This window comes from Prunus dulcis, chromosome 5 (assembly GCF_902201215.1).
Source record: "Prunus dulcis chromosome 5, ALMONDv2, whole genome shotgun sequence".
NCBI classification, from domain to species: domain Eukaryota; kingdom Viridiplantae; phylum Streptophyta; class Magnoliopsida; order Rosales; family Rosaceae; genus Prunus; species Prunus dulcis.
The window spans coordinates 2,842,647-2,986,825 of NC_047654.1; the positions used below are offsets into that span (position 1 = coordinate 2,842,647).

Sequence of the window (144,179 nt, forward strand, 5' to 3'; positions counted from 1 at the left end):
ATAAAAAAAAACATGTATGCACACATATAATACACGAATTTACTAACTACATTTTTTTTTTCTCGACAATTCAAACAAACATGATATCTGTGCTTTCAAAACAGAAAAAAAAAAAAAAAAATTGTATTGACTTTCAATCAATTTAGACAGCTACCCTTTGAAACCCAACCCGAATCCTCTCCCTCGATCCAGCCTCCAGGTCATCATTAAACTTTGAATTTTGTAGTCATTCACGTGGTGTTTGTTTTATTGGACCAAGTAACTGAAGTACCGAACAAAAGCACTTGTTTTTTTTTCTTTTTTTCTGGTGAACACAAAAGCACTTATTTCCATCATGCGCTGCTGGAATCACGGCAGATTAAGTTCTCTCTTCTCTCACGCTCCCACAGACCAAAAAGCAATAGGAAACTCGAATGGATGGATGGATGAAAAGCTCACATGCGAAAACCACACCGGTCGCTTTATATGGGAGAAAGACTTTTATGCAACGGGAATAACATATTTTTTTATTTTTGATCAATAATGCAATGGCATGTAAGATAAATTTTTTAAATTTTTCGTTACAATAACACTAACCTTTAATTACTATAATAATTAATAAATTAAAATAACAAGATTAAATTATTAAATTGAGTAAATTAAAATTAATGATGCGACCAATGATCTAAATTGCCACCTCATGTGGCATCAAATTATGGTAACAAAAGATGATGCACCTAACCTCGCATTACACATGCATGAAAAAAAAAAATGAAAAAAAAGGCCTAAAAGGCTATAAACTGAAGTGAACTTAACGGAAAAAAGAAAAGTTGCTCGTAGCACTTGCAACTTAGATCTCCAAATTTCTCTTGGCTTGGATCTACCATTGATATTGAAGTGCTCAATAATTTCCATGCCACAATATGAAGTTGTGATTGTCGACGTCCTTACCTAACTTGATAAATGTGCATTTTAGCAATTTTAACACGTATTTTTCTTTATCAATTATGTAACGTCCTTTTGTTATTGTTCGTCTTCAATATGATTACTATATTTTCTATTGTCCGATATCAATCAACTTATGACTTCACTTCAGCAAAAGAGACTCTTTTATTGGCAAGATAGTTTATTTTGTAATTTCATGGTCCGAATTCTCATTAAAGTTGTTTACTAAACTATGCGGAATTGGGATAGGAATTAATTGTATTGATTCCATAAGTTGTTTACTAAAATGCACTTGTTCTAAATAAATTATTAGGTTAAAGTGGTGCTAAAATATGATACTTGGTTTGAATACTTCAGGTATATATAGGGAGGTATATATAGGAGTTTATAAGGAAATAGATACAGTAATCAATTAAGAAAATATCTCCTAATAATACAAGGATTGTCAACTATATGAAAACAAAGAAGTAAATCACCTAATTAACTTAGGAAATAAATCTCCTTGATTTGTTAGGTTAACTCACGTCAACACTGCTCCTCAAGTTGGTGCATGCATGTCACCAATGCCTAATTAAGTGAGTCATAAAATACTCGTCCACAGACAGCTTTTGTCAAGACATCCGCTAACTGATCTTTTGATTTTACAAAGGGTAAGCAGATGATCTTGTCCTCAATTTTTTCTTTGATGAAATGTCGATCCACCTCAACATGTTTTGTTCAATCATGTTGAACTGTATTATAAGTAATATCGATCACTAACTTGTTATCAACAATATAATTGCATGGGCTTCTCTGGTTTAAAATCCAATTCTGTCAAGAGTCCTCTGATCCACAACAATTTACAAACTCCTTAAACCATACCCGAATACTCGGCTTCTGCACTAGACCAAGCAACCACATTTTATTTTTTACTCTGCCAAGTGACTAGGTTACCTCCAACGAATGTAAAGTAACCCGTTGTAGAACATCTATTTGTAATGGAACCTGCCCAATCAACATTTGTATATCCAACAACTTCGATATTTCCATTCTTTGAGAACATTAATCTTTCTCAGGGGTTGACTTTAAGTATCTTAAGATCCAATCAATTGCATTCCTATGATAAACACTGAGTTAATGCATAAACTGACTAACCAGACTCACATCATATACAATATCTGGTCATGTGTATGCAAAATATATCAACATTCCAACAAGACGTTGATATTGTTCCTTATTGGTTGGTACTTGGTTCATATCTTCACACAATTTGTGATTCATCTCGATGGGTGTGTCGGCAATCTTACATCCTAGAATTCCTGTTTCAGTGAGTAGATCTTTCACATACTTCCTTTGAGACAGAAAAATACCAATTTTTGATATTGCTACTTCAATTCCGAGGAAATATTTCAGAGCACCTAAATTCTTCATCTCAAATTTTCGAGACAAATACTTTTGTAGTTTCTGTTGCTCTCCTGTGTCATTTCCAATTACGACCTTGACATCCACATAAACAATTTATACAGTGATTTTTTTTTTCTCTGTCAAGTTTCAAGAATAGGGTGTGGTATGAATTAGTCTGAGTGTATCCAAAATTCCTCATGGACTTATTAAATCTTCTAAACCATGCCCTGGGAGACTGTTTTAACTCATATAATGACTTTCTGAGCTTGAAAACTTGATTTTTCTTGTTATGAGCTAAATTATATCTTGGTGATAAATCTATGTATACTTTTTTTTCCAAGTCTCCATGTAAGAAGGCATTTTTAACATCGAAATGATGTAATGGCCAATCTAGATTTGCTGCTAGAGACAGTAGGACTCTGATAGTGTTGAAATGGGCCTATTTGTGAAAAACCCTAAAAACAAAAAAAAAACAAAAAAAAAAACTACATAAAACACTTATAGGGTCATTTTCAAGTTCATACTTATCTTTAGGGACATTTACGAGTACATACTCAAACCTCTAGAAAACCTACTTGGCGAGTTCAAATGAGAGAAAAAAAATAGAAAGGTGGTGGAAATAGGGATGATGAGATGGGGGTAGGGGTGGGGGTGGGGGAATTGGAATGGGGTCGGGGACAATGAGATTTTTTTGGGGGGGGAGAGGGTGTGAGTTGGTTTGCTTTTTTTGTTTCTTTACTTTTTCTTTTATTTTTTTGTGTTGGTTTTTTTATTTGATTTTCTTTTTTAGTTATTTTAAAGATATAATTTTTTATTAATTTTTTTGGTATACATGGAAGTCTATGTCATTAAAAAATGGGTCCCACATTTGATAAGTAAGCATTTAACAGAGTAACTAACGGTTTGTGTAACATAATGGATAAATTGTAGGTTTTTCGGGAGTTTAAGTATGCACTCATAAATGTCCCTAAAGATGGTTATGAACTTAAAAATGATCCTATAATTTGAGAGGTTTTAACTAGGGATGGCAAAAATCCCCGTAGGGGCGGGTCCCCGTCGGGTCCCCGACCCTAACGGGGGGAGATTTCGGGTCTAAATGGGTATCGGGTACGAGGATCCCCGAACTTGAAAAATCCCCGACGGGTATGGGGAGGGGATGGTATTGGCGTCCCCATCCCCGAACCCGGCCCGAAAATATATATGTTTATATTTAAATAAATATATATATAATTATAATATTTATGTTTAACCCTAAGTTAACTTCCCTCTCCTAATTTTTCCTAATTTTCTATGGAATTTCATATTGATGTGATTTTAAATAGTTGAGTTGAACTTTATAGTTAATTTGGATGTGTTGAATGATAAGTTAATATGAAATTTAATGTTAAAATGTATGAGAAATATTTTTTTATGCAAAAAAATCGGGGATTCGGGGCGGGTATGGGGGATAGTCCCCCGACGGGGACGGGGACGGGGATTCCCCGAAACCTAATAAACGGGGATGGGTTCGGGGATGGGGGCGGGGATGGAGAGCGGGGATGGGGATGGTATTGTCATACCCGGCCCCTACCCGACCCGTTGCCATCCCTAGTTTTAACTTTTATGTAGTTTTTCCACACAAAAAAAACATAATAACATTCCAAATTTCCATAAGAGGGTGACATGTACTTATAAAGTAATTTTTCTATTGAATATAATGCTCAATGCTGCGCAGTTTACCTCGGATATTAGATATTATTCCACTAGATATTTTTAACTTGGGCTTTTGATTTGGATGGGTTCGGTATAATTGGTACTCTTTTTCCTTTCACTTTTTCTAAATTTTATTTTTATTTACCCTTGCATTTATATTTTATTCTCTATTTTAATATTTTTCGTTGAACATTTGAAGAAGAAAATTTTGTCATCCGAAGAACCATTTCGCGAAAGGGGTTGAGTTTACATGTTTTGGCTGACTGGGTGGAGTGTACACGCAGTGTGCAAATACAACTTTAAACAGCTCATATTCAAACAGGGTAAAGATCCTCTGCGACAACATCACCACCCCATCTAGAAAGACCCACAAAAATACCGACACATGCTTTGCCTTGGCAGGGCAAGATGAACTTCACTACGCTGATGTAATATATATTATTATTAATGACAATTGCTTAATGTTATTAAAATAGTATGACCAATTTATGCTTTATTTATTTATTTATTTAAGAAATATGACCAATTTATATTAACAGCAAGGAAGGTGGTAACTAAAACTCAGAAAAAATTTAGTGGTTCTGGTATTATTATATAAAAGATAACAAAGTAATCGCCATTATAATACGTGAGATGATCTTAATTATTTTTTACGATAATAATGATGATTTTGTAATTAAAAATAAATAAATAATTATAAGGAGGATTCTCTGTAGATCTTAATAAACAATAAAGGAAATATTTTTGCTCACCACGATAAATAAAACCTAATAAGGAAAACTACTAAAAATGATGATGATTTTTGTTATTGTCATAATATGTTGTGTTTTAAAAAAAATATTAATTTTTTTAGAGATATAATAGGAATTTCAGTCATCATTTTTAAAGGATCACAATACAATTTTGTGATGTAGGGTTGTAATGAAACCGGTTGTAGTAAGAACCCAAATTCCGACCGCAGGGGAATCTTACATCCACACCGCGTAAAAACTGGAATTTACAAAAGCGACCAGAATCCGATCTTCCAAATTCCCGATATGTCCCCTATAAAACCCAAAAACAAAACACCGTTCTTCACATAAAACAAGCACAAGACAAGAGCTTCCTTCTCTCCATCTCCCATTGTCTTTCTCTGCCAGTTGTGACGTTCTCTCTCTCTCTCTCTCTCTCTCTCTCTCTGACTACTTCTCTGCAAAAATAAAAACACCGCCATGCCTAAAAAGGAAACAAATGGACACATAAGACGACCTCATTGGTAGAAATCAAGGGTAAACAAACCTTCCAAAACCCTCAAAACCCATTTGATAAAATGATGATCATGAGGAGTATTGGAGGGCCGGCATTGGGTTTGAAAAAGTAGTGACTAGGGTAGGGAGGCTGGACTTGGTCTTGTGTTGTTTCTTGCTTTGCTTTGCTCTGGGCGGCGCATTTGAAAGTTTCTTACACTTTGTGTGTGGCTTTATATTTGTATAAAAAGTTGGTGAAGACTGAAGAGGGTTGGTGTTTAATAGGTAAGCTTTTGATGAAAAACTCTCCATCTCCTGGATTGCTTTATGCCTTTTTTTTTTTCCCCCCCTTAGTTTTAGAGCAAGGGAGACACTGTATTTTTAATAGTTTGATTGTCTCTGTTTCTTCCGGAGCGAGAGAGAAACAGAGTTTTGAAGAGACAGTGAGATTTTATTATTTTTTCTGTTTTGTTTTTTTCCTCTAGTTCTGAGACTACCGAGTAAGCAAAGCAAAATTTTAATCTGTATATTTCATTTGTTGTCTATGAAAGAGGAGGGTTGGATTTGTGTTTGTGTTTAGCTATTTCAAGTTTTAATCAATTTCTGATGTGCCATGAATTGCAGGTTGTGGTAAGCTTTATGGCATCTGGATCTCGCTTCAGTTTCTCAAGTGGATCCCCCAGGGTTCGCCATATTAGCCAAGCCAGCAATGATCTTGACAGTGAGATTGGGAGTGCTGATTTTGCTACCTACACTGTCCACATACCCCCTACACCTGACAACCAGCCCACCGGAATTTTGATGCAGCGGTCGACTTCTCAGAGGTTGGAGGACCAATATGCATCGAGTTCTTTGTTTACAGGTGGCTATAATTGTGTTACACGAGCCCAGTTGAAGGAAAAGGTGATTGAGTCCGAAACTAGCCACCCACAGATGACCGGAGCACAAGGGTCGTATTGTGCTGTGGAGGGTTGTGATGCAAAGGTTGTGACTGATGAGAGGGGGTTAGATATAGTTCCCTGTGAATGCAATTACAAGATTTGTATGGATTGTTATAGAGATGCTATAGCAAGTGGTGAGAGTATTTGTCCTGGCTGCAAACAACCGTATAAGGAGCAGCAGCTGGACCTGACCGACTATGCTTTGGCGAATCGGCAGCCTCTGTCTCTGCCATCTACAGCTGGGATGTCAAAGATGGAGAGGAGGTTATCGTTGATGAAATCAAAATCTACAAAGTCAACAGCATTGATGGAGAGTCAAACTAATGACTTTGATCATAACCAATGGTTGTTTGAGACAAAGGGGAGTTATGGCTATGGAAATGCTATGTGGCCAAAAGATACTGCCAATGGAAGTGATGATGGAATTAGTGGTGATCCTAATGTGTTTCAACATAAGCAATGGAAGCCACTTACGCGCACGTTGAACATCTCTGCTGCAATTCTCAGTCCATATCGGTAAAACTGTTTGATCCCCTCTGTTTTTCTGCACTGTTTATTTCTTGCCACTCTTTTTGCTGCTTGTTTCAAAGTGGTATTTTTGGAGATTTTCCTTTCATCGTTATTTGTGAGCCCACAGAATTTATTGCATATAAGCTTAGTTAGTACTGCTTGCTTTATAAGCTTACACTCTTTAATTTTTGTTGGATATAATCTCAGGCTCCTAGTACTTGTACGAATGGTGGTCCTTGGATTATTTTTGCAATGGAGAGTCAGAAACCCTAATGACGATGCAGTCTGGTTGTGGGCTATGTCTGTAGTTTGTGAGATCTGGTTTGCCTTCTCTTGGCTACTGGATCAGCTCCCGAAGCTCTGCCCCATCAATCGCATTGCTGATGTTGATGTTTTGAAGGAGAAATTTGAAACACCGAGTCCCAACAATCCTACAGGAAAATCTGATCTCCCAGGCGTAGATGTTTTTGTATCTACGGCAGATCCAGAGAAAGAACCACCTCTTGTCACTGCAAACACCATTCTATCGATTCTTGCAGCTGATTACCCTGTTGAGAAGCTTTCTTGTTATGTTTCTGATGATGGTGGTGCACTTTTGACCTTTGAGGCCATGGCAGAAGCTGCGAGTTTTGCCAACTTGTGGGTCCCTTTCTGCCGGAAGCATGATATTGAGCCAAGGAATCCAGAATCTTACTTCAATCTGAAGAGAGACCCTTATAAGAATAAAGTGCGCCCAGATTTTGTCAGGGATCGCAGGCAGGTAAAGCGTGAGTATGATGAATTTAAAGTAAGGATTAATAGTCTTCCTGATTCAATCCGGAGACGTTCCGATGCCTTTAATGCTAGAGAGGAGATCAAGGCTATGAAAATGCAGAGAGAGAATTCAAATGACGAACCAGTGGAGAATTTAAAGCTCCCAAAAGCTACTTGGATGGCTGATACAACCCACTGGCCTGGCACTTGGACAGTTTCTGCGCCTGAGCATTCTAGGGGCGATCATGCCAGTATCATGCAGGTACATATAAGTTCTATTGGTTTTGTAGAATTCAGCAAGTTTCTCTTATATGCATTCAGATTGAATTAAAATGTGCTGGTTAACAAGTTTATCTGTACCATGTGTAGGTGATGGTGAAACCTCCTAGTGATCAGCCACTAAATGGCACAGCAGTGGATTCAAATTCCATGAATCTAAGTGAGGTTGACATTCGTCTTCCCATGCTAGTTTACGTTTCTCGTGAAAAGCGGCCTGGCTATGATCACAACAAGAAAGCTGGTGCCATGAATGCACTGGTTCGTGCCTCAGCCATCATGTCCAATGGCCCCTTCATTCTTAACCTTGACTGTGATCACTACATCTACTACTCCAAGGCATTGAGAGAAGGCATGTGCTTCATGATGGACCATGGTGGGGAACACATTTGTTACGTGCAGTTTCCGCAGAGGTTTGAAGGAATTGACCCATCTGATCGCTATGCAAACCATAACACTGTTTTCTTTGATGTCAATATGCGAGCCCTTGATGGGATTCAGGGTCCAGTATATGTAGGAACAGGATGCCTCTTTCGTCGGACTGCCCTTTATGGCTTCGATCCACCTAGCAGGAAAGAGCGTAATGGTTTCTGTGGTGGTTTCTTCACCAATCCCAAGAAAACTTCTTTGGTGGCTTCTGCCCCTGAAGTTGCCTCTCAAGACAGCCAATCAATTGAACTGGGAGACATGGAGGAGGAAGAAATGAGTCTTGCTCTTATTCCTAAAACGTTTGGAAACTCAAGCTTCCTTGTTGACTCAATCCGTGTGGCAGAATTCCAAGGTCGGCCCCTTGCTGATCATCCATCCATTAAACATGGACGTCCGCCGGGTGCTCTGACTCTTCCTCGGGAGCCTCTTGATGCATCAACAGTTGCGGAGGCAATCAGTGTAATCTCATGCTGGTATGAGGATAAGACTGAATGGGGCCAACGAGTTGGGTGGATCTATGGATCTGTAACTGAAGATGTGGTCACAGGCTACAGGATGCACAACCGCGGATGGAGATCTATTTATTGTGTAACAAAAAGAGATGCATTCCGTGGCACTGCCCCAATCAATCTCACAGATCGGCTTCATCAGGTTCTCCGGTGGGCCACTGGCTCTGTTGAGATTTTCTTTTCCCGCAACAATGCTCTGCTGGCCAGCTCAAGGATGAAATTTTTGCAAAGGATTGCTTACCTGAATGTTGGAATCTACCCTTTCACTTCCATTTTCCTCATTGTCTACTGCTTCCTTCCTGCACTCTCACTCTTTACTGGTCAGTTCATTGTTCAGTCCCTCAACCTAACCTTCCTGGTATACCTCTTGGGCATCACAGTGACCCTTATTCTTCTTGCCGTGCTTGAGATCAAGTGGTCTGGCATTGCACTAGAAGAGTGGTGGAGAAACGAACAGTTTTGGTTGATCGGGGGCACAAGTGCCCATCTTGCTGCGGTGCTCCAAGGTCTTCTAAAGGTTATAGCAGGCATTGAGATTTCATTCACTTTGACATCAAAATCTGGAGGTGATGATGGGGATGATGATTTTGTTGATCTTTATGTCTTCAAATGGACAGCTCTGATGGTACCACCAATTACCATCATGATGACTAACTTGATCGGAATCGCAGTTGCAACTTGTCGAACAATATATAGTGCTGCACCAGAGTGGAGCAGCTTGCTCGGTGGTGGTTTCTTCAGCTTCTGGGTCTTAGCTCATTTATATCCCTTTGCAAAAGGGCTTATGGGAAGAAGAGGGAGGACACCGACGATTGTGTTTGTGTGGTCTGGTCTTCTAGCAATCACCATATCTCTCCTTTGGGTGGCTATCGACCCGCCATCAGGGAATAATCAAATTGGGGGCTCATTCCAGTTTCCATGATGCATGTACTCCACACATTATTTTGAAGGTATCTTATCTTCTGTCCATCTAAATGCTACTTTAAGCCAGCACTTTCGGGAAGTCGTATTCATAGGAAATGTACATTTTCTAGCCATTTTTTGACTGATTTGAACTTGATATTCATAGGAAAAATGGATTCTTTACATTTGTTGATATGACTAATTTGTTTTCAGATTTAAAGTTACATGAAATACCATCACTAGAGCTGAGTAATTCCATGTGTTTGGCCTTGCTGTTATTTTTTCCTTCTTGTTATGTCTGCGTAGCTTCTCCGGAACTTAAATGGACCATACAGTGAATTTGGATTATGCTGCATCCTCCAGTTTCATTTTATTTTTCTAAATGCTCAAAAGGATTTGGCTAAAAAACAATTGTACAAAAGAAAATAGGTATTTGCGTTCATTTTTACGCCTGTTATCTATTTGTCAAGGGCTTACAATGGAATGTAAATTTTCACAAATTGGTTAAGCTTTTAGTTGTGGAAGAATTACATTAAATATTTCCATAAAGAATAATGCAACCATTGAAATTGAGAATATTTTTTCTCACCACTCTTAAATGGTGGTGAGCATTAGCAGCATGTTAATTGGTGTTGGACGAGTGTGATTTAGTCCACCTGTTACACGAATCTCAAAACTTCAATTAATTCAACGTTCATTAATATAATTAGGGTAAATTACTCAAATGGTCCTCAAATTTGTACTCAATTTACATTTTGATCCCTCAATTAAATTATTCGTTCACATGGTCCATTAACTATATATTGATCGCTCTATTGATCTTACCGTCTAATTTTTAATTAATTTTAACCAAATTTTAGGGTAAATACGACTTTTCATAATTAACAAACAAGATAGGATTAAAATAAATACAAAATTAGAAAATAATTGAAGAAAAAGAGAAAAAAAATCATGAGACCCAAACCCCCTCCCTTTGATTTCTTCTCCCCCATTCCCCACAAACCTCTCCATATGGGCATAAATCCCCAAAACCCTTGCAGCAATTTCGGCGTCTTGGCCGAAGAACCAGTACTTGTAACCGACTTCCACCATCAAAAGGACATCTGGGTACCTCTTCTTGAGGTCCACCACTTGCTGCTCCAAAGGCGTGAACTTGGCAGGTGGGTTGGAAGAAGGAGAAGGTTCTGGAACGTCGGATGATGGTTCTAAAAGCTTATGGAGGAACTTTTGGTGGAGGGAGGGATTGGGTGCGGTGGGTATAGAGTTGTGGGTGTGGGGAAAGAGTTTGGATGGTTTGGGAGATGAGAAGGTGAGGTGGGAGGAGAGGAGAGTGCACTTGGAGGGTGAGAAATTGACAGTGGCTGTGGGAGGGGGGGTTTGGCTGGTAATGAGGTGGGGAGGAGGGTGGTGGATGATTGTCCGTCAATAACAAAGGGAAATCAAGGGGGAGGGAGAGAGGGTCTGGGTGGTTGTTGAGTTAGGGTTCTGGGTTCGTTGGGAGGGGGTTTGTGGGTTGGAGCTTGAGGGTGGTGGCCATGGGGGAATGGGGAGAGAGAGTTTTTATTTCATTTGTCAATATTTATTTATTTTTAACGTACGAAATGACCAATTTGCTCTCATATTTAACAGCAACATTGACATAATGTAACGATAAGACCAATGGAACGATTAATATATAGTTAATTGACCATTTGAACAAATAATTTAATTGAGGGAACAAAATGTAAATCGAGTACAAATTTAAGGACCATTTGAGTAATTTATCCACATAATTAATATGGTGGTAATGCTCGCTACCAAGAGTGGTGATGAAAAATAGCGTCATTGAAATCTATGTGGTCAACTGATTTGGGTGGGATTGTTGAAGTTGATAGATCATTACTGACCATATCGATAATTGATTACCCACTTTAAACATTTCATTTTCATGGAGCACAAATCTATGTGGTCAACGGTTAAAAATGAAACCTTTGCATATGTTTTTGTTTCCTATTCCCAAATGAGGAATAGTGAGGATTTGGATAAAGGTTTCCATTTCCCTAATTTTAAGATTAAAAAGAATATTTTGAAAATGAAAGTCAAATTCATTCAGTCTTAAAGTTAGTAACTTTCAATTACCTACTTACATTTAGATTCTAATACGAAAAATCCTATACAAGTTTTGAACTGGCAGCAGCAATCCCATTGAAAAGCAAAATCCTCTGTTCTCTCTGTTTTCCACTGTTTTCTAACAGAACTCCAGCCAGCAATGACAGAGAAGTTGCAGCTCTACCATGAGCACCTTAAGTCTTTCTTTTAATTTTCGTGGAGACTTGGGCAGCAAGCAAAGCACCCAATCCCAATTGCAAATGAAATCATGACTCAAGCAATCTAATAATTTGGCTTCGAGAGATATAGAAAAGTAAAGAAGCCATAGAATGCTTAGTAACCAAGGCAAAAACCCATGTCACAAAACAAAACAAAATAGCATAAAAATATCCAGCAACCTTATAAACATTTCAAAAGTAAATACCAATATTAAGATATGTTTATGGTTTTAACAGAAAGGGGGAAAAAACTGTGAGTTCTAATAAAGCAAAATAGAAAGTAAATGCAATGAACTTGAATAAAATCTTCAATCTCGGGTACGAGACATTATATCTTTGTAAAATTCTTCTTGCAGATCCATCTCTTCCTTGTTCTCCTCAAGCTGCATTTTTATCCTCCGCTTTAAAATGCGATTTTCCTCCTGCACCTTCTCGAGCTTGTCACGAAGTATCTCATTAGTCTGTTCAGCATCTTTTCTAAGCCTCTGTTCTATAGGAAGTTTGTCCTTCAACCAAATAACCTGTTGGCTGTCCGCACTCATTTGCCTCATTGGGTGTAGGACCACCTCTTGGTAAGATCTCAGCTCAAATTTCAGCTTAGATTTCTCCTCGGTATGCTGGTTGAATATATCCAAGTCTCGTTTCACTGCCATGTAACCGTAAAGCTGTCGAATACCACCTGCACGAAACAAGATAGGACCACAATCCCAAGTATCCCTGCCTAATCCTTGCACTGCAAAATTCTTGTGCAGCAGCTCAGCCTCAAAATGGCCTATTGCCGAGGCCTCAAAAATCAAAATGCTCATCCCACAGTGTCCCTGCGGACCATATGAGTGTCGAGTCTTCAAATAAGGATAAGATCCGAAGTATTCAGCAAGCTCCTCGGTTCCCATACCAATCCACTTTCCACTTTCATCCTTTTCAAGTCTAGTATTCGTGATGACAACCATCGGAGGCCAGACAATTTTGGAATCCTTTTCCTCATATTTTAAACCTACCCATTTACCAAATACTTCACCTGCAGCCACAGATTGAATCATAACTCCTCTCATCTGCAACTCCACATCCAAAAGTTTTGCAAATTCTCTGTGGAGCTTCACCCTATTTGATCCTTTTGTTTCGGCATGTCTCTTCAGGGGCTGCACGCCTTGGTACCAGTCAATGGCACCACGACCACCTTTGCATGCAGGACAGTGCCACTGTCTATCAGGATTACCAATCTCACCTCCACTTAAACCATCCAAATTTTCAAAGAATTTCTTGAACCATCTATTTTGCTTCCTAGTGCCATGGCTCTTTTCACTTGAATCCGAGTCAAACTCATCACTGAATAGCTCGTCATCATATTCGTCAGTGTCGCTCATATGATCAGAGTTGTCATCATCATTATCATCAGCGAGAGCAGCAGCCACATTGTTGTCTTTTTTACCAGCTCTAGATTGCCAATTCCATCCATGGTCCAGGGGAGGGGGAATCAAATGTTGCCGGGCCACAAAGTTGCTTCCAAAACCACCAGTACTGTTAGGCTGCTGCCTTGCATTTCTTCCTCCAGCTGGTTTTTGAGAATTAGCAGTTTGTGAACCACCAGTTCCATTTCGCATACTTGGCTTCTGAGCATCATGTGCCGGTGCCCACGCCTTATAATTAGAATTTTGAGGACCCAATTGGACTAGTTTTGCAGCACTGCTACCAGCTCTGTTCTTGGATTTTCTGGAAATTACCGCCCACTCTCCATCGTCTTGTGCCGAGTCCAGGCTAATGTCTGCTACACCATGGCTCAACTGCTTAACCTTCGGGCTATTGACTTCACGAACTTCCTTCCCTTTGGAATTTCCACCACCTCTTCTTGAACTCATCCTGGACAACAACCCTTTCTCTTGAGGGACCATAAAGTTAAAAAAACACTTCAAATAGAAGTATCTGATACCTAGTAAGGGACATAAATGCCCCGAAATCTCAGATTATAAATAGAAAACTTGATAAACCTAGAGCAAGGCTGTAAGACTTTTGTAGGAAATCTGAATGACAACCCATAGAAAATCAACATTCTTAATAAAATTCTGCAGATAATCAACATTCTTAATAAACTTCTGCAGAAAATCAACATTCTCAATAAACTTCTGTAGAAAATCAACATTCTTAATAAACTTCTGTACAAAAATCAACATTCTTCATAATCTTCTGTCATACCCAATTCATAAATAATGAAAGAAAGATAAAAATTCTGAAACACCGAATTTTTAATACATTCAACATAATTAATGAAAATGAACATTAGAATCATTTGAAAAAAATGGTATAAACCCACATTTTGGGGAGCATGAATCCATTCAACGAAACAAAATAAAAAATAAAAAAACATAAATCAAAACATCCGAAGTTGGGATTGCTGCCATGAACGCGATCAATAGTAAGACCAATATCAGCCATGAACCCATCCGGCAAAATTAAAACATTAATAAAAGAATAAACAATAAAGAAGGATGTACCTGATGCCAATGAGCTTACAAGAAACAAAAGATATTGGCGGAGCAGAGGAGGCGCCTTGCAAGATGAACTCCAACAGTCCAGCTCCAGAGTCTAGACTCCAGAGACAGAGTGATGCGAAGAGTGTGTCGTGCCTAATCTGAGAAAATAACTTTCGTGGGTTTGGGTGTATATATAATCTATGTCTCTATCTCTCTTTTCACGTGATACACTCTCTCTTAATTTGAAAATATTGTACAACTTATGTGCCTAAAACTATTGTGTCATGTTAAATATATGACCACGTAACAAGGACCAATAACATAAATCCATGTCATACACTCCGTTTCTTTCTTCATTGGATACACTCTCGTAATTTAGAAAAAAAATCATGCGATTCGTAACTGTTGTGTCTTGTGAAATAGACGACCACGTAATAAGGACCAATGACATAAAGTATTGTCATAGACACTCTGTCTTTCTTCACGTGATACATTCTCGTAATTTGGAAAAAAAATCGTAATACTCGTAACTGTTGTGTCTTGTAAAATAGACGACCATGTAATAAGGACCAATGACATACAGTCTTGTCATAGACACTGTGTCTTTCTTCACGTGATACACTCTCGTAATTTGGAAAAAAATTGTGAGACTCGTGTACTTATAACTATTGTGTCAAGTGAAATAGACGAACACGTAACAAGGACCAATGGCATAAAGCCATGTAATTATCAATTGCCAACCTTGACAAGAGTAATTACCCATGTTAAAGGTAAGTTTTTCTCGTTATCTAAAGAAATTATAAGGCTCGTGTGTCCAACATTAGTAGCAAATTAAATTCTTCAAATTAAAATTTGTTGACTTATGTAGCAATTTGGAAAGGTTTATTTGCTACTTTAATAATTTGTGTCACAACAGTCTCTCAATTCAATTAACGCAATATTATGAAAAAAGAAGAAGGAAAAATACAAAAATATGTGAAGAAAGTCTATGTATTTATTATTTGAAAAGAAAAAGTGTAGGTTTTTATCATTTTCAATGTAGGTTTTGTTCTTCCAAAGAAAAATTAAATGTTTTGAAGAGCCAAGGTCAACATGTCAGACTTGAAGAGAGAGACATGGATTGCAGCTTTGGTGACTGAGTTTGACAAGTCTATTAGAGGGAGTTTTTGTTGATGTGACTCACTTATTTTAGCATTCCAAAGCTGTTGAAGAGGCTATTGAGGATGCTCTAACAATAGAGGTGTCAAATGGACCGAGTCGGCAGGCTTAAGTAAGGCCCGGCATGAAATGGCCTATAGTTTTGGGCAATGTCGGGACAAGGTAATTATATCCAATGGGTTAGGCCAGCCTGTTTAAAGTCTATTTATTAAATTATACTTGTTTTAGAGAAAAATCATACATAATATTATAATATTTATATGTTGAATTCAAGTCTATTTCTTTTCTCTAATATTATATATTAAAATTTAATGTTTTATTTACATATAAAATAATAATTTTGTTTTTTAAGTTCAATTTTTAAAACTCAAACAATAATCTAGCCATTTTCTATTTAAATGTACTGTAAATAAAGTTATTGACTTTTTTTTAAAAACAAATAATAAATCTTATTAGTATATACACAATTGTAAAAAATATCAACAAAAAAGAAAAAAAAAAGAAAAAAAAAGCAATATATAAGTCAAATTTGGTGTGGGCCCATATCGACCTGTTTAGTGGCCCGGCATAAGCATGGCCCTTAGGCTAGGGCCATAGGCTCGGGTCAAGATTGATTATTTTCCTAAGTGAGCGGCCTGGACACGACCCGTTTATTAAATGAACCAACTCTAAGTCGGTCGGGCCAGCCGATTTGACACCTCTATCTAACAAGAACCAATGACATAATGCCATACCATCCTTAGTTGCCAACACTGATAAGAGTAGTTGCCCACATTGCATATACATTTCTCTCTTAATTTGAAGAAATTCGTGTGGCTCATATGCTTATAACTATTTTCTCACGTCATATTGATGACCACGTAACAAGGAGTAGTGATATAATGCCACATCATTATTAAATGCCAACATTGATAAGAGTGTAACTGGCTTAGTTTGGACATAAGTTGCTCTTTATGACATATTTACTAACTTAAAATATTGGAGCGAACATGAATAAGAGTGAGCATGAGTCACTCTAAGGCATTCCCATTAAAATGTTTACTAAGTGTCTGAAATTAGAATAAAATAATGATTCCACTAGATTTTTTTACTAAATTGTTAAGAATTGAAATGCAAACTAGCGTGATTAATAGAATATCCTTTTACAAAAGAAATTATACTTTAATCCAACTTACTAGTAAAAATCTTCAAATGCTCTCTTTCTACTAGGGGTGGGCACTCAAACCGGCAAACCGGAAATCCGAGCTGAACCACACCGAACCAAACCGGAAAAAAACCGAGTTGACCAAAAAGTCAAAAACCGGTCAAAAACCGAACCGGACCGGTTTGGACCGAATTCGCATCCGGTTCCATGTCTTCAAAAATCGAACCGGGCCGAACCGAACCGGTGAAACTAAAAAAATATATAATTTCAATATATATTTATATTTAATGCTATATTTTTAATTTCACTAAAAAAAAACCTAATATTTATCCAAGTTCAATGTCAAAATATCTCTCTTTTCTCACTTTAATATTTATTTTTTATATGAAATTGAATAATTTGTTAATTTTCAAGTAAAAAAATAATATTTCAGTTGAGAATTGTATTACAAAACAATTTAAAAAATAATTTTTATAATCCGGTTCAAAACCGAACCGGAACCGGAACCGGACCGAAACCGGTTCAAACCGAACCGGACAGTTTTTGAATTTTTTTAATTAAAACCGAACCGAACCAAACCGCATGAATAGTATCGGATCGGTTCTAATTTGAGGCAAAAACCGGTCCAAACCGAACCGTGCCCACCCCTACTTTCTACTCTCACTCCATGTTAGTAATAATAAATTCATCATATGGCCCGAGCCACCTCGTAGCTTTAGATGGGTCGACCCAACTTGATTTTTTAATGGGCAAGGCATGAGCTAAGACCCAAGCCCAGCCCAAAGCTCGATCCATTTGAGCCCATTGTGACCCAACCTAGCCTAGCTCGCCCATAATTTTCTATAAATTTGGGGGCTGATTTTCCCACTCCTCTTTTGTCTACTTACACTCCCTTGTATGTTATAATAAATAAATAAAAATAAATGGAATTGTAAGTAGACAAAAAGGAAGTGGAAAAATCAGCACCCAATATTTAAGGTATGATTAATATGTATTATATTAATTGATGTTTTATTAATCATTAATCTATTATCCCAAAACTACATTTAAATACAATTTGAATTTGAACCAACATGTTGTTGTGTTTAGTAGAAGATTTGCCCATATAAATTATATCAAAAGGAAGAAAAAATTGATGATGAATCTTATGAAAAAAGGGGCTTTTCAATACAAACCCAATTTCGGATGAAAATGTTGGGTATAAGACCCACATATTTGAATTATGAATTGCGGCCCAATTTGTATTTATTATTTATTATTTATTTTTCATGACTATTTTGCCCTTGAAGGTAAATAATGAAAATAAATAAAATTCCTTGGTTTAAAGCATTATCACTCTTAAATTTTGAATTTGAATTTTAAAAATTTATGGCTAAAAAAATCATAACTCATATAGACCAAATCAAAAAAATTGGTATTGTAAGTATAATCTGTAAGAACCCAAAACAAAATATCTAAAAAGAAAGAAAATATCTAAAAAGTAAGGAAAATATCTTTTAGCAAAAAGACCAATTTGCCCTCGCATATTTTAATGGGGGAAAATTTGACTTTTTAATCGAGAAAGAATTTGGGAATTCCGCTTGCGCCATTGCGTAGAGCGCGGCGAAATGAGTTCGTAGACACGGAGTAGACCCGAATCGGAGCTGTAACGAAGAAGTTATGGTCTAAAAACCGTGAAGGGCAAAATGGTAATTTGGTCAAAAGTCAGATTTTTATAGCTCTCTCTTCTCCCCCGTCAGTTTTCTCTCTCTCCTCTCTCTCTCCTTCCGCGCGATTTGGGTCGTGCGACCCTTCGCCTTCCAAGCGACGGCCCGGCCACCACAGGCCGAGTCGATCTCTGCCGTGGGTACCATCGGGTCCGCCTCCGTGTCGCCGTCGCAACCTGACCAACCTCCACCCCGGGGCCGTCCTGAGCTGGCCGGAAAATCGTGTTTTCCGACGGAGGTTCGTCCGAAGCTACCCAAACTTCCAGCTCGAAATTCTCCTTCGTTTCTCCACCAAATCGATCGAGTAAGGTATGGTTTCTCAGCTATTTTTCGTGCTCTAGCTGATGGGTATATGGGCTTCGATCGATTTTAGCTCTAAGGGGTTCGATTTTCGAATTGAAATCTGGCCAGAACTTCGGCCGCTCGAAACTACCATTTCCGGTCACTTTTTGGTGGTTGTCCAAGAACAAAAGTGACTCCAAATGGGGTGTTTTACCTAGGGTAGGAGTTTGGAGTCTTGGTTTTGAGATTTTTCGGCCACCCGAAATCGCTTTGGACACCCAAAGCTGCCCGCGCGTGCTGGAGCGCGTGGGCGAGGGTAGTGATGTAATTCTGTGCAGTTTTGTGACCCTTGTGTCGTCACGAGCGTGTGGGATTTCGCGGATCTCGATTCGGAGTCCGTTTGAACCCCGAACGGATTTTCCATATCGCGCGATCCGTGGGTGCAGTGTCGTTAAATCGTCGGATCGCGCTGAATCTCGGATATGTCGGTCTACACGATATCGGGATCGTGTAGGATTCGACGGATTACTAACCGGAGTCCCGGATACTCCGGAATCGCGAACCCTGGGGCTAGGGTTTGGATTTTAAGCGATAACGCAATTTTGGCTAATCCGACCGTCCGTTTCGGACCAAACTCACAGAACATGGTTCCTCCTCTGTAAGGAACCTTCAGGGGAGTCCAGATTGGCCATCGGAGATCGTGGACCCACGGGGTCCCGGATCGGCCGATCTGGCAGTTTATCGCTTAGTAAGGCTTCGGGTCTCTTAAGACCGTTCTAACTATCTAAAAAGCTAATGTGGGCTCAGGAGTAACTTGGTTTTGAGTGCACGTATTTCTAGGAGCCGGGGCAGGGTGTTTAATTTAATTCTTTTATTCAGCAGTTTATTGATTTATTATTCATGGATAATCAGGCATCAGAGGTCCAGTCGACCTGCAGGAGGAACCTTTGAAGGGTCAAATTAGCTCGGACCATCTGTGAGTGGACTTTCTTCCATAAATGTTTTATATAAATAAGTTATATAAATGAGTTATACAAATGAATTTATACAAAGGATTTTTATCTTGATTTTATATAAACAAGTTTTTATAAATAAGTTTATATAAGCGAATTTCATTATTTGATCTTGAATAAGTATTTTGCAAGTCTTTGAGCATGTTTTATACTATTAAATATTTTGAGTATCTATATGATGAAGGTTATATTTAGTAGCATACCTTGAGTTTTTATGTAACAGAATAGCAACAGAATTGAGGATACAGTTAATTATTCAGATTTTAGAAAGTTATCAGATTTCCTAATTAAACCACCGTGTACCCATTTATCTTTGGTGATTACCCATAGTCGGACCGATGTCTACGGACATCCAGTCTGATTTCAGTTACGTCAGTGCACTTGCCTTTGCCTCACGAGTTTCGGGGACGCTCGGACCGTGAGTGCCAGGATTTGCGGCTCGGCGGACTTGGTGTCCCGAGACCTGCCAGGATTGCGGCTCGGCTGACTCTGTGTCCCCGAGACCTACCAGGATTGCGGATCAGGCTGACTACGGTCCCCTGCATCTTGCCAGAGCGACTCGAGCTGACTTGGTGTCCTCGAGGAATCTGCCGGCAGATCAGGCTGATCATAGTCCCTTGATTCTGCCAGTTTGCGGCTCGGGTAGACTGCGTGGCGCCCGAGACCTGCCAGGGGAATTGACGGATATGACAGGGGTACAAATAGGTGGTATTTTCCAAGGATTTTAAGCTCTTTTATTCAGTTATGGTTTTCAGCTATTTCAAACCAGTTTCTTTGATATTTGCGCATTTTATATCTTCATATAATTGTTTAGTTTTACGAAGCTACATGCATACGATTATATATATATTCGGATGAATACCTTATATTAAACACAGGTGAACTTTAGCCTTACTTATCAAGTTATTTTTACTATGGGGGTTATTATGATTTTTAACTGTTTTCATAAATCTTATGTTTGGTCCACTCACATTTTCAACCTGTTTTTCGCCCCTAGGCCACAGAAATAAGCGGGATCCACCATCGGGCCATTCAAAGCTTCCGCATCGCCACGTAAGGTAAAGTTTTGTAGTTGAAACCCTGAAACTTAGAAAAATGCTATGATATATATAGTTGAAGTTGGAAAACTGGAGTGGATATCTGTTATTTGGAATATTCTGGCAGTTGGTGTGAATTTATGGGTTGTTTAACAGGTGGAAATTTTTGGGATTAGTCAAAATATAGGGGAGACTCTGCCGAAATTTCGGCAGAAGTCTAAGGGAAGTTAAAAAGAATTTGAGACAAGAAGGGTAAAAAGGTCATTTGTGCCTGATATTGCCAGGTGTCGGACACGCACAGGACTTGGCTCGAATTCCAAAGTGGAAATTGGGTCGGGTCGTGTCATAATCCACATAAGATACATTAATCTACCTTATCAAAAGGTCAAAATGAAGAACATGTGTTTACATGACGAAAATATGCATGAGCAGAAATATAAAATTGTATTGCCCTATTTATATGTAGACTAAAATTTATATACCTAGAGAAAACTCACAAATTGTATCCTTCTTTGTTAGGTAGATTACTTCGACTCTCGAACCTATTTGAGAGGTAGTTAACATAAACCTGTTTTACCTATGTACATAATAGAAAAAAGAGAAGAAACTATTGTGTTTTCTAGTTATATCGGTGTATTAGATACTAAGTTATATCATGTTTTGATAAGAGTTTAAATTAAGTTATACCTTGAGGCCCCAAAACTTTGTGGAATAAGGAAAGTTTTTGAAGCCTATTAAGGGGTCCTATTTATTTCTTTTTTTTGCATGAACCATTTTGGTGGGCCTGGAAGATTAGTAAAGTCGGCCCTCGGTGACGAGTAGAGAAGACTTGACCTAGCCCTATATAAGCTTAAGTCCCTACTCTCATCAAACACGTTCTCTAACCCTAATCTCATCATAAAGAGAGAGCTAAAGCAGATTCTGAGAGAGAGTAGAAGTCTTGAGTCGTTCATGTTCTTACTGGGATTGTTGCTGCTGCTGTTGAATGAGTTCGGAGGTCGTGTACTCAAGAAAGATGGCATCAGGTATGTCTTTACGTATTCCAAATTGTGTGAAACATCATGAACACCCATATAAAGAAATCTAACAGTTGGTATTAGAGCATATGGTTATTCGCACACACTAAAATCGTTTTCAAGCATGCCTATTATGATTTCTTATCTGTTTATGCCATGATGAGTTTTTGGTTATGTTTAAAATTTGAAGATGGATTAAACATGTTTTTTAAAATATCAAGAATATTAAAGAATCTGGAAAAGCATGTTTTAATTTGATTTTTCATATCTTCAAAACTTTAAACACGTTTTTGACTTACTAGATGACCTTAAAACCCTAAAAATGCCTATATGTCATAGCAAAGCAATGTGTTGTGTTAATTAGGTCATTATCTATTCAAAAAGGCATTTTGCGTCAAAAACAGACACTTAAACTCCCAAAAATACTGTTCACGGCAGAATTTACTATTCATTGCAATTTAGGATTTTCTCTCTTGAACTGTGTTTGTTTGGTTATTTTCTGAGCTAGATAGTTGTTTGTCTTTGTTATGAGAATCAAAAAATTGTTCATAACAAAACCAAACCTAAATACTCAAACCCTAAATAAACAACCAAAATTGCATCATACCTAAATTGCTTGATTAGTTTCTTCTACAAATAGAATCTATCATGTAATTTGTTTATGATGGCACAAGATAACTCGTAATTTATGTAAGCCATAAGTAATCTCTTGCCACAAAGGTGTGATACTTATTTAAGGAAGCTTGCATATTTGTTAATTTTGTGAATAAAGTTAAATGAAAAATCTGTTTTCTCTTAACAAATTGATAATCGGTTTGTTGGAAAGTAATTATGCTTTCTTTTGCAAATCCTTACAGCTTTGAACACTCCCTCAATCAATACTCGCAAATTGAAACTCTCACTTGATCAAATTTCAAACAATGGAAGTTCGATCTTTGAAGTTGCACTAGGCATGAGTGATATCAATTATGCTATCACCCAAGATGAGCCAACCAGACCCGTTGCGAATTCCCCTGCTAAAGTTAAAAGGGTGCATGAGGCTTGAAGGATGGCGAATAAGGTTTGTCTGTTGGCTATGAAGAAGACTATTACATAAGTTGTTTTTGGTGGAGTTCTAGAAACAAAAAGTGCCAAGCAGTTTATGGAATCCATCGAAAGGAAATTTAAGGAATCTGACAAGGCTGAAATGAAGAATTTATGTCTAGGCTGGTTAATACGAAGTATGAAGGAGGCATCGTAAGAGAACATCTCATGGGACTCGTGGATATTGCTGCCAAAATGAGCAGGTGGAAAGTATTTATTGATCCAAATTATCTAGTGCATACTGCGCTGGATTCCCTACCTTATGAGTAGATTGGACAATGGATGACCTGATTACAATTGTTATTCTTGAGGAGAATAGGACAAAAGATTGTGGTGGTGTGGTTAATGTGGTCACTGCCAGGAAGTATAAGAATAAGGGTGCTGCAAAATAAGGAGTAAAGAAGCAGAGTCAATCTCAAAAGAACAACCCTCTTGGCATGACCCCTTACCACTGAATTCAAGTGCTATTTTTGCCAGAAGGAAGGTCACATGAAGAACTACAACAATTACAAGAAGTGGTTCGAGAAAAAGAACAAGAACAAAGGTAAAAAAGAATTGGTCCTAGTGAATTTTGAGTCTAATTTAGTGGATGTTCCTTCTAATTCTTGGTGGTTAGATATGGGTACCTCGATTCATATAGCTCATAATGTGCAGGAATTTATAAGAAGGAGGGAACCAAGAAGGCATGAAGTTAAAGTGTTCGTGGGGAATGAAGAGTAAGCAAATGTAGAAGCCATTGGAGTAGTACACCTGAAATTGGATTTAGGATTTATTTTAGAGTTGGATGATGTAGTTTTAGTACCCGTAATAAAGAGGAATTTGATTTTTGTTTCAAGATTATCAAGACTTGGTTTTGTTTTTCAATTCAATAAAGATGGCTTTGCATTATCTCAGAATTCAAATGTTCTTGTTGCTAGTTTTCTCTCAAATGGATTATATGGTCTCAATTACAATAAAGATTGTGAAGTTTTAATGGCTGAATCGAGTGAGAAAAGGATTAGAATTGAAGGAACATCCACTAGGTTATGGCATAAACGTTTAGGGCACATTTCAAAAGAAAGAATGAAAATTCTTATTAAGGAACAAATCTTGCCATCACTGACTTTCGATGATGACGAAATTTGTATTGAATGTGTTAATGGAAAACTCACTAAGACTAAGAAGAAAGGAGCAACTCGCAGTAGTGATCTTTTAGAAATCATCCACACAGATATTTGTGGACCATTCTCCATCAAACAATTGATGGAAATCGCTATTTCATCACCATTATAGATGACCATTCTCGTTTTGGTTACCTATATCTCATAGTAGAAAATTTTCAAGCTTTTGAAATGTTCAAGATTTTTCAAACTGAAGTAGAAAGGCAACTTGAGAAGATCAAGATTGTGAGGTCAGACACAGGGGGTGAATATTATGGACGTTTTGATGAAGAAGGACGACGTGTTGGATCTTTTGCTAGGTATATACAAGATAATGGAATAGATGCTCAGTACACAACACCAGGAACTCCACAACAGAATCGTGTGGCTGAGAGAAGAAATCAAACTTTGAAGGATATGGTTTGTAGCATGATTTCCAAAACTGATTTGCCTAAGAGTCTATGGAGAGAAGTGATCAAAACAGCAAACTACATACTTAATAGAGTGCCTAGTAAGTCCGTACCTAAGACACCTTTCGAAATTTGGACTACCAGAAAGCCTAGCCTACGACATATTCATGTATGAGGTTGTAAGGCTGAAGCTAGAATCTATAACCCTCAAGAGAAGAAGCTCGATCTTAAAATGATTAGCTGTCATTTTATAGGTTATCCCGCGAGGTCAAAGGGTTTTAGGTTTTACTGTCTAAATTATGGTACCCGAATTTTTGAGACTGATTGTGCAAAGTTTATAGAGTATGAGGAGAATGCTACTGGGAATGAAGATTTTATTTTTGAAAAAGAAGGGGATGTGGATGTGATTGAGAATGCTGAACCAGAATCTACAATATTGATCCCCAGTAGCCCCACCGAGTGATCAATTGGAGCCTCCACAGTTCGAAGAACCAATTGACCAACAAGAAGAACAAACTGCAGAAAACCCACACTAAGAAAATTCACCCGAACTAATACCGTTAAGGAGATCTGATAGAACAAGAAGATCCATAGCAATTTCAGATTATGTATACTTACAGGAAGCAGATTTTGACATTGGAGATTAGGCTTATCCAACAAGTTTTAAAGAAGCTATGAAGAGTCAGAATGCAGACAAATGGAGGGAAGCAATGTTTAATGAACTCGAAAGCATGAAGAATAATCAAGTATGAGAATTAGTTAAACCCCAGAAGAGCCAGAAATTGGTAGGCTCGAAATGGGTATTTAAAACAAAGAAGGATAAATATGGAAGAATCGAAAGATTTAAGGCTAGATTGGTAGCAAAAGGATTCACCCAAAGGGAAGGAATTGACTACACTGAGACCTTTTCTCCAGTTTTCACCAAAGATTCTTTCCGAATCATTATGGCTTTGGTGGCGCATTATGACCTCCTTTTACATTAAATGGATGTAAAAACTGCTTTTCTAAATGGTGAACTCGAAGAAGAAAATTTTATGAGACAACCTGAAGGGTTTGCAAAGGAGAGAAAAGAGCATATGATTTACAAACTTAACAAGGCATTCTATAACGTGAAGCAGCAAGCATAAGGTGGTATTTCAAATTCCATCAAACTGTTTCATCTTATGGTTTTGAAGATAACATAACCGATCAATGCATTTATCTAAAGAAGTGTGTGACCCAATTTATTTTTTTAGTGTTGTATGTCGAAATATATTTTTGGCTACAAATGATCACAATTTACTTAAAGACACTAAGGAGCTACTTTCAAACAATTTTGAGATGAAGAATTAGGGAGAAGCTACTTTTGTGTTTGGCATTGAAATTCAGAGACACCAAGCTCGAGGCCTCCTAAGCCTGTCACAGAAAACATACATTGAAAGCATACTCAAGCGTTTTGACATAAGTATGTGTTCTAAATAGAAAGTTCTATTAGCTAAAGGAGATTTAAAGAAGGAGCATTGCCCCAAAAATAAAGAAGAAGAGGATGAGATGAGGAACAAGCCGTGGAAGCATCATATACGCACAAGTGTGTACAAGGCTAGACCTTGCCTTGTGCACTAGCACGATGGGGTGATTTCAGTAAAATTTGGGAATGCTACATTGGATAGCTGAAAAGAAGATTCTGAGGTACCTATAGAGAACAAAGGCTTTTATATTGATTTACAGACGTACATAGAATTTAGAGCTTGTTGGTTATGCCGATGCGAATCTTGGAAAAGCAGAGGATGATTATATCTCTACTTCAGGTTTTCTTTTCAAGATGGTAGGAGCAGCTGTTGCTTAGAAGAGTGCTAAACAATATAGTGTTTCGAGTTCAATCATGTTTTCAAAATACATAGCTTGCTATGAAGGCACTTCTCATGCAGTATGGCTAAGGAATTTTATTAAAGACATTAAGGTGGTGGACTCGATTTCCAGACCAATACAGATATATAATGACAACACTGCAGCTATTTTTCACTGCATGAACAACAAGATGTCGTCTGGACTTCAGCATATTGATAGAAAATATTCAATAGTGAGGGAGAAAGTAGGGGGACAAACAAGTCAGGTTTGATCATATCAGAACTCAAGATATGATTGCAGATCCGTTCACAAAGTTTTTTTTTTTCCTTTAGAAGCTTTTTTGAGACATTTTGAGAGCATGAGATTATTTCCTAGCTTTGATGTTGCAATCTAATGGAAGTCTTGTTTTCATTCTGATATTTTACTGGTATGTTTATTTAGTTGTTTTCTGGATTGAGGGATTTGCATTTAAGGATGTTAATTTGGTTGACAGTTTTATTTATTATTGAATAAATTCTACCATTTTGACTATTTAGCTGTTTAAACTTATTATGCAATTTCGTTTATGCATGTGAGTTTATGGTCTCTTTTGAGATACCATTGTTTTAATAACATTGCGGATTGACTCTTGCTAAGTCGTAAAGGGGTACATGTACTGAAAAATATAAAGATTCACATTACGGATCAATACATATTAAGGTTCGCATTGGTAGGTGCTTCATGTGTTTTGAGATTGCATTATGTGACTATAGATGACCTATTTTTAATAAAGAGAGCAGTGCTTGTCTATAGTTTGTTTTGTCTAATCGCTTTTCACTATAGCTTGAAGGGAAGGACTTAAACGTTTCAAACTCATGGCCAGTAAAGATTATCAAACCTTTTGGAATACAGAAGCTTAGTGCTCCAGTGCTTGATCTAGTGGGAGAATGTTATGTTTCCTAGTTAGATCGGTGCACTAGATACTAAGTTATATAAGGTTTTGATAAGAGTTTAAATTAAGTTATACATTAAGGCCCATAACTATGTGAAATAAGGAAAGGTTTTGAAGCCTATTAAGGTGTAATAACCCAAACCTAAATTAATATTTAATTAGTAATTTATTAAAAGAAAAAGATAATTTTACCCTTGGAATAATTTATTAAAGAAAAGTTGACTTTTTGACCGAGAAGGAATTTGACAATTCCACACACACCATTGCGTAGAGCACAACGAAATGAGTCCATAGACAAGAAGTGGGGTCGAATCGGAGCTTTAACGAAGGAAATACGATTAAAATACTCCGAGGGCAAAATGGTAATTTGAAAAGTCAGAATTTAAAAACCTCACTTCTCTCTCTCTCTCTCTCTCTCTCTCTCTCTCTCTCTCTCTCTCTCGTCGCGAACAACACCCTCCCCCTTAAACAGCTGATCGGTTTTCTCTTCGCCACCACCATGTCCGATCGCCATCTTCATCGGTACCGGTCCCAAAAGAACCAGCTCATCATCCTCTACAAGTCCCAGTCCTCGGCCGCTCCAAACTGCTGCCAGTGTCGCCGTAATCTGCAGAAATCGCGCCGATTTTTCCAAAAATTCAAACCGCTCGTTTTCCCTCACTTCTCCTCCAAATTTGACGAGTAAGGTATGGATTTCTACCTATTTTCCATGCTCTAGCTGATGGTTGGGTAGGATTGCATCGATTTTGAACGTAGATAGCTCAATTTTCGAATTGAAATTCGGTCGATTTTGGGATCTCGATTCCGGCCACTTCCGGTCAGTTTTTGGGGTAGGTCCAAGAACAAAAGTGGCTCCAAATAGAGTGTTATACCTAGGGTAGGAATTTGGAGCCGTGATTTTGAGATTTTTCAACGATATGAAATCGCTTTGGGCACCCAGTGCTGCCTGCGCGTGTGGCGGCTTGTGGGTGAGGGTAGTGAAGTGGCACTGTGTCACGATGAGATCCTTAAGTTGTCACGAGCGCATAGGAATTCGCGGATCTCAATTTGGATACCGTTTGAGCCTCAAACAGATTTTGCATATTGTGCGATTTTCGGGTTCAATATGGTTGAGCCGTTGGATCGTAATATTTTTCAGATATGTTACTCTAGAAAATTTCAGAATCGTTTAGAATTCGACGGATCATGAATCGGAGTCTCGGATACTCCGAAATCGCAAACCCTAGGGCTAGGGTTTAGTAATCGTGCGATTGTACGATTGTACGATCGTGATCAATCCGACCGTCCGATCGAGACCAAACCCTCAGAACATGTGTCCTAAGTATATTGGAACTTCTAGAGGCTTCCGGATCATAATTGCGAGGTCATGTACCTGTGGGGTCCCGGGTTGACTTTTTGGGACTTTAGCGCTTTTTGAGTCCCAAGATACTACTAAACTAGTCCAAGTGGAAGGCAAGCTATTATAGCCATAGGAACAACTTTAATCTGATGCATGTACTTCTAGGAGCCGGGTTCAGGGTTTTTAAATTAATACTATATTGTATTAATAGAATATTATGGTCATTGAATCAGGCACCCGGGTGCTAGTTGACTCGCATGATAGACCTTCAAGAGGTCCAGCGAGCATGGACTACCAGTGAGTGGACTCTTTGTTTTTATAAATGAATTTAAGAAGTTCAGTTTCAGTCACAGTATTTGATCTTGAATAAATTTTATTCAAAGATTAGTGTTATAAGCTGTTCTATGCTTTTGAATATTTTATTTTGCATGCTGCCGAGTGGAATACCCTTTAAAAGATATAGGAAAAGAAATTCTAGTTAATTCTCAGATTTTCAGATAAATGGTAGAAGAGTTTTAGAGTTAACATGAATTCAGTTATTTAGCAGATTTTCTTCAGAAACTTTATATTTTCCTAAACCACCTTGTACCCAGATATACAAATGTTGCCTTCAGTAAATAAGTTGCCTTCAGATTAAATGTTGCCTTCGGATTGTATTGGTTGCCTTTGGTTTAGTCAGCATGCTTGACAGTTGCCCCACGGGTTCTATGGTACCCGAACTCGTGTGGAGCGAGTAATGCGGATCAGGCTGACTACGGTCCCCTAAATCCTGCTAGTTGCGGCTCGGATTGACCTTGTGTCACTGAGACCTGCGAGTACGTGTCACCCATGATGATACAAGGAATTTACGGATATAAGGAATTGAGGGAAATAAAGGGTACACCTAGGTGGTAGTTTTAAACTGTTTTCAATGCCTTAAGAAATTAATGTTGACCATTAGTATGATTGGCTTATGTACATGTATAATTATATGAGTGCATTGATTTCAGAAATAAAGCGAATAATTTAGTTTGTATAACTATTTTTACAGTGGGGTTAGTATGTTCGAATGCTATTTTCTAAACTTTGTTTTTGGGTTCACTCATCCTTTTTAATGTTTTGCACCCCTAGGCAGTAGGCGTGCACAGAAATCCACCACTGGGCCGTTTTCCACCTTCCGCGCTTTCCTTTTTGATGTAGGACTTTTGTTTTGTAAAAAGATTGACTCCTTTGTAAATTCTTAATAGTCACTCTAATATTTTGCCCTAGAATTAGAATTTAACTGTTGGAATGTATATATACGTATGCTGGCAGTTGGTTGTATATATATATATATATATTTGTTTGGCATGTGTAAATATTTTGGTATTGACCCAGTTACAAGGGAGACTGTCGATTTTTCGGTAGAAGTCAACCTTGTTATTTTATCATGCTTTGTATAGAAGGGCAATTAGGTCATTCGTGCCCGACATCCGCCAGGTGTCGGACACGCACAAGGTTCGGCTCGAATTCTAAAGCGGAATTTGGGTCGGGTCCTGTCAAAGGGGTCCTATTTATTTCTTTTTTTTGCGTGAACCATTTTGGTGGGCTTGGAAGATTAGTCAAGTCAGCCATCGGTGATGAGTAGAGACGACTTAACCTAGCCTTATATAAGGTTAAGGCCCTGCTCTCATTAGACACGTTCTCTAACCCTAATCTCATCATAAAGAGAGATCTTAAACAGATTCTAAGAGAGAGCATAAGTCTTAAGTCGTTCCTGTTCTTGCTGGGATTGTTGCTGTTGCGGTTGAATGAGTTTAGAGGTAGTGTACTTAAGAAAGATGGTACCAGGTATGTCTTTACGTATTTCAGATTGTGTGAAAGATCATAAACACACATATAAGGAAATCTAAAAGAAACATAAATTGCTCCTACATACAAGGTAAACAAATAAAAAGTATTAAAAATTTTTTTAAAAAAAAATAATAAGAGAAGAAGGAGAACCTACCATTGTTGAGATCTTAAGAAGATTTGGATTTGCATAAGGGAGAGTTTAGAGAGATAAATGTGTGTATGTGTGTGTTATAAATGGTTATTATGTTAGTATATTTCAAAGCAAATAAAGAAAGTTTTGTTTTGGTAAATAATAAATAAAATTAGATATTATTAGGGGTAATACGGGCATTGAGAAAAGTCAAACTTGATTATTAATATGATAATTAATGAAAATTTTGATAAAAACCCAAAAAATGGGTCTACATTGATCCTAAAAACCCATGAGTTTTTCCCTATGAGTGCTTGCAGTTTTGGGTTAATATCTAATTTTCTAATAAAAGAAGACATTAATTATGATGTCAATCCTATAATTAGTATATATAATGTTAATTAATAATTACCCTCTTAATGGAAGATGCATTTATTACTTTGTGAAAAAAAAATATTTGAAAAAATATAAAATATTGCGACACCATGCGGTTGGAGCTTTGAATGTGAAGAATGCAATGCAAATTGATTATGTCAATGAAAACGACACTGATTATAAGCAAACAGTTAATTTTTAATTCTTTTTCATGCCATCTCTCAATTCAAATTGGACTCCAAAAATATAAAATCAAACAATGCATTCACACAATTTTCTCTTTGTCAATGGAAGCAATAACTTGCTTGAAGGGTTTCAAGAAGACCCCTTTTTGGCATTTGGTCCAGAGATCGGAGAGATACAGCAGCAAAAAGAAACAAATAGTTGGTGAGTAGCTTACTTTCGCCCTCGAAAACCCACCACTTTTATTAGTGGCTATTTTGGTTCATGATATGTTTCTCAATTGTGTCACACAAAAGTATATGGAGAGCATAAACATTTTTAAAAATGTGAGAGTTACGCTGCTACAAAGTAGCCTTCGAAATGGTACGAAATTATTCTGCCCAAGATAAGTAAAAAGTAATAAGATTTGCAATAATTTACAAATTTTGAACAAAAAAATGTCGGCACTTGTTGGTTTGGTTGTTGATGCAAGGTTCTCTGTCGTGTTTGGTATACCGTACAACACCCACAATAAGTTTAAATAGACTGAAATGTGAAATCCTAAATGGAGAGAAGATGACATTTTTTAGCAAAACCATGAATTTTAGGACTAAAAGAAGCTATTTTAATAAAACTTTCCTTTAAAGTTGGTCATGTGATGACGATCATATGTCACCAAATTTCATGAAAATTTTGTCATAATGTTATAGTAAGGACCAAATTGATGTATGAACCAAAAAATTAAAGATCACATTGATTAATTTAAAAGTTGAGAACTAAAATGTGGATTTAAAAAAAAATTCAAGGACACATTTGATAAACCTCATTTTAAATAAAAAAAAAGTGGGTCTCTTAAAAAACAAGAAAGAAAAAGGGCTAGCATTTTTATTACGAAAGGCCATTTTAAAAAGAAAAAGCAAAAGATGATTTGGTTATCCCATCCCATCTCACCCCAAGTATAAAAATACAAAATAAAATAAATCGGGTCTAGTCTAATGAAAAAGAGGGAGCGAGAGAGAGAGAGAGACAAAGAGATATAGAGATAACATGGGATATCGTCAATTTAGAAAAAATAAATGAATAAAACTAAACTTTATGTTAACTTTGATGTGTAGTATTTAAAGTCATTAGATTATTGATATTAAATTTTGACGAACCAAAGATTTTAGATTCGAACTCTAATCACCATGGTAGAAACGAAAAAGAAACTCCATTCCTCTCATTGCTTGTATTAAAAACGAAAAAGAATAAAAATTATCTCCTTATCCTTAATTATTTGGGTCGATATCTCCTTATCCTTTTTATTGGTGGTAAAGAGAAGACAGTACTTCCACAACGGTCTCGTTTTGCAACGGTCAAATAATTCAAAATTAAAACCTTTTCAACGGTAACAAAGACAGCGACAAAAATTCAAAACAAATTCTTTTATAAGGGACCAACAGAAAACGAGCAGAGAAAAGTCCGCCAAGTTAACTCAAAACCCACAATGCCTGTGCCTCATAATTTGGATTGCAAATCAGCACACAGTCTTAATCCAAACTCAAAAAACAACGCGTACCCATTTCTTCATTCTTAGGTTTTCCACGTCATCAACCTGCAGCTTCTTCGCACTCTGTAAGAAATCAAACTGTTTTTTTTTTTGGGGGGCCTGAAGGGTTTCTTCTGTGAACGAGATTTGAGCTGGTGTTTTGATTCTTAAGGTGAGAAGTGTTCATCACTTATTCGTTTATTCATTTTGGCTGCTGTTTTATTTTGCATACCATCTGTTGAAGTTTCAAAAAACAAAAAATATTGTGTTTCTTTTGCTAGCAGTCTTGTTTTGCTTCGGGTACTGAGTGAAGAAACTAGTTGCGTAATCCGAATAATTAAGTGTACTTTTCGATGTTTCTTCTATTTTAAGTCTCAGCTTTCTGAGCGAAATCAAACATAAAAATTGCAGAGAGAAAAGAGAGGGATTGCTTTTTGTCTTTGTACTAGATTTCGAGTCTTATGCTAAGCAGCTTGGAACTTCTTCATTCAATTTTTTATAGAGGGAGCATGTGGCTCTTTTGCTTCTTGTGTTTCGAATTTCAGATTCTGGTGCTAGAAGGTGCTAAGCTTTATGGGTTCTGAGTCTCCAGTCAATTTCTCAGGTGGATCTCCTAGGGCTAGGGTTCACCATGTTACCCAAACTAGCAATGACCTTGACAGTGACATTGGGGGTGTTGAATTTGCAACCTACACTGTCCACATACCCTCTACACCTGATAATCAGCCCATGGGAATGTCCATGGAGTGGTCCACTTCTCAGAGAGTTGAGGACCAGTATGCTTCCAGTTCTTTGTTTACCGGCGGTTATAATTGCATTACCCGAGCTCATTTGAAGGAAAAGGTGATTGAGTCCGTAACTAGCCATCCCCAGATGACCGGCGCGAAAGGGTCGAATTGCGCTGTGCCCGGTTGTGATGCTAAGGTAGTCACTGATGAGAGGGGAGTAGACATAGTCCCGTGCGAGTGTGATTACAAGATCTGTTTGGATTGTTATAGGGACGCTATAAGAACAGGTGATCATATTTGTCCTGGCTGCAAAGAACCTTATAAGGAGCTGGATGTGAGTGAGTATGCTGGGAATAATGGGCAGCATCTGCAGGTGCCATTCACTTCGAAGATGGAGAGGAGGTTGTCGTTGATGAAGTCAACAGCAGTGATGGGGCGTCAGAGCAGTGAGTTTGATCATACCAAATGGTTGTTCGAGACAAAGGGTAGTTATGGATATGGAAATGCTATATGGCCAAAGGTTGATGTCGATGGGAGCCAGGAGGGGATTGGCGGTGATCCTAAAGTCTTTCATGACAAGCAATGGAGGCCACTTACGCGCAAACTGAATATCTCTGCTGCAATTCTGAGTCCTTATCGGTAAAACTCTTTTCCTCATTTGGTGCTCTCTGTTTTCCTCTGATCTGTTAATAATGTCTTCCCATTTTTTTTGGTTAGGTAGGGCTTTGCCATTCTCTTTGTTTTTGAATGTTACCTCAGTGTTTATTTCTACCTGCACTGTTTTTATCTTCTATCTTTTTCTTTTCACTGTGTCGAAATTATGAAATGCATTGTGCTAGTCTAAGATGTGCTGTGTTACGTAGTTCTTGAACTCTGAAATTCATAACAAAGTTGTCCACTAATGTCCAAGTACATTACATAGTTTAAGCTTCAAAAATATACCTCGGAGTTCATTACTACTCTTCTAATTAGTAACTTCATTGCTATCAGCTTTGAAGAATTTCCTTTTTGGTTTGAATTCAGCTTGAAAGTTAACCAATCCTTTTTTGGTTGCACTCTTTCAGCTTTCTCTTCCATATTGTTAATTTTGATGCTGCAGAAGTAATTCCATATAAGCTAGTTAGAGTTGTTTATACAGTATTGTCCATTATTTGCTTGAAGAAGTTAATTGCAAGCTTAATTACATCTTTTTGGTGGGTGGGTGTATTCTTGCAGGATCCTAATATTAGTTCGAATGGTTGTCCTTGGACTATTTTTGCAATGGAGAATCAGAAACCCTAATGAGGATGCAGTGTGGTTGTGGGCTATGTCTGTCGTTTGTGAAATCTGGTTCGCCTTCTCCTGGCTACTTGATCAGCTTCCAAAGCTCTGTCCCATCAATCGCATTACTAATCTTGATGTTCTAAAGGAGAAGTTTGAATCACCTAATCCCAGCAATCCTACTGGAAAATCTGATCTTCCAGGCATAGATATTTTTGTATCAACAGCAGATCCAGAGAAGGAACCACCTCTTGTCACTGCAAACACCATTCTATCAATCCTTGCGGCTGACTACCCTGTTGAGAAGCTTTCTTGCTATGTTTCTGATGATGGAGGTGCACTTTTGACCTTTGAGGCCATGGCAGAAGCTGCTAGTTTTGCCAATTTGTGGGTGCCATTTTGCCGGAAGCATGCTATTGAGCCACGAAATCCAGAATCGTACTTCAATCTGAAGAGAGATCCTTATAAGAATAAAGTAAGGCCAGATTTTGTCAAGGACCGCAGACGGTTGAAGCGTGAGTATGATGAATTTAAGGTTAGGATTAATGGCCTTCCTGATTCAATTCGAAGACGTTCTGATGCCTATAATGCTCGGGACGAGATGAAGGCTATGAAACTTGGGAGAGAGATTGGAAATGATGAAGCAGTAGAAAAGATAAAGATCCCGAAAGCTACTTGGATGGCTGATGGAACCCATTGGCCTGGCACTTGGACAGTTTCTGTGCCTGAGCATTCTAGGGGTGATCATGCCAGTATCATGCAGGTACATATGAGTTCCATTTGTCTTGTAAAATTTCACTAATGTAGTCACAAGATGTCACTTCAAATTAATTAAACGTGCCGATTTGTTTGGCTAAAAAGCTAATTTGTGTCATATGTTCATATGCAGGTGATGTTGAAACCTCCTAGTGATGAACCACTTAGAGGAACATCAATGGATTCAAGTTCCTTGGACCTAAGTGAGGTTGATATTCGTCTCCCCATGCTCGTTTATGTTTCTCGCGAAAAGCGGCCTGGCTATGATCACAACAAGAAAGCTGGTGCCATGAATGCTCTGGTTCGCGCCTCAGCAGTCATGTCCAATGGCCCCTTCATTCTCAACCTTGACTGTGACCATTACGTCTACAACTCCCAAGCACTGAGAGAAGGTATGTGCTTCATGATGGACCGTGGTGGTGATCGCATTTGTTATGTGCAGTTTCCTCAGAGGTTTGAAGGAATTGACCCTTCTGATCGCTATGCCAACCACAACACTGTTTTCTTTGATGTCAACATGCGTGCGCTTGATGGCCTTCAGGGTCCAGTGTATGTAGGAACTGGATGCCTCTTTCGCCGCACTGCCCTTTATGGCTTTGATCCTCCTCGGGTGAAAAAGTGTCGTAATGGTTGCTGTTGCTGCAGTGGTTTCTCTGCCCGTCGTCGCACAAGGAAATCTTCTTCTTCAGTTGCTTCTGCCCCTGAAGTTGCCTCCCAAGACTGCCAATCAATTGAAGTTGGAGAGTTTGGTGATGATGAAGAAATAAATCTTGCTCTTGTTCCTAAAAAGTTTGGAAACTCAAGCTTCCTTGTTGACTCAATTCGAGTGGCAGAATTCCAAGGTCGGCCCATTGCTGATCATCCATCCATGAAACATGGACGGCCCCCGGGCGCTCTCACTCTCCCTCGGGAGCTTCTTGATGCATCAACGGTTGCAGAGGCAATCAGTGTCATCTCATGCTGGTATGAGGATAAGACTGAATGGGGCCAGAGAATTGGGTGGATTTATGGATCAGTAACTGAAGATGTGGTGACAGGTTACAGGATGCACAACCGTGGATGGAGATCTGTTTATTGTGTTACAAAGAGGGATGCTTTCAGAGGGACTGCCCCCATCAATCTTACTGACCGGCTGCATCAGGTGCTCCGATGGGCTACTGGCTCTGTTGAGATTTTCTTTTCTCGCAACAATGCTCTTCTGGCCAGCTCAAGGATGAAAATTCTGCAGAGGATCGCTTACCTGAATGTGGGAATGTACCCTTTCACTTCCTTTTTCCTCATTGTTTACTGCTTCCTTCCCGCGCTCTCCCTCTTTTCGGGTCAGTTCATTGTTCAGTCCCTCAACATAACCTTCCTGGCATACCTCCTGGGCATCACAATCACCCTCATTCTTCTCGCCGTGCTGGAGATCAAGTGGTCTGGCATTGCACTGGAAGAGTGGTGGAGGAACGAGCAGTTTTGGTTGATTGGAGGCACAAGTGCTCATCTAGCTGCTGTGCTGCAAGGCCTTCTGAAGGTGATAGCAGGAATAGAGATTTCCTTCACTTTGACATCGAAATCTGGTGGTGACGATGCAGATGATGAGTTTGTTGATCTCTACATCTTCAAATGGACGTCTCTGATGATACCACCCATCACCATCATGATGACAAACTTGATTGCAATTGCAGTTGCAACTTGTCGAACGATATACAGCGTGATACCGCAGTGGAGCCGGTTGCTTGGAGGTGTGTTCTTCAGTTTCTGGGTGTTGGCTCATTTGTATCCGTTTGCCAAAGGGCTCATGGGAAGAAGAGGGAAGACACCCACCATTGTGTTTGTGTGGTCTGGTCTTATGGCAATCACCATTTCTCTCCTTTGGGTGGCTATCAGCCCCCCATCAGGCACTAATCAAATTGGGGGCTCATTCCAGTTCCCTTAGTTTGTCTAGTTTACTAGTATTATTTTACTTGTTTTTTGTCCAACTAAATTCAACTTCAAGGCTGAACCTGTAGGAATTTTCATGTCTCAGTGAAATGTAAATTGTTTTAGCTATTTGTTTTTTTGTTTTTTGTTTTTGGTACTCATTTTGAATTTGATGTTCAAATTGTGGATTTATTCAAATTTGAATGAAGTCATCAAGTTTGCTTTGTTCCTTCTGTCGACCAACCTATGGACATGTTTACAAAGGCCCTTCACAAATCACGCCATCAACACGTCTTTCAAACTTGTTCATCCTGTGACGCCCAGTTTGCGAAGAGTGTTAACGCAGCTTTCCTTTCTTAACACACAAGGAAGTCAACCTCACAATCTCCTCCTAGCAATTAGCTTTCCTGCTGTAAATAGAATTGTATTTATGTCTATATTATTTCTTACCTTTAGTAAACTTCCCGTATTTATATAAATAGGGACTTTGTGTAATTTGTTTATTACAAGGAAATACATTCTCTACAGCAGACATCAACGAAAATGAAAAAGTTTCTCTGTTTATAGGATTGATTATACAAACAGAAGGTCGGCCATGTCATGACTGGAAGGATAAAAGATAACAAAAACAAAATAGTTCGAATGCGATGGATGTTGGATAATGATTTCTAGTTAGACAATTTGGTATGATAAAATTTGACTGTTGTTAAACGAATTCTAAAATTACTTTGATTTTATTGAAGAAATATGATCATGTAGATATTACTCTGATTTTGAAGACCACTTTGAACTTCTCTATGCTAAAATATGAAAACTATGAGAGAATATTTGTTTGTGGGAATTTTCTGTGTATTCTTCTCCTTGTAGGAGGTCATATTTATAATACAACGAAACCTAAATGGGCAAGTAAATAATAAATTCCTAAATCTATTTACAGTAAGAAATCAGGAATTAAAGTAAATCAATTACAATTATAATAGGAATTCTTGGTGTGTAAGGAAAGTAAGTCAATATCCACAAGTCACGCCAACACTCCCCCTCACGTTGGTGCATAGATGTCGCCAATGCCCAACTGATCTAGTGAATTGTGGAATGCTTTACTGGAAATCGCCTTTGTCAAAATATCCGCCAATTGATCCTCGGATTTCACAAAAGGAAACTGAAACACTTTAGCCTCAAGCTTTTGTTTGATGAAGTGTCGATCCACCTCAACATGTTTAGTACGATCATGCTGAACCGGATTCTGTGCAATGGCTATAGCAGCCTTGTTGTCACAAAAGAGATTCATTGTGGATGTAGGTTTATACCCAAGTTCAGTAAGCAACTTTCTTAACCAAAGAAGTTCACAAATCCCTTTAGTCATGCCTCTGAACTCGGCTTCTGCACTGGATAAAGCTACTACATTCTGTTTCTTGCTTCTCCATGTCACCAAATTACCTCCCACGAATGTGAAGTAACCCGATGTGGATTTTCTATCTGTTACATTACCTGCCCAATCTGCATCTGAATAACCATCAATATTTAGATGACCATGCTTTGAGAACATAAGTCCTTTTCCAGGTGCAGACTTCAAATATCTAAGTATCCGAAGAACTGCATTCATATGGTCTTCACTTGGAGAGTGCATAAATTGACTGACAACGCTCACCGCATAAGCAATGTCTGGTCGAGTATGTGACAAATAGATCAATCTTCCCACTAACCTTTGGTATCTTTCTTTGTTAGTTAGAACTTGATCCGGATATTCTCCAAGATGATGATTCTGAACAATAGGAGTGTCCGCAGGTTTACAATCTAGCATTCATGTGTCTGTCAACAAGTCTAAGACATATTTCCTTTGAGAGAGAAATATGCCTTGCTGCGATCGAGCCACCTCAATTCCCAAGAAATACTTGAGTCCACCTAGATCCTTCATCTCAAACTCCGTAGCCAGATAGTCTTGTAGCTGTGATATTTCCTGTTTATCATTCCCAGTAATAATCATATCATCAACATAGATTATTAATACTGTTACCTTCCCTTTTCGATGTTTCAAGAACAGAGTATGATCTGAGTTGCACTGTTTGAAACCATTGTTCTTCATTGCCATGGTGAACCGTCCAAACCATGCACGTGGTGATTGTTTCAATCCATACAATGCTTTTCGTAACCTGCAAACTGTTCCAGTCTGAGTAGTATTATATCCAGGAGGAATGTCCATGTACACCTCCTCCGTGAGTTCGCCATGTAGAAAAGCATTCTTTACATCAAACTGGTGTAGTGGCCAATCCAAATTAGCTGCAAGGGACAATAAGACTCTGACGGTGTTTAACTTTGCAACTGGAGCAAAGGTTTCTTCATAGTCTATACCATAGGTCTGTGTGTACCCTTTTGCCACAAGTCTTGCCTTGTATCGCTCGATAGATCCATCTGCATTGTGTTTTATAGTAAACACCCATCTACATCCGATAGTCTTTTTTTCTCGGGGTATAGTCTCCAATGTCCAAGTCTGATTTTTCTCAAGGGCTTTCATCTCCTCTTTTATAGCTTGGACCCACTTAGGATCTTTCAATGCTTCAGAGACCTTGGTTGGAATATGGATAGCAGACAACTGATGCACAAAAGCCTTGAGTGGTTCAGACAGCTTCTCAGTGGATACATGATTTGCAATTGGATACTTGGATGTCTTGCCAATATCAGGTGAATAACGGTTTGGTGGCTTCCCACGATTTTGCCTGAAAGGTAATTGATATCCAATAGTTTTATCATCTAAATGCACAAGTCTAGTAGGAGTAGTTACCTCAAGGATATTCTCAGGAGATTGGTCTGTTGGTACTGTTGAGTTAGAGGGGGTCTTCATCTTGTTGTTCTATATTGTCTGTAGGTGTGAGACTCGGATCAGAAATATCTTCGCATGGATCAGGTGGGTCAGGCAATTGATCGCTATGAATGGGCGATTGGTCGCTTTTCGACAGAGAGTAATCTCGTGCTCCAGACTCGGAATGATCAATCATTTCTGTACAAAGGAGAATTTCTTGATACCATGCTAAAATATGAAAACTATGAGAGAATATTTGTTTGTGGGAATTTTTTGTGTATTCTTCTCCTTATAGGAGGTCATATTTATAATACAACGAAACCTGAATGGGCAAGTAAATAATAAATTCCTAAATCTATTTGCAGTAGGAAATCAGGAATTAAAGTAAATCAATTACAATTATAATAGGAATTCTTGGTGTGTAAGGAAAGTAAGTCAATATCCACAAGTCACACCAACACTCTATTCGATGACTTCAGTTTCATCACAGTTTGTCCATCTTAGTTTCGTAAGTCATGATGACCTATAATCTTAGTCTTGTTTAGTTGTGCTCTGCTTAGTTTGTTTTTCATTTCCAATTACTACTTATGTAGTTGAAGTCTTTTGTTGCTTATTAGAGTATTTTTGGTAGTTAAATAGGGTATACTTAGTTAATTTTCTATTTTGATTTAAATATTAGGTTATACTTAGATCGTAATTCGGTGTATTCAGTTAATTTTAGGGTTCGTTTAATAACACTCTAAAATTTTAGACTACTACTAAACTAATCCTGAGTACACTCTATGATCTAAGTACACCTTAATGTTTTAATTAAAATGTAAAATTAACTTAGTACACCCTATTTAACTACTAAAAATAACCATGGTACACCCTAATACACTTTATCACACAACATCGTAATACCAATCCTAAACCAGGTTTCTCTTTTTACATGAATTCCTACCCTCTTGTCAAATTATGGGTTCACATCAAAATCTTTAATTTTGTAAGCTGTTGTGGGAGTAGATTTGCTAGCTCCTACAATTCAAAGCATGATTCTTGTAAATCCTTGTGATTTTCTTTGACCTATGTGGAGGAGACTCAAACATCTTTGTCAAATAACTAGTGAAATGCATCATCACTAGTCCGAAATCCTTCAGAATTTTGGATGCTTCCAAGTTAGAAGAAATGTTTAAACCCTGGGATTTTAAAGTCATCCACTTCAACTTTATTCTATTGATGATGTTGAGCTAAGAAGTCAGACTGGAACAAACTTTTTCATTCAAATATGGCTGCCCATCTTTTCCATCAGGAAGAATCAAGTACATAGAGAATTTTCGACACTTGTCTTTTGCTATGTTTGTAAGGAAGCTTTAAGCCTTTGAAACATCAAAGACTCTTAAAGTTATACAAAAACTTCTCTACATTGGATTAGGTTGAATTTAGTGGGTATGATGTACTTATTAAAATGATATTTGTTTCACAATTCCATATATCCTTTTAGTCATTTTATATTAAGGTAAATTAGTAATTCAATAAATACCTTGGTAGTAGAGTGCACCCAGTTAATTTTAAGGTTTGTTTAACAGCACTCAAATTTTATATATTGCTGGAAATATGAATTTGGATATCATATTAAAACAATATCAATCGACCTAATTAATCATTGGCGCTTTTTTTTTTTTTTTTTTTTTAGGTACGCGCTCATCAAATTAAATTTATTTCATGTTTAACATATCCACGAAATCCAACGCAAAAAAATATGAATAGGAAAACACCAAATTTGTGTCTAACCAAAAAAGACCCCACCAAAAGTGGTTGCTCATATATAACTCATGATGCTAACTTTTATACTAATTTTCAACAACAAATTAAGGTTTGAACTTAATTTGGAGAGAGAAAAAGGGAATGACGCCCCACCAACCTATATAGGTACAATATTGTATAAGCTAGGCTTGAATTTACATGCATGCATGAGTTGTATGAATCAAATATAACGGTAATGACCGAAAGGTTAATAGGGCGTAACGTCCGAATCAGGGAGGACCCGATTGCGATTGCGGGTTCTCCGCTTGGACTGCCGCTTGTGGCTGCCGCCAAACTTCAACCTGCCGGTGTCCTTAAAGCGCGCCCTCTCAGCCGCAATGGTGACGCACTCGGGAGGTGGCACGGGATACCGCAACGAATCATAGCAATAAGAGTAGTACATGTACCGCTGCCTGAACCTGCGCATGGCGGCCCGCCGCTGAGGTGTGATGACGGAGTAGTCCTGGGTGGCGAGGAGGGCGTATTTCTCGGCGCATGCCTCAGCGGCTGGGATTTGCTGGATGGGGTCGGCAGGGCAGCCATCCAGGACTAGGTCTTTAAATTCGGCTACAAAAGGGGCATATTTATAATTCACCTTGTATTTCCCTCCTGACGTGGCCCAATTGCTAGCATCCCATATAGTCGTATACAACGACATTGGCTTTGATGGGTAGTCACCCCCCATCTCTTCCCTGCTCCCCACCTCTCTAATTGGAACGTCATCCACATAAAATCTGATACATTAATAAATTTTTAGTAATTAATTAATTATAAGGGAAGATTTACTTGCATCATCTGAAATTGATACGTCAATCATGGCCTTCATTTAATTGAACAAATTTTACAAATCATGGCATTAATTTAGTTGAATAAATTGATTGATTATATCAATTCCACACAAAAATAAAAAAAATAAAAAAAATTACATTCCTTCATCAGTTAATGCATATATATATAGAAAGGTATCATCAATCAATTTGTTCAATTAAAATTAGGCAATGATTGAGTCAATATGGTTTATAGAAAACTTCGGATCTGCATGGGTCAGTTTGGTAGCCTACCAAAAATTTGGTACACCATCTAAAAAGTATAGGAGGATGCTTTCTTTATCCTTACATATCAAGTTAAAGGCAGAGAATCAACATTTAAAATACCAGAAAATATCATTAGTTAATGAAAATATTAATAATTGAGATTATTAATTAAATGAACAGAATACAGTAAATTCACATTTTTTTCATATTAAAAAGAATTAAAATATATTTAAAAAATCAAATAAAAAGTCGTATTTTTATAAAACACAACTATCCATATCTTTTTATATTCTAAAAAAATAAAAATAAATTAAAAAACCAATTGGCTCACGCTGGCTAGTATGAATTATATAAGAGCTTCTTGTTGCAGTTTCATCCAAATATTTTGAAGTTAAATTGAGTTCAAAATAACAAAAATGTTTATAGTCTAGTATTGCTACAATTTTGTAAACTACATATATATATATATATATATATATTTTATATATGACAAAATTATCGTGTGTGTACGGCATGTATATAAAAATGGTTCTTGTTTTTTCTTTGAGAGCATAAAAGAAAATTATTCTTGTGTTAGATGTGACATATTGGGTTATTATTAGATTTTAAACAAAGTATGATCACATTTATCCATAATTTTATTTAATCAACCATCTAATTAAATTGATAGTGTGACCTAAGCATAACACATGTTGGACTTTTTCTCGAGAAGGTAGAAGCAACCCAGACGCAATCCCAAAGCGTGTATGGCTGCTCGTGAGGTCAAACGAGCATACAACAAAGTCCACAAAGCATACCCCGTAAACAAGAATACGAGAACTTTCCCAAAACAGAAGGAACAATCAAAGCAAAACATGGCATAGAAAAATAAGGCAAAACAAAAATATATATATGTAGAAAAGAACACAAATTCGAGAAGGAAATTAATAAATATTAATAATGGAAATATGAAAAAAAAAAAAACAAACAAACAAACAAACTCACATGGTGATTTGAGGGGTCCAAAGAATGCTATATCGGTGGAAGTCCCTGGTAGGGTCGAACCACAGCCGGTAACGCTCTTCCCGGCCGCGGTTAGTGCTGCCATTTCCGTAGATGTTGGTTTGGAATCTCCATGGCTTCCCTTCTGTGTTCCCTAAGAATTCTATGTCTAACTCGTCGTGGCTCTTCTCGAATACGTCCGCGTTTGAGGTCTGTTTGTTCAGTTTGATCACGATCATATAAATAAACAAATTAATGAATTTGCAGGACATGTAGCAACAAAATTTCTTAAATGAAAAAGTAAATGATTTTTGTATAAAATTCCCCTAAATTTCTTCCCAACCAGAAGGGATTCCAATTTCCAAAATATAATAAGAGAACTTACGTAGAAGGCAACACAGATACCGGCAGTGTAATCGGATGGCAACTTAATGTTGGCGCTGAAGAAGCCATGGTTGTAGAGGTTAGAGGAGATGAAGCCAGACCCTTAATTAAATTAATTAACCAAATTAATCAATATGAAGAATGAAAGAGAGAAAAAAATGAATAAAGATCGAGATTGTATAATATTATACTAGCCTTTCTGCACGCACAAATGAACACAACTAACCTGTAAAGCGGTCGAGGAGAAGACGAACACCTTTCCCGTCGGGGGAGCGGACCAGATTGCCATCACCGAAGAGAGGGCTGTATCCTTGGTTGAAGGGGATGGTGGTGAGGTTACTGAAAGCTGCGTCCACGTTGCCAATATTAGCCATACACATGGATATGATTAAGACAGTGATGATCAGAGGGTGGAGAAAGAGAGAAATCCCATTAAACCAACATCTACAACGTTTTATTGTCCCCTCCTCCATCATTTTCTTTTCTTTTTTCTTCGTAATAATTCAAATTTTGATCTGTATTGCCTTTTGTTTTAATTTTCTTTCTCTCTTTCTCCTCTCTCTCATCCGATCCCACCTCCTTTGATTTCTCTCCGAGTCTGATAATATACAAATCACAAGAAGAGGAGCTAAGAGGCCACCAAACCAAGAGGCCAAGAGGGATTCAATGCAAAGGTTACGAGAGAAACAGATAGAAAGAGAAAGAGAAGAAAAGAAAGAATATATGGTCCTCGGCTGTTGATCAGGCTTTGAATTAATTATCTAACTAATTAATTGTTGGATGTACGATAATGCCCTTGGTTGGCTGGGATATTATCCGATTGGCCATCAGAGATCAAATCGAAGAAATTCTAGAGCGTATTTTAAACAAATTGAGCAACTTCATTCGATATTCATACAACTAAGAAATCAACATCACGCTAATAGGGTTTAGCTCAGTAAAAAAGAGTTTTCACTTGTAGACCAGATATCTTAGATTCGAACTTCTATGACATCATAGTTGCGTGTGACACTATTGCTTGCATTTAAAAAAATATATAAATAAATAAATATCAACATCACATCCAAAGTATAAAGTCTAAACGGAAAACAAAACTAACACGTTAAAAAACAAAACTAAAACGGACAAAAGTCGAACACACAACTCCTAGCCCACATCACTACCATTAAGCATGGTTATCTTAAGCAAAACCCAAAATTCTAAAACCACACCAATAACTTTAAATGAACACTACAGCCACCATCTTAAAAAACACCGTCGTCAAACCCACCGCACCTAACCTTTAAGAAAATACAAAATATATGATCGATCTAGGAAAAACATGGTTTTTTAGCGATCTAACTACACATAACAACGAACAAATATATTGAACAATCATGGAAAAATAAGTGATGACGAACTTCAACCTAAGCATGGGTCAGAAGAAATCACCACAAAGGGCTTCTTATTGAAAACGCCATAAGGGAGTATTCACTAACCCAAAAGAAAATTGGAGAGGGAAAGGAGGGGCAATTACGCTTCTTCTTCCCCCTAACCTCCCCCTCCCTTTATTGATTTTATCCTTTGGGGCTAAAGAGAGAGAGAAAGAGAGAGCAGCTAAGATTTTTGGGTTTTTTATTTTCCCGGAGAAACAGGGAAACACCCGGGAAACACATATTGAAAAAATTCTAGTTTGATTGTCACATCGATGAGTTATGTTACATATTAGTACATATGTTATAATATAAATTGACAACATGATTGATATATCATGAAATTATGTATAATATGAATAAATAAATACACATGTAATAACATGAAAGAGTTGATAACACAACGTACCCATGGTTTCACCGAAGAGATATTATATACAAAATGTAGTTGGTGCCTGGTGGTTACAACTTACGTAATTATTTGTTTTTATGTTGAACTTTAGGATTTGCATATACATTAAAATTTTAAAATAAAATAAATGTCAGGGTTGTTACATAATAATGAATGATTAATATAAACAGTACGTGATTAGTTATATAACAAAATTTAACAACTACAAATTCATGCGGTGCCTAAGTTATATCGCTGGAGGGGTCCTTTCGCTTTCCAAGTCAAGGGAATAATGTAATAACAACACACACTTCTGCCAATTAAAAGAATAAAGTTGATACTCCATCCAACGATTCGTCTAAGAGCATCCACAATGACTCCATGCAATAATTGAATTATAGTTTTACTTATAATGGTACAGTTAAATAACTTCATATTTCTTACATGTTTTTTATATATATTATATATTCAAATAAAATAAAATAAAATAAATAAATTTAATAACACTAAAAATTGTACTATTGAAATATTCTCAAAAAGATCTTTAAAAAGAGATCAATTTTGAATATATTTGAAAAATAAATTAATTGCTGTATTTTTTTTCATTGGACTGAACTATTAAACAACCATTGCGAATGCTCTTAACGGCATATTACATTAATTAATGTATTTTTTCTATTTTTATTGGCATGCTCTTAACGGCATATGTACATATTTTTTACGAACAGTAAACGTTTGTTTCAAACATTTAACAATTATTTGCGTATTTTATCATTATTTTTCACGTACAATTAAAAAATATACAAATAAACAAATATAGGCATAATTACAAATTTTTATCATAAAGTATAGACATATTTGTTAATTAATTAATTAATTGTTATTTACTAAGCAGACAGAATACAGGAATAAATATGGGTGTGAGCCCGAGCTAGCGTATATGTAAGAACAAAATAAAAATAATAATAGGAAGAAGTCGTAATCTATAGCTAGGCTGCCTATAAAAAGTTTGATTTCTTAAACTGCTTAGCCAAATGTTCCCATCATCAAACTCAATAATTTAGGACATCTGTTAAGCTATGAAGGGAGTAACGTAGGAGTAGAAGGTTGATGACATCTTCGTATGTGGCCCACCATAAAACAAGAGACTAAAAACACTGCTAAGGTAAATTTTGTATTTTTATTGTTAGTAATTTTTTGTATAATATTCGTGTTATATACATACGTATATATTTTCGTTTTCCATACATGTATGAAAATACTTGATAATATACACTTTCAAAAAAAAATCCAAATGTATAATACATACATTATACACGTACGTACATATATATTCTTCACGTTTAATACACGTATTTTCACATATTATTAAATAAAAACATTTATATTACAATTTAAAATATATATATATATAGTGGCCAAACTTTTCATTTGGATTTTTCAAAAATTCTGTCGAATAAAACACATACGTATTTTATTTGTACTTATCCCTTTCCGTATTTTACTAACATTCTAACATATGACCTCAACTGGATTGATAATTGCTCTTAATTACATGACGTAACGTTAGAAGCCGCCAACGGGTTCTATCTCAGTTGAAAATAGCATTGACTTTTAGAATAGTAGTCTCATATTTAAACTCTCATGACACCTTAGTTTAGACTATCACTTATATTTAAAAAAAACGTAATTACATGCATCTTTTTTTTGGTCAAAAATAATTACAAGCCTTTTACCACCTATATCTATATGCATTTACTTTTTGTCATATTATTATATAGGTTTAAATACTTTTTTCGTTATTAGGTTTTACATGAAATTTCAATTTTGTCACTGAGAACTTCCCCCCCCCTCCCTCCCACTTTATTTTATTTTAATTTTATTTTAAAGATACAAGCACTGGCGGATCTACAGAGGCGCAAGGAGGTGCACTTGCACCTCCCCTCGCCGGAAAATCACTTTGAGAAGCTGGAAATGCCCCTCTTCTACTGCCCACCAGCTGTTCGATTATTTGCTCCAAAGAAGCTCCAGGCAGCAGCTCTTTGCGCAGGCTGCAGCGCGCAAGGCCGTTTGGGTTCTTTTTTTTTAAAGTGATATGTCCAAAACGCATAGTTTTGGTCCAAGTGAAACCAAAATAAAAAAAATAAAAAGAAATAAAAAGAAAGGGCCACCACTACCCGCAGCGGCCAACTCCCCAACCACATCCCTTTTTTCTCAATCCTCTTTTGCCTTCATCATCCATTAGCTTTTCTCTTTGTGCTTTTTTCATTATCATTGACTATCTCTCACTCCCTCAAATTGGTATAAGTAAATTCCATTACATTCATTCAGCAACGACACCCTGAAAGGATCTCTCTCCCTCTATGTATTCTTTTATTCATTTGGTGGAAACCCATTTGTTTTAGAGGCAAAAGAAGGGTTGTGAAGTGGGCATAAGCCATGGCAGCTCTAAAACCAGAAGAGATAAGCCATCCACCAATGGACCAACCCTCCACAATTTGTTTGGAAAATTAATTTCTCTCCAAATTTCAAAGTTATTTCTCTTTATGCTTTAATTAATTAGGATGGATTATTGGGTTTTGGTTAATTGATTGAGTTTTTGTTTTGGTTATTTTGTATTTTATTTTTTGAATTTATTTATTTGTATATATTTTTAGTTTGTAATTAATTAATAAAGATTGTTGTGGTTTGATAAAATGATTAATATTTCAATGTTGTGTTTATTTGTATATAATTAACATGGTGAATTGGTTAATGTGATTAATATAGTGTTTTTAGCCTTTTTAAATATCGTTTTAGACTTTGAAATATTGCCCTTTTTTTGAAAAATTTCTAGGTCCGCCGCTGGGTACAAGTGATAGTCTACAAGGGAGGGGGGATTTCTCACACACCTATACACACAATTATGATGTCGTGAGGATTCAAACTTAAGACCTCTAGTCTGCAAGTAAAAGGCCATTTTCACTGGATTAGACTTGTTGGCTTTTTATTTATTTTTATAAATAATGAGTTTAATTTATACATGAGATTTTAGGATACTAACCTGCCCCTCCCAAAATTGACCGAATCAAAATTTTTGTTATTTAATTTTTATTTATTTTTAATGAGGAGCAGGTCAATTTGGGTATGAAATACATAAAAAAAGAGAAATAAATAAATATACGGAGCAAGTGAAATGATGGTCACAGTTTGTTTAAATAACGGGGCGGTTGGGTGTGGAATAATTAAGCGTTTGTTTAAAAGAAGGGGTAGTTGCTTTGGTAAGCTGTAGATGTCCATGAAGGAAGTTTCAATTGCACTCCTTGATGTTTGGTCTAATTACAATCAGATCTTAGATGTTTCTTTTGTTAACCATTTTATGTTGGGTCTAATTACACATACTGTTGTTTCATTCCCTTAAAAATATATGCAAAAAATTACTTGAATTTGGATGTATTCGTCCACTCAATTAAACGATTGTTATTTTATATTTTCTAGAAACACCATGTTCGTCAATTTTGTTGGTCACAACTAAGATGTCTTAATAGTTTCTAATTTGTTTAATATTTTTTACAAAGAGGATTTTTGAATGAAGATTTGAAAAATAGACAATTCAGATTGTGAAAATAAAATTCATACTTGACTTCAAAAGGTGTTTGAGGATCCCTCAAAAGAACAAATGTATTATAGTTTAGAACTAATTCATCTAAAATAAATTAAATATAATAATATAATTGGCGTATTGCCATATCGTATTTTCATACTTTTAAAGTTATACTGATATCCGTGCAACATAGCATGTTGGTACTCGGATTGTGTAATTGCTGCCATCTTAAAAATTTGACGAAGACACTAGAAATCAGCAACATTGGTGGTGTCGAGTCGCACGCCCGAGGCCCAGCACCACGTAACATGTGCATCACTATTTACATCTTTCCTGCAGTTACATTTGGGATAAAGTAGGTCAAATTGGCAACACATCTAGAGAGCAACTTCTGTAACAAGAGGTGACTAACCATTATATTTACAGGAAACTCATTACACCATGGCTCAATACTCTAAAACATATAAGCAGCACCCTCGCTTCTGGGCGTAAATAAATGAACATTTAGCTTTTGAGAAAGTGATAATTGGATTCAATGTAGGTTTCAGCATCCCATAGGAATGATCCGAAAGCAACAGCTTCCAAGACAAGCATTGTCAATCCAGAGAAAGTAAGCGCAATCACTTCATCGTTAGAGGCATCGATTGAACCATCCTCAGTAATCCTGATATCAGGTCTCCCAAATAGTGCTTGTGTCTGATTTTCAATCAAAGAAATCGCTTCCTTTGATCTTATAGTAGCGTATCTCTGGAGAGTCTCTGCATCCAAGTACATCACATAGGATCTCAGTCGATAGGACTTGTCATCACCATTGTTCATGTAACTACCTCCATCACTATCACTACCACCGTCTGGAGGTATCCGGATCAAGGAATCCGGATCCCATAGCTGGTTTGCTGGTGCTGCATCTGGAGTGAAACCATCTGGAAGGGTGTTCATGGTTCTCTCAAGCTGAAACCGCTGATCAACTCTCTTGAGAAAATATCCGTACATTATTGAAGCAGCATACAACTTTCCAAGTTTGATTTTGCTAATCTCAACGATCGCAGAAAGAGGGCCCACAAGTCGCTCTCCAAGTACAAGGGATAAGTGGCTCTGTATCATCTCCAATGCTTCAGGAGAATGAACAGATTCTAGTTTCTTTTCTTGCATTGGCCAGAAATCCACTCTTCCAGTGGGATCTGAGGTCGATGATATCTTCGGGATCATTGAAATATCATTCTCTATGAATTTCTGCACTATCAAGCAGTATATTATCTCTTCCAATGCCATGCGTCTTTCTTTCTCTTTGACTTGAGCTATTCGCCTAAAATTCATGAATTTATTTAAGAAGTGACTCCATATCCTCCAACACTAAAACAATGAACCAAACAATAGTTGGGGAAAACAAATAAAGAGCAAGCACCAGTATGCGAAGAGATTGTTAGATGATATGTTTCAAACTGCGTACAGTATGGAGAGATGCATGATAACAGCATTTCTTTTTCTTTCTTTTTTTCTTTTTCTTTTCTTTTTTTGAGGAAATAACAGCATCTCTTCTTAGACACCTAATCATGTCTACTTAAAATTGACTTTCAAGAGAAGAAAGAAAATTTGGAGCTATGATTCAGCCTGAAAGAGGTGATGGTGATGGAAGGTCAGAAATGCAGTACAAACTAATGAAGGTAAGATATTGATGGAGGCCTAATGTAAGTCAAGACTCAAGGTGGTGAGTGGTGTGACACCAACTGATCACTGGTGAGGATGGTGACGTTCTAGTGCTAGTACTGTAATGTGGCTAATGGAGGGGAAACATATGCAGGTTGTTTTTTGGTAGTTTGCGGAGTCTCTGATTGGATGTCATCTAATTGCTCTCATCGAAATGGTGGATGGACCGGTGTGCAATAGGCTCCGGGAGGCCAGTGATGCATCAGCTTTGCAACTGCAGGAAAGGTAATTGTATTCTTAGATTGATTGATGGTAGTGCAACAATCTAAGGGTAAGCATTGGCACAAAGTTCTTAGATTGATTGATCTTAGTGAAATTATATCATATTCCTGCTGGTACCTATCACATCTTAAAGTACTAGCATTGAGGTGTTAGCATTGTGCTAAATTGTACCCATCAGTTGTCATACACATGTAAACACAAGCACATGCATACAAATCGAACCGCACTCTATATTTAAACAAAAATGGTTCAAGTCAAATTATAGAAAAGAGAAAATAAATGAAAACAAGTACTCTTTTCTCTAAATCTCACATCCCAGTTCAGTACGACTAGAAAAGTTTACTTGGCATGTGTCAAGTGTACTTCAGCTACCTAGGAAGCTCTTGCCATCAATAATTATTTTTAAATAAAAATTAAGTTTAAACCCGGAAATAACTAGAGCAGCACATAACATGGTACAACCTGTAGTGTAAACTACTAAATATCAAAGATTCAAAGCAAAGGTAGGCAACTACATATATGTCAAAGTTTATCTTGTATCAAGAAGGTGAAATAAGATGGGATGATAGAAACAGTGCAGACCTAATGAAATCTTTTGCAATTTTTATTTTTCTTTTCAATTACTACTGACACAACTGAGGGTTCAACTGCCGAATTCAGTATGACCACTGGTCTGCATCCTGTGGAGTTTTACAGTATCAAGCTAATAGACCCAAAGACAAATTAATTGCAGGTGGACCAAGCCCGAAGAAAGTATTTATTCTCTCCCATTAGTTAATGATCTGCCAATTCCATTCATGTTTTCAATGCCACAAGTATCATTATCCCATAAAACTAAAAATCGTGCCAAACCAAATACTCATAATCCCTTCTAATTTGAAAATGAAACTGCTCCCATATCACATTGTTACCCCACATTGACCAGCAATGCTGCTGCTATGAAGTCAGTTGGGGGGTAAGATAAAGTCCGTATGCAGGATTAGGTTACCATGTGTAATGTAGGAAAACACAAGGTGGCTATTGCTTATAATTATGATGGGCTTTAAATGATTGAACTTTTGCTTAATTACTCTAAGCCACCCAAACACCCCCACTCCAAATGTACTCTCTCTCTCCATTTTTTTTTTCAGCTTTTGTTTTTAACTTTGAAATTGAATTAGCAATTTTTAACATTTTTTAAATAATTTAATTTCTAGAGAAATAGTATTAAGTCACATTAAATAATAGAACTCCAAGAAATCTTAAAACACATTGAAGCTAAGATCCAAATAAGTTCACTCTTATTAACCCCTATTAACTCTCAGATTAACTCTTTGACTTACATTATAACTATTTTAAAATTAAATGACTCTTACACTACCAAAAAGGCCTTGCTGTTAGATTTGGGGCAATGGGCTTAGTGGTGGGCGTCCAAAGAGGATCTTTAAACAATTCCATCAGCGTGCATCAAATTCTGAGTTGTTTCAACATGTAAAAATTTACCAATTACCGTCCATTCAAGAACAAAACTAAAATAACTACTCTTGAGAGATCACAGTACTTACTTGTAGAGGGGATCTTCAGATGAAGCAGAAGTTTCTTCTCTCTGGGCATCTCTATCTTTTTGAAGGTTCTCAAGCTGCTGATCAATGGCTGCAGATAGTAGATGTGGATGATTTTGCAATATTTGGGCCAAAAGCTGGCCGGCAGGGGATTCAAATTGAAGAGGAGCAACTGGCACCAAATTATCACTTGAATCCTTTGATGCTCTCACAATCAACCCTCTTGCTCGGCACTTATACAGTCCATTTCCCAGCTTTGGGATGCAAGATGAAGGACAGCTCTAGAAAAGAAAAGAAAAGAAAAATATTTTGTTAAAGTGCCAACCATTCATAACCTTGCCTTAGTGCCCACCCTGGATATGGCAATATGATGCAGAAATATTCATACAACTCTCTTCATTGGATTTCAGCAGTCAAATTCAGTGCGTATACATATACATATATTAAATCAATGCTAAAATCAAGATAATCAGTGTTACTTGGAAACTGACATACATAATGGTGAATAGCCCCTATCTTGGGGCAACTAGCTTATAAAAATGATACCATGCAAGTACATGTGGGGAAACAAATGCATAGAATCAAAAGGATTAGAAATTGGTAAATATATGGGGATACAAATTCAATGAAGACATGGGAAAAATAATACTCTAAAGCCAATTCTGGAGCAACGTATCAATCAAATATATCATTTTCGTTACAAAATGAAGGCAAAACAGATGCTCATCCTTAGCAGCTAAGCAGTTGACAGCAGTTTTTTTTCTACCCGTCTACGCATCTGTCATTATTCTCTGTTTTTCATCTTCTGCTCCTTCCATTCTAGTTTTATTTATGGATCCTTTTGCCATTTTTGGTCCAGTTTGGGTGATAATGCAAGTATCTTCCACAGGTAAACTTTGCTCTCTTTATTAATAACTCTTAACTTTAATAAATTACATTGTCATGTGGGGATTGACTGGAATTTGGGTTTGAAACACTTGCAGATTCTGGTTTATGTTTCAATTTTTGTTTCTCAAGGAGATTGTCAACTTTCAACGGTGATACCTAGACTGTAGTAAACAGTTCCACTTTATGAAGATAAATTCTCATGACTCACAGGACTACTGGTACGTTGAGTCTGTCGGAAGAATGATATGATTAAAGAAGAGGTCTAAATCATAATAGAAAATGTTAAGGTTAAATTAACCACCTCCTTTCCCAGTAAGTGTGGCCACCTCTTGAAGCCTGCACCAATTTTGGGTACTGGTTCTAACCTTTCCCATAGTTTTCTGAAACCCTAAATACTATTTGGTTCTTCCCATTCGATTGGCACTTCAGTTGCTTTAAACACTGGCATTAATGAAATCAAATGCCTGCTTTAAGGAAATATGTGAGATTTACCCAGATATGAACCATCACAAAGTTGCGCAACATTTTGTGAACAAAACAACAACATCTCACAACCGTCAGTTATTTCATCAATGACATTGCATTAAGCATGTATTTTCTTACTCATCTGCAACTCAGTTTCACTTATAGTAAAAATAAAAAAAAACCGAGCCACATCCACTCAAATCTACTCCACTTCTCCTTTTGTATAACACCGATTCAGATTTCCCCTATTCAATCCTACCACCCAACCTTTTTTTAAAAGAAACAAAGAGAGGAAAGTTTATTTAACAAAAGAAGCTGTACAACACCATGGATAAGCTTTCCACCATAAATATACAAGAGAAAACAATAATTCATTCTACAACTAGTTTAGCAGACCAAAACAATTCAAGACACTACAGCTTTCCAGTCTAAAACAATGTCCAAAATAGAAGTGTTCCTAAAATCAGGAGAAACAGATGCCCAAAGTGCCCCCCGATAATTAACCTTCTCCCACACCTCCTCCAACCTTAACATCTTCGAAGATCCTTTGTTTTCTTTCCGACCAAATAGCCTAAATGATAGCCATCAACATACGGCCCCATTATACTTTAGCCTTCCTTCCACCACCCAATACTATAATTTCTCACCCAGCAAAAAAAAGAAAAAAAAGAAGCAGTCTTTTGGTGCCACCCAACTATCATTAATGTTGCGGCATCCATTTCAGTTTATGGCTTGGATCATGAGTCTTTTAGGTAAGATTATTATGGTTTACTTAGTACATTTGGTATCTTTTTGTTTCCTTCAGTAAGTTTATGGTATGTAGAACAGGTAAATTCATCTATAAACCCTGTGGTAAAGAAAAACATAACAGAAAAATCAGAAGATCCAGAAAGAAAGAGTGAGGAAACTGTTGGCAGGCAAAGAAATTAAGTATATAGATTGCTCTCCCTTCCTCTCTTTTTTTGCACTAGACAAGACAGAACATAGGCATAAAAAGGCATAAATCAGTTGACAACATTGACAAAGTTGATGAGGGTATGCGCAATAGAAAAAGGATCTTGACAAAAATAGCAAAATTCAACATATGCGCAAAAGAAAAAAAAAACATAGAGACATGAGTGTATTAAGGATGTCCTTATTTTTCCTTAAAATATGTACATCCTATTTCTGGGATATAAACCAATGACTGGAACTGTTTAGTTTTCAGATTTTCTATCAACGATTATCCATGCAAAAATTCAGTTAAATTGAAAAAAATTTAGCCATTTGATTATCCACATTTTCGTTTCAGTTTTATCCAACGTTTTTGCAGGGATAACTCTTCATAACATAAATACATTATAGAAAAAATAAAACTAAAACCCAATCTGATTGATAAATATTGGGAGCACAAGATCTAATTCTTTTGGTCACTGTTGCCCATGAAATTTCATGATCACCAACAATTGAATGACTGAAGAATTAACTTCAAATGAACAAACAGTTCACACGCAGTCTGAAGAGGGCTCCATTTATTTCAAAAAATAAAAAGAAAATATGTTCCTAAGGAAGTAAAATTTTATCATTGTTAATTTATTCGCGAAATAGCTTTTCAATAAACCAAGTGGAGATAGATAATTGTATATCAGTCACAAATTTGCCTACACTTTCTAGGCAACCAAACAGGGTAAAAGAAAATATCTGATCTGGGTTGTGTCCAATCTATCCCAAAGAAACGAAAGGCTCAAAAAAAAAAAATAATCCAAACATCATTAATTAAAATCTAAAAAATTCCTTTCAACTTCTCACGCTTGTTTAGCAACCAAAGGCTTAAACACGAGAGCAAAACATGAATGAGAGTGGACGAGAGCTTACTCTGAAAAAAGCACCAGAAAGAAATGGCTTGGAGTTAGAGAGCGTATGCGAATGGAAGTGTCTGAATTCTGGCCAGCTAAGACCACCGCCTGAAGGAATCACCAACGAAACGTCGCCAATAACACCTGAAACCTGCATTTTGTATGTCCCCGAGAGAGAGAGAGAGAGAGAGAGAGAGAGTTGTGTGATAGTAGAAGTCTTGGTGGTTAAAAGCAGTTTGTTTGGGTTCTCTTCGTTTTCCTTTTCTTCTAACTAGCCTCTCCGCGCGTAAGCGCGTGCGACTTAAAAACCTTTTTATTTTTAATTTTTGTTTTTGCAATTGTATTTCTCTAGATAACCGTCACAATGATTTCTTATTTTAAAGTCGAGCCATATTTTTATAGTTTTAAAAGTCCAAAAAATTGCTTAACGTCATTTATTTTTTCTTTAGGGGGTGTATTCAATTCAAACTTTTAATGACTTTTATAGAATTTAAAAGTCTGGAGGTATTCAATTTAGACTTTTAAAGAGTATATAAAAGTCTAGTAGTATTCAATTATGACTTTTAAAAATTATTTAAAAGTTTGGTGGTATTCAGTTATAACTTTTAAAAAGTATTTAAAAGTTTGGTGGTATCCAAAAAATTAATGACTTTTAAAAAGCTTATTAAATGAATGACTTTTCTATACTTTTAAGGCTAATTGTTAAGAGCAAAAGTCTTGCCAATTTACTAGTGACTTTTATCAACTCTATGAAAGTATTTAAGAATTTGTCATCTCTATGAAAGTCACTCACTTAAAAAAAATCTTTATAAGTATGAATGGATACAAGTTTATGCTGCTTTTAGTTTTAATTTTATGTTTTATTTTTCTGATGTAGGGTGATGATTTTTGTTGGTGGCATTGTGGTTTCCGTGTGCAGATACATATAAGTGGCGTTCAGTAGGGGCAGAGTTAGAATTTTAAGATTGAGGAGGCCGAGATAAAAAACACAAGTATATCAAATACATGTAAGTGTTCAAAACACATGTTAGAACTAAAATTTTTAAAATTAGTCATGCCTAATTATTTTTAAAAGGCCATTAATTTAAATTACAAGTTGTCTATTAGTAAGTTGTATATATTACATTATATAATATAGGAGAGAAGTCAAAAAAATGGAGGGGCCGAGGCCACTCTTGGCCTAGGAGTGGCTCCGCCACTCGTGTTCAGGCTTCCTCTTCTTTCTTCTCTTTTCTTGTTGTTTCCCCTTGAGTTGTTCATGCACGAGTCTTTTTTAAGATCACTCATTTGTTCCTGTCTCTCATGCTTGGGTTTTGGATAGTATTGGTTGTTTCAATGCTATCTTTTGTACACTCTTATGGTGCTTTTTTTTTAAAAGCATATTTTCCAACAAAACAAAAAAAAATCAAAAAAATTGGAAGAATGTTAAAACGCACGTCCATATGCAACATTAATCACACGCGTGTCATTCAGATAAGAAACTATTGATACATGCATCAAAAAATTACAATTGCAAAAAATATATATAAATAAAAAGCTTCTTAAGTCATGCATGCCAAAGTCTTTTTATTTATTAATCACGAGTGCTTTGCATGACTTACAAAGTTTCTTTTTCTATTTTTGTAATTGTATTTTTCTAGATGGTCATCTTTAAAATTTTCTTTTATTACGCATATTTTTCTTTTATTAGAAACACTGATGATGAGGAAACATAAACAAATGAAGGAGCTGATCTTGTTGTTGCCAAATTGCATTCAGCTATGTTTCGTGGTTAATGTGACCTACACAACACATCTGACTCTCCTTACCCCTCCCAGGGAGAAAGAAAAGAAAACTTGTCAAAGCATCAAACCTAGTGTTGGAACCAGCAGCGATTGCCCCCTGGCAGAGTGTAATTGCCCCCCAGTCAAGCTCGGGTTCCGAAACTGCTAAACCGAGTCCTGGCTTTCTCATTCGCTATGACAGGTTTCAACTGTTTTCCCTGCATCGTGTCCATGTTGGTCGGCTTGTGAACCAGCCATCTACGGAAAAGCTCAAAGGAAAAGCCAGCAGCAAGAAGCAATAAATCAAGAGTTACCGAGGTAGAAATCACTTATCTTCTGTTCATGCCAACCATGGGTATTGTCAAAGCCAAACTTGCCAAAATCGAACCACTAGCCAACGAGATAGATAAATATTTAGTCCTGCTACCACGGTGTCCTTCAATATGCAGGAATTAGTTACTCGCCGGAAAATACATGAATGATTATGGAAATAATTTGAGTAGCATCCAAAATCTACTTTTAAAATTGGTTCCCAACATCTATGGCAGATAGAGCGTCTTAAAATTGTTGGTGCATAAATTAAATTAAGAGAATAATTTATTCGGAAAATACAATATGTAGCTATGAACGATTCTTGGGATTAGTCGCAGACTAAGTTGTTCTCTTTAAGATGTTTAGGGGTCGTTTGGTACGGCAAACTGTCATGGACTGGACTAAATCCTGGGACTGTCTTGGATTAGCTCGGATTGGCCTAACCTAGATTAAGTACTAACCTACGTTTGGTGCTCCATCAGACTAAGAAGCTGAATTGTAAAAATAATGAATACCTATATTTAGTGCTGTATCGGACTAAAAAATAATTATTGTAATAATTAGATTTAAAACAATAATATTTAAAAAAACAACTAAAATTCTGATATTTTAAAGGCTAAAATTACATTAAACAAAAAATAAAAAATCATCAAATTCAGACCCAACCCAACCTCCTCATTTTGTTTATCTTTTTTTTTTCCTCTCTATTTTCTTTTTCTTTAATCAGAAACCCAACCTCCCCATTCTTTTTATCTTTCTTTTTTTCCTCTCTATTTGTTTTCTTTATTCAACAACCTCCCTCATTCTCTCTCTCCCCCATCGCAACTCACTTCCACATCCCTTTTTTCTCTCTGTTTTTTTTTTTCTTTAATCATAAACCTCCCTGATTCTCTCTCTCATTCCCATCGGAACCCACCTCCACATCCCCTTTTTCCCCAACTCTTCTTCTCCCCCTTTGACTCCTTTTTATTCAATTGAGAAAGCCCTAGGCAAAGGCTTCAGCAAATGCGTTTTCCACACACGTCCTCTTCGATCTTGTCCAGCCAGGATTTGGGTTTGTTTGGTTGCAGGAATTAGGTAAACTCACGGTGGTGGTCTGACAAGTTGATTGTGGTAGGGGGTTTTGATTCAAGCCAAGGATCTGACTTCAGTGAATATGGTTGACTGAAAACACAAATCAAGAAAATCCAATTCTAGGTTAAGAAGAAGAAGAAACGGGTTTAGTTCGAACTCGTGGGTTCAATCTAGCGAGGGCACTATATTGCGAACTACCGTTTAACCTCTCTAAATTAGAGGAGTGAACAAGGGGTTTTGTTTACTGTTGAAAAATATAGTCTCATTTAAGTTAGTCCTTTATCTTATCAAATATGGGTTTTAAGTGCTATTTAAGTTAGTCCAGTCCAGTGAGACCTGCCAAACACACTCTTAAAGGCTCTGCCCAATTTGTGCAAGCAATTCTATGAAATTCTCTCTTCCTTTTACTTATTTTACTGAGATTCTGAGCAACATAGTCAAAGAGAATCCAAGCATTGATTTTACACATCTATTCAAATCCAAGCGTTGGTTGTCCAAATTACAATAAATTTTTTTTGAATAATGGCTGTTGCTTATCGAAAATATATGCCATTGTTTGTCTACTAAATTCAACAGATTCAACAGAACCCTTTAACTATCAAACTTGAAAAAAAAAAAAAAAAAAAAAAGACGTGGTCAACATGAAATAAAAAACCAAATTCATAACATATTTTCCTTCAACAACAAGAAATAAAATTATGTTTAACGAAAAGCAAAATTCATAAGAAATATAGTGACAGATGTATTACAAATTTAAAAGAAAACTTTAAGAAAAATATTTAATGTTCATTCATTATCTTTGATTCTCATTGTTGTCATTATGCCCAGCATCTCTTCGCATATCCAAAGCTATACCAACTCTCCATTCATTAGCATTTTGTCGTTGCTATTCTTGTGTTTGGAAAACTAATTCAGGATCCCCTTCATTAACCGGTAACGATGAAGATGAAGAAGATTCGTCCCCCAATTCAACAGGAAATTCATCAGATCTACACTCTTTTCGAAGAAAATTGTGTAGTCCTACACAAGCTAACACTATCTCTGTTTGTGTCGCATATGGGAATGGAGGTGCAGACTTGAAAATTGTAAATTGTGACTTAAATATACCAAATATCCTCTCAATGACATTCCTCAAGGACGAATGACGAAGATTGAACAACTCAACTTCATTTGCAGGTGCATGACCTTGACCACCAAACTCTTGGAGATGATATCGAACACCTCGAAATGGAGCCAAAAATTGGCTTCGATTTGGAAATCCGCAATCCACTAAGAAAAATTTACCTGATAATAGATTACACATATGTTAGTATCCAATATATGAGCTAATGTAAACTATAAGAAAAAATTTTAAATTAAAAAATACCTTGTGGTACTTTAAGTCCATTCCTCCTTGTTAAAGCATCTTGTAGTACTCTTGAATCGTGAGCTGAGCCCTCCCACCCAATAAGAACATATATGAATTCCAAATCAAAGTTACAAGCTGCTAATACATTTTGTGATATCGTACCGTGACGATTACGATAGCTGCTTACGTCCCATCGCGTTACCATGAGTTGCAACAACATTCTACTATATTCCACACTCCAAGCATTATAATCTTGTTTGCTCTTCCCTTTTCCATTTACTTCTTGTGTATTTTCAGACTTCATTTGAGTGCAGCTATGAATTTTATCATGTCAATCACAAATACAGCATAAAAAATATACAAAAAATGTACATAGATCAGACATGACACATCTTATGTTGAATGGAAAAAGGACGCAGTAGGAATTTACATATTTGACATCCGAACTCCGATTAAAGTGTATGATACATTTCTGAAAAGGGAACGATGCCACGAGTCAAACTCACCACTTTGTTGTGATATAAGGTGAATTTTGGGCTTTTGAGGTTGTTTAGGCTTCCAATACAAAATAACTACGAAAGCCACTGATTAAGGCAGAAGGAAAGAAGATAGGATTAGCTGAGACAGCGAAGCATTGGAAAGGAAAAGAAATGAGAAAAGTAGAAGGTTCAAGACAGAGAGGCTCCAGAGGAAAAAGTTCCCATTTTTTCTTGTAAGATTTTTGACGCATGATTAAAAGAAGATTGATGTTTGGCCGTTGGGGTTTGTTTAAAAAAAATTTAAGAAATATACGGGTTTCATTCATGTGTGTTTTTTTTTTCATTATTAATTATTAGAATATTTAATTTTGTTTTTGGCTATGTGGAGGTGGGCTCCATTTGCCACTCAATTGGTGGAAAATGATCTCTGTGTATGAAATTACAAAAACACTCCTGCCACATCATTAAAGTTAACAAACTTTTAGACCGAGTTGACAGCATAGTACAAAGTGAGTCACCAAACTACGGTCAATGGGGAAAAGTGGGCCACTTTAAGTTTGGGTGGTGAAGTGAGATTTAACCTTAGTTTCATGAGGCATTGGTGTAAATAAGCCTTAAATCTATCATGTTCAACAAAACCCAGGTAATGTAATAGTAATAGAGCATTTTGATAAGGTAAGACTGAAAAATCTATATAGACTATAATTAGCCATACATGTCATAAACATACAGGGAAGTCAATCAAATCATACTATATCACAAATCGAATGTAAATTTTGAGATCACAACATAAGACATCTAAAAAACTACCATCATGGCTCGTGTGTCCTCCAGGCCCCTGCATCAGTGAAAACTTGCCTCCTTTGTCCATATACTAATCCAAGCACCATGGTGTAAACCCCAGAAAATCAGAATCACTGAAGAACCAACTTATATGATCAAGAGGAACATGAAATGTCCATAAATTTCCTAGTGATAAATAAGAAAATAATGAAATGTTTGTGGAAGAGGACCTATGAAAAATTTAAAACAGAACAAGTATGGATATAATGGTTACCTGAAAGGCAGAATATGAGTACGGAAAACCATCCCTTATACATTATGTCATACAGGGATTCATCAGTATGGTGGTGGAACAATCACCTGCTAAAAATCCTGACACTACTTTCTCATTTTTCGGTCACAAATATTGTCGAATTTGATTGAGGCAAGGATTCCAGGCCATCAGTGGCTTGGCTTCACTCAACTGCTGTCAAGAATTTCCAACACATTATCTGGTGGACATTTATGTGCCGGATTCTGTGGAGATGTTTGGCAGAAACATTCTGGCCAAGAATTTGTATAGAAAGACTCGGGTGGGATCCGCTTGTGGGGGCCGCCAAGGTTGGTCTTGAACATGGCTTGCCTAACAGTTTCTTCAAAACCTACTGTCCGTCCCTTCTCTCGATCAATGAACATTGGGGCAAGTGCTTTCCTGTCGGGTCTAATTGTGGTTCGGAAGCCATAATAAAGGCGGTGACCAAGGAGATTGTTTGCAAAGTTGCTAGGGCCATCATATGTGGGCATAAAAATATCAGAGAGAAGACAAACCATGTAGTCCACTGCAGACCCTAACAACCCCTGGGTGTTTTCTGCTAGCTCGTCTGAGGGATCTACAGAACTGTGGTTCTCAAGGTGAGGGAACAAAGCCCAAAAAGGTTTCATGAATCTCTCCCCACCAAATAGGTCACCAGCAGCTAAGTATATCCTGGTAGAATTGTTAAACCCCATTGCACGTAAAATAAGACCGACCTGCATAGAAAGGGGGTCATAATTTTATTAGGATTTCATATAGGAAATGTCGTATATTGCCTGTTATCTTGAAATGGTAAGCGAAGCTTAACAAGACACTGATGCAAGGTAACAGCCATCTTATAATCTTAATCTTGATGACTCTTTCTCACTGGCAGTACAAAAAACCTTTTTCACCGATAGATAAAGAAACATTAACAAGAAAGACAATATTACCTCTTCTGGAGTTAATGGGCATTTTCCAATGGCTCTTCTTTCCTTGTAGACAAGCTTCTTTGGTGCAAAATTTTCTTTTCGATACTTCTTCAAAATCTCCTGCTCTTTGGAGTTGAAAATATCAAAGCACCTGCAGAAATAATTTTACCAGATGTTAAGAAGTCATCATATAACATTATTTTTCAAAATCTGAACTCATGAACTGTTTCAAAATATGAACTGATGAAACGAACAGATTGTTCACCTTGTCTATCTAGTGGCTATAAAATACGAGAATTCTTAGCATGATGTAAAGGAGAACACTCTAGTCATTCCTCATTTTATGTAAGAATTCCGCCAGGAACTTACATTAAGTGACTATATAGATAGGTCACTCTTGTGCTTGGAATCTTAGTTTTGGCCTATTGATACTAAACTAAAATATTGAAGTTCAATTTGTTGTGCTTAATTACTGGTCAGTTTTTTCTTTTACTTCTGTTCTCTCCTTGTTCTACATCAGTAGTATCAAAGCAATCTATATCCTGCGTCACTCAGGGCATTAGTTGTGCTGGAAACTATGGCCCCCTCACCCTAAATGTTTTACAAAAGTACCTTCAAATGCTTACTTAATTTAGCGCAACGCATGTGTTTGTACACAAGCGTATTTATATATGTGAATATTTGTGTGATTTGCTTTGATTTTTCACTTCTATCATATTTTTGTCTTGTAAGCAGATATCTCACCATATGCAACAAAATCAACTAATTATTTTACATCTGACCTATCCCCCCCAACATGCACATGCAAATGAGAACTTCGCAAAATAGTTAGAACGTACCCAGCAAATGCCAGCATATCCATCTCAAAACGAAGATGTATGGACATGAAGTGACCTTGTGCGCGAAGCTTATCTACTATTGATTGACTTAACTTCATAATATTTGTCTTAAACCTCAAAGCATGATAGTTAACTCTACACCTCAACCGTTGATACTCAGGGTTGTCAATTTCTTCTGCCAAACGATGTGAAAATGGAGTAAGATAAATAGCACCATGCTCCTTCATTTTCACAAGAGCGTCTGTAGTATACCAACTGATAGGAGCATCTCTAGGGGGACGAAGCTGAGACAAGGTTTAGAGGAAGAGAAGTAAACATTTTGAACCTATTAAAGAACACACATTGATTTCTGATTATGAATGCAATGAAAACATATACGGATGTTTTACCTGTACAGCTTTTATCTTCTTGGTCTTCCCATTTTTGCGAATTTCTGGCATTTTTTCCACAATTTTTACATCATACCTCAATGACTTCATAAAATGCTCAACATCATAGATACCGCGGAAACCACTGCACATGTTAAATATGTGGTTACAATCATGTAATATTTTATGGAGTTCATAGAAACCAGCATTCAATTAACAATGAGAGCACAGTAGACACATTACTCACAGTTCCTCAGAACAAATACCTTGGTTTTTCCCAAGAAAATATATTATTTAAGTTGTACCATAAAGTATGAAGGGATATATTTATAGGAAATTATGCCAAAAGTTCTACAGGAAAATACATTCATGCAGTTATGTTGAAGCTTTAAGTTTCCATTCAATAATGCTAGAAGTTGGAATTTAACTGCTCTAGTTACATTCAGGCCAATGAAAAGGTCAATATATGATTAAACCTATTTCCTTGTGAACCACTGGACAAAAGTAGCTGAGCTACCCTACAGAAAGATCAATGATAGGTCTTCTTTTGGTGTGCTTGAGATCTCAGATTAAGAGAAGGAGCACTGCATTGTGATGTTATCCCATCTAATGAGCTCTTAGGTTGGTTTGGGTGTGGCAACCATCATGTAATGCCTTATTTGTGGAGGTTCTTGTGGTGGAGGGGAGAAGACAAGGATGCGAAGTAGGTGTGGTTTGCTAGCCAAACTTTGGATGATATTTTTTTTATAGGGCATATGTTGGACACTGGATGGAAAGGAATAGCTTAATCATTGAGGGGATGAAGGAGAGTCCATGGATTGCTTATGGAATAAGGCTGGTTCTGCATTCCTGGAAGTATAAAGAATATAATTTGAGAGAACCCTTGAACCCACTTGTGGCAACAAAACCAGAAAAACTCAACATTGGTCTTTAACTATTGAAATATACCTTAAGAAAATCCCCAAGAGAAGAGTCCTCCTAGATCAACTAACAGAACAAACTGAAAAAGCTAAGGCCATGGTAATGAATTTTAAGTACCTATGATGAAAAGAAGAAAGGTAAGCCTTATCAATACAAATATGGAAACATCTAATTCCTCCATGTTCATTAAAATGTTACAAAATATGTGGCACATCTACCCTGTAGCTACACAAAATTTACAATTCCATCTACCCTGTCTCTTTTGGCTTAATAACCTCAATCAGAAAAATACAAGTTAAGAATGAATTTGAATACACAAGGTGAAACATAATGTGTATATGTGAGTTGAGGGTCACACAATCATTGAAAATAGATACCTATCATCATGCCAAAAAGAGTTTGCATCCAATTCAGGCAGGACAAGTGTAGCATTCATGATTCTTGCTGCAAGAACTGCATTGCAGATCTAAAACATCCAAGAGAATAACAAAAGGCAAATATTTCCCTCGTAAGAACATGGGTGACAAAAATGTAATTAATTACATATCATAGGGAAAAAGAAAAAGATACAAACCGCAGTGCGTTGTTGATTGAGACCACCATTACAGCGCACACGTAGGTAGCCGTTAGTCTCGCTTGGTGGAGCTGCCACAAAATAGTAGCATCAGAACATAAAATGATGTTTCTAGGAACCAAAGCATTATAATTATTCAGGAAAAGAGTAAAGACATACGGGGCCAATCAGACCGTGGAGCTGATGATGGTCTCCAACCAACAGAATCAGCACTTCTCCAAAGTTCACCTAAACTCATCTGCATATACATGGTAAGAGAACTCAGAGTCAAAGTTTCAACAAATAAATAGCAGGGAGCATCACTATTACAGTAATTTTTTAACAGAAGATGTCTGCCTCGAATGAAACTTTCAAAGAGTCTTTTGAACACAAAGAAAGATTAAGGTGACAAACTAAAAATGTTATCTCACCTTTGTTATCCGTATTGTACACATAAACATTACAACTTTACCTTAGCTTCCTTCTTCCCAATTAGAATACACCATAAAAAACTCCTAGTAATTTTGAGATACGGATTTCTCATCATCAGAAGTATCTAAGAAGGGTACTTTGCAATGTGATTTTTTGTCTTTGTAAAAAAAAAATGTTAAATTGGATATGACCTGAGTACTTTATGCTCGATTGCATGATTTGTTACATAATCTCTCTTCATAAATCAGTTATCTTGATCGACCTGTTGGAGGATATTGGATCATCACTCTCATTGTCTTCTTCAGTCATTAGAAAGAGTGGACAAAGTATCAAATTTCGGTTATCAAAACCATTATCTTTACATTATGGATCCTGAATTTTCAACAATCACCCATAAAAATGATGATGTTCGGTTAATAGGTGGCAAAAGAAAACAACAAGGGCATTTAGTTCCATGCGTCATTTGCATGCATCCAAAAATAGAACTCCTAATTTCAATGTATCCAAGAATCAGTAGCATTTACCAATCTCTTCAACTAAGATTAATTAAAACTAACCCCACTGCATGAGGTGAAATGTATGTAAAATAAAATTTCTCAGAAAACAAACAGGCCAGACTTCCAAAACTAGAATCAAACAAAATCATTCAAAGCCTCAGCTTCCAACTAACCTTAGAGCGAGAGCCAGATCGAGCGCCGCCATTGCTCGTCGATGTAACAATAAAAGAAATGGTGCAGATCAAGACAACCACAACCGCGATCAATAGCCTCCCAATCATGCCTTTCACCCCTCCTCCTCCACCTCCGGCTGGCTTCGCATGCTGCCGTTGATGAAGCCCCAGTCTGCATCAAATCACCCAAGAAAAATTTTTGGGTTCACTTGTGTTTTGTTACCGGGAAAGTTCAGAATCGGAGTGAGAAATGGGTACTTGAGTTACCTTCGCATTGCTTCAGCTTCTTTCTTACAGTTCAACAGCCACTTTCTTTCTTTCTTTAATTTCGGTGTCACTGAATCCTTCCTATCTCAATTCTCGACACACGAAAATATGTTTCAGTGTTGGCCGGGTCGGGTCGGGTCAATTAGTAAGTTGTATGGCTCTTTCTTTTTTTTAGTTCATGATTCGAATAGATCTTTATTGTGAGATTATTCTTGCGAAAAAAATACTCAAATTGAAGAATGTTAGTTGTCTAACTATGATGAAATAAATAGACAAACATAATTTTTTAATTTTAAAAAAAATATTCATGATAATAATTTTAAGTGACTAAATGAGTATCAATTTGAATACAATTTTGTAGAGTTGATTTTTGAATGATTAGCCTTTTTTTTGTTACTTGCTTTAACTACTCGTGCTATGGATGTGGAAGCATCAACTCGGTTCATGTGGGCTTTTGATGAGCAGGATTTTGTCTTTATTCATGATGGATTGATTTGTCTAGAGTCTAGACTGATCTCGTGGTTTGTGCCAACAAATTTTGCGCGTGTTTTACTTCGAAATCTTTGATGATTTCCTAGTTCTTTAGAGCTAAATTTCAAAATATTATGTATGTTTAATTAATTTTGTAAATTTAACATTGGTTAGTTGAACAAAATACAGAGTTTAGGTGGAAGGTCCCATGGCCATACATAGTTTAAACATTGGTAACAAGGTGGGAAGGGTCCTAGTTTAAACATTGGTAACAAGGTGGAGGTGGAGGGAATGGTCCTTTAAAGCAAGTTCATAACTTGAAGGCACCTGCTCGTTGTGATTGGTGCATGTAGCATAACACAGTATACAAGTAGATATTTCTGTTTGAAGAAGATGTGCTATTCAATATCCTGCTAAAACTGCAATGAGTTTATTTACTACAAAAATGATGACCTTTTCCAGCACTTGGGGGAATTTAACCATTTATAGGACAAACTTCAAGCTCCAAATGCCATGTTCATACAGCTTTTGGTCAAACTGATCAACAACTATCCAGTAGAAAACAGAACAATTTTGCCTCTCCCTGATGTGTCATGCCTAAGTATGTCGCCTCTTTGCAACAGATTGCTCCACAAGATACCTACATCAGAAAGCTCACTCACTTAGCAAAATTCCCATAAACCGTTCCAATTTTCAACAATCAGTTTAAAGGATCACCAAACACCAGATTATTTCAGAACCATGTACATCAAGCAACATAGATCTTGATCTCTATGAAAGGTAGGGAAGGTGGACAGTGTTCTTCCGGTGTACTGGCATGTGAAACCAATAAGTTTATACTGAGAGACATAAAAAAATTTGTTTGTCATATCACATGTTTCTGTATAGTTCGTATAAAACTACCCCTCAACTAAGGGGTCAATTTCAAGTTAGTACCTAACCTGTAAAACATGACTGTTGTGGTACATATTTTGATCACCACACCAGACTTTTGAAAACCCTTCAAAATCAACCCTCAGTTGGGCCGACCATTAGTTGCAACCATTAAATGTCTTGTTGGCAGCTGGATCCTGTCCCATTTTTTCACTCTTATGTGGAATTCAAGTTTGAGCCATATGGATTATTTAATGCACATCAATAAAAATAATAATTAACAAGAACATCAAAACTTCTATAAATATTAATGACTAAAATTTGGGCCATCTCATGGGCAGCTCCACCTCAAAATCAAACCCCTCCCGTTCCATTGTTCCCAGCATCTTTCCCCTCCCTTCTAGACTTTATTCCACAACCTCCAAGGAAGAGAGAGCCCATATGCTTCCTTTTAATAAGATCTCATCCTGCTCATGAGCAGGTTTTTAATGTATTTTTGGTTTGTACGCTATTTTTTAAATATTTCTCAACAGTTTTGCTACTTTTTTTTTAATTTTCTTGTCACCTGACATTAAGTAATCCAGATGGCGCAGTCCCTGAATTCTATATAAGAGTAAAAAATGGGACCTGAAACTGCCAACATTTAACACTTCTAACTGATAGTCAACCTAACAGAGGGTTGATTTTGTGTGTTTTCAAAAGTTTGGGGGACCGAAATGTCATGTTTTAAAGATTGGGTACTACCTTCAAATCGACCCCTTAGTTGAGGGGTGGTTTTAGTAATTGACCCTAAAAAACTTCAGAGCTCAATGGATGTACCTCAATGCATAATCAAATGTGTCTATGAGCTCATTATATTGCTGGTCCTACATATATGTCCAGTGAAATGGTAGACGCAGAGAATGGTAATAAACACTAACTTGTCCAGATGGAATTGAACATTTAAAAGTTTTGTTCTCAACTCCTACTGAAATTCAAGAATAAGAGCAATAGATATAGACGAACTTGTAAAATATCATGTCAAATATGCAATGCAAATCACATAAAGCAATTAGTTTGGTAACCAAATCATATAAATGAGAGGCTGACAACAAAGTGTAAGGAAATGGATGTGAAGAGACTATTCAATACAGCTGTCACATGAAACAAAAGTAACTTGAGCTCAATTATAGAATAAAAATAATAAATTTATTTGAGCTTAAATCATTTGAAGTAGGGAAATGATTACGTACTTGCCAGTAAAGAAACCTGCAGAATACCACGCATTTAATACAACAGTAAGATCTGTCTCAGAGCTAGTACTTTCAGCCATTTCCCCTTCACGCTTCTCATCCTTTTTATCTGTATTTTATGTAAAAAAGTAATTGATACAATCAGAGAGGATAAACTTCCATAATTCCATTTGCCGAAAACAACATGAAATTTATAAAGCCACCACAGCACCATCGTTCAGCCATGGCATGGACTGAAACAAAAACACACTTCAACTTCCCAAACCAAGGTTCATTTGTAGTGATTGTGAACTCAGATAATTAATGCATCAGACTTGACTTCTATCTTTTGTAGGGTAATGGTAAGCTTGAAATCAAAGAACAATATGTTTGCATCATTGATTAAACAGCCATGGCCAACCAGTAAAACTAAAGCCTTTCAATATACAATCTTCTGTCCTAGGAGAATCATACAATAATACTACTTCAATAACGTACAGGGCTCAAAGATGATATATCCATAACATAGAAGTATGTACTTATGTTTTGTGTGTGGGTGTGTGTCTGTGTGCGTCTGTGTTTGTAAAGCGTAACAGCATAAGAGCAATAATATCAACAACATAAAATCAAATTATCTAGAAGGTGAGTAAATACAGATTTTACGAACACCATATATCAACAACTCTGGGCCTCTGGCCATCCAAATAGTTAATTTAGATAACCAAGGCATAGGACTATCTCGCCAGGTCAAGAGAAAATTATTACCTTCACTTATATTGACTAATGAAAATTATATTATACTTTTTCTTTCATAGCTAACTTTTTTTTTTTTAGAACTTATAAACAAAGCTTCTAAGTGTTAATCCTGTTATTTCATGGCTACTTCTTTAAATGAACCATGTTCCGGAAGATATATTTATTAAGAAGACATGCATACCTTCACTTATATTAGAATCACCAGAAATTTTCATTTTCATCGATGATAATGCTCTTTCTGCAGTCCCCATTGCCGTCTTGACAATTCGATCATCTTCAAGAGAAAATGATTGCCCAGGGCTTGTTGCTAAACAAGCATTGGTACAAGTTCTACCAGCACATGACCCACCCGGTAAACTAGCAGGAAATGAAGTGCATGGAGCCATCAAGCATTGACCAAGATACGGGCAACATGAGCAGACAACAGCTGGATTAGAAGGTTGGCATGTAGGGACTGCATGCTGCTGAGAACTATAAGCAGTATCCCCCTGTACAATGGAACCAGAAACTTCACCAGAATATTGATAATTCCAACCACCAAACTGATGAAGCTGCTCTAGTAGCTTCTGTCTTTTCTCCTCAACCTCATAATACTGGTTGAGTAACTGGTTATAATCTGCTGCACCTTGTGAATATGAATAGTCATTTTGCACATCCTGAGCAACTTGTGAGTAGGGCTCAGGTACATGCGAATCTACATGATGGTTTTCTTTCACTTCTGATATATTACTGGTCTCTCCAGCTTCTGCAGTAGTCTTCAATGTGTCATTACTATGGTCATCTGCATCACCTTGTCTTTTTAAAGCACAAGAAATGGTCATATGCATCACAGGATTCAATAAACACTATTAGATACAATTTAAGGTTTGCATACAAAACTATAAATTATTACCAGGTGAACTAAACATACATTGCTAGAGGACCCTACCTTATGCAAAACTATGGTTTTTCAAGCTTAATGAGTTCTATGCATGACATTCTATAAATGATGGTTAGCTGACTTCTAGCCTTCCTCTGTTAACTTAGCTCTTTTATGCAGTATATTAATTAGAAGAATACATTACATGATACATAATCCCAACACAAAAGCAAGAATATGCACTGTTTTCAGTCAAATTTACATATATACAAAAACAAAAACACTGAACAGAAACGCATTATAAAGATACTATCATTGCGCTCTTGACCAGAAACCAAAAACAAAAAATATATAAAACAGACGAAAAGTGACTACTATTGCATTTTTGCAAACTTAAAAACATTCTGGCAGTATTTTCAAAGGTATGACGAAATTAGGTCTTGGGATGGACTTGAACAATGGAAATAGAGGTGAATGAAGATGCTGCTAACCTTAGTCTAAGACTACTGCCATGTTGGTTCTGCAGATATTTATCTTTTTTATTTTCATTATTTCCTAAGCTATATAAAATAAGTAAGAAGCATACGTCCCGCATCGATTGAAAGAAAGAAATATCCCTTCACCTCACTGATCCAATCCCTCAGTTTGTTAGATAGGGTTGGCTCTGGGCCCAAAATCAGTTGTTTGAGAGGTGAAAATATTCAAGACAATAAAGCAGGGTCCAACAGAAAAAAGATCACAAACCCCAATCCCACCAATCCGTAAGCACCTCTATATGTAAGTTGTTCTAGAACTAAGCGTACCAGAGTCGAAGTTCCAACCGCACTATCTCAAAAATTATTCTCCATCTTTTGATTATTTATACAAACCTCCATGCACACAATCTCTGAACACTTGTTCATTGAATTCAACAACTCACACCATTATATAGAAAAGTTCTTTTCAAAATCTAAAATAAACCATCTAATGTTATATAAGAGGCCCAAAAATTTAAAACTATACGCAATAAAACAACTACAATACTATTCATTCTGTTTTAAGCTTTATGGGAAGATAATGGAAAAATATTCGTTTACAAATTACAGTTAACAGGAGCTATACCCAGCTCGTCAAAAAGAAAAAGACATTTAAAAGAAAATAAAATCTATCAGTCTAAGGGTAACTACACTACTTAACAAAACCAATATTCTTCTTCTTTTAATGAGAATCCAAAATTCACAATCTACAAAAGAGAAAAGCTCTGCCAAGTCATAAGCTCACCTTTTAGCCTCCTCACTTTCTTCAACCTCAGTAATGACTTGTTCTGCAGTGTTGATGGCAACTTTTTCTTCCTTGGTTGAATCCTCATTCATTTTCTTGCCGTGAATTTTCTGGAAATTAGGTGAGAGCAGATATTATAAGGTCAGTACATCAAATAAAAACATAATTGTGAAAAAAAATAATAATTTAAATCAATAAGGCAGTCCATGATTCTCCAATTTTAGGTCTTTCAATAAAAATCAGTATCAAAAATTGTGCCCAATAAAATGATCTTGAAGAAAGCACAAGCCTACAAATGAAAACAATTGCCGCCGAAGCTATGGAGGCAATTAAGTAAGTAGTGATATTCTCAAGATACTGAAGCAAAATACAGAAGCGAGAGAGAGAGAGAGAGAGAGAGAGAGAGAGAGAGAGAGGGAGAGGTGGAACCTTGTAGCTGGACATGGCATCGTCAAAAGCATTGATCAGAGCTGAATCGTCCCACAAGGTACCTTCCTGCTTCCCCATTTTTAACTCTCTTCTTTTCCTCAGTACCTCACGTAGACGCTAGGGACTACTAGAAAGAGAGAAGAAAAATAGAAGACCCCTTTGCCTCGCCCTCCCTCCCTCGGCCTTCTTTTCATGTTTTTAACCCCGAACTATAAATTAAGGGGAACATTCTAGTGTTTAGACACTAATGCACTTATTCATTTTTAGATTGCATAAGAGCACTTTCAACAATTTGCCCCTTGCCAGGGTTAGGGCAGCTACTATTCACGTGAATAGTGGCTGTCCTCGTAAAAAATAATGTGTGTTTTCAGTAGTTACTTTTTGCCATGGCAAATACTATTCTTTTTTTTTTTTTTTCACAACTTTTTTTATCTAAACAATTAATTTGGATAAGATTTTTCAGTTCCTACGTGTCAATACTATTCATATCGGATAAGATTTTCAATTTCAAAATTCATATCGAGTATTTGTTGGTATTTATAGAAAAAAATTCAGTATTTTTTTGGTATTTTTTTCATTTTTTTATTGCCCAAAATCAGATCGGAGAGCCTGGATGCCAACACGTGGAAGCTAGCCGTTGGAGGCTACTGTAGCGCGAGTGTGCAATTTTGTTTTAACCTTGGCATGAGCAATGCACGCGCCAACTGTAAAAAAAAAAAAAAAAAAATCAAACCGCAAGGGCTGACGCCAGGTTGGCGTCAGTGATGACATCACCCAACCCTTGGGCTGAACTCCACCTCGGGCCAAACCAGTCTGGTGGCCCTCACCTCTTGCTCGGGCCTGCTTTTGTTGCTGGAAACCACTTTTTGGCCCTAACCACCACACCCTACCCCCCCTCCCCCCCAAGCCCGAGTCCCGCCTTAGCTACTGGAAATGCTCTAAGGAGTCTTTTCTCTATTTTTCAAATGGTGCCAAAAAGTCTTGCTTCTTGCTAGCCGTATGGAGCCAAAAAATGGATTTTCTTGCTTTGATAAACTTTGGACTGATGTTGCATTTGCTTCTATGTTGTTGGGATGATCTCTTCACGTGACATGAATTTGATGATGCTTCTTCTATCATAAGGCCTACACATGGAGTTATTATGCTTCCATCATGTGGTCTATGTTGTGTAGCTCTTCTTCTCATAAGCTATTCCAGTATGAGTCGTTGTTATCTTTTGCTTCAATTTGTATTGCTATTTGATTATAGATTTCATCAAAATCTTTTGCTCTTGTTTTGCTTATCCTGAACTCATATGTGTTATCTGGTCTTTTAGATGTAGTCTCTGAACAAATCTTGATAAAGTTGGATTGGTGAAGGAGGTTCATACGATCATCATTGAACGTTGCTCAGCTATTGTTGCTCCTCTGTATTTTTGAATGTCTTGCTTGGTAGAGGTCTCTGTTTTTATTGATACTGATGGACTAAGCAGTTCATTATGAGAAATAATAATACTATTTGTGCTTTATCTGGATAAATACTATCCGTAAACCACTCTGGGTTATGCTGGTGAAATTTAATTTTACGTTCTTCAAGAGAGGGATATAAAAACTTATCACTTCTTTTAAATTTTAATTCTGAGGAAAATGAATCTAAATTATAACTATTTTCAATATAAAGTTGACTTAAATAACCATACTCTGCTAAAAATGTTGGAGTAATTGTGATAGTTTTTTGGTTATGCTCTAATGCAGTTCTCTATATTCAATCATGTTAATACTAGCTAAATAAATAGTATAATGAGAATAGCTTTTAGTAATAATTTTTATACCAGGATGTGGATTATTTTTTAAATTAAAAAGAAAAGCTTGAATGTATAATTGAAGAGATGTATTTTTTTCATATTTTAATCTAATCATATGGCTCTTAAAAGAAAATATGAATTTTTTTAGTTTTTTGCTTAAGGGAAAATTCTCTATTATGCTCAAGTAAGTTGGGCTCATTACCCTCTTTTTCTTATAAAATCATGCTTAAATTTTGACATCTTAAATTAATATATGTGTATGTTTGAAAAGGAATTTTGACATCTTAAATTAATATATGTGTATGTTTGAAAAGGAAGTCGAGCCGGTTCTAACGGAAGTGGTCTCGTGGGCCCGGTTGACCAATATGGGAAGTTTGATCTCTCAGTTGACCATGAGCCTTCCGAGATAGTTTCACCCTTTGAGAAGTACTAGAATGACCTTATAAACGAGTCTTGATTGTTATTTGAGTTATTTTGATTATGTTGGGATTATGAGATTATTTTATAGTATTTTTTATGTAAAAATGGATATTATTTTGATATCTGACTATGAGATACTTGATTGATTTGTTGTGAAAACGAGTCTTGGGACTCGACTGTGATTATTAGGAAGTGAGTGGACATTGTTTTAAATGAGCATTACTTTTCCAATATGGAATTGCATGCATAAATGAGATTTGATATATGTTTTGACTATGATTTTATCGGAATGTGAGATGGTTTTTTTTCAGGGATTATTGTTGTTATTATGGTTATTATTAAAATATATGGATTGGGTGATATGGGGTTGGATTATGAAAGTGTTTTATGGATTGTCTTGCATATTTATATTATTTTGATTATTGAGACTATGAATATTTTGGGTTGTGGAATTTATGCTTTTGGGAGTTTGATATCTATGCTATGAATAAATATTTGGGTATATTGGAATATTGAGAATTTGGAAAGAAAAAAAAATTGATTTAAGGGAGGGTATATTATTTTATATATATAGGTTTGTGAAATGCACCATCATATGTACTTCCCCGGCTCTTGGATACTGAAAACAATGGTTATTTGGAAACATTGGTCACTTGGTTACTTTGGAATCCTGGCACCTTTGATCAGGTGTGTAGTAGACATTGACAGGCAGTCTGCACGCGTAGGACTTTTCACAAACGCACCAATATTAAGGATTCTGCTATGTGGTTTGGTGAGCCCAATCCCCTAGTTGGACGGCTCGTTCCTTAGCCATATGGTTATTGAGGATTCTTCCATGTAGTCTAGTCAAACAATCCCGGTGTTGGATTGTTTTTCCCTGGTACATGATGTGTACTATCATATGTACCTCCCCTTAGATACTGATACTTAAAAACAGTGGATATGAATACTTGGATATGTCGGAACCTGGGCACCCTTGGCGGGGTGTTTTGTAGGCCTTTGGTCGGGCAGTCTGCACGCATAAGAATTTTCACAGACGCACGAGTATTGAGGATTCTATTGTGTGGTCTTGTGAGCCCAGTCTCCCGGTTGGATAGCTCGTTCCCTAGCCACATGGTTATTGAGGATTCTTCCATGTGGTCTAGTCAAACAATCCCCGTGTTGGATTATTTTCCCCCGGTACATGATGTGTACTATCACCCCTTAGATACTAATACTTGAAAACAGTGGATATGGATACTTAGATACGTCAGAACCCGGACACCCTTGGCGGGGTGTTTTGTAGGCCCTTAGTCAGGCAGTCTGTGCGCGTAGGACTTTTCACAGACGCACGAGGATTGAGGATTTTGCTGTTCGGGCTGGTGAGCCTAGTCCCTCGGTTGGACAACTTGTTCCCTAGCCACATGGTTGATTGAGGATTCTTCCATGTGGTTCAGTCAAACAATCCCCGTGTTGGATTGTTTTCCCTTGGTATATGATGATGGTATGAGGTGTGCATATATATATATGTGTGTGTGTGTGTGTGTGTGTGTGTGTGTGGGAAAATATGTGGATCCGTTTCTGGGTTGGGGTTTCTTGAACATGTGCATGGTGAGTGATCTGCATAGGCGTGATCATAGTTTTGATGTTTGGACAGTGTTGTTTTGCAACATACGTCTTGAATAGGGTATGGTTGCGGGAAAGAAATGATTTTGAAAAAGTAACTTGAGTTTCAGAGTAATTGGTTAGTTTTAAAGGAGTTATGCATAGTATTTGTTAGTTTATATAGGGAAATGGTTTTGAGTTGAGTCATGGAAAGAAAGGAGTTGTTAAAATATTTAGTTATATGCCTTGTGTGGATTGAAGTTGAGAATGAATCTAAATTAAATTGTGGGTTTTACTTGGACAATATATGTATGTTTCTAAATTGTGATTCTTTTTGTCGTAACGTGTGGCTTAATTCCTTACAAAAGAGTACGTAGGTCGCATGGGGTTTAACCTAGGTGCAGCCGCAAAATAAACTATTTGAACTGTGCTTATATTGTTCTAAGTGTGAAATTAATTTTGGAAGGAGAAAGGTATTTTCTAATTGCTATTACGATATTTGTTATAGGTGCATGGATTTACAAAGGAGTTCAAAAGCAAGAATGTTTTAGAAAATGTTTGGTTATAAGGCTGGAGGTCTGTTTGTTTGTTGTGTGTGACGTGCTTTGTACATGCTAAAGTTTGGTGATTTTAAACTGTGTTTTTAACTGGTTGAAATTTTTTTTTGGTAAAATCCATTTTTCAGGGGAGACTCCCTGAAATTTCAGTAGAAGCCTTGGCCCTCTTTTCCTTTGTTTTAGGGGATATTGATGTTTCTAATTAGTAAGTGGGCCTGACATCAGTTGGATGTCGGAAAAACCACAGGATCTGTCACGGATTCCGAGGAATTCGGGGCGGGTCCTGTCACTTTTTAATTCTTATAACCTTTCTTTTATTCTAATAGGTGTCCACCAAGGGCTAAACATGCAAAGGGTTCACTATTCTTAACTGGTGATTATGGTAATTAACAAAATTTTAATAGGTTATAAAACATTGATTTTTTATCAGTTGTGTTGATTGACTTCAATCCTTAAGGTACTTTACTATTATAATTATATGGGTTAATTACAATTTTTGTCACTGGGGTTTGACTGAAAATCAATTTTAGTCACTGTGATTTTAATTTTCCCGATTTTGTCATTGTACTTGTAGTCATTAACAAATCAAGTCCAAGTCTTCATTTCCATCAGTTTAATAGGGACTTTATTTTCCTTTTGTCCTAACCCATCATCAGAAGCCGTGTAAAAGCCCATTTCTTGGTGTAAAAGCTTAGAATCTGAGAGCAAGAGAGTCTGAGAGCAATGCACAACAAGGAAACGCATTGCATGTAAAATTTTATAAAAGCAATGCAAACTATTAATAAAAAAACCATTCACGTAGCAGAATCACCAGAGGTAGGTTAATTGTACGTAGAACAAAAAATTCATACACTCCAATATAAACCTTACACAACCCATTTGACAAAAAACTCAGCCGACAAAACCAAGCACATAACCATCAATACCAACTGAATCCAATACCACAAAGACGCTAACTTTTTTGGAAAAAAGGAAAGAGGGCTCCACCGGCTCCTCAAACCCCTCAACCGGTCCGCAATTGCCTTTGTCATCTGTTGATGCTTTTTTTGGGAGGTCAACTTAGAGAGAAGTGGATTGTCTTCAGCAGGGGAGAAGGTGAGGACCTTCGGTAAGGGAAGAGCCTACAGAAGACAAAGTAGGAGAAGCAGTCGTTAAGCTTCGGACACAGGTGTGGTGCCGGCCGAAGGCTCTCCGATGCTTAAGTCAGCTAAAAGTAGTAACTTTGGCAGAGTAACAGTAAAAATGAGAAAGTAGTTACCCTTTTTACTTGGGTACTGTTCACTATTTATAGGGAAGTGAAGTGAGAGGTTTGCACAAAGTTCCGATGTGGGACTTTGTGCAAGTCGCTGTGGTGGCGGCACGTGTCCTGGAGATTAGGTTCGGCAATTGGGAGCTTCAGCAATCGGGAGCTTCGGCAGGTGTCTGGCACCTCGGAAGAGTGTCTTCCTTCGGTAAGGAAGAAGGCTTGTCTGCCTTTGGTGCTAGTCGCTTTGAGGCTGTATATGCTCGGTTGATTATGGTGTAAACATCATCTTCACTCCCAATTCTCACAATCAGCTCCGGCACCACCTCTCCCGGATCCTCACGTTCGTCATAGGTCAATGAAAACCTAGGAATTTGGCCGCACAAATCCCAATTGACCCCCTTTTCGGTTAGAAACTATTAGAAATTTGGAGCCCTATGAGAGAGATTGTGGCGAATGTGAGTGGTTTGGTGATCAACCACATAGCCGTGTGGCCATGAAGACTGGTAAATGCACATAGGCTATCTATGGGCTCATTTCCTCGTGTAAAAGCCCTTCTCTCTACGTAATGAGCTTTTACACAGCTTCTGATGGTGGGTTGGGACAAAAGGACAATAAAGCCCCTACCAAACTGACGAAAATGAAGGCTTGTACCTGATTTGTTAACGACTGCAAGTACAATGACGAAATCGGAAAAATTGAAATCTTGGTGACTAAAATTGATTTCAAGCCAAACCGAGTGACCAAAATTGTAATTAACCCTAATTATATTATTAAGGTGCTAAACAGATTCCAGCGAGGGATAATTAAGACTATTGATTAGTTGGGACCATATTGAGCTTTCATCTTCTATCATCCTCCAACGGCGTAGTTTTCTGACTTAACAAAAATACTAACATTATTTGGAAAACTGTCGAAGAACCTAGTTATGAACAACATTTAAACAATGAACAAGAACTTGAAGGATCGACATCGCTGCTCAAGTCTTGTGACATGATGACTCTGATACCATGAAGAGACAAGATTTGATCTAGTTCAGACTAGTGAAGCTCGAGATAGATGAGGTCAATATTTCACCTAATTCGATTTGTTTCCCAATGGTGCTTCTATTACTTTTGTATCCTGTGTTTGCATGATAATGAATTACTTACAAGATAGCTTGTATCCGGGCAGAGTAAACTATAAGCAAATTACAAGAAAGGTGATTTCTTTTTCCATGGTTTACTTAAAAGAAAACGAGCATCTGCAGTAAAAGACAACGGTGAGATACATATACGAGGCTATGTCCAAACTCAACCAAAACATCTTCAAGGACAATCGTCCTACAATCGTTAATGTCGTGCAATTACTGTTAGAATCCACTAGGAGAAACATCATCTCCAGCTGATGGATCCCAACCAGGAGGCTTGATGTTTGGCCAGTCACCTCGGCAGCCCAACCTTATGTAGAGGCTCTTCTTACCTTCAAAATAGACCACGAACAAAAAGGATTGTCAGTAACAGGCATCAGACAGTCCACATACATAAAAACAACATCAGCTTTGTATTGTTTGGAATGCTTTTTGAGGCTTCTTGGGGTTGAACATCTATATTTGACCATTCATTTCAATGTCATTCAAATGGGTGCGCACAAAATTAAGCAATACCAACTCTCAAAGTTGCCACCTTTTTGAGGTTTCACAATCTTATTTAAGGTCAATGGCATAAGCAACGGAACTCTACTATAGAATACAGTTGTACCTGAGAGTGTTCATGGTCTTCAAAACAACAGGTCTTTGATGGAAGAAATATGTGCAGTTCTATTTATGTAGTCAGCCAAATTTGCTTAGTTACATTCCACTTTTTTGTAATTTTTAAATCCAATCTTACCCTTGAACAAAACAGTGAACAATAATCTAAAAAAACGACGTCTCGGCTAGTAGGCTTCTCCCTCTCTCCTCCTTGGTACAGAGGCATTATCTACCATGGCTTTCTCTTGCTTTTTTAAAACATAATAAAGTTCCTTTGGTTAGAAAAATAAAAAAGAATTGAGGGTTAATAAAATAAAAGATAAGACAATTGTAAAACAGTAGCTTCATTATATATAATTTTTTGAAATAATTGAGTACATTTGGGGTCTAAAGAAAACCCCCTAAAGAATAACAGCACATCTGACCAAAAAGAACAAATAGCGGCACAACTACTTTGTTTGCTGAGTGAGTGCACAGTAAACACAAAAAAAGTTATAAACATTATGACAGTGAAAGAATCCTAATTCAGTTTTTAAGTTTCAGAGTAATTTTAGTTGTGTCAAAGATAAGGAAGATGTAATTAGACATCCACTACAGCTTCCCATCTTGCAAACCAAAGTCAGGATTAGATGTCCTGGTAAGAAGCCTATAAACAAGAATGGGTTTTTGTTAATTAACTTTCGATTTTTAGCATTTTGTTAGAAGAAGTTGCGTAAACTGCTTTAAGTTAGTCCTTAGATGAACACTCATTGTAGCATAGCAAGCTCAATGTCTAAAGGATAAATATCATTAATTTCTTCTTACCTGGAAGTTTCTTGTCTGATAGAATTAATTGTTTAAGGGCACTCAAGCATCCCTCAGCCATACTTTTAGTATGATCTGTATCCCAACCCTGTAGCTTGACAACCACGTCTGCGTTTGAGTAAGCTAGTATGCCATCTTTAATATGACTCCTGGCCTCTTCCTTTGCTGAATCTTCATCTGCATAGAGAAGTTATGAAGAAACATTCTGATTGAATTTAATAACAAAGAAATGAGCTACCACTACAGATGTGGCTGATTAAATCTAGAGTTGAATTGGATGGTTCCAGAGCAGTTTATCTTTTTCTCATACTCATAAACTCTAGATGCTTCATTTTTGCCTTTACATTTTATCAATGCCTGATAGAAGTATTTATCTTTTGCGCCTCAATCCCAAAATTTGGTTTTTAACTACTCAATTAGTGAGAACAAATGTGTTTGATGCTCAATCAGTTCTATAGCTTGAGTTGAGATCACCTTTTGACATTGTAACAAGTATCTATAACTCAAATTGGAAGCTTCAGGTTTAATAAGCTGAGCCAGGCGCTTCAGCTGATGGAGGGGGCAGGTCCAGAAGGATACCCTAATGTTTTACAATCTAGCCAACACAGACCCACATGGTGGGTTCATACTAATAAATGCTCTGGTGTCATATGCAGAACTGTAAAATGGGTTACTTATCATAAATTAATTTTCTGTAGTAGATGTTAAATAACTCTTTAAACGCAATACCCCAATACTTTCCTAAATACCAATCTGTCGGAAGCTCCATCAGCTGGCAATGTATCACACGGTCCTATAGACGCAAAGTAAACAAGAACCATTATCTTCCAGAAATTATACAGATGGCTGGGTATGGACAGGGAAGTATAAGAGAATTTGGCATAAGAAAAGCCCATGTGTGACACACGGGCACCTAAGTTCATTAATTGTAATGTCTTATCATCATTGCTACAGATGGTTTCCTGGTTCCAATGGCTAGAGCTATCTGTGGGTAAGAATGACTGCTTGCACATATATAGAGGTAGTTACATGTAAGAAAATGTACCCTTATACCGATCCTCCCAGGCCAAAGGTCTTCATCTACCAATATTAATGCAGGAGCAAAGTTTAAACAATGTAGGGCTAGAAAAAAGGCTGTTTCTACAACGATCAGCATATTGCCCCATCCTACAAGTTTGCTGGCTATGACCCATATAAACAATGTAGGCCAACCACATCGTATAAATACTCAGTTGGTGATAAGTCTGGAGGAGGTTCTTGAAAGAAGAAAATTAAGTATAACAGGAAATTGGAATTCTGTCTATGATAAACTAAATTATTTTTGTTAAGTAAATTAAAGAATTACTGACTCCATTCATACGATGGAACTGAAATGCAACAAGCTTTGAAGTGTGAATAATGAAGAAGTGTCCATTCATTCATTATGCCACAAACACATGGATTAGCCAGCCATGAGAATGAATAGTGAAGATGATGCAGAATGCATATTATTATTTTCCTAATTCTACTTGGATTAGTTTTCCTAATTCTTAAAGATTCCTTGTTGTTGAAGGATCTCTTACTAGTTAATTTGCCTTCCTATTTCTTAAAGTTTACTTTTCCTTTTCCTAGACTAAAAAGGGTTTTGCCTCTATAAATAGAGTTGCTTTTAATCTTTTAAGGCAGGCTTGATTAATGAATAAATTTCCTTACTTTAAACTCTCTGATTCCTTCCCTTTCCCTTCGTCTCTTTGACCTCTAATTCTTTTCCTTGATGTCTTATTTCTTCTCTGTTCTATTGCTTAAGTGTTTACTCTAAAACCTACGGGCTGTTCTACATCAGAAGAAGTGTTCATTCACCATGTGTTCATTCAGTTTTGTGGGAATATAAAACAACAATTGGTTGACATTCAAACTTCTTAAGCTTTCGAGAACTATGGTACAATAACAAAATTTATCATGACATCAGAGCAGGAGATCCTAAGGTCGGACTCTTGCAATTATAACCACTCAATTTATGTTCAATCGCGAGTAGGAAGAGCTATTCTGACCGTTAAACAAATTTTGAACATTAGAGGCTGCAACTAAACAGTTCGATGCTTACTCAATTCTATGAGATAAGGCTCACATATCCTGACGAATAACTAATTTGCACTCCGCAATGAAAACCCCCTATGAACACAGATCCAAGCATAACTTGTACTGAAATTGAAAGACTCCGATACGTATGAAAGTGATTAAAAAATGGAGAGATCCGTGAATTTGCAGTGAAGTATGGGACAAAAAGATACAAAATAATTGTTCGCCCCCTTCTTGTGATGACTTATACTTCTATAAACAATGGTAAACTGAAAAATTTATCATGGTATTAGGGTGGAAAATCCTGAGTTTGGATTAAAGCAACCATAACCTCCCAATTTATGTTGAATTTTACGTGCGGATGGGAAGAGACCCACATATGAGGGAATGGTAAAATATAGAATAGTTGTTGATCCACATCCTTATGACTTACACTTTTTTCTGTTCTTGTTACAAATTACAATGACTTCTGATTTTTCCTTTTTCTTTTTCCAGTTACAATGACTAATGCTTTTTTTTTTTTTCAGTTGCAATGAATTATGCTTTTGAGAACAATGGTAAACGAACAAAACATATCAAGTTTATTGCAAACTCTAATCAGCCTGCATAGCTTCTTAATAATACTAGAAAATAACGTACAATCAATTACGTTAAGCATGACAGATAATGGCAGCAGTACCAGTTGCTTGTCGAAAGAAAATCAATGAAGAAATGATCAAAGAGAAATTACCTGTAGCTTCAGTTTGGGACAGCCAGACAGTAAATCCTGCATAAAGATGGCGCCATTTACCAGCCCTTCTAGCAGCTCCCTGCTGCCCTCCTAATGTTGCAACTACTGCTCGAACATGACTGCAATACCAACAAAGCTCATTGTTTTCAAACCCCCCCTCCAACCAACACCACCCCCCCCCCCCCCCAAAAAAAAGGAAAAATAAATTCTATTGACATATAGTACCTACTTAAACTTTGTAATATAGCACTTTCTGCTTCTGCTACAGAGTCAGAACCTTCAGCAAGCAGCCCTAAAATTGATTAAACTTGTTAATAATAGGTGATAGTTTTTGTACTATATCAACTTATTTCAAGTCTTGTTTCATTCCAATCAAAAAAATACAGGGCAACTAATAGCAATTAGATCATTTTTTTCGAATAGAGTGCTGGGTAAAGTAAACATCCACAAGCATATCATAGGACGTGATTAACGGATAAATGAGGTAAATACAAATATTATTGAAGGCAGGTATTAATAACAGTGAGGAAGACAAAATCATATGTAAATATGAAGACAGCATAGAGATCTGATGCAGAAAACACAGGTTGGATAAGAACAGAAGCAATTTTCCAACTTATTCATAAAAAAACTTAGAGGATAATGAAAACAACACCAAAAAATCAAAATTCACTTTTAATGTTGTTTTGTTTTAACCCAATGTCAGACAGTCAATTTATAATTCATAAGAATTCATAAGTACAGGAAAGAACTCAATCATATAGTAGAAAATTAAAAGGATTATTCCTGTTTTTTAGTGAAAAGAAAATCAAAGGTTGTAGACACATTTGGTTTGCACCAGAGGGGTCTAATACAGAATAATGAAAACTTTTGTTTCAGTTACAAGGGAGACCAAAGGGGAGGGGAGATTCAAACTAAGACATTGCATGGGGAGGGGGGTTTAAATGCTCTCAACCACCAGAGGTCCAAGTGCCCACCACAATAATGTAAACTCATTGTTACATAAATTGTTTACACATTTGTACTACGTTAATGCTTGGTTAGCCATCACCCTCATCATTCACAACAGAATTGTTTTCTACTACAGTTATGAACTTATATTGCACATAACCTAAAATTTTGGTGATTCATTTAGTGCACACCCCGGGAAGAAAGATGACAAGGATGGTACTGACATTGGTCACAGAGTCACAGCTAGTTCAGGTTTCAATAATGTGCACGTCATGACTCATGAGCTTGTAGATCAAAGGAAGAAAGGATAGTGAGTTGAAGTTTGACAAATGAACCAAAAAAATACTCACATGAATCAATGCTCTGCTTGGCAAATGTTTCCAGCAACTCCTTCGTACTCAGTGGTGTATATCTAAAACCAAATGAACCAAAGAAAACTACTGAATATAGGAAGACTCAGAAAATCAAACCAAGGAAAATTTATAGATATTTGAATATGGGGACAGAGCCTACAGTCATGCAATTGAATCTTGCTTCCCACTATAAACAGCTACCCTTACTAGCAGCTAGTTAAATAGTTATTCAGATGTAACTACAAAATGGTAACAGAATCATTATAACTACATGTGAAATTTGGGGAAGCTTGAAATTAACAATTAGATGTATCCCAATCTTTTCTTCAAAATAGTTTTGAACAAAAAGCCATACCCAAGACCAACTGCAAGTTCTTGAGCCACTTTCTGGTTGATTTCAGTTGAATCCCCAACAATATAAATTGATGCTCCTTTCAGAAGTTGCATAGATCCCAGTGTCAGAGACTCCCAGGACTCCATAATATCAGGCCATTTCAATTCTGGATCCTGCTTTTTCAAGTTTATAACTAGCTCATCATCATCTATATACCTGCGCAAAACAAGAATTACCCATCTAAACAAGTGATCTACATTGTTATATAATTTCATGTGCTTTAAGTTTCACAAACCATATTGTTTCAGCAGGCTTTATTTTATCAAACAGATGATTAGTTTCCATAAGTGTGATAAGAGACCCAGAGTGCTGTACTTTTATTGTCAATGAGGTGCCATTTGCATCCACAAAAATATCTCTAGTGCTTTGGATATTTTGACCCCCAAGCTGTAATCTCAATTCCACCTCAGAAGAACCATCAAGAAACTGTAATGAGGTAAAATAAAATCCAACTGGTGTAAGAACAACAAAAAAAACATAAGTCACTCAAGGAAAAGGGATCATTAATCTATGTAAGAATTTTGCTTGAGTTCTTATTAGATTCTATCAACATATGTTCAAATAGAAGTTGCAAAGGAACTCATATTCTTGTGAGTAATTTGCAAAGGGAACTCATTTTCAGCAATTGTAATTCAACCATCTCCAGACTCAGCACTGAAGCAAAAACCTAGGATGAAAAATTATAATTTTTCAATCAAAAATTCAAAAACAGCAGAAAACTCCTTCTTCTTTTTTTTCCTTCTTTGAAAAAAAAATGTTCTCACAGAAGCAAGGGAGAGGGTACCTCGTAGTTCTTGCTGGGGACGGGGATGGTGGAGAGACTCTGGGAGGAGACTTTGGGACTATAAGAGGTCTTTAGGTGGCGGCCATTTCCAAACAAAAGGCGAGGACTTGGGAAATAAAGGTCGGTGAGTGAGAATGAGATACAACTCCATTTGGGTTTGCAGAGTTTCTGGAGGCAAGAGAGATGTGAGGTGTTGCTTGGATTTTGCGAGAAACTGAAACCAGAGCAAGTGATGGTAGAAATTGTTGTATCCACCATTTCGGTTTTGGTTAAAGGAAAACAGAGAACTTGGATAAGAAAGTGGTGCTGTGAGTGAAGGTTGAGATATGCCTGCTATGCAAGAAAATGGGGTTTTTTTATTTTTTTTTATTTTATTTTTCATAAGAGAGAAATTTTGCAACAAAACTATATCGGTATTCAGACAAAAATAAATAAAATTATAATAAAACTCATGGGCAACGTCTACGGTAATTTTATTTTATTTTATTTTTTTTTAAGGGTTCGTGGAATTTTATTTTTTATTTTTTATTTTTTTGGCAATCATTGGGAAAGGGGAGAAGGGATATCAGTTAAATTCTACAAATTTTTGCCAATATTCAAGCATGGAATTTTAATGTTAACATGACTTTCTTTCCTTGCTCGTCAAACTATTTTTGTGCCTGAACTTCCAACCCCAAAAAATCTCTTCTACTGAACTTGGTCCTCTGCAAGTGCTGAAGCTACTGAAATTGGTGTCGCAGTTTAGACCATCTCCAACTATGTTGAAACTCAAATTTTCACCCTCTAAAATACAGCTATTCATGTATTTTTAGGACTCAAATTAATTTTTTCCACCAACCTTATTCAAATTGTTTTAAAATTGTTAACCTTTAATTTTTTTATCGTTAATTTTTCTTGACATTATTTTTGTTTTAACATTTATGATTTAATTTTCTGAACATTTTAACCTTAAAAAATCTAAAATTCAAAACATAATATAATTTCACTTTTAAATACAACAAAATAAAAAAAATGCACATCAACTTAAAATTTTTTTTTTCCAACAAAACAGAGCCACTTAAAGTTGCAACTTTAATATTAAAAAAAAATGAAAGAAACAACAAGCACAAATGATGAGCTGCCACTTTCCATGCGGAAGCAAAGGGAAAGCAACTACTTTCTACCACGCGAGGCCCACTCCATTTTCCCTCTTCAAGTGGGCTGTGCAGTATGGGTTGGGGTCCACAAAAAATTTCCAGTCCAGGCAAAACCAGGCCAGTCTAGAATTCCGCCCAAAATTCCACTCATCTCAAATTTTCACCTCTTAAAATACATAGGTTGGAGATAAATTTTGGATTCAAAACTCAAAATTTGAGTTCCCACCCCTTGAGTTGGAGATGACGTTGTGGTGAAGTTTTGTATCTCCTCCATTGGTTGGCAAATGTTTCCTAAGGTATAAAGCACTGGATATCATTGGGTTTGGAGTTTTATAAGGTTCGTATTTCTTCCAAAATGTTTTTGTAGCAATAGTAAGGGTCTCTAAGTTCAAAATTGTAGTTGACATTTTTTAGCAGGGTTTGTTGGAGGAGACTTTGTTGTATATCGATTTGTGAGTTACTGTATATCGATTTGGCAATTGATGGGTATCAATCAGGCAATTATGGGTATCGATTTGGCAGTTTTGGATTATCGATATGGCAAATAACCCATATTGCTTGGGGAATTATTGTCTATCGCTTTGCGATAATTCTAAATTATTACCAAATCGATAGACAATAATCTCTAAATCAAGAGACAAGCATTGCCAAACTGATATTGAGTAATTGCCAAAGCGATAGACAATATTGCAAATGGATAAAAACTTATAATCACCCATTATTCGTTATTCACTAAATAATTGTTTCGTGAATGCAGGTTTATAGTATAGACTGTTCATTAATTGAAATTATAATATGGTTGTTGAGACCCAAAATGTCACGAGAAGCCCAAGAATGTTTAAAGCTCATTATAACATATAATATTGGTCATGCGTTAATCCAAGCTGTATTTTGAGAATTTATCCATAAAATAAATATAGAAATAGTGTACATATCATACCAAGAAAATAATACATTATCCTATGCTAAACCACCCGACAAGCTTAAGTAGGCCCAAGCCACATACATGCACGGGACTTGCTAAGCAGGTTGTTGTGTGGATGGTTATAAGGATCGATGAGGCTCATTAAAAGGTTCAAGAAATTGAGGTTTTGGGCTGCTTAGGAGTGTCAAAACCCAAGCCCATTTCTATTGAGCTGTGGATAAATAGAGAACGCATCTTCCTCAGCATTTATGACCCAATCTCCAATTTTCTATCTTACAGCACCAAAAAACCACGGTCCAACTTATTCTCGTTCTTACTTCTGCAATTACTACCCATTATGTGCATCTGATTATTATCAATAAAAAGGTAAAATAACTAAAGTTAATTCCATTATGTTGTTTGGTGCAAAAATGAACAAGACTAGACTCAAAACCTAATCAGTCCAAACCAACCCAATTCAAAGCTTTAAAGTTCATCCCGACGAGTCCAAGTCAGCCCACCAAACGGGACCTATTTATTTGTCATTTAGCTCTTCATAGTATTAGTTTCTAATCAACAATGTTGTGCAAAAGAAATAAGGCTGACAAGTGAAAAGAAAAGGATAGTTCAAAATATCTCAAGTGCCCTGTTAGCATTTGGGCTGCCTTAGTTTTATCATACCTAGGTAGCTTTTGTACACCATATCTAATATTATTAGTTTGAAGATTAACTATTATGAAAGAAATAATTCATGCATGAGGCGGTGCAGTTTTTAAGTTAATTATAGTTCAACATGATTAAACTTGCTTGCAGGCCCAAATAGTATCCTCATAGGCCCATGCTTGTAGGCCCAAGAGAAGAGTCAGCTAGGAAGCTCTATAAATGGGAGAAGGCAGACAGTCAAAAGTTCACAACAAAGAACACTTCACTATTTCTAATTCTCTCTAAAAACAGGCTCTTAATTCGCTTTCACTAATAGAAAGAATTAAATAGCGAGATTTAATTTATAAACAAAATTTGGGTTTGTTCTATTCATTATGTATATCGTGAGTGCAACATGGTAACACATAAACTAATTGAATTGGATTCATGTATTGAGTATGATTTGTCAACTTTTCATGAACCTCCTGACAGTATTAAGTCATTTCTTAGTGAGAATTTACTTGAAGTCTACAAGATGGAGTCATTGTTTAGTTTCTTTATTGGGCGTTAGTCCCGTTTCTTCACCAAAAAACAAGAGGGAGATTTAAATACGCGTATGAATAACAATAATTTTTCTTTCGTTAGGTTTCGGATGAAATCATACTCATTTAGTGTCAAACAATTGTATGGTCCAAGTTAAATTACATAGGATTCTTCATAGTTGCCAATTTCAATAGTCAATGGTGGCCCCTTATCCCTTGTGGTCTCATCTTCTCAGCTACCAGCGACCAGCGACCATGCATGCATGCATGCACAGATTAAATTTTAAACAGCATACGTCACATCGTGGCATTGAAAAGCAAGTAATTATGAATGAATGATTCAATACAGGCTTTGGGCTAAAGATAAAATAAACTCTGAGTCAGTGTCAGAAACAAAGAAAAAAGGGAAAGAGAGGAGAGAAAGAAACATCACAGGTAACGTTTTCTGACAGTCGGCTTCACTCCTAGCCCCTGGATTTTAAGAATATTACAATCTCACATCCTTCTCTCTCTCTCTCTTGTCAACTTCATTGACCTCCCAACAAAATTTCCAACTCCCACTTTTGCTTTGCATTTTGAATAAATATATTTAATTATAAATTTAATCTACAACCGTATATATAATAATAATAATGTCCTCGTACTAATTGGCCTGCCACTCACTCACAATTGTTGCATTATTTTTTGACTGCTGATCATATTCCTGACATTATATCATACTCTTTTTTGGTGTTAAAACGGTGGACTTCGATCGTTGGGCTTCTTTTGTAATTTTTTCTCTTTCTCCTTTCAAGAAAGAAAAAAAATAATCTCAGAGAGAGAGAGAGAGAGAGAGAGAGAGAGAGAGAGACTTTGTACGTTTGTATGGTAACAAACATGTAATCTTAAGAAAGAGACTTCTACAGCTAGCAAACATGTAAATAGAATTGAGTGAGACTCAAAATTCAGCTTTGATGTGTGTGTAAATATATAAGGCCAATTTACAGAGAGTGTGACACACTTTAGGAAAAATGTCGGCATTCTGATCTCAAACGCCTAATAAATAATTACTTATCAAAATCATTTATCTCTTATGTTTCTCTTAAAAAATCATTTCAATAATAAAAATTAAACAAATTAGAAATGCTTAGTAATGAAATTGTGCACAAAAAAAAAAAATTTGAATGACTCAATGATTGAGCTGTCGTCTCTCTAAATACTTTCTCGAAGCGTACTGACCATTTTGATCCTTCGGTACATGCAAGAAAGCATAGTTTTGGAGCTCAAAGATCATTCACATTTCACTTATTTCTCAATCAACACACTTAAACATTTGATCACTAGAAAAATAGGTTTAAATTTCAGCCGATAGGAAACATCAAAGGTTATCCAAACCCTACAACTTTTACTTTGCTCTTTTTCTTCTTGTGTTGTTTCAAACATTAAAATAAGAAAAAGAAAAGAAAAATGGTAGAGGGAGTTGCTGGGGCAGCCTGGAAGCCCAAAGCAAGTAAGCCCATATAGTTAGTGCCCATTTTTAATTATGCTGTAGGATATTTTCATCACTTGCAATCACACAAACTCACACATGCAAGCACGGACACACCATCTATAATGGAAAATGTGATTCCAATTAGGAAAATTATTTTTTGAAAACAAATTAAGGGGTTGTCACCTCAATGCAACAAGCAGATCCTCTTCCAAGTAGTGATCAAAGTCCCAATCAAACTTTACAATTAGGTCAACTTGAACTAACTCCCTAATTTGAGTAGCAATTACAGAGTTTTGCCCTGCTTCTAACAAACCTGCAAATTCCCCAATAGGATTTCAAGTTAAATGAGCATTGAGTTAAATCATCACTTCATTGACCAACCTTCATTTAGAAAGCCTGATAACCGCTCAGGTAAATGCATAAAAGTCTATTTATGCAGCAATGAAACATGCACATATTAGTGATTTTTACAGCAATAAATCAAAAGAATGATAGCAATTTGAAAGGTCCACCAACAATCAGTAATTTTTGCAGCAATGAAACACATGCACATATTATTCTAATTGATCTATTTTTGAACAAGACCAAATTTCCTTTTCAGGTACTGAATATATGCATAATTTATCATTATTTAAAACTCTAGACAGTTTTTTGTTTATTATTATGAGTTATATGATTAGCTTGAAAAACTTCAAAATAAACAAATAAATTCAGAAGCCTCAAATGACAGGACCCGAATCAAATTCCGCTTTGGAATTCGAGTCGAACCCTGTGCGTGTCCGACACTTGGCAAATGTCGGGCACAAAAGACCTATTTGCCCTTTTTCTTAAAATTTTGACCTTGACTTCTACCGAAATTTCGGCAGAGTCTCCCCTATATTTTGCTCAATCCCAAAACTTACACTTGTCAAACAAGCATAATTATCCAACAACCAACAGCCAGCACTTCAATAAACTTGTCAAAAGTTCCATTCCCTCTCTAGGGCAATATATCAGAGCAAATTTTGATAGCTTACGGATCACTTAATTGTTTTACATACCAACACTTTTGAACCAGAAGGTGCGGAAGTCAAGATGGCCCGGTGGTGGATGTCTTGTGCACGCTATAACCTGGGGGCGCAAAACAATTGAAAGTGTGAGTGGACCAAAAATAAAGGTTCATAAAAAACCTAAGCATATACTAACCCCCATTGTTTATAGTGAAATAAAACTAAATACGTATTCTGCATTTAAAGCAAACTAAACTCAAGGCATTATCTATAAATCATATTCGAACTCGATAATTCTCGCATAAAAGCAATGAAATCAAATACAGTTGAGTAAAACTGAATATCTAGACTATCTTTGAGACATATTAAAATCAACGCAGTTATATATTTATAGAAATATATGCAATCGCTTTCAAGAGCAGTAAAACTTGCATGAAAGCATTGAAATCCAAATTCGCATAAAAGTACTGAAATCAAACCTGTAATAAAGCAATGTACTTAAAACTTGAATTAAAGCACTGCAATTAATCAAAACTACCACTCGGATGTACCCCTGTAATTCCGTCAATTCCCCTGGCAGGTCTCGGCGACACACAGTCTATCCGAGCCGCAAATCCTAGCAGGATACAGGGGACTATAGTCAGCCTGATCCGCTGGCAGGTCTCGGTGACACAAAGTCAACTCGAGCCGCTCTGACAGGATTCAGGGGACCGTAGTCAGCCTGATCCGCAATCCTGGCAGTTCTCGGGGAACAAGAAGTCAGCCGAGCCGCAAATCTTGGTAGGTCTCGGGACACTAAGTCTGTCGAGTCGCAAATCCTGGCACTCACAGTCCGAGCGTCCCCGAAACTCGTGAGGCAATGTCAAGTGCACTGACGGAACTGAAAAATAGACTGGATGTCCGTAGACATCGGTCCAACTGAGGGTAATAACCATAGCTGGGTACTCACGGTGGTTAAAAATACATATTTTAGAAAATCTGATAAATCACTGTATTTGGCAAGTCTGAAACTAAGCTGCTATTTTCTCTGATATAAATCTCAACTCTGCTTTCTATCACTTTCTAGCATGTTCAACTAAGCAGCATAGAAATAAAGATATTTTACGGCACAAATCATGCTCGGAAAACATTCGATAAAACTTATTCAAAATCAAATAATGAAATTTACTCATATAAACTCATTTATAAAAATTAATATAAAATCATTTATGTAAACTCATTTATATAAATCATTTATATAACTCATTTATATAAAATCATTTATGAAAGAAAGTCCACTCACTCCTGGTCCGAGCTCGCTAGACCTCCTGACGGTCTCTCCTGCGGGCCTGTCTGGTCCCGGGTGCCTGGGTAAACCATCATGAATGTTTAATTAATAAAACTGCTCGGTATAACTTTTTAAGTAAAACCCTGACCCCGACTTCTAGAAGTGCGTGCACTAACTTTAAAGTCATTTTCCTGCCCACTTAGGTATTTCAGATATTTACAATCGTCTGAAAAGACTCGAGACTTCATTAAGCGATAAACTTCCACCTTGGTCGATACGGAACCCCGTGGGGTCCACGACCTCCAATGACCAATCTGAGAGTTCCTCTAAGTTCCTCACGTTTAAGGAACCATATCCTGTAAGTTTGGTCTGAAACTGACGATCGGATTGACCACGATCGTGAAATCATACAATTTCCAAACCCTGGCCCCAGGGTTCGCGATTTCGGAGTATCCGGGACATCGATTCACAATCCGTTGAATCCTACACGATTCTGAAATTATTTGGAACAACATATCCGAAATTGAGCGCAATCCAACGGTTCGGTAATATTGAACCTGGAAATCGCACAATATGGAAAATCCGTTCGAGGCTCAAACGGAATCCAAATTGAGATCCGCGAAATCCTACGTGCTCGTGACAACATAAGGGTAGCAACAAGACACAGTGCCACTGCACTACTCTTACCCACACACCCCAGCACGAGCCGGCAGCGATGGGTGTCCAAAGCGATTTCGGGTAGCCGGAAAAACTTCAAACCACGGCTCCAATATCCTACCCTAGGTAAAACACCATATTTGGAGCCACTTTTGTTCTTGGTCCAACCCCAAAAAGTGGCTGGAAGTGGCCGAAAATCGGCTGAAACTTCAATCTCAAAAATCTGATGGCTACACTACAAATCGATCTAATCCGACCCAACAGGCAGCTAGAACAGCTCGAGAGGTTCAAGATCCATACCTGGGTCGACGAAAATGGTGGCCGGAGGAGGGAGATCGGCGACTGTGAAGTTTCGATGACATTCCGGCGGTTTTCTGTATTTTTCGGCCAGCACAAGCGGTGCCGCAGGCGAGGAATGGTCGGGAAGGGTAGGGGACTCGATGGCGGTTCGAACGCCACCGGTCCCATGGCCGGTGGTGCCCTGAGGCGGCACCAGTGAGCTCTGAAATGCGGCGGCCCATTTTCGCGCGAGAGGAGAGAGTTGGCTGGGTTTTATAGATCCGACTTCAAAATATTTACGGTTATGCCACTGAGACTCTTTTGACCATAACTCTCTCGTTACAACTCCGATTCGGGCCCACTACGTGTCTATGAACTCATTTCAACGTGCTCTACGCAATGGCGCAAGCGGAGTTGTCAAATTACTTCTCGATCAAAAAGTAACCTCTTTCTTAATAAAATATTACGATGGCAAAATCGTCTTTTCGCAAAATAAAATATTCCTTATTTATGAATTTTTGTCTTGGGATATTACATCAAATAGTCAAATTCAGTGTAAATCTGAGTCTAATTTCTATCTACAAGGAAAAATAGAGACATATGCGGAGTTTAGCAGAAGAACTTTGAACAATGAGAACATGGCACCACTTCATAGATACAGTAGTTTTTTGTTTTTTTTTTTTTGTTTTTTTTTTTTTGTTGTTGTTGTTGCATCACAAAATAAAATAGAAATTCCCAAACAATAAAATTCCCAAAACTGAAAAACCAATTACTCAATATGTAAAACAGCCATAGAGTTTTCAAACCAAAAATAACAAACTTGCCTAAATAGCAGTACCATAATTTTTTATTTCAACTACATAGTATTATTGTAATAGAAATTTGCATAAACAAAGTATGCAAACGCAACTAACACACGCCCCAAAACCCCAAATCAAAGGCCCTAGAAAACTCCAAATCAAAACCCAAAAAGATAATGCAGAATATTAGCATAATGAACAACAAAAAATACTCATTTGAGTTTGAATTTTGTAAGGCAAAACTTCTACACAAGCTGGTTTTTGTCAGCCCACCAAACATTAGACGAATAGAAGAGATGTAGAAAGGAAAGACATAGAGAGATGAAATCACAAGGAGACGGAGGTGACGAAGAGAAAAGATGTAGAGAGACGAAGAGATGAGACGTGAAGGAGGAGGAGGAGGCTTCGAAACTCGTGGTTCCGCTTGGGTTTACAAAACCCTCATACAATGGTTCTTATCTGGAGCAAAAAAAAAAAACTCTCAACCAGTCCGATGTGTATTTAGACTCACTAAACAACGGTTAGGACTATAGTATATTTTAATTAGAAAAGTCCAGTCTAATTTGGCCAACCAAATAGGGCCTGAGTGTATTGTCTAGAAAAAATGAACGAAAATAATGAAACTAGGTTATGAGTACATGAAATTAGTTATGGAGCTAGTCAGGTACCAGGGGGTTTGCATTGCAGAATATAGATTTTAAAATACAGGATGTAGATATCGAGTAGGACAGGGGCATATTTGTATTCACATAATAGTTTTCTTTACTTGATGTTTTAAAGAAAAAGAAGGAAATGAGAAGCATAGATTTCAGGCTAAAGCAAATAAGGGGTTCTTTTTCAATAATTTTTTTCTTTTTGGGTCTTTCATTCTTTTGGCAAAGCAATGTACATTGTACTATGTCAGCAATATCAGTCAAAGCTCTTTACAACATTCAATGAAATTGTCAAAATACAAGGTTCAATTTTATAGAAATTTTCTCCAAGGATTATAAAGAGTTTATAAATCAAATTAAATCTTTTGGTAGCTCTTGCTCTAATGACATCTTTGATATGGATGATGAAAAATATCCTAAATTCAAATACACCCCCTCTGGTATTGATATATATATCAAATACCAAAGGGTATGTATTGAATGAGAGAAAGAGAAGTTTTGATTGAGAAAAGAAGAGGTAGATTTAAATAAACGATATTGAAAAATAAAGAAATCGAACCTATAATCTCAAACGTGATACTAAACTTTCTTTACCACTTGAGTTACAACTAGTTTTGATTGAGAGGGAGATGTTTATTTCTTCTTCTAATTATTGGTAAATTAATTAAGAGGGACAGGAAGAAGAAGAGCGAGAGGTTTTTATGGGAGAAAAATAGGGTAAGTAGCCCGCCTTGAAAGCCGGGCAGACAAAGACGGGACTGCCTTCAATGCGCAGGAGGAGAGGGCAGGTATGGTCGCCATCACTTCACCCCTTCTCTCTCCTGCCCGACGTGCCCGTCAGATGTGAAAGGACAACAAAGCTGCAGCTGCTGCTTCTGCTTCTGCTTCTGCCAACCTCTCTGCTGCTAAAACGACAGTGCGTTCAGCGAGGGGTCAATCATAAAGCAATAGATTGCAAAATGATTTTGCCTCGGCCTCTGCACCCCGCTTGACTCTCATTGGCTCTGACACTGCCTGTGTGTCTTTGCTGTATCCCTAGCCCCATCTTGCCACCACGGACCACCCATGACACGTCACGTCGTTGGGCACGTGCGAAGGATTTTAAAAGCATAATGCTTGAGTTTATTTTTATGCTTTTTGTTGTCGTGTCCCAAATAAAATAGAATAATAAATAAATAAATAAATAAATAAATAAATAAATATTCTGCTGTCCCAAAAAGAATTACACCATCTTATTCGCCCGCGCGGGAATTTCGGCTTGCAATGCGTTGTAAACGTATAAATAATGGTTTTGTGTGCTTCTCAGTCTTCTGTTAGTTGCTTCTCATTTCTTTGTTTTTCTCGATTGACTCTTTTTATTCTGCTAAATTCGTAGCGTCCATGCATGTGACAGTCCTTCTCTTTTCATAGATTTGTTTTTTGTTTTTGTTTTTGTGTTTATATAATTTTTTTTTTTCACACAAGAATAAATAAATTAATAATATATATATATATATATTCAAAAATAGGCAATAATTCACATGCTTCTGTTTTTACTTACGCATACATAAAGAAGTTAATAGAAGTTGAAATCTGGCATTCACAATTCAGCCACAAATTCAAGATAGGGTACATTATAACAGTACCTAGAAAAATATGATTTTCCTCCGATCACAACCACAAAAGGGGCAATACAAATATGTTGTATAAAGCTAGCTATGCTTGGTTAAACCATATATTACTAATAGAAAACTTAGAACTAAAAGTTCTTTGAAAGAGAGACTCCAAATGCGCACAATAAATACACATTCTGTTGATGAAACTTAAATTGACTAAGAACCAAGGATGTATCCAATATTTTAAGTGGATTGAGTTGGATTTACCTTACAAACAAACTTGACGGCACGAGCTATAATTTTATTGATAAATAAAATGATACACGCAATTAGAGGGGACATAATGAGTCGTACCACCTTAAAGTGCATCTTGCACATAAGATAGAAACTAGTTTTAAAAAGAAAATAATAAATAAATATGCAATGCATAATACAAAATAAATTTTATTTAAGTTGCATCCTTCAAGGCTTCAAAGAGTTAAAATCACTAATTATTGATTTATTATTGATATTATCAGCTAATTCTTTTTCAATGTGAAGTATCATATAATCAACAAGAAACTCATTCTCTATCTTGTTTCGAAGTCCATTTTTGATAAGTCTCATAGATGAAAATGCGCGTTCTGTTATTGCTACTTGATGATGCATTTTTCTTTTTCTTTTTTAAAAAAAATGCAAAATATTCTTTTTTCCCTTAGAATTTCAATGATGATCCGATATTGTATAAAGCATAACCTAAGAATGATATATAGAAGGCAACTAGGTGTGAAACAATCTCTAGTAAGATAAAACAATAATGGATATATATATACATATGCAGGGAGCTTCAATTGAGGGATTTCTCAAATAAGTTTATTTGATAGACGCCCTTGTAGAGCTCATTCCGTATTGTATTTCAATAATCTAAACCGTCTATTTTGTAGATACTCATTCAAAGATCATCTTTACAAAAAATCATTGGAATCCGATATCATTTGACAACTCAATTGAATTATTGAAATTTTAGTACTTTCTTGAAGCACCGTATTCATTGATTTTGTAGGATACAATTGGATATCGAAACGGTTTCCAATTTGTCTGATTTTTTGTAAGGTTGATCTATGAATGTAGACTTAAAAAATAGATGGTTTGAATCGTTAAAAAAAGGGGACCCTTTTAGGGTCTCCCAAATAAATTTTTTTGAAGGATTCCTCAATAGAAGGGAACTGATACATACATATATATTAACTTATTCCTAATTTTTTTTAAAAAAAAATCATATAATTTTAACAAATTCCTAGTAACTGAGTGAAGAAAATTACCAAAACAAACAAAAAGAGAGGAACTTCGCTTGCTGATTTGCTGGATCGGTGTGCCTCTCTCGCAGCAGTCCACTTTGGTGGCTGCTTTTGTTCCTCACTTCTTTTTTATATGTATAGGTTTTTGTCTCTCACGTAGTTATGTTGTGCTTTTTTTTAATTTCCCAATCACGTAGGTGTTTTTTTATGTTGTAGGTATTGGGTGAGCTGGGTTATGTTTATCTGACTAAGTAGCTTTTTTTTGTTTTTTTTTTGTTTGTAAAGATTACATCACATCTTAAAAAAACGAATAACTATTCGCTAAAAACAATAGTGAACTAATATCTACAATAGATTTTCTAAATTATCTATTTAGACAAAATTTAAAGAGAAACAAAAAAACACGACTCACCCATGCACCTATCTACTTCATAAAATAGAGAGACATCTTAAAAACTCCTAAATCTGAAAGAGATCCCTGATTAAAATATTTGATTTTGAGAACTTGGTGCAGCAGCGTGTTAATTGGGTAGTGTAATTTATCTCCATTCGTTGAAACAACGTTGTTTTTGACAAAATTAAGCTACCAGTAGTTCTAGAGTCAAGTAGTGATCAAGAGTTCTCAAGATAAAGAGAGTCGAAAACCAAGCATATGTTGAAATTTTCTAGTCAAAAGCAAGCAAATTGGAAGCAGCCTCATAACTCCTCGTAGTTAGCCAAACTTAGCTTGAATTTCAATGTCACAACAAGCCTACAAAATTTAAAGACATACTAATTAAGAGCAACCAAAATAATAACACATGGCCTCCATTGTTAGACTCGAGCTAGAGTAACCCAAAAATGCTCAAGATTACCAAAACAATTCAAATTCAAGCCAATGTGATACATGCAAAAGCAATGATTTAGGCATCCTGATTTTATATCCTTAGTGGAAATCTCTTCTTGTCTGGCCATCATTATCCGAGGCAAACCTGCTGTAAGAAATCTATTACTTGGTGCTGCCAAGCTATTAGAAGAGACGTCGAAAACATCCTCTTTAAAACTCTTGTGGCATGGGAGATTGAAGCACAAGAGTTTTACCTTACAAAGAAACTTGACAGAATGAGCGAATTTTATTGATGTTTACACCATAGTGAACCGAGCAGACCCAGCATCAAAGTGACTAGCACCAAGGTAGCCACGTCTTCTTCCCTGTCAAAGGAAGACACACTTCTAAGGTGCCAGACACCTGCTGAAGCTCCCAATTGCCAAACCTAATCTCCAGGACACGTGTCGCCACCATGACGACTTGCACAAAGTCCCACATTGAAACTTTGTGCAAACCTCATACTTTCACCTCCCTATAAATACGAAACAGTACCCAAGTAAAAAGGGGTAACTGCTTTCTCACTTTTACTGTTACTCTGCCAAAGTTAACATTTATAGCTGACTTAGGCATCGGAGAGCCTTCGGCCGGCACCACACCGGTGTCTGAAGCTTAACGATTGCTTCTACCATTTTGTCTTCTGCAGGTCTCCCGCCAGCCTATTTCACAAAAGGCCTCAGCCCTCTTCCCTGCTGAAGACTCCACATATCTCATCACTAAGTTGGACTCAATATTGGCCGGGCCATTTTGAGCATCAACAATTGATAACAAAAAAAAAATAATACACCTAATTAGGGAGGACATAATGAGCAATATACCCCTCAAAATGCATCTAATACATAAGATAGAAGCTTGTAAAAAAAAAAAAAAAAAACATGCAATGCAAATACGAAAGAAAACTATTTAAGTTGCACCATTCAAGTCTTTAAAAAACTAAAATCATTAATGATTCATTCAGTATCGATATTATTAGCTAATTTTTTTATTATTATTTTGCTTGTGTGTAAATACTATATCACGTTTTTTTTTAAATTGAAAAAAATCCGGTTGGGCTATAGCCCATATAACCCCCAATGTAGATTCGTCCCTGGTTTTGACTTTGTCTCTAGGAAAAAAAAAAAAAAGGAAAAACACAAAAACCCACAAAACCTAGCCTCTGTGATTATCACTCGGCCAAGCCAAATCCCAATTTTTTCCACCATCTATTCCAGTTGGTAGCGAATCCAAAATCAAACAAAACACAACCCTTCACATATTTACCTAGATCATCATGCCAGGAGGTTCCACTAAAAAAACCCTTTTGGTGAGTTACATGAGTCCAAGTTGTATGAACTCCGCTGCAAGGCCACACTCATAAAGCAAGATGGGCGTGATCGGCAATCACTACTACGTTTTATTCGTCGCGAAATCAAAAGAAAAATGGCGCGACTAAAATTTGGGTCGCGCAAAATGTCTTAGCTCAACAAAAAACTTATTGCTCGTGCAAAGTGAGGAAGAAAAATGCGGGTTCTTTATTTTGGCGCCAAATACTTGCGCGATGATTTGTCGTCGAGTAAGCAAACCTAGCGTGACGGTTGGATGTTTCATCGCGTAAAGGTGGATAGAAAACAGTGGGTTTTGTTATTTGGGGGCAAAACGTTGTGCGACGACATTTGTCGTCGCGAAAGACAACTTAGCGTGATGATAAGATTTATCATCGCGTAAGAAAAATGTGAGATATTTTTTTTGGCGCCAAAATACTGGAGTGAGGATATTTTTTCGGCGCCAAAGTCTTGCGCGACGGAAATATAGTCTGTAGCATAAAGTTTGATGTCGGTACATTCTTGCGCAGTGGAAGATCGCTTTTACGCGACGAATGTTTGTGCGACAAATCAACTCTTGCGTTACGCAAAAGTGTGATGTCGACACATGCTTGAGCGACGAAATATTTATTTTGTGCGAAGAAAAAGTTGTTTTGGGTGACAAAATTTTGTTTTTGCGACGGCAGTTTGCGCGACGAAATCATGTGTTCGTCGCGCTTTCTTCTTCATATCTGAATTCTACCATTGCAGAGGCAGAATGCAACAAAAAAAAGAAGAAGAAGCCAAAGTCTCTCTTCGCACCTTTCTGCCGCTGCCTCTGCTGGGAATTCAGTACGTTCATTGGATACGTATTTTTTGTCGTTAGTTTAAAAGTATTAATGTAAATTTGTAATAATGCTATTAATTTCGTTCTCGCTAGGGATATTTGTAATTAGCGATTGGTGGAGAACGACTAAGAATATATTTTATTCGTTTTATGTATTAAAAATGTTAAATTAATTACATTATGTTAAACTTAGTTTGTTATGTTTATTATTTTTTTTGTGAAGTTATATTTATATTATGTTGTTAAATTGTGCGTGACGTAGCACAATGTGTTGTTATGTACGAAGTTAATTGAAATGAACTTCGTACTTTTATTTTTATTTTTTGTAACACTTGGTTTCCCTTTCGAGATTAGTTGGATTTCGTGCATGGATGCGTAAAGCATGAGTGCGGTCCAATTAATTCTTGAATTGTCCCATTATTTGGACAGTTTGGGAATGCATAGCTATATCACGTAATGTACAGCTACAAGATTATGTTTAAATTATGGAGAGTTAGGTGTTATCTCTGTACGTTCTTCGGGTGGTACGTAAGTATTTATACATACGGTATACCTCAAGAACTGTATTGAGATGCTGCCGAAATTCATCCATGTTGAAATCTAATCTCATGTAGCCGTACATTACGTGACATGACTATGCATTTCCGAATGGGATAGGGCCCTTACCGGAGGCATAAGGTGACATTATGACTTCATATGAAGTTGTTGTGATTGTTGTGTTGTGATTGTGTTCCATGAATTATAAGTAGGAGGTGGATACATAACCCGAATAGATGCGCATACGAATACTTGGATGGAATTGAGGATTTTATTGAGTTTGCACGTACACACAACTAGGGTGCAACTAGAATCCGTTGTCCTTGTACGAGGAGTAACAACACGTTGTGGGAGACAATTGAAAATGTTGGATTTCATTTAGTAAGAAATGGAATGATTGAGACATATAGCATTTGAAACCTTCACGGGGAATAATTAGATCATGCATCGTCTTCAAATGCCACAAGAGTGGACAATGTTGAACCTATTGCAGATCCTAATGATCAAGTCATGGATATTATACACGATGCTTTTCTATTTGCATCGACCAACATCAATCAGCAAGAGGAAGATGACGTGCCTATACCAATAGACAGTGCAGAGTTTGAACAATATGAAAAACTGTTAAAAAATGCCAACCAAGAGTTATACCCGGGGTTCGAGAGCTTTTCCGTTCTGATGACCATTGTGGAGCTAATGCACGGAAAAATAAAGTATCGTATGTCGAATCTGTGTTTCGATTACTTTTTGGGGTTTTCAAGAGAATGCTTCCGACGGACAATTGTTTGCCGAAAGACCATAAACACGTGCAAAAGATGTTGAATGGTCTTGGATTGGGATATGAAAAAATTCACACATGCAAAAACAATTGCATGTTATTTTACAAAGAGCATGAAACATTAGATACATGCCCTATATGCAATGAGTCGAGGTTCAAAATGACATCTTAGAATAGAACGACTAAGATCCCACAAAAAGTCATGCCCTATCTGCGCTATCTGCCCTTGAAACCTAGGTTGCAGCGATTGTATATGTCGACGCATACTGCCACAGACATGAGATGACATAAGGAAAAACGGGTAGACGACGATGTGATGCGGCATCCTACAAATGGGGAGGCATGGAAAGAGTTCGATCGAACGTTCCCCGAGTTTGCTGCTGATCCTCGAAATGTTAGATTGAGACTTGCCACTAACGGATTCAATCCGTACGGTGTTCTAAACCAACACCACAGCACTTGGCCGAATTTCGTATTCCCATATAATTTGCCACCATGGAAATGCATGAAAAAAGAATACATGATGATAACTGTTTTGATAACTGAGGATCCTAGTAGGTCAATCGATGTTAACTTAAGGCCGCTGGTTGATGAGCTGAAAGATTTATGGACAAACGGTGTGCGCACGTACGACAAATCAACTGGGAATATGTTCACTTTGCAGGCAGCAGTTATGTGGACTGTGAATGATTTTCCAGCATATGCAATGGTTTCTGGGTGGAGCATAAATTTCTGGCGGAATAACAACCTTGCGCGACGGAAGGGTCCTCATTTCGTCACGCAAAGTATACAGAACACAACTTTGCACGACGGTTTTGTTTATTCATCGCGCAATATCAGTCAGACTTTTCAGTCTCTCTCTCTCTCTCCCCCGCCTAAACCCAAAACCCCAAATTTCTGGCAGAATAACAACCTTCCGGGATGGAAGCATTTTTTTTCGTCACGCAAAGTGTATAGAACACAACCTTGTGCGACGGTTTAGTTTATTCGTCGCACAATATCAGTTAGACCTTTCAGTCTCTCTCTCCCCCGCCTAAACCCTAAACCCCAAATTTCTGGCGGAATAACAACCTTGCGAGACGGAAGAGTTCTTTTTTCATTGCGCAAAGTGTACAGAACACTTTCTTGCGCGACAATTCTGTTTATTCATCGCGCAATATCAGTCAGACCTTTTAGTCTCTCTCTCCCCCGCCTAAACCCTAAACCCCAAATTTCTAGCGGAATAACAACCTTGCGCGACGCTATGTTTTGTTCGTCGCGCAAGGTAACCAAAATTTTGGCGCAATTACAACCTTGCGCGACGGGTTGGTTATTTCGTCGAGCAATGTAATGAAAATTTGGGCGGAAATTCTACCTTGCTCGACGTCATTATTTTTTTTCGGTCGCGTAAGTTGATTAAACATACCTTGCGCGACGCCATGTGTTATTCGTTGCACAAGATCGATTAAATTTTCAGAAACAACACGACAACCTCCTTTCTTCCTCACTTTGTCTCTCTGCTCTAAACTCTCTCTCTCTCTCTCTCTCTCTCTCTCTCTCTCTCCGCCGTCACCTCAGCCTACTGGTCCCCCGAAAAAAGGACCAGGCCGCCAGAACCTTCGAAGCCGTCGAGTCTGCCGTCGTCACTGTCGAGTCTGCCGTCGAAAATTCCTCGGTTTTCACAGATTCTTCGCTGGCCTCGTTCTCTCTCCTCAGGCCACCAAATCCAACACCTCAGGTATGCTTTCTGGACTATTTTTCGTGCTCAAGCTAATTGTTGGGTAGGATTTGATTAATTGTTGCAATAGGTTTCTGGAATTGAAACCCTAAGTTGTGGCCGGTTTTTGGATTTAAATTCCAGCCACTTCCGGCCATTTTTCGGGGTATGTCCGAGAACAAAAGTAGCTCAATTGATGTTTTGTACATAGGGTAGGAACCTTGGCCCTTAATTTTTAGAATTTTTCGGCAATTGTTATCGCTTTGGACACCCACGCGCTGCCGGCGCGTAGGATACTATAGCAGTGGGGCATTGGGTCCCAATGCAATCCCTTAGTTGTCCCAAGCACGTATGTGTGCTCGGATTTGAATTTGGTTACCATTTGAGTCTCGAACGGATTTTGCCTATTGTGCGATTTTCGGGTTTGATATGTTTGGACTGTTGGATCGAACTCAAACTCACGTATGTTGTGCCTTGTATTTCTAGGATCGTGTAGGATTCGACGGATTATGGATTGAAGTCCCAAATACTCCAAAATCGCAAACCCTAGGTCAAGCTATGCTTTTAATTAATTAGTTAAAATTCTTAATGAAATTGTATGTGCTTACAATTATATATTCGTAAATTTGATTAATTTTTATGTATTAATATATTCAAACCTAATTAGAAGTCGTAAGGCGCTGACGAGTGCATAGAGTTCGCCTTCCTTAGCCCAGCAGTCATCTGCTGCTACTGCTCCAGCACTGATGGACCATTTGCCAGTTGGTCCCGGGGGGTCCTAGGCCCCTGTGTCATCGGCTTCATCAGTGGCACATCCTGTTAGCGCTAGGCGGCGTCACCCGCCCGCCAGCACCACCGACACCACATCGACCGACGCTACTGGTGTGTCGGGATCACAGCCAGGTATAGATTTCCTTCAACTCTAGTTTTTTTTTTTTTTTCCTTTGTGTATTTTATAGTTAAATTTGTTATTTATTTAACATTAATGTCATATTTTTTTTGCAGTCAAGAAGAACACCCGAGGGCCATGTCGGCAGTTGAAGACGGCGAAGGTCACCTAGGTAACCAACAATATTATCAACATCGGATACGACGAGCGACATCGGGCTGCACCGACGACGGAGTTGCATAGCTCCTTGGCCCACGACATTGGTCATGTCGTTCGGATCCATTGCCCGATGCAATGGAAGTCTTGGAAGGTCATGCCTGACGAGATCAGGACGGAGGTTCGCAGCCAGTTGTCGGTATGTATCCTACCTTTTAATTCTTTTTCTTTCAAACTTTATATATTTATATTACTTAATGTATGTAATTAATTTATTGCAGACGAACTACAACTTAGAGGACCTGGATGACAAGTCGTTGGCGTACGTCAACATACTCTTCGCTGAGAGGTACAAGCAGTGGAAGAGTGACTTGCACCACCATTTTGAGGCGTTTGATGATCTGCAAGTTGCTCTTCAGGAGGGTTGCCCGAAGGAGCTTGAAAGGGGGAGGATAGTAGGGCGTGGCTCTGAGCTCATTTTCAGGTGCCCGATTTTGTGGTATTTTTTAATATTAATTTCAAAATTATTACATTTTTATTACTAATGTTTATTTAATTTTTTATATTTCATTTCAATTATTACATTTTTTTTAATTACTAATGTTTATTTAATTTTTTATATTTAATTTCAATTTCAACTAATACGTTTTTTTTTTTTTTTTAACAGAATAATGCCAAAGTCAATAAAGGCAATAGGAAGAAGAAGACTCTTCTCCACCATTCAGGTTCTAGGCCCTTCTCTTATAGAATGGATGCACAGCGCCGGAGGGAGGGGGGCGCGCTAATAAGGAAATTGTTTATATTTAATTTTTAATATGTCATTATTATAAATTTATTTTTTTCGTACTAACATTTTTCTTCTCTTGTTCAATTTAGAGGGGGTCCAAATTCCCAGAGATCGACGTCTTTGGCGATGTTTATGTTCGACCTGGGAATGAGTTGGCCGAGTCCCTTCATGTAAGTATTATTTAATTTTAATTCTTATGTTATGCATTCAAGTTTTAGGGTTAGTATATGAATGTTTTAATTTATATTTTATATTATGTTAAACAGACGACGATAGTGGAGAGGAGCCAGTTGGTTCTTCAAGAGTCCGCCCCCCCAACTTCCTCCCGATACTCCAATTGAGTCTGTGGATCCTCTACAGGATGCTGGGTTTCAGATCTTGACGGTGACGTTGGATCAGACTCTCGGGAGAAGGCTGGGGACATATTGTGGAGGGATGGGGAATGCTCGGCCGAGGGAACCTAGAACCCGTTCATCAGCGCAGTCAAACAGTCAGGTGACTACTTTGACAGCAAAGGTGGCCAAGCTGCAAGGTCAAATGTCAGTGATTTTGCAATCTATCGCGAGGTCCGGCATTCCAGTCCCGCAGTTTGATGCGTCGACCTCCGAGCCCGTCCACCCTGAGCATGCCCACCAGACCACTGTCCCTGTGGACGCCCAGACCTCTGAGCCTCATATAGGCTACGACCAAGTAGATTTTGCAACATTATTTGATTAGTTTTTTATTTTCGTAATTATATTTTAAACATTTCTCTTGTATATACATTTATTTTATTTTATATAATTTTTTGTTCCCTTCAATTCATTTTTTTAATTGCAATTTCATTTTATTATCCCTTCCTTTCTGTTGTTGCCAGCACTTTCTCGGGCCGAGTCGGAATTTTTTTTTTAAGGGCAGGCAAAGCCCGAAGGCTGCCATTTCGTCGTGCAAATTCATTTTTACAAAATTAAAAAAAAACTATATTTTAAATACATCATGACAAAATTATTCGTCTCGCGAAATGGATATGCGCGACGACTAATGTTTCGTTGCGCCATATTGTTCGTCGCGCAAATGTTGGAGACATGAATTGCGTGACGAAAAAAATATCGTTGAGCAAATAGTTGCAACACTAATCGCCCGATGTACTCGCGACGATCATGTTGTCATTGCGCAAATGTTTGTGCAACGAATAATTGTGTCGTCCCTAAACCTTTTGTGCGGCGAAGGTTAACCGTCGCTCTGTTTTGCGCGACCAATGAAAAATATTGGTCGCGCAATGTCTTTCTTCATGCTCTTTGCGCGACGAATTTTCTGTCGTACTGAAAGTTGTGCGACTAAAAGTAACTTTGCAAGACAAAATATTCTTCGTCGTGTAAATCATAAAATGTAGTAGTGAGTTGAGGTCGAGTACATGGGTGTGGCTCAGAGAGTGTGTGAGCTTCTCTGGTTAAGAAGTTTACTCACTGAAATTGGGTTTCCACTGCAGGAAATTATAGATCTCTATTGTGATAATCATGCAGCTCGAGAAATTGCAAAAAATCCACTTCAACATGACAAAACTAAACACGTTGAAGTAGATTGACACTTTATCAAAGAAAAACTTATTGAAAAGTTAATTGATATCTCATTGTTTTGATCAACTGGCTTAACTTTTATTTGCAAAACATTTTGGAGTGCCATAACCACTCCAAAATTATATGTGGGATCATACCTTTGCAAAATATGAGCCCATTAACGTGTATTTAGTGATTTTTTTCCTTTTACTTTTTTTTAGGAGAAATTCAAAGTTGAAATCATCCCCCTTCTAAATAAAAGAGGAAAAGTAAAAACCCATATGTGTTAATTGGTGACCACTTTCAGAGAAGCTTCCGTTTGGGGATAAAAATGACATCAAAATTACAAATTGCAACCATTCTTTTTGAAAGTAACGATGGCAGTCTAAACTTTATCCATTATAAAACTTAAAGTTCAACGACAAAAGTAATCATCATGCGAATGATTCTTGCCACCAAACAAGGTAGGAATTTGGCATTATCTCATTCTCACACAAACACACGATGATATTAATTAGGAAAAAGAAGAACCCTAATGTCATCTCTCATCTGAGATAAAAATGACAACCAAGAAAAAAAACTTTGCCTGAAATTCTCCTTTTCCATTTTCCTTCCTTTGTGTTTGTATTTTTTTTGGTACTTTTGATGTCTTGGTTTCACGAACTTTTATATAGTTTATATTCTGAAATTCTTTCTTTTCCCTTTGTCCGTAAAGTGTAAAGCATGTGACAGTGGTGGTGCATGCATAAGAATGAAAAGAGAACCCAACACCTTTGGTAAAAATATGAAAGAAAATATATTTCATATATAAATGTAAAGTGCTCCATTACAATTACCAAGGATCACTTCATACTTTAAGATAGTTAAAGGTCACTCTCTCTCTCACTCTCTCTCTCTCTCTCTCTCTCTCTCATCAGTGCAAAAAACATACAAAATCAATTAGCTAGATGTCCTTGATATATTTACGTGGGAATATAATATGTTTGATTGGGATCTCACAGATTGATAGGAAGGACATGCTTTTTTTTCCACCCCTTCTCCTTTTGTTGCTTTCTGTCTTTCTTGTCTCCTTGTCTTTCTTTAGCTCTCCTTTTACTTTTCTTTTTCTTTTGTTTCTTTTTCCTTTCTTTTTCCTCTGATTTCCTCAGCGGGTACCTGATTCTCATCTCCATGGCAGCCCCCATTCATTCAGAGACATAATATAATGAATTAAAAATGATTAAAAACTGAATAGGGTCAATTAATTTATTTCCCCTATTCAATTTCAAAGTGGCCTGCCCAAAGTGAACTCCAAATTGGGCTTCCTGGGGCTTCTTGTCCCTGCAGAAATGTTTGTTGTTGAGGAGCTTACATCTGATATTCTCTCATAACTCAAGCCTTTTGGATCCCTCATGTCTTCCTTCTGAAACAAAAGATATATGCATATCTATTATATGATATGCCTATAAATACACTTAAAACAAAACACCATGCAGAAGAAGCCTAACAAGTGTGTGTGAACTGTGGGTGAGAGTGGGAATCAAAGGACATTTGACTCACTGAGGGAATATTTATCAAGGAAAAAAGAAACTTTGAAATAGTACACTAGAAAGCCTGCACAACTGTGCATTATTCTCTCCATAGCTAACATACCCAATTGCGTATATATACATATATATGTTATGCAATGCATGGTCAACCTATGGGCTTGGTGAGTCAAATGAGTTAGGTTTTGGGTCTAGGGGTAGTAATGAGATGAGAGGGATTGTTAATTTTATATATTCAGAAAGAGGCTTTCTTCTTTTTTTTCCCTTTTGCCCTAGTGAAAAAGAGATTTATATATATATATATATATATATGCCAATCTACAAAGAATAACAAACAAGCTTTTACATATCACAAGAACTCTTTTTCATCTGGGACATGTGAGAATGACAGAATTAACCCTTCAAGTTTTTAAGGGAACCAGCTTTTGAAAAGCCTTTCCCTTTTCTCCCTCTCTCTCTACTCTTTGTAATGTGCATGACTTTATGGAGAAAGATGGAAACAAAATAACCTTTGTTTTCTTCAGTTATTCCCATGATATATATATATATATGTATGTTTTGGAAATAACTGAATTTAAATAGTAATTAATGAATAAATTGGTACCCCCTGATCATCAAGAGATGGTATATTTGCAGGCGCAGAAGAATCCTTTGTGTTTGCATGCAACCAAGCTTCTCTGCTACAAACAAACAGATTGAGAGAATATTTTCTATCAGTGGAAGCCATGCATGCAGATGAAAAAGCAAAAAGATTCAAAGAAAGCAATCTTTACGACTCTCTTGTTTATAGAGAACTAGCTAGCTTAGCTACTCTCCCTCTCTCTCTCTCTCTCTCTCTCTCTCTCTCTCTCTCTCTCTCTCTCTCAGCTCGCACTTTAGTCTTTAAATTTTGTGCTGATTGAAATAAAGCAGAATTCCCATGTGAGAGGCATTTGTTAAACACAAGAAAGAATGAGCATATAGCCAGCAATTCACAGACTACAAGGAAGTTCCAAAGATTTATTTCTACTAATTAAAGGGTCCATCATTTCATAATGGGTTTTTGGTTTATCTTTGAGACTAAGTTTTCCAACTGTGTAGGCCCCATGCAATAGGAGCCCCACAAAATCCAAAGGAAAGAGATATCTCCATCTTTGAGGTGGATTTTGTCAAAAATTTCTTTTTTACTTGCTTTTCACCACCTGCCCACTTGATGAAACACCTTATAATTACCCCATCATCATCATTTCTAGATTTATTCTTTTTGTGATTTCTTGCATGCAAAAGTAAAAAAAAATGAGGGCCTCATGGGCCATGCATGTACATGTAATGTCTTCAAAATCACACTTCTCCCAACCTAGACAAGCTCAAATTTACCACAAGAACATTCCAATTCTCAATCAATACCATATAAATGTATGATTAGCTACAAAAGAACAAAGCTTAGACAAGACAACAAAAAGATGTCAAATTATTGCATGATGAATTGGCATTTTTCTTAAAGTTTTCATCCCCCTCTCCCCTTCCTTTTGTCTCTTTTGTATTATTCGAAGAGACTAATTAAGATTAGTTAAGCAGCAGGTTAATTAGTGTTTACCTTGAAGAGTTGCTCCAGAGGCCATAGTATTCTTTATTATCTTGAACCTGAGGAGTGGATCTTGATCCCTGCTGCTGAGCTGGTGAGAGCTGATCACAAGACCTTCTTGGGTTCTGAAGGTCAAGCATTATGTCTTCAGTGGTGTCCCCAGATGAAGCATTTTCGTACACATCAGATTGTCCTGTCCAATAAAATAAACTAAAATTTTATTAATTAACAAATTAACCCCTAACCATAATGCTTTGTTGCACATTTTTCATTTCTAACTGGATTTCAAATAAATCAGAAAATTAAAAAAACTGGAAAAAAAAGTGGAGGGCATTATTATATTAACCTGAAGAGGGCGCTGCTTTATCGGTGGTTTTCACCGTCCGATACATCTGCACACATTAACATTTTGATGCATATATTAGAATGGATACTAGAGCATTAGCATTACACTAATAATTTGACCAGTTAAACACAGAGAGAGAGAGAGAGAGTGAAGATTACAAAAAATTTGCAGTTTGTTTTTGTTATAGACATGTCTGAAAACACATTGCAAGTACATACAGAGAGACATTTATATTGTATTATTCTTGTATTCAATGCGCGCATGTTTGCATAGGGATGTGAGCATGGATGCATCATGCCATGCATATATAGTGCATACATAACCATGGTTGGGGTTAGAGATAATGAAGGTAACCGTGGTTAGAATTGAACCCATGATCTGATGAAGATATCATTGAGAAATGATGATGTTTGTGTACTTGTTTAATATTATATATAGATAGATGGAGTGTTTAAAGCTTGTCTGGGATCGGCTTGGCTATAGCTACGACGACTTATTTTGAATTCCTTGGGCTTTGTCTTACTCGATTTCTGAAATCGATGCATCTCACTGCTCTCTCTCTTTCTCTCTCTATAGCTAGATAGTAGGGGGAGAGAGAGAGCATTGATTTTTTCTTTAACTTGGGGTGGTTCATTCCTCCAAGCAAAAAGCTGTTCATTATGAGCTTGCAGAAGCGGAAGCAGAACCATCAGATCTATCTATCTATCGATCGCAAGTAGAAAAACAAGCTACTTGCTAAGGATTTCTGAGTCTCATCTGCAGCAAAACAACACCATTGGAGTTTGGAAAATATAAATATTTATATATATAATAAACACCTGCATAGCTCCTTCCTCGTGTACAAATATTAACTAATGCAGGCTGTAAAAATTGTAAATTTCGTACTTCATTTTTACTTAAGCTCCATCAGTAAATATTAGTGCCTCAACTTCAACACCCAAATTAATTAAGATGAAAAGAAAAAATGGGGAGATTGCAGGAAAGCCAAACAAACATGCATGCTAGGCTAGCTGATTCTCAGAGAGAAGAGAATGACAAAAACATAGCTACGAGAAGAACACACATCTAATAACTTAAAGAAAAATACTATTAGCTCACCTGTAAATGAGATTTGACATGTGCCAAGGTGAGATCTTTGACATCCATAAGCTCAAGAACTGACTTTGGTGTAGCCCCTAATGTATATAAAACCCACAACATTATTATTAATTAAACAGAAAAAATAGGGAAAGGCATTAACAGGAGAATAGATGAGAACAAGTCAACTTATTTTCCATTTTCTTGGGTTTTTTTTTTTTCCTGTATGTTGTTGAAGACAACCAATAAAGAAAGGATAATTGAAACAAGAAAACGAAAACAAGTGAGAGGAGTGAGAGAGTAGAGCTTGTTCTTACTTTCATGGCCACCCAAAAGCTCAACGGCGTGAACAAAGCGAGCGTGTAGAGTGGTAGTCCAGCGCATCCGAGGGGCTCTCATGCTGCGCTTTGCCGGAAAGCGGGACAAGAACCTGGATCGGAGAAGACCCCCTTGAGCCTGAAATAGTGGGCTTGAAGAGCTTGTAATTGTGGAGGTGGAAGTACAGGAATTACTGTCCAAAGGCTTTTGGGAAGAAAATGGGAACAAATTAGGGGGAGGAGGGTTTTGGTACACTGGAATTCCCCTAATGGGCCTCAAGAACCCAAGATGATCTGATTGTGACTGTGATTGCAATTGTAATTGTTGGTCATGAACATTTAATAGTGGGTGATGATTTACTTGGGGGACTGAGAACTGGTTTTGCTCAAAACCCTGGAAAACATTACCATTTTGGTTGAGGTGGTGGATTATATGGTTAGAGCTAATATTGGACTGATGATGCTGGTGGTGGTGATGATGGAGACCATGAGCATAAACCCTTGGATTTGAGACCTCGAGCTCGAAACCGGTATTGGGTTTTGCCATTGAGGAGGAGAAGGAGGTTCTGGAGTCCAAGGCTCTCCTCCAGAACCCCAAATCCACCTCCTCTTGCTCTTCTCTACTACTTCTCCTCCAACTACTTGATGATGTGGGTTTGCTGTTTGGAGGGCTAATTTGAAGAGATAAGTCTGGCTGTGCAGGGAACAGCTCCATGATCTTCCTCTCTGCTTGCTCTTTCCTTATATATATTCCCCTCTACCTTGTTTATATTGTAAGAACTTTTCTTCTTCCCTTGTGCTTGTGCTTGTGCTTGTGGTGGAGGAGCTTCCCAAGTGTGTTTTATTTGTATCTGAGCTTCCTTTGGTGATCTGAAGAGGGGATGAAGGTTATGGATTTTAAGGCGTTGGAGATTAATTTCTGGGTATTTTGTGCAGATGGATTTTGATCAATTTGTGGGAGTAGTTGCAGAGAGATTTGAGATTGAGATGAGAGAGAGAAACAAAGAGGAGAGAAGAAATGACAAGGTATGAAGTGAATGGTTGTTTCTTTTGTGTGAAGTATATGTGAGAAAATGACACTTGAGAGAGAGAGAGACAGAGAGACAGAGAGAGAGAGAGAGCAGAGAAGGTGTGTTTTTTCTTTGTGGACGTGGGGGGGTAGGGTATTAGGGTGAGAAAGTAAGATAAAGAGAAGAGATAGAAAAATAGTAAATAAAGTTAGGGACATTTTTTCTTTCTAATCACTTGATTCCTTCTAATTACACCCTCTTTTTTTTTTTTCTTTTTCTTTTTGAACAGCAGGTATGAATATTTAATTTGCAAAATTAATTTTTACACGGATTTGTATTATTTTATATAATTATATACAAAAAGTACAATTATATGCCTTTTCTTTAGAGGAAAAAGGAAAAAAAGGAAACCCAAAAATTTGAGTGTAAATGAACTTTAACGTGTGCATATGCCCCTCACCAACTCATCCTTTGTAACCTTTTCTAACCCACACACGCAACGCAACGCAACACACAAGTCTTTCAACACAACCCTTTGGTTTTGTGCTCCTTTTTACAAACCCTAAATTAAACATTTTGGTCAAAGAACATTTTCTTTTCTTGATTGAATTGAACACACGCACACACACATGATTGAACACTAATTTCCACATCCATCCTAGGGTTTAGTTAATCGTCTCCAATTCCACCCCACTCATGATGTAACTTTAATTTCCACTAACGGTATGTTCTTCTTTTAGAGTTAAACCCAACATTCCTATTTAATTTTTCTTTTAATTAAATAAAATCCGGAGATTATAAAAATTGTAATTCAAAGGTACATGGTTTTGTGGCAGTTTGTTGTAAGGACGGTCCTTCCTTATATGTGAGGGGCTGTGGGGCAAGTCAAATTTACCGTTCCATCTTTAGAAGGTAGAGAGAGAAATGGGAAGGGGTAGTTATGTCTTTTCCAATCATCCAAAGTACTCTCTTGCACCCTGGTCACCAACCACGTGTACCACAGACAATGTTAGGGCCGGGATTAAAAAGGAACAATGGTCAATTTCTAGACAGATCAAAATTTACCCACACACCTTGTGTTATTGCCTGGTGACATTCTGTGTGACACCATAACAGCAGGGCATGTCTGGCGTACAAAGTTTTACCAATGTGCCAACAATTCTCCTTTTTTTTTTTTTTGGTTGGAAAACGAAAAAGAAAAATAGAGACAAATTTTAGGACTTGGATTTCAATTTGAGAGCTGATCAATCTCAAAAGAAATATTACTATCAATTGAATGAAAGTCCTGATTTAAAATGTTAAATAAATTTATAGTGTTAACTACTACATGTGTGGTCGTCAGATCTGTCATTTGAATAGCTTGTTCTGATACTATGTTAGAATGTGAACACTAAACTCAAAATTAATTGAAAATGAGTGAGAAGTTCAAAAAAATTTAAACATCCAAGTAATGTGGGATACTTTCAACATCATCCAATTTTTTAGGGGGCAAAATTTAGCTTTGATTGATTATATTTCTAGCCACGTGTTGACATTTGACATTGAACATTGCAATTGGTATTCATGGAGGTGGTGGGTTAATTGTTTGGTAGCGTTTTGTTTTTAATTTTTTAAAAATATACTTTAGTACAAGCTATTATTTTTAATTTTTTGTTTCCCTTAAATTAAATAAAAAAGAAGAGCGACATGAAAAAGATAAAGTGTTCATACCGTATTTCACCGAGCCTATTTGGCAAGGACATCACAGGAGAATGGCAGCTAACCGAAGGCCTCTCTAGCTTAACCCAGCCACTGGGATATACGCTAGTCATCATGAAAGGGGACTAGCCCTTAGCAAGCCCACCCTATGCCGAACCAGATAAACAAAGGCATTGTGTGCTGCTCAAGCTCTCAGACATGTGACAGCATTGGCGGATCCAGAAATTTTTTAGCGAAGGTGTAATATTAACTAAGTATGAAAAATAGTTTTTGGAATAATCATTTTCTCAAGATAATTTTGGCGGCTTTTATTCCTTATACATCAAATAAGAAAACTTGATTTTATGGAATTTTAGTATGAAGTATATATTGACTTAATGAGCCATCATTTTTAGCCTAACTCGTATTTTGAACTAAAACCCAATTTTCATATTTTGATTTGGTGGGAATTTGATTTTCTAGTATTTTTATTTGAATCCAAATGGGGGGTACTTCCTTATTTACATTGTAAACTTAAGTAAATGGAGTAATATAAAAATAAATAAAAGTAAAAGGACAAAGACACTTTTGAAAATGAAAATAAGGTAATCTGTACACCAGTTAAGCAAATGGACAATTTGAAGTATCTACAATGGTTTTTCCGGCGAGAGGAGGTCCTCCTTGCACCTTAATAGGTCCGTCACTGCATGATAGCCTCTAAGGTGACGGAGTCCCACATCGAAATAATAACCCAAAGTACCTCTCACTTTTCCTCTATAAATAGGGCACTCACCCCAATACACCATGTAATAGTAAACAAAGTTAGGGGAAGGATAATTCATAAAAATATGTAAATTTGTTTTAAGTTCTATTTCATAAACAATTCTTTGGACTAATTTCATTTAGGTAAAAAATATTTTCAATATTAATAATCACTTGAATTATTGTTTTTCATTTAGTTTTAATTAGGTCAAAGTTTAAAAGTTAAAATATGGTTGACTTCTGATCTAAAATTAATAAAACATGTACGATTATTGATTAGACTTAGAAAAGAAACTATGATAATTACATTTCAAAATTTTTTTAAAAAAGTAATTTACATAAATTAAATTTCCTATATATTGTTTATCTTATTTTCTCCTCCTCTCCTCTAATTTTATATATATATATATATATATATAATTTTTTTTTTTAAAAAAAAAAAAAAAATCAAGAAAGTAGGAAGTACACGCCCATATTTATTGTTGTTTTTTTGAGGACCTTTTCTAGTAAGAAAATCGATAGTATACTAAACTCATACACAGTTTTTAAAAGGTTTATTTGGACCCAAATTACAATATTAGAAAGAAGAAAAAAATAAAAAATAAAAAATAAAAAATAGCATAATGACTAGAACTCTATTCTTGGACAAAAAGTGGCTAGTTGTTGCACAAAAGGTTGAAAGCTTATTAACAAAGACACATAATTCAGTTGCTTGTAAGAAACAAAGGTATAATATTTTATTTTATTTTTTTCTCTCTTTTCTTTTTTCCCCTTTTGATGAAAAAAGTAGAATCAATTATCTTGGGCATATTGAAAGATGATGCAAAGCTTTTAATACCTTTAACCACTGCCTATAAACATCGGTATGTGTTACCTTTTCTTATATGCAACTTTGGTTTTGGTTAAGTCACCCATCCATGGCTCTGGCTCTGCTTCTGGGTACACAAATTAGGGTCCCCACCCTTTTCATTAAAACCCTCTTTTCTTTTCTTTTTTCTTTTTCCTTATCTTTTCATTCGGCAAGTACCTCTTCTTTCACTAACACTGTCAAACTCTCAACCAACCAACACCTAATGACCCATAAAGCCCAATAAGGACTTGGGGTCCATAGAGTATTAATTATAAATTTATAATACTGAGAAAAAGAAAAAGGAAAAAAGAAAGAAAAAGAAAAGTACGGTATTCAATTGTTTTTTTAATTTTTTATAGTAGGAGATAAATTGAAACCATTTTGGTGTTATTAAAACACGAAATATGCAAAAAAATTTAGCTCAAATGATTAATATTACACCCACCTAACATTCTATTTTTAAATTCTCATCCTCTAATATCGCTTGTATTTAAAAAACCAGAACAATTTTGGTTCTTATCCTATAGTTGGGCTGAAGTAAATCATCCCAACCCGTTGCTTGTTGGGTTGGCTTGCAAGGGCTAGGTTTTCCTATCCCCAAGCCCTAGGGCTGTTGTTTGGTTGACACCTTGCCTATAATTTTGTGTGCCCTAGAAAGTTGAGTTCATGTATGAACTCAAGGTTGTTCATGAGAGAGACCACAAAACCCTACCTTGAGATCAACAACAACAAAGAATTTTTAATTTTGAAATAGTTTAGGAATTAATCTTTCGAATTTCTCAACTTTCCAAGTCAAATGTGTCCAAGCTAGAAGTGGTAGCATGCACTGGCAATATTGCATAGAAGAAGAATTTGTTTTTCCTAGGGTTCCTGACAGACAGTATTTATTAAACACATAATAAATTGTTAATTGGTATATTAAATAAATAAATAAATAAATAATTTATAATCCAAAATTACGAACATTTTTGCGGCGACCAACACGGAACAGCCTAGAAGACTGACAATTTGTTCTCTTCTCTGTCGGAAATCGATGAACCTTCATGATTATATCATTAATTAAGACGCATGGGAGGGATTATTGATTATTATTAGTTTAATTAATCAATTAATTAATTAAGCATTTGGATTTTGGATCGATCAATGTCAACCATTCCTCGGAAATTGAGATTAGGGTTTTGAAACGTACATGTTTTTATGGAATTTATATATTTATTAGGTAGATTTGTATTGTGTGGAAGCATCTATATCAATACCGAGAATTTTCACACACCCTTTTACTAGTCTTTGTTTCAGCTTTCCCAGACTTTTGGCCATATCAAAGAGGTCAAGGACGAATCTTACATTAATACCTTCTCATTACAACCAATTATTTTATCTTTACTTCTTTAATTATTACTTTATAGATATATAGCTCATCATGGACACTGTTCTCTTTCCTCAATATTGTAGTAATTTAAAAAAATTTAAAAAATTTCATTACCTTTTAATGAGGAGATCAGTCAAACAACCTCGAGCACACGTGAAGCTCTGCAGTGGAAATATTACGTGCAATGTGTTTTTTAAGAAGTGTAAGTGAATAAAAAAACAGTGGGAACATACAATTTTCAGTGAAGAGAGTGTAATTGGACAAAAGATGAGTAAGAAAATCATCTCCCTTTTTTAATTAGTTGATGACGATCTCAGTTTTAAACTCCTTTTCTTTTCCTTCTCTGTCTGCAGATTATTGTGAGATCAACTTCATATTTTTTGTGGCTCATGTAGTTAGAAATATTTTGCAAATAAGATTTTGTGTTTGATTCTCTTTCTCTTATTATATCATCTAGAGCATGTTTTCTTATTAGAAATGAGGGAAGTCATGAATCAAGAAATATATATATATATATATATATATAAAGCAAGAGGCAGAGAATGGTGAAACATTCAAAATACCAGAACGTGTCATTCGTTAATCCAAACATTAAGAATTAAAATTATTAATTAAATGAGGATAATATGTAAATTCACATTTTTTTCATATTAAAAAAATCAGTTAATGAATCCTATTTTTATGGAACAGAACTACCCATTATTATTTTTAATTCTAAAATAAATTAAAAAATTTATTTATAAAAAAATAAAAAAATAAAAAAGCCTCTCGCAGGCGTAGAAGCATGTGTGGAGAGGCTAGTCTAGGAACATGGGAATTCCTAAGGAATCATAATTGGACCAATTACTCCCCTAGTTGATAATCTAATTCATGGTTTTGAGAGTATTAGATTACTGATTTTAATGCGGAATTCATATAAATTTTAATTATGATGTGTTAATAAATGCATGAAAAATCAAGAATAAAAAAATATCAATAGTAGAGGACATGCTAGTCTATCAACAAAAATATATCCACATAAATTCTATTAGAATTCGAAATAGTGCACAAAACACCCCAAAAAATGACTTCTTCTCAACGAGGAGGATGTTACTATAAGTATAGTAAATTAGTAATTTAGGACCATGCTACATGGAAGGAATGCTGCCTTGATAGTTGCAATCTCTCTCTTCAGTGAGTTAATTGACATTAAGCCTTAATTGTAAAGGAACTTGATGGTATGTGCATGCAAGACTTTCTCCCACAAGAATAAACTCTTTGCATACAAAAATAAACTTGGAGGCATTGGGGTTTGGCTTTTAATCATTGATTCTCCTTTTCTTGCTGAGTCTTAATATTCATGGTCAAAAGCTAGCACAAAAACCATTAGACCCTTCCTTTGAAACGAAAAAAGGAAACGTTAGACTATAGTTAATTACGTGAATCTAGCTACTAAAAGCTTCACATATATATAAAAGCCTAAAAGGAAGATCCATGTCTTAAGACCAGTAAAGCTTAAGACCAAATAGTTAACTTTTTTTTGTTGGTATTATAGGCCATTCTTCACTTCTATTCATACATGCTTTTGTTAGAAGCGCTTTTATTAGAAGAATGTTGTAGTTTTTGTTAAAAATTCTTGGAATGCTTCCTAAAGAAGCACCTAGCTCCATAAAAAGCTTTTATGAACTATAAGCACTTCAAAATTGTTCTACCAAATGCAATTAGAAGCAGATTTAGGGCTCGTTTGTGAGTGCTTTTGGAACAGCGAAAAACGCTTCTAAATGGGTGAAAGCACTTGTCTTTTAAAAATGGTGTTTGGCAATAATTGCAAAAGTGCTTTGGCTGAGATCCAAAAGAACTTGGAGTGGTTTTGGAAGAAGCACTTGAAAGGTGCTTCTTCTTAAAAGCGCTGCAAGACAAAAACACGGGAAGCACTTGGCTCCATTTAATGAAACTTTTAAAATGCGAAAAATACCCATATTTAATTTTTTTAAATGCCAAAATACCCTCTCTTTTTTCTCTCTTTTTCTCTCCTATTGAAACCAAAAGACTACCCGTGAAAAGCCCAATAGATGCCAAAACCTATCAGATGCCAAAACGCCCATGGAAATCCTTAAGCTTCTATTCCATCTCTCTCATGGCTTCTCTCAATATGTAGTGTAAAATCACTTTTAAATGTGACATCCAAACAACAAACAACTTCTTTGTAGAAGCGCTTATGTAGCGTTATTGGCATAAATGTTTCGAAAAGAAGCACTCCCAAACGAGCCCGTAGCGCAAAGGCACTTATTTATAGGGTTAGTCCTTGGACTAGGTCCCAAATTCAAGAATGCAATCCAAATGCGCTTGCATAAAACAGTAAAAGTCTATGTCTACAGAGGCCTAAAACAAAAATGACGATCCAAAATCTCTTATCTTAGATAAGATCTTTCAAAGGCCTAACAACATGGCATATGTTGATGTAGATGTAAATCAATGGAGACTAATGCAGCGGAACCAACAAATTTTCATGATTTTATAGATTGTGCTATCGATTCTATCATTTATCACGACTTTTCAATAATATCATATCTATAATTTTTGACAATTTTCGATCCCCTAACACAACAAAATATTAGTCCTCTTTCATTAATTAGTACACATTTTTGAAGTCATAATATTTGTCACATCGCAATATACTCATTAAAAAAATTTCATATTTTTATCACAATTCTCATAATTTCTATCCCATTTTTTTTATATTGATAATTTGTCGGTGCTTCTGAATGTTTTGATAATGGATTTTTTTTTAAAAAAAAATCACTAATATGTAAGACCTTGGCTCCAACCATATAAAAGCTCCCCAAAATATATGAAAAGTTGGATTTAAGAAAGGGGAAATTATATATGGGGAGTGCTAGCAACCTTCTCTCTAACCTTCTCCTTTGGACCTTCTTTCTTCTTCTCATGACAAGTGTCACTTTTTTTACACTTAAAACAATGTCATTAATGCATCACACAAACTAATTTTTGTTTTCCAAATTTACCCTTATTAAATGTATTAACTTATTTTTTTGTTAATTTTTTTTACAACTTTCTTATCATCTTGTTAAAAAATTAAACAAGAAAATAAAAATTGAAGTTAAAATTTTTTTTTTTTCCAACTTTCTTATGTTTTTTTCTTATTAATTTTCAACAATGTGCTAAAAAAGTTGTAACAAAATTTGAATAAATTGAAGGAAATATAAAAGCCAATACATTTTAAAATGGTAAACTTGGAAAACAAAAACTAACTTGTGTGATGCATTAATGACATTGTTTTAAGTGTAAGGAAAATGACACTTGTTATGAGGAGAAGAGAGAAGGTCCAAAAGAAAAGGTTAGAGAAAAGGTTGCTAGCATTTCTCAATTATATATATGAAAAGCAAAAGGACATCCTGGATCCACAAATTTGACTTGGAGAGAATTGAGAGATCACGTGTTAACAATAATTGTGCCCAGAATGTGAATTGATTGTGATGTATGTGACTTTCCAATCAAATGATTGATTTAATTATGGACAATTAGCTCACTCCAATACATTGCTTTCTCGCAAGTCTCAACCACATGTTTTTTCTTTTCTTGTTGGGGTAAAACTTTCAACTATATGTTTTTTGTATTTTCTAGTTCGGGTAAATCTTATCATTGTTTAACTAATGTGCACTATAATTACCATGAAGAGGGAAATATTTTTCGCTCACTATTTTAACTTAAAATATATATTTATTTTTCTTCTCAACACTTGAAACGTGTTCATAAATATAAATTAACCCAATATTGCGTGATGACAATATTTCTGGTATTTGTTTGTACCAGGGTTTGGGCCTCATTTATACCACATGTAATAATATAAAGGTGGGCATGTCTTTGTGTGATTGCTATGGGTATCGTGGAGGTTTGGGTTCTCATATTCTTGCGTGTGATTGTTGTTTTAAGGCCTCTCCCCTTTTTGGCACAATAATTAATCTTGAAAAGTACATAAAATAAATAATTTTTTTTGACAAAGAAAGATGAATTATTAGAATGCGAGCGTTCATTTTAAAATCAATTGACAATGAGTGAAGATATCTAAGATTATTTAAACTATTAATGCAAGACTTTTTCACATTCAATATAGGATAACAGTCTTAACACACCGCCTCACACGTGTGGTCACTCAAAATTAACACCACAACATTGGCTCAATGTTGGGCCCAAAACATAAATAATTTGCTATGATACAATATTATAATGTGAGCATTTAATCTAAAATCAATTGGCAATCACCGAAGAAGTCCAAGATTGTCAACAATCCTGTTCTTAATGACCAAATGTCAACAACAGATTCTTCTCCTTGTTTTTACCTAAATTAGACTCACTGTATGCATATAAATATGTACTCTGTACAAATTGAAATATACAAGGAAACACGTTTTCTACAAAGATCAATTGAACTAATAATGCAAAGATTCCATTTTTGACGTGAAAGCACTCTCAACATAACAAAAATTGCATATTGCATTAGGTTTCAATATAAGTAAATGTTTACTGCACCATTACAAGTAAAAAAAGCATAATCAATCAATTGCATTGCAGAGGAGCCTTTTGACGAATGCATGGCCTTTTGAGTGGTGCATATATGCACACGCGAGACTAATACTCATTCTCTCACATGTGGGGTCATTGAACCATAACATGTGGACAACATTAGATGATTATTGAGCATAAAATATGAATAGTTTGCTATGATACAATGATCATGTGAGAATTTAACCTAAAACTAATTGGTAATCACCAAAGAAGTCCAAGATCAATTAAACTAGGTATATTTACTCAAATGGTCTCCAAACTTATATCCTAGTTGCATTTTGGTCTTTGAAATAAAAAGCTTTTAATCTCTCCCTCTCTTTCTCTCTGTGTGTGCAGGTGGGTTGTGATATGGAACAAACGATACATATACATACAGTTGATTTTAGTGGGACAAACATGATCAGTGAGTCAGATTTCTATGCACTTTAAGTATTTTATGGAGAGGTTGATTTGATGGAGGTTTCTGTGGTGTTGAAACCAGTCAAATCTCTATAAGATTGCTAATTTAGGACAAAAGGGTAATTAATGAGTGTACCTTAAAAAGCATCTATGTCTCTTAAACATCTCCGTTAAGGGGTCTTGATGCTGACTTGAAGTGTTTATGGTTTTGTTGGTGCGGGAAGGGTTGGCTAAATGGGTTTTGCATCTGGGTGAGAAGAAATATGGGAAGTAAAGAGGGGAGGGGGGAGGGGTCTGTTGCCAGGGGGGTCGAATGGGAGAGAGAGAAAGAAAGAGAGGGGGAAGAGTTTGTGGGGAATGGGGGGAGGAGTTTGCCGAATAATAAAGAGTTGATGGACCATTTAAGAGAATAATTTAATTGAAGGACCAAAATGCAATTCGGGTATAAATTTAAAGACCATTTGAGTAAATAACCCATTAAACTAATAATGCAAGGATTCCATTTTTGACGTGAAAGCACTCTGGCTAACATGAACATATTGCATTAGGTTTCAAAATAGGTAAATGTTTGCAAGGCACCATTACAAAGTAAAAAAAAGCATATAGTTAATCAATTGCATTGCCAATGTGCCTATTGATGACGAATGCATGGTCTTTTGAGTGGTGCATAGATATATATGCACACGCAAGTTGTTCTTCCTTTATCAATATAGCTGTTATGTAGTGTCAAAGCAAATATTGAGGTATTTTTTATATTAAATTATTATCCATAGGCTTTTAGGTAGTACTTGATTGGGACATAAAGTTTGTTTGTACCAAACATGAGAAAGCCATCTTGCACCATCACATGATTCACCTTCATTACCCTCACAATTAACCTTCTGTCTTCATTGTTCCATCGATCTCAAACTCTCAAGCTCGTTTGTCCTTGTTAATCCAAGTGCTTTTCAGAAAGCATTTGGGAGTGCTCCTTGAAGCATGTTTTTCAAAAAGTGCTTTTACGACTCATAAACATTTTAAATTTTTTGGCCAAACGATGTCAAAAACACGCTTTTAGCCATTTCAAAAACACTCCCAAACATGCCGTTGTTTTCGCTTAAACTTTAATTTTCTTTTTTAAGTTTTCAAGTTATATGTTATTACCTGAATATGTGAAATATTTTCTTCAACTTGATGATCTTTTCAACTGTATTAAAGCATCAGCATATGTTTTCCACTTTTTTAAAAAGATGACAGAAGCGATTTTATTGACAAATGGACTAAAACAAATACGTTTATATCAAGCTTTTTGCCAGCATGATTGCAACAGTAGTACATATTTATTTCAGTAGAAGCGAATCTGGTGAAGGAGATGGTCGTTACTGCATATGATTGAATATTTGTAGCTCTCAGCATCTCTCTTCAGGATTATGTCTCTGTCTCTTTTCCGCTAATACAGGTTTGAATTTGGTGGCCACAATATATATATATATATATATATATATATATATATTTTGTGTGTTTGAGTCCTTTCTTTAATTCCACCAATTACAGGAAAAAACATGTCAATTAAAGCCCAAAAAAAATGAAAATAAAAAGAAAAAGATTCTCTTCTTTCAAGTTATATCTAGGCAATCTGATAGAGAAATCTCCATCAACAAAAGATGTCTCTCAGCATTGTTTCGACAAAGTGGCAACATTCTTGACCATATTATGGGATTAAAATTTAAAGTGTATATAGTGGAAGACTTGGATAATATTCCATTTATTTTATGGACCAAATTGAAAAAGGATAGGCTGGGAGGTGGGTTTGCCTAATTTGAAGCAAATATTCTTAAGAAAATAAGCACATATCTATCTACAAGAATGAATATCTCCATTCAAGCCCACATAATTGGAAGACTTAAAGTAGCAATTGCCTGTTCTCCTGCATGTGTCCCAGCTACCTAGCTACCTAGCTATAGCCTATAGCTAGCCTATAGGGTTAATATGGGAAATATCATCCTGTTTTTTTATAGTCGACCTAATGCAAAATAACAAAAAGAGGAAACATTCTGAATCTTTTCCAACGACTTAGAGCAAAGGGAAAATTAGATAAGTGCCCTACATATCTAGACAGACTGGTGAGTGAAAGGCATATCTAAGATTTTGAAAAGAACCCATTCACCTATTTTTGCTTTAATTGTTCTACATGTTCTATATTTTCTTGTTTCACTTTCCACCATTCCACACACATATTCTCTTCAAATAAAGTTGAAAATGATTTATAGGGGAGAAATGGTCCCACAAAACTTTTGAGCATCCAATAATCAAACTTGAATATGGTGCCTTTGTCAAGGTGGTCAATGTACATATTCCAAAACAATGGAGGTTTCCCACCTAATAGGAGCACTCATCGATTAATGTATTTGGTATATATCAACTCAACCGAATTTATTTAGTTCTTAGGAGCCTTCCTTCCTATTAAAAAAAACAAAAAAACAAAAAAACAAAGCCCACATGAAAAATGGGGTCCAGTCCAGTAAAAAAGGGCATTGACTTGTAGATTAAAGGTCTCAGGTTTGAACTCCCATGACATCTTGGTTGTTTGTCTATGAGAAACAACCTTTCTATAATTTAGACTATTGCTTATACTAAAAAAAAAAATTTCATTTTAGCTATAAGTGTCCTTCTCTACATTTTTTCTTGCACATTAATAAAATTTTAATTACCTTTTATTCTTGTGATCAGGAGCTCAGTCAGACGTGTTAATCTAAATAGTTATATAACCTAATACACATATCTGCAATGGCAGATCTAAGAATTTTCTTTCTTAGAGGCAAGAAAACATTACTAGTAATGAGAAGAGAATAATGAGAAAAGTGAATCCAACGAACAAAAAGAATAACATAAGTAGAGGGTTAGAGGTTGCCCCTCCTGCCTTGCCTCAGTCTTCTTTGAGTTTGCCTCCATCCAACAAAAAATTTCATGGAAACTTGGCACATTTGATAGGTAACAACATTATTGAGTAAAGGCAGCCTTCACTCAACCCTTAACGGATATGCCAGTGCATACTTGGATCAGCCATTTGAATCGAAGTAGCTATAAAAGCTCTCTCCCTTGATATATATATATATATATATATATATATATTGGATGTGGTGAATCTTAATGAGTTGGTGTGTATTGGTCTCGAAGGGAGCCATTTATTTATATGCATCCCTCAAGATGTCTTGCCTATCAAGAAACATCTAGAGGTACCATAATGCAATAGGATATCGAATCCCAATTCATATAGAAGATCGGATCCCAATTCATATAGAAGTAGGAACCCTAGCTCTTGTATATGACTTGAAACACTTGTACTAGGCAGCTAGTTGATGGTGTATGAGCTGGATCCTTATCGAAACCTAGATAACTTCTAAGATGATTAGAAGACCATTTTAGTTGGTTGAGTTCAATTCTAAGTCTTACATTCTCTAATTTGGTCAAATAATCATCAAGGTTTTGACATTGATCTCTTTATGGCCATGCACTACTACAAAAATTGCAATAGACGATGAGAATCCACCTTCGTATAGAGGTTTTTAAATCGTCGTGAAATCGACTGCCATCTATGCATAAAACCACGACGGTAAATTACCGACGTTGTTACAACATACTACGTCATCTCTAAACAAAAACCGACGTCTACTTAATATAAAAATAGCAAAAAGGCCAACTTCGACAAGCTTAGATGACTCTTTTAGAAACCTTGCGCCGTCTAAAGCAAATAACATGTCACAACTTACCCATGTACCGATGTAACACAGAGTAACCATGACCCTAAATATTAACTTCCCGTTGTAAGGAATATCTTCCACGACGGTACATTAAAATAAATCGCCGGGGTTAATAAATATTCCACGACGCTTAACCGATGTGCAAAAAAGTAGTAACGTCTGTAAATGTGGAAAGAAAGTAGTTATTACCATATGACAACGCTATTGTTTCACAACCGACGTCTAATTAATATAAAAATAGCAAAAAAGGCAACTTGGATAAGCTTTGACAACACCTTTTGGAACGTCGTGTCGTTTGAATGAGATAATATGTCATAATTTATTCCTCCCACCGTAACATAGAGTAACCACGACACTAAATATTACGTAACAGTCATTCAAAACGACATTCACAGTGATTATTTAAAATAAATTGCCGTGGTTAATCCGATTCCACGACACTTATGGTCCTAACTGATGTGTAAATGTTGTAATAACGACTTTAAATATAGAAAGAACGTACTTATTACTATCTACTACGACCCTAGTATTTACCTGGGCGTTGTTGTTACTTAACTTACCATGACGTGGTATGAATATAGACATGGTTCCTATGGTACACGGTGCTTGTAACACCAATATCATCATGTGTATTTTGAGAGACGATTGTAAGTGTCATTTTACCAACATTCGGAAGAACTCTCACGACATATACTTAAATTGAGAAGCTTTTTGTGGTTCTTTTAGACGACGGTAAATATTTATGGGAGGTCGTAGTGATTTGTTAAATACGTCGGTTTGTGCCATTTACCGTGTGTTATTAATTTTGAAATATTGCTTCTATGAACAACGCCGACATGAATTTGAGTAGTAACGACTTAACGTGACCGTCGTTGTTGGTTATTATTATTTTTTTCAGGGTGGCCTAATTGTTATGTAATATCAATTTTAATTAACCGACGTATTTGTTATATTTCAAATGGCGGTTTTTATTTATGTACAGTCTTTTACATCGTCCATTCCATGTCGTTTGTTAAAAAACAATGTTGGGTATGATTTTGACGTCTGTTTTTGCAATTTATTAATTGGACCGTCATATTTTACATCTTGAACCCAGTATTTTTAATACTGGAATTGTCGTGCCCAAAACCTTCATAATGAAAAAGTGATAAAAATAATGCCAAACATTACAATTTATTACAAAATTAATATCATATAGAGCCATTAATTAACGTCATATAATTAACAGCATAACTAATGTCATACATTACAACCATCAATCAAACCCAAACTCACCCACAAGGTTATCCAAACGCACCGGTCAGTTCTTGAGTTCTTGAAAGCTCTTCTCACATCTATCGCTCCATTGAAATTTAGCATTCTTCTAAGTCAGCTGAGTAAGTGGTTTTGCAATTTTAGAAAACCCTTTTAACGAAACAACTGTAGTAACTAGCCAGTCCTAAGAAACTTCTTACCTCCCCGACGCTAGTGGGGGTTGACCAATTAACCATAGCTTCGACCTTACCAGGGTGTACAACGATCCCTTGGCCAGAAATTATATCCCCCAAGAGTGCCACCTGACTAAGCCAGAGTTCACACTTCTTAAACTTCACAAATAGTTTCTCATTTCTTAAAATTTCAAAAACATCTCTTACATGCTTCTCGTGTTCCTCTTGAGTCTTGGAGTAAACCAAAATGTCATCAATGAACACAATGACGAACTTATCCAAGTATTCCTTAAACACTTGATTCATGAGGTCCATAAAAGCTATTGGCGCATTCGTCAAACCAAACGGCATCACTACAAATTCATAATGTCTGTACTGCGTGCAAAACGCAGTTTTAGGAACATCCTCCATTCTAATTTTCAACTGATGGTAACCCAATCTAAGATCAATCTTTGAGAAAACACTAGCTCCTTGTAGCTGATCGAATAGATCTTCTATCCTCGGAAGTGGATACGTGTTCTTTATAGTGATTCGGTTGAGTTCTCAGTAGTCGATACACAACCTCATTGTCTCATCCTTCTTCTTAACAAATAACACTAGTGCTCCCCACAGTGAGATACTTGGTCAGATAAATCTCTTATCCAAAAAGTCTTGTAACTGTTATTTTAACACTTTAAGCTCCATTGGTGCCAATTGATAAGGGTTTTTCGATATAAGAGCCGTGCTTGGTAAAAGTTCAGTTGCGAACTCAATTGTCATTTGGGAACACATCTGCATAGTCCTTGACTACCGGAATATCCTGCATCTGACTCTTTTCCTTATTGGCCTCAAACACGCTGGCTAGGAAGCCCACACACCCTTTTCGCAACAACTTCTTTTGCATGCAATGATGATATCACCCTTGGTAGTGATTGTACTCTAGCACCAACAAAACAAAACTCAACTTTATTAGGTGGTTGGAAAGCAACCTCTTTCTCAAAACACTTCACTATGGCGCGGTGAGTGGACTACCAATCTATTCCCAGAATAACATCAATATCATACCATCCATGATCACCAAATCCGCTCCAAGTTCCCTATTTTCTATAGTTATTGCACACCCCTTTAGCACCTCCTTGCAATTCAACACCTCCCCAGAAGGGATGGCCACAGAAAAATTTGTTTCTAACTTAACAACTATACCACTAATTTTTCTAGCAAATCTAGAGGATACAAAAGAATGTGTAGCTCCGAAATCAAATAAGGTAAAAACAAGTTTTCTAGATATTAGGATTGTAACTACCACCACAGCTGCTACATCGTCCGCCTCGTTCATAATTAGGGCATAAACTCTTCCTCATACCCTTCGTTCCTTCTGTGTTCCCCCTTGATCTTTTTTAGCATCTGGGCAGTTTTGTATGAAATTTCCAGTCTTTCCACACTTGAAGCATGCCCCAGTCTTCTTATGGAAGGTTCCTCCATGGTTCTTACCATACATGTCACAAATTGGGACGTCCCTCTTCTCTGTGCCATAAACTTTTGGCTTCTTGCCTCCTTTATTCCGATTATCATACCCTTTCCTGTTATCCTTGTTCCATGGTCTCTTTAGTGCAAAGTTTGTCCCTTGACCTTCATTTCAGCAACTGCGATAGGCTTCTCTGTCTTGTCTAGAATTTGTGCATTTCTCAGGACAGAGCCATAAGTTGGGAGCTTTAGAATTTCAATAGCTCTTCTTATTTCAGCCCTTAAGCCTCTCTCAAACCTCCTAGCCTTACGTTATTCAGTGTCCACCAAGTAAGGCACAAATCTCATCAACTCTTCAAATTTTCGCTCGTACTCTAACATCGTCATTGACCCCTGAGTGAGTTGGATAAACTTATCTTTCTTGTCCGTTCTCAAGGGTGCATGGAAATATTTGTAGTAGAATATCTCCTTGAATCGATCCCACCCCATGTGATTGTTGGCGATGTCATATGCACGACGAGCCGATTCCCACTAGTGCCTTGCCCCTTTCTTAAGCATAAAGGTTACACAAGTCACCTTTTGTGCAACCGGGCAGTCAATGTAGGTAAAAATACTCTTCAACTCGCTGATCCATTCCTCAGCCGCAAGAGGGTCTCCTTCACCCTCGAAAACCAGGGGCAAATTCTTCCTAAACTGTTCCACCACATTGTTCGACCCTCCAATCCCTCTCTGCATGGTATTCCCCAATGAAGTCTTCATGCGGAAAAAGTCTTGAATGTTATTCGGGACTCCTTCCTGGCCGTTTTCTCCACGATTGCCCCTACTACTTCCAGCCATAACTATGTCCTTTTGGATACAAAGGAGACGTCTTAATTTAAGTAATGGGGAAACATAGGAGCAAAAAAACATCAATTTCCAATACTAACTTAATATAATCCAACACACAAAATACCAGTGGCCAATTCAAAATTTAGATTCGTACACGTCACAACAAATTAAACAATTTAAATTTAATCAAACTATAAGTGACTATCTAGTCGTCCCTCTCACATCACGCTGTCATAAAGATACTGTTCTCCTTAATGGGGAACGGATCAAGTACTATTATCTGTCCACTAGTGGGGGTATCGAAAGACTCAACAAGTGATTTAGCAAGAGGCGAAGGTTTCATAGCCTTCAATAGGAGATTCTTGTGTCGAAGTTGCTTATTAATGTTTCGCCATATCCTAAAAACGCGTAACCCGAGCTTCACAGCATAACTAAGACTCTCCCTTGTAGCCGCACACTCCATCTTAGTCCTCCATAAAGACGACGCCATCGTTGCAACTCAAACTTTTCTCGTTGCAACTCATCTTCCTTATGTTTCTTAATTACCTCCCTAATTAACTAGAATTCCATTCGTGATTGGTTGACACGAATGGTACCTATTAAACGCCGGATGCTTCCCATGTTCCTCTGCTTTCAGAGTTATACTATAAGATGCAAACAATTTAAACATGGGGTTTAAGAGCAATCAAACAAAGTACAAGGAATTCAAGATAGCGAACAAGTACACACCTATTACTTGGCAGTGAACGGGTCCCATCTACTTTCACAAATCCTACAGTCTAAAGAGCTAATAGTCCCTTAGAACATTGCTCTGATACCAACTGTAACACCCCCTTACGTACTCCGAAAGGTGCTACTTATCCTACCTACTTAAGAGTTAATAATAAACAAATATGTCAATTGAATCATAATTGAAAGGAAAACCAACTGTCATTAATTCCTTAAAGAAACTCAAGAGTCACCAAACGAAATCTTAGCTCAAAATGAAATAAGTAAATCTAGTGGAAGAAAAGAAAATTTTCAAAGAAGGTTACGTGTCAACCACTTATTTTTGTTTTTTATCAACTAAGTCTAGAGAACGGAAACCCTATGGGACCATGACCAAGGACTACTGCCGCTAAGCCTCCTATTACTCCTCAATAACTTCGGTACCTGGAACCACAATAAACTACTAGTGAGATAAACTCAGTAAGTAGCTAAACATTCTTCGAACAAGCTCAAACAATTACAAATATACAAGATATATATATATATATATATATATATATATATACAGAGAGCTTCCATTGAGGGATCTCTCAAATTAGCTTATTTGAGGGACACTTTTGTAGGGCCACTCGTGTAAGAACCCAAAATAAAATATCTAAAAGGAAAGAAAATATCTAAAAAGTAAGGAAAATATCTTCTCGCAAAAAGACAATTTTGCCCTCGCATTATTTAATGGGGGAAAATTTGACTTTTTGATTAAGAAAGAATTTGGGAATGCCGCTTGCGCCATTACGTAGAGCGCGGCGCAACGAGTTCGTAGACACGGAGTAGACCCGAATCGGAGCTATAACGAAGAAGATATGGTCTAAAAACCGCAAAGGGCAAAATGGTAATTTGGCTAAAAGTCAGATTTTATACCCTCTCTCTCTCCTCTCCCCGTCACTTTCTCTCTCCTCTCTCTCTCTCTCTCCCTCGCGTCGCCCAGCAGCGTGACCCTTCGCCTTCCAAGCGACGGCCCGGCCACCACAGGCCGAGCCGATCTCCGCCGTGGATACCTACGGGTCCGCCTCCGTGTCGCCGTCAATACCTGACCAATCTCCACCCCGGGGCCGCCCTGAGCTGGCCGGAAAACCATCTTTTCCGGCGGAGGTTCCCTCGAAGCCACCCGAAATTCCAGCTCAAAATTCTCCCTCGTTTCTCCACCAAATCGATCGAGTAAGGTATGGTTTTTGAGCTATTGTTCGTGCTCTAGCTGATGGGTATATGGGCTTCGATCGAGTTTAGCGCTAAGGGGTTCGATTTTTGACTTGAAGTTTGGCCGAAATTTTGGCCCTTCGAAACTACTATTTCTGGTCACTTTTTGGGGGTGGCCCAAGAACAAAAGTGACTCCAAATGGGGTGTTTTAATTAGGGTAGGAGTTTGGAGTCTTGGTTCCAAGATTTTTCGGCCACCCGGTATCGCTTTGGACACCCAAAGCTGCCCGCGCGTGCTGGAGCGCGTGGGCGAGGGTAATGATGTAATTCTGTACAGATTTGTGACCCTCGTGTTGCCACGAGCGTGTGGGATTTCGCGGATCTCGATTCGGAGTCCGTTTGAGCTCCGAACGGATTTTCCATATCGTTAACTCGTCGGATCGCGCTGAATTTTGGATATCTCGGTCTACGTGATTTCAGGATCGCGTAGGATTCGACGGATCGCGAATCGGAGTCCCGGATACTCTGGAATCGTGAACCCTGGGGCTAGGGTCAGGGTTTTAAGCGATAACTCGATTTTGGCCAATCCGACCGGCCGATTCGGACAAAATTCGCAGAACAGGATTTCCGCTGTATGAGAAACCTTCAGGAATGATCGGATTGGCCATCGGACACCGTGGACCCCACGGGTCCCGGGTCGGCCGATCTGACGGCTTATCGCTTAAGCTGAACGTCGAACCTCCCAAAACTGTTCCAAGCGTTGAAAAAGGCTAGTGTGGGCATAGGAGTAATTTGAATTGAAAAGCACGTATGTTTAGGAGCCGGGGGCAGGGTGTTTAGTTTAAATTCTTTTTATCCAGCAGTTTATTAATTTATTATTCCTGGATAAGCAGGCACCAGGAGTCCGGCTAATCCACAGGAGGGACCCTCGAGAGGTCCAGCTAGCTCGGACCAACAGTGAGTGGACTTTTCTTTCTTAAAAAGATTTTATAATTATATTTTATATTTGATCTTGAATAAGTGATTTAGCATGAATTTTATTATGCAAATATCTTGATTTTTATAAAAATTAGCCAAGCAGCAGATTTGTGGTTTTTGAGCCCAAAATAGTGGTTTAGCTCAGATTTACCAGAGTTCAGAGGATATCAGATTTTATCAGAAATAGTTATTTTAGACCACCATGTACCCACCCTACAGTTGGTGATTACCCAGAGTTGGACCGATGTCGACGGACATCCGGTCCGATTTTAGTTAGTCAGTGCACTTGACTTGCCTCACGAGTTTCGGGGACGCTCGGACCGTGAGTGCCAGGATTTGCGGCTCGGCAGACTTGGTGTCCCGAGACCTGCCAGGATTGCGGCTCGGCTGACTCTGTGTCCCCGAGACCTGCCAGGATTGCGGATCAGGCTGACTACGGTCCCCTGCATCCTGCCAGAGCGACTCGAGCTGACTTGGTGTCATCGAGGAATCTGCCGGCGGGACAGGCTGATCATAGTCCCCTGATTTCGCCAGTTTGCGGCTCGGGTAGCCTGTGTGACGCCCGAGACCTGTCAGGGAATTGACGGTTATGACAGGGGTACAAATAGGTGGTATTTTCAAAGGATTTTGGTTTTACCTTATTTAATTATGACTTTCAGTTATTTTATATCAGCTTCTCCGATTTTTCAGACAGTGATACCTTTATATATTGTTCAGTTATGCAAAGTTTGAGCACAGAGCTTTTATACAAATTTGATTTCAGTGTTTTATGCAAGCTTTGGTTTCAGTGCTTTTGTACGAGACTTTTCTAGCTTGAATATGATTTATATAGGATGCCTTGAGTTTAGCTTGCTTCAAATGGAGAGTACGTATTTAGTTTTATTTAACTATTTTTTTTAAATGGGGGTTGCTATGTTATTAAAAATTGTTTTCAAGAACATTATCCTTGTCCACTCACATTTTTAACCTTATTTTTCGCCCCCAGGCCTTAGAAGTATACGAGATCCACCACCGGGCCAGTCACAGCTTCCGCGCCGTTAAGTAAGGTAGAATTTGGTAGAAAACTCTTGAATCTTTGAAAACTTTAGAATGTGCTCTGATATCTAATTTCGTAGAAAACTTGAACTGGTGATTGGTTGATTGACTATTCTGGCAGTTGGTAAAGAATTATTAGCTTGTTTAACAGGTGGAAAACTTTGGATTTGATCAAATTACAGGGGAGACTCTGCCGAATTTTCGGCAGAAGTCCAAAGAAAATTTTAATAGTAACTATGGCAGGAAGGATAAAATGGTCAATTGTGTCCGACAGTTGCCAAATGTCGGACACGTACAGGGCTTGGTTCGAATTCCAAAGTGGAATTAGGATCGGGTCCTGTCAACTTGACATTGTATTTCACTAATCCAAACTATCTACGTTTTAGATAATCATTCAAAGATCATCTCTACAAAAAATCTCTTGAATCCGATATTGTTTGACCATCAATTGTGTTATTGAAATTTTAGTACTTTCTTGAAGCACTGTATTCATTGATTTTGTAGGACACAATTGGACATCAAAACGATTTCCGATTTATCTAATTTTTTTCAAGGATGATCTATGAATGTTGATTTAAAAAATAGATGATTTGGATCGTTGAAAAAAATATTTGTATGGGACATTAAAGGTTGTCCCTCAAATAAAATTATTTGAGAGATCTCTCAATAGAAGGGGACTGTATATATATATATATATATATATATATATATATTTATAAATATACAAATACATAGCCTTATAATCATATGCTTGTACGCCTAGCATGAGAATGAATGCATGGTCTTAATTATCAAAATTGAACTAGAATGATCCTTTAGTACTAAAGGCCCATCAAAAACTTATATTGACAGAAAAAGGGGCATTGTCGTCACTTGTCAACAACACCCACAATGTGAGCCTTATAACATACTTGTCACCTGTCGATGACACCCACAATGTGAGCCTTATAACTGACAACATGTCACCTGTCGGTAACAACCACATTGTGAACCTTATAACTTGCTGAGCATCACCTATCGGTGACACCCACATTGTGAGCCTTAAACTTGTTGTGCACCTCCACGCACGAGGCCTCATGGTTGAATGGTGTATTAAGACTTGTATATGACTTAATCATACCTACTTATCATGGTTTATACACACTTACAACAAACTTAGGTAGCAACTATGTTACTTGCAAACATACAAACCTCGCAATCAAATGATATAATCACATATACAGCTACTTATTTACAGACGTATAGGCACACATTCATATATATATATATATATATACACACACGGCTCCATACTCTCTCTCCCTAGCCGCCATACTCTCTCTCCCTTTTATACAAGGCTCCGGCCCCTCGGTTTACACCTTACACACACATATATATATATATATATATATATATCTCCGTACCCTATTTAGCTAAATACCAGAAGGTGGAGCAGACCACCTTTCTCCAGAACAACAAAGATGTGTTCGCTTGGTCACCGTCAGAGATGTCTGGTATCGACTCGAACATCATCTGCCATCAACTTCACCTCAACCCTACCAGAAGCTAGTGGCGCAAAAGAGACCCAACTTCGCTCTCGAGCAGGTCGCGATCATTGAAGCTGAGATTGACAAACTCATAGTTGCCGGCTTCATCGAAGAGGTCTCCTACTCGGAGTGGCTGGCCAACATTGTTCTAGTGGCGAAACAAGAAAATGGAAAATGGAGAGTTTGCGTCAATTACACAGACCTCAACAAGGCATGCCCTAAACACAACTTCCCATTGCCAGGAATCGACCAACTCGTGGATTCCACCTCCGACAATCAGCTGCTCAGCTTCATGGACGCATATTCCAGCTATAATCAAATCCTGATGCATCAGGATGACAAGATGAAAACCTCTTTCATCATAGAGAGAGGAACCTACTACTACAAGGTCGTGCCTTTTGGGCTAAAGAACGTTAGAGCAACCTACTAAAGGCTAGTGAATAAAATGTTTAAGGAGCAGATCGGTAAAACTATGGAAGTCTACGTGGACGACATGCTGTTCAAAGCCCCAAAACATGCATATCACATCAAAAACTCGGCCAGTATTGCATGAAGTTGAATCAAAGCAAATGCACGAGGTATCGAGGCACACCCATCTCAAATCAAAGTCATTCTTGAGATGAAGTTTCCTTCTATAGTAAAGAAAATACAAAGTCTGACGGGCATAGTAGGGCCCTTAACCGATTCCTTTCGAGATCTACCGACCAGTACAGACCATTCTTCAAAGCTTTTAAGAAAGAACAAAGAGACAAGTGGGATGAGGAGTGCGAAGTAACTTTTTAAAATATGAAGACTTACTTCACTTCACCTCCCCTGCTCTCAAAACCGGTTCCTGGTGAAGACTTGTTCGTGTACCTGGCAGTGTCTAACTCGGACGTCAGCTCAGCTCTCATCCGAGAAGAATTGGGGCCCAAACGTCCTGTATTCTACACTTCAAAAGCTCTCCTCGATGTAGAGACTCGCTACCCAAAATTGGAGAACCTTATTTTAGCCCTTGTAGTTTTAGCGAGAAAGCTGCGACCCTACTACCAAGCTCACCAAGTCATCGTCATGACTAACTTTCCTTTGAGATCAATCCTCCACAGCCCTGATGCTTCTTAATGACTCATGAAATGGACTGTAGAGCTAAGCCAGTATGACCTCCTTTACGGACCAAAAACTGCAATAAAAGCCCAGGCTTTAGCAGACTTTGTCGTAGAATTCACCCTATCCGCCGAAGAAGAGAAGCTAGTCAATGAAAAGAAGGAAAGTTCCCACCCAAGGACATGTGGCAGTTGTGCGTAGACGGACTGTCGAACCAAAAGGAAGCTGGAGCAGGTGTCGTCATCATCACCCCATATGGAACCCTGTTGGAGCAAGCTATCACGTTTGGCTTCTCGGCCTAGAACAACGAGGCAGAATATGAGGCATTGCTCGTTGGCCTGCGTTTGGCAAATGAGCTCACAATTAAGAAGCTAGCCATCTACTTAGATTCACAGTTGATCACGAATCAAGCCTCAGGTGAATACATGGCGAAGCACCCAATGATGATGTACCTTGACAAAGTCCAAGAGTTACTGAAGGAGTTTCCTACCTTCACCATCCAACAAGTGCCGCGGGCAAAGAACACACACGCAGACGCACTAGCAAGCTTAGGGTCAGCGCTAGATACCTAGTTCAGATGCTCTATCCCAGTCGAACACATTTACTGACCAAGCATTAAAGAAATAGGGCCGATCGACACAATGCAAATTGACGAGGACCCCAGCTAGCAAGACCCCATCGTCGACTACTTGATGAATAAAAATCTGCCAACGGACAAGTCCGAAGCTAGAAATGTCAAGCAGAAGACAGCGAGATACTGCATGAATGACAACAAGCTCATTCGCAGGTCATACTCAAGCCCTCATCTCACCTGCATAAAGTACCCTCAAACACTTGAGGTTTTTTTGCAAAATTCACGACGGTGAATGTGGCAACCATTCTGGGGGCAGGTCACTCTCCTAGAAGGCTTAGCCTACCAAGCGCCATGACTCCACTGAATATGTCAAGAAATGTGATTGTTACCAGCAATACAAGCCGATCCCTAACCTGCCTGTCGAAGTCTACTATTTACAAAACAGTCCATGGCCATTCATGCAATGGGCCATTGACCTAGTGGGTCCCTTACCACCGACACCCACCAAGAAAGACATGATGATTGTCGCCACCGACTACTTCACTACATGGATCGAGGCCGAAGCTCTATCCTCTACCAAAGAAGCCAATGTGGAGCGATTTATCTGGAGAAACATCATCTGTCGATTTGGCTGCCCACAATCGTTGGTTATCGACAATGGCTCATAATTCATTGGCAAGTAGATCACTGCCTTCTTTGCAAAATACAAGATCAAGCAACATTTGTCCTCCCCGAGGTATCCACAAGGAAATGGACAGGCCGAGACATCCAACAAAGTCATATTGGACTGCTTGAAGAAAAAGCTAGAAGGCGTCAAAGGAAAATGGGTGGATGAGCTCCTTAGAATACTATGGGCTTATCGCACCACTAAACGAAGATCGACTGGTGAAACCCCATTCTCCCTCGCCTATGGGACAGAAGCGATCATCACTCCTCAAATCACTGTCCCCTCCATAAGCCTTGAGGTGGGCAATGTTGATTAGAACTCCGAGCAGATGAGGCTCAACCTTGACTTACTTGAGGGCGAGCGTGAGAAGACTATTATCTAGGTCGCCTTCTATCAGCAGCAGTTGAAGTCTTACTACCAGACAAGGTTGAGCCAGGCGATCTCGTGCTAAGAAAGGCTTTCATCACTGCACCGAGACAAGGGTCAAAAAAGATGAATCCTAACTGAGAGGGCCCTTATGTAATCAGCCGGTCCAGGGGCAGAGGAAGCTACACACTGGACACCATAAATAGGAAGGAAATTCCATGACAATGGAATGCTTACCATTTCTGAAAATATTATCCGTGACGCTTCCTCCCGTCTGCTCAATCCCAAGTAGATGACTGAGCCCTGCACATTTATGAAGAAGAGAAGCAACTGCTAGAAGTTACAGATTTTTGTGCCCAATTATTTCCATTTTCGAATAAAGCACTGTAATCTTATGAATATTAATATATGTTCAGTTTCTCATTCTAGAATGTCTCATCTGCCCACCAAAAACAAACAAAAAAGTTGCCCATGAGAAGCGTCCTAAGGGAGATGCAGGGCGACGACCAGAAGCGTCCTTCAAAAGACGCAGCCCGCAAAGAAGCGTCCTAAGGGAGATATAGAGTGCCAGGAATTTCCCAAAATGAGGTATCCATGCTTTCTGAAGAAGTATCTAGGTTCCTATCTGTTTCCTAAAGGAGGTAGATAGTCACACAATTGCCCATAAGGAGCGTCCTAAGGGAGACGCAAGGCAACGATCAAAAGAGTCTTATGGGAGAAGTAGCCCTCAAAGAAGCGTCCTCAGGGAGACGTAGGGTGCGCCAGAAATTTCCTAAGGGAGATCTCCATGCTTCCTGAGGGAGGTATCCAGGTTCCTATCCATTTCCTAAGGGGGGCAAGATAGTCATGCAGTTGCCCATAGGCAGCGTCCTTCGGGAGATGCAGGGCAGCAACCAAAGCGTCCTACGGGATGTGCAGAACATGCTCGGAGTCCCTTACGGGGGACCTTGGCACTTGTCAACTTCCTAAGGGAAAACATCCTACGGGATATGCAGAACACGCTCGGAGTCCCTCAAGCGGGAACCTGGCACTTATAAATCTACAAAGGGAAATGTGCAATCAAAATACAGGTTGGTTACTCAAGCAGTTCACAAGTCAATATGAAAATTAGAATTGAGAAAAAGATAACTGAAATTTTCATAGCAAGCTGACCAACCAGCCAAGTTCAAGAAAAGGAAGATGGTCGAATAAGACCAATTATTCTAAACAAGAAAGCAAACTACAAAAGCTGAAAATAAATAAAGAAGTCTTCATCTACTCCGAGATGCCAGCATGAGGCCCTTGATCTGCAGCTTCTTCGGCATCCACCTGATCATCCATGCCTTCAACAGCTCCACCTACCTACTTCACGACATCTGCCATCATCTCATCAACTGCGTCCTCCTCTGCTCCATCATCTCCAGCTGCCTGCTCTTCTGTTCCTCCTTGCACAGGGAATAAGTCAGGGCAGAGTGCTCAGATATCTACATCTTCGATTGCATAAAAGGGAGCATCATCCACACAGTGTAGGTAACCCAACTTATACACATCTTTGGTGGCTTCAGACTTGGATTTCTCAGCAGACTTGTGGAAGACACGAAATCTGGCCAGGAGCTTGTCATAATTAAGGGAGATGTTAGCATTCTTGCACTCAAGACGGAAGAAGACATCTTTTCAACTAGCCAAGTCAGCAGCAGAAGAGCTAAGCTTGAAATCCTTCTTCGCAAGGGAGCTTTTCAGCTCTGATATCATCGCCCTCAAATCAGATCTCTTCTTCATAACGGGTTTGCTCGGTAGAAAGCTTGCTAGCCAGTTTAGCATTCTTTTTCTCCAGCTCGCCGAGCTGAGCAGAAGAGAGGGCAACAACAGACGAGTTCCGGATAGTCTTAGCAGCAAAAAACTACTCTTTTTTGAAGCAGATGAAATGTTGTTTCCCTTTGTTTTTCCAAGGGAAGACTTGTGAAGGTATCAAGATCGCCAGCTTGATAGATATGATTAGCCAAGTTGAAGCAGGTAAATGTGCTTGACATGAAGTTCATCTTTATCAGATCAGACATGTTTGCATCCCCTGCAGGACTGGACTTGTACACCTTGGGATCAGCCGCTGACATTGCAGAAGAACCCTTCACCCGAGTAGACGACTCTCTCACTTTCTTAGCCACTGCCATCCTCACCTCCAAAGGAATCAACGACGCTGAATTGACTCCACGCTTGACTACTCGTGACTTAATAGTTGGATCGCAATGGTTGGGCAGATGAGCAGACCTCCCAGTGTAATCTCCATCCCTTGACAGTTGCAGACGACTCTCTACTTCGGAGAGGAATACCAACATTTCTTTGCCTCTCAGCAGGTGAACTAGTTCGCGAGAAGGCCACTTCCCAAAGTAGATCACGGCTTCCAAGCTTCTCAGCAGAAGGCTTGAGTGGGACGTTCCGAGTGTTTCGCATACCGCCAACCTTCTTGTTGTCTACGCCGACAGCGGTGCTTAACCCTAGCAGATGAAGGGGGAGCAACTCATACTTTTGTATTCTCAACAGAAAGGAGCCTTGGTTTCTTCCTCAATGGAGATACATCATTCCCCCGTGAAGCCACAACTCCATTGCTTGAAGACTTGACATCGACCTTCCTCTTTGAGGAGGGATTCAGCAGAACACTCATCTTGTTCTACAGGCATATCATCAAAGTCTAAAAAGTTCTGCTTCCCTATCTCAACATCCTAAGCAGGGGGCAGACCATCAACCTTCCCCCGATACTCGCTCAGCTGACGTGGCTTGCAACGCATGAGGCCCAGCATGATCTAGCCCGAACCTGCGACAATAGGTGGCAGCTGGTCCACCTGCGCGCACCTACTCCACCACAGCTGCTGCCCACTGCCAACTGTCACTTGTCACGATGACAACTAGTCGAGCTTCCCCCAGCTGGCCCTTGATGTAAAAAAGAAGAAAAGACGAAGAAAAAGAAATATACGTGCTCGACTTACCTTGGAATGCATGATGACTCCTCTCTTCGACAAGCAGTACAAATTCTCCAAGATCTCTCTCAAGCTGGAAAGTAGAGAAGTTAAGTTTGCGATGTGAAGAAGAGTGAAGAGAAGCCATGCATTTACACAGGTTGGGCATCTTAGGTCAAGAAGGAATTACAAGCTCATTCCAACTGGGTGTTCAGAAAATTAGCAAGTCAAAAACCTCCTTCGAGCAGGAGCCCCAATCCAAGAAAGAAGCCCAATTACAGCTGGACAGCCCAACAAGCAATCCACATCTCCTATATGCCACCACGCGCCATGCAGAAGCTGGGGGGCATTTGTGGGAACCAAATTAAGTCAAAACCATAGGTCAAATATTTCCTTCCACTTGGGGATTATTTGACCTAATTGGGAGTTAATTTAATCGGGAATTACCCAATTAAATTGGGAGTTACCTAATTAAATTAGGATTGATTTGACTCCTACCATAATTAGGGATTTAATTTAAATCAAATCCCTAATTAATCCAAGCTCGCCAAATCGGGGAGGAATAATTCTTTTCCATCTATGGAATTATTCCTCTAAAACCCTAACCTCTAAGGCCCTTATAAATAGATGGCTACACACAAGGGTTGAGGTATGTCTAAATTCCTATCGAAACTCTGCATAAATTATCCCTCACAAACCCTAGCCGCCATACTCTCTCTCCCTTTTACACAAGGCTCCAGCCACCACTCATGGCTCCAGCCACTCGGTTTACACCTTACATATATATATATATATATCTCCGTACCCTATTTAGCTATTGTTTTCTCTACGAATCAATTGAACTAACTTAGGCATCGGAGGTCCTTTGACCAACACCCCCCAGGTGTGGTTCTCTTATTTCGATCTATTTTGTAGGGAGAAAGCGGTAGCGAAGAAGCAAGGAGAATCTTTCAATCGAATATTCTTGTGGGAAGAAATAGCTCCCACAAAATCAACGTCACAGGACCAACTTAGAAAATTGTATACTTGTCCAAATTCGAACATCTTTATATTTACAGAAAGCTGGGGATGTCTAGTTTCTTAATATCAAAAGTTCAGAAGAAGAAACAATTGTTAACTTCTCGAACCCTCCTCTCTAAGCTTCAGTCGTCAGTCTGCCTCCAGAAAATCCTTTTTTCCTTTTCCGAACTCCCTTTCCTTTTTGGACATTTTTTCTCTATAACCAACTTAGGTAAATCCTATAATGTTCGTTTGTAAATGTGTCACCTAATAGGCCAGCCCTAACCCTAGCACTAAAACCCTAGTTGGCCTCTTAAAACGTATCGGAGGGCCAGTCTTGGGCCTAAAAACTTAGAATAAGGTTAAGTAAACCATTATACTCAGCCTTATTCACCAATGTATCATAATATAACATAAATTATAAGGAGGAAATTGAATTAAACATGTCAGGCTTGCAGCAGAATTCCCCATATTTCCTGTCCAATCTGTTCACTACTTTCTGCACTAGGTGGTTCAATAAGCCTGAGCCAAGTTTGAGTACACCAACAAAACCTGTGGTTTACCTGTGCAATCGAGTCAACCAGAGGCACAAAAACAAAGAGAGAGAGAGAGAGAGAGGAAAAAAAAAAAAAGAAAGTACCGTGCACATCAAATATCATGATTTATAAATCCCAATTTTCATTATGAAACACACATAACTTCCTCCTCAATCAATTAAACTTAAATGGAAGAAATATCTTTTTGAATTTGTGCTTGCAAAACATCATGCAAGTTGTTTCTGTACCCCAGCTAATTTCAATACCACACACTTGCCTGGATTTTCATATAGGTAAATTTCTAGCAACGACAGAACACGAAGCTTAAACAGCATGAGTTGGTGATGTGCAGTGTCAGCCCCAGCTACATTCTTTTTCGCTTTGCATATCTGGGCTGGATCAGCATTCATTTGGAACACTATCATCATCCCATCCTCCATCAGAATCATCAGAAGCTTCAGGAATTTCTTTGATAACTTCCTCAACTGCATCAATAGCCTGAGAGTCATCTGACTGTTCATCACTCTCATCTGTTTCACCTGTCTCAGCTTCAATGGCCTCATCTTCTTCAATGTTAATAAAATCATCGTCATTGTCGTCGTCAATAACGTTGTCCCTATCAGCTTCTTATGTCTAGCATGTTTCAAGTTCTTCTTAATGACCATCAACATCTGCAACAGACCATCATCCGCGATATCATCGCAGAAGTATTTAAAAACCTACAACAAATGCCAGATAAAGTCACGTAAATTT

General features: G+C 37.3%; 9 protein-coding genes and 1 pseudogene across 16 annotated transcripts; 2 read left to right on the plus strand and 8 right to left on the minus strand.

Annotated features, from left to right (window-relative positions):
• The first annotated feature begins 5,095 nt into the window (after positions 1-5,095).
• On the plus strand, positions 5,096-9,914 carry LOC117627348 (cellulose synthase-like protein D3). 2 transcript variants are annotated; one of them, XM_034359400.1, is made up of 4 exons: positions 5,096-5,510; positions 5,850-6,682; positions 6,884-7,691; positions 7,799-9,914. In XM_034359400.1, the coding sequence occupies exons 2-4, from the start codon at positions 5,865-5,867 to the stop codon at positions 9,563-9,565; spliced, it is 3,393 nt and encodes a 1,130-aa protein (XP_034215291.1). In that variant the 5' UTR covers positions 5,096-5,510; positions 5,850-5,864; the 3' UTR covers positions 9,566-9,914. The 2 variants fall into 2 exon arrangements, with proteins under 2 accessions (XP_034215291.1, XP_034215292.1); XM_034359401.1 differs by lacking the exon at positions 5,096-5,510 and adding an exon at positions 5,603-5,725.
• A 2,078-nt stretch (positions 9,915-11,992) lies between these two features.
• LOC117628339 (protein SUPPRESSOR OF GENE SILENCING 3-like) lies at positions 11,993-14,551 on the minus strand. Of its 2 annotated transcripts, none has more exons than XM_034360759.1 (2): positions 14,342-14,551; positions 11,993-13,728 (listed from the first exon to the last, which is right to left on the minus strand). In XM_034360759.1, exon 2 carries the CDS (start codon positions 13,706-13,708, stop codon positions 12,161-12,163), a length of 1,548 nt encoding a protein of 515 aa, XP_034216650.1. In that variant the 5' UTR covers positions 13,709-13,728; positions 14,342-14,551; the 3' UTR covers positions 11,993-12,160. The 2 variants fall into 2 exon arrangements, with proteins under 2 accessions (XP_034216650.1, XP_034216651.1); XM_034360760.1 differs by having other exon boundaries at positions 11,993-13,709; positions 14,342-14,463.
• A 17,795-nt stretch (positions 14,552-32,346) lies between these two features.
• On the plus strand, positions 32,347-37,286 carry LOC117627756 (cellulose synthase-like protein D3). The gene is made up of 4 exons (XM_034359987.1): positions 32,347-32,584; positions 32,958-33,779; positions 34,356-35,163; positions 35,290-37,286. Exons 2-4 carry the CDS (start codon positions 32,986-32,988, stop codon positions 37,075-37,077), a joined length of 3,390 nt encoding a protein of 1,129 aa, XP_034215878.1. The 5' UTR covers positions 32,347-32,584; positions 32,958-32,985; the 3' UTR covers positions 37,078-37,286.
• A 4,314-nt stretch (positions 37,287-41,600) lies between these two features.
• Positions 41,601-44,767, minus strand: LOC117627230 (probable xyloglucan endotransglucosylase/hydrolase protein 30). Its single transcript, XM_034359199.1, has 4 exons — positions 44,269-44,767; positions 44,044-44,144; positions 43,662-43,870; positions 41,601-42,377 (listed from the first exon to the last, which is right to left on the minus strand). Exons 1-4 carry the CDS (start codon positions 44,516-44,518, stop codon positions 41,852-41,854), a joined length of 1,086 nt encoding a protein of 361 aa, XP_034215090.1. The 5' UTR covers positions 44,519-44,767; the 3' UTR covers positions 41,601-41,851.
• A 4,758-nt stretch (positions 44,768-49,525) lies between these two features.
• On the minus strand, positions 49,526-56,296 carry LOC117627229 (UV-B-induced protein At3g17800, chloroplastic). 2 transcript variants are annotated; one of them, XR_004585749.1, is made up of 4 exons: positions 56,106-56,296; positions 52,902-53,179; positions 49,841-50,734; positions 49,526-49,761 (listed from the first exon to the last, which is right to left on the minus strand). XR_004585749.1 is itself a non-coding variant. In XM_034359198.1 (3 exons), exons 1-3 carry the CDS (start codon positions 56,241-56,243, stop codon positions 49,933-49,935), a joined length of 1,218 nt encoding a protein of 405 aa, XP_034215089.1. In that variant the 5' UTR covers positions 56,244-56,296; the 3' UTR covers positions 49,526-49,932. The 2 variants fall into 2 exon arrangements, 1 of the variants encoding a protein (XP_034215089.1); XM_034359198.1 differs by having other exon boundaries at positions 49,526-50,734.
• Positions 56,297-61,687: 5,391 nt separating this feature from the next.
• LOC117627316 (O-fucosyltransferase 1-like) lies at positions 61,688-67,196 on the minus strand. 2 transcript variants are annotated; one of them, XM_034359342.1, is made up of 10 exons: positions 67,099-67,196; positions 66,832-67,003; positions 65,910-65,988; positions 65,751-65,821; positions 65,554-65,642; positions 64,277-64,400; positions 63,888-64,171; positions 63,070-63,199; positions 62,120-62,853; positions 61,688-61,979 (listed from the first exon to the last, which is right to left on the minus strand). In XM_034359342.1, exons 1-9 carry the CDS (start codon positions 67,104-67,106, stop codon positions 62,305-62,307), a joined length of 1,506 nt encoding a protein of 501 aa, XP_034215233.1. In that variant the 5' UTR covers positions 67,107-67,196; the 3' UTR covers positions 61,688-61,979; positions 62,120-62,304. The 2 variants fall into 2 exon arrangements, with proteins under 2 accessions (XP_034215233.1, XP_034215232.1); XM_034359341.1 differs by having other exon boundaries at positions 61,690-62,031.
• A 656-nt stretch (positions 67,197-67,852) lies between these two features.
• LOC117627317 lies at positions 67,853-73,174 on the minus strand. The gene is made up of 5 exons (XM_034359343.1): positions 72,958-73,174; positions 72,529-72,638; positions 70,591-71,204; positions 69,675-69,783; positions 67,853-68,209 (listed from the first exon to the last, which is right to left on the minus strand). The coding sequence occupies exons 1-5, from the start codon at positions 73,033-73,035 to the stop codon at positions 68,167-68,169; spliced, it is 954 nt and encodes a 317-aa protein (XP_034215234.1). The 5' UTR covers positions 73,036-73,174; the 3' UTR covers positions 67,853-68,166.
• A 6,441-nt stretch (positions 73,175-79,615) lies between these two features.
• LOC117628847 (probable inactive shikimate kinase like 2, chloroplastic) lies at positions 79,616-86,669 on the minus strand. Its single transcript, XM_034361385.1, has 8 exons — positions 86,348-86,669; positions 85,799-85,989; positions 85,525-85,719; positions 85,167-85,228; positions 84,091-84,157; positions 83,866-83,984; positions 81,078-81,254; positions 79,616-80,005 (listed from the first exon to the last, which is right to left on the minus strand). The coding sequence occupies exons 1-8, from the start codon at positions 86,603-86,605 to the stop codon at positions 79,896-79,898; spliced, it is 1,179 nt and encodes a 392-aa protein (XP_034217276.1). The 5' UTR covers positions 86,606-86,669; the 3' UTR covers positions 79,616-79,895.
• Positions 86,670-108,706: 22,037 nt separating this feature from the next.
• On the minus strand, positions 108,707-113,874 carry LOC117629213 (probable transcription factor KAN2). Of its 4 annotated transcripts, none has more exons than XM_034361726.1 (6): positions 112,760-113,874; positions 112,464-112,540; positions 111,366-111,411; positions 111,032-111,212; positions 110,060-110,132; positions 108,707-109,331 (listed from the first exon to the last, which is right to left on the minus strand). In XM_034361726.1, the coding sequence occupies exons 1-6, from the start codon at positions 113,472-113,474 to the stop codon at positions 109,194-109,196; spliced, it is 1,230 nt and encodes a 409-aa protein (XP_034217617.1). In that variant the 5' UTR covers positions 113,475-113,874; the 3' UTR covers positions 108,707-109,193. The 4 variants fall into 4 exon arrangements, with proteins under 4 accessions (XP_034217617.1, XP_034217620.1, XP_034217618.1 ...); XM_034361729.1 differs by having other exon boundaries at positions 108,707-109,328; positions 112,760-113,825; XM_034361727.1 differs by having other exon boundaries at positions 108,707-109,328; positions 110,060-110,135; positions 112,760-113,825.
• A 29,462-nt stretch (positions 113,875-143,336) lies between these two features.
• The window catches only part of LOC117627556, an 8,858-nt pseudogene continuing 8,015 nt past the window's right edge, over positions 143,337-144,179 (minus strand).

Coding starts and splice junctions, on each gene's coding strand:
- LOC117627348 (XM_034359400.1), top strand. CDS start 5,865: ATGGCATCTGGATCTCGCTTCAGTTTCTCAAGTGGATCCCCCAGGGTT. Junction 6,683..6,883: donor GCAATTCTCAGTCCATATCG/GTAAAACTGTTT, acceptor ATATAATCTCAG/GCTCCTAGTACTTGTACGAA. Junction 7,692..7,798: donor ATCATGCCAGTATCATGCAG/GTACATATAAGT, acceptor TACCATGTGTAG/GTGATGGTGAAACCTCCTAG.
- LOC117627316 (XM_034359342.1), bottom strand. Junction 64,172..64,276: donor AGAAGATAAAAGCTGTACAG/GTAAAACATCCG, acceptor ACCTTGTCTCAG/CTTCGTCCCCCTAGAGATGC. Junction 62,854..63,069: donor GCCCATTAACTCCAGAAGAG/GTAATATTGTCT, acceptor CTTTCTATGCAG/GTCGGTCTTATTTTACGTGC.
- LOC117629213 (XM_034361725.1), bottom strand. CDS start 113,474: ATGGAGCTGTTCCCTGCACAGCCAGACTTATCTCTTCAAATTAGCCCT. Junction 111,412..112,463: donor ATGTCAAATCTCATTTACAG/GTGAGCTAATAG, acceptor TAATGTGTGCAG/ATGTATCGGACGGTGAAAAC. Junction 110,136..111,031: donor CTCTGGAGCAACTCTTCAAG/GTAAACACTAAT, acceptor GTTTGTTTGTAG/CAGAGAAGCTTGGTTGCATG.
- LOC117628339 (XM_034360759.1), bottom strand. CDS start 13,708: ATGAGTTCAAGAAGAGGTGGTGGAAATTCCAAAGGGAAGGAAGTTCGT.
- LOC117628847 (XM_034361385.1), bottom strand. CDS start 86,605: ATGGTGGATACAACAATTTCTACCATCACTTGCTCTGGTTTCAGTTTC. Junction 83,985..84,090: donor ATATTACAAAGTTTAAGTAG/GTACTATATGTC, acceptor TTGGTATTGCAG/TCATGTTCGAGCAGTAGTTG. Junction 81,255..83,865: donor GTCCCAAACTGAAGCTACAG/GTAATTTCTCTT, acceptor TTCTCTATGCAG/ATGAAGATTCAGCAAAGGAA.
- LOC117627230 (XM_034359199.1), bottom strand. CDS start 44,518: ATGATGGAGGAGGGGACAATAAAACGTTGTAGATGTTGGTTTAATGGG. Junction 43,871..44,043: donor GTATCTGTGTTGCCTTCTAC/GTAAGTTCTCTT, acceptor CTGAACAAACAG/ACCTCAAACGCGGACGTATT. Junction 42,378..43,661: donor TGGACCCCTCAAATCACCAT/GTGAGTTTGTTT, acceptor TTAATGTATCAG/ATTTTATGTGGATGACGTTC.
- LOC117627317 (XM_034359343.1), bottom strand. CDS start 73,035: ATGGGGAAGCAGGAAGGTACCTTGTGGGACGATTCAGCTCTGATCAAT. Junction 69,784..70,590: donor TGATTCTAATATAAGTGAAG/GTATGCATGTCT, acceptor CATAAAATACAG/ATAAAAAGGATGAGAAGCGT. Junction 68,210..69,674: donor GCAGGTTTCTTTACTGGCAA/GTACGTAATCAT, acceptor TTTCTGATGTAG/GTATCTTGTGGAGCAATCTG.
- LOC117627229 (XM_034359198.1), bottom strand. CDS start 56,243: ATGCAGGTTTCAGGTGTTATTGGCGACGTTTCGTTGGTGATTCCTTCA. Junction 53,180..56,105: donor TTTCTGGTGCTTTTTTCAGA/GTAAGCTCTCGT, acceptor TTTCTTTTCTAG/AGCTGTCCTTCATCTTGCAT. Junction 50,735..52,901: donor TCTGAAGATCCCCTCTACAA/GTAAGTACTGTG, acceptor CATGAATTTTAG/GCGAATAGCTCAAGTCAAAG.
- LOC117627756 (XM_034359987.1), top strand. CDS start 32,986: ATGGGTTCTGAGTCTCCAGTCAATTTCTCAGGTGGATCTCCTAGGGCT. Junction 33,780..34,355: donor GCAATTCTGAGTCCTTATCG/GTAAAACTCTTT, acceptor GTATTCTTGCAG/GATCCTAATATTAGTTCGAA. Junction 35,164..35,289: donor ATCATGCCAGTATCATGCAG/GTACATATGAGT, acceptor GTTCATATGCAG/GTGATGTTGAAACCTCCTAG.